Source organism: Nothobranchius furzeri, chromosome 9 (assembly GCF_043380555.1).
Source record: "Nothobranchius furzeri strain GRZ-AD chromosome 9, NfurGRZ-RIMD1, whole genome shotgun sequence".
Classification (NCBI taxonomy): Eukaryota; Metazoa; Chordata; class Actinopteri; order Cyprinodontiformes; family Nothobranchiidae; genus Nothobranchius; species Nothobranchius furzeri.
In genome coordinates, this window is record NC_091749.1 from 66797279 (window position 1) to 66940216 (window position 142938).

At 45.8% G+C, this 142938-nt stretch overlaps 2 protein-coding genes and 2 long non-coding RNA genes across 9 annotated transcripts in view; 3 read left to right on the plus strand and 1 right to left on the minus strand.

Annotated features, from left to right (window-relative positions):
- The first annotated feature begins 3673 nt into the window (after window positions 1-3673).
- On the plus strand, window positions 3674-21363 carry dapk2a (death-associated protein kinase 2a). Of its 2 annotated transcripts, XM_015953265.3 has the most exons (9): window positions 3674-4964; window positions 5032-5151; window positions 8129-8350; window positions 8894-9032; window positions 12312-12441; window positions 12516-12591; window positions 12686-12838; window positions 12906-12951; window positions 13088-21363. In XM_015953265.3, the coding sequence occupies exons 2-9, from the start codon at window positions 5090-5092 to the stop codon at window positions 13742-13744; spliced, it is 1485 nt and encodes a 494-aa protein (XP_015808751.1). In that variant the 5' UTR covers window positions 3674-4964; window positions 5032-5089; the 3' UTR covers window positions 13745-21363. The 2 variants fall into 2 exon arrangements, with proteins under 2 accessions (XP_015808751.1, XP_070411210.1); XM_070555109.1 differs by having other exon boundaries at window positions 3674-5151.
- LOC139071844 (uncharacterized) lies at window positions 9698-28548 on the minus strand. Its single transcript, XR_011521656.1, has 3 exons — window positions 27213-28548; window positions 25228-25260; window positions 9698-11883 (listed from the first exon to the last, which is right to left on the minus strand). It is a non-coding gene; the product is annotated as an uncharacterized lncRNA (long non-coding RNA).
- herc1 (HECT and RLD domain containing E3 ubiquitin protein ligase family member 1) lies at window positions 23841-110674 on the plus strand. Of its 5 annotated transcripts, none has more exons than XM_054731964.2 (78): window positions 23841-24306; window positions 31015-31991; window positions 32115-32210; window positions 37850-38044; window positions 38843-39154; window positions 39308-39404; window positions 39692-39835; window positions 39934-40061; window positions 41737-41881; window positions 42103-42274; window positions 42435-42569; window positions 42643-42808; window positions 43140-43265; window positions 43691-43912; window positions 44483-44635; window positions 44976-45108; window positions 45182-45373; window positions 45821-46045; window positions 46536-46709; window positions 46780-46894; window positions 46980-47100; window positions 49217-49388; window positions 52131-52476; window positions 52665-52785; window positions 52863-52914; window positions 60399-60670; window positions 63350-63565; window positions 63647-63767; window positions 65169-65406; window positions 65486-65658; window positions 68176-68331; window positions 68418-68524; window positions 68600-68710; window positions 68781-68951; window positions 69039-69278; window positions 70650-70733; window positions 70820-71379; window positions 71818-72427; window positions 72630-72903; window positions 73060-73270; window positions 73341-73507; window positions 73622-73738; window positions 75701-75944; window positions 76312-76433; window positions 76504-76730; window positions 77017-77285; window positions 79639-79691; window positions 79764-79964; window positions 80047-80221; window positions 82297-82564; window positions 85750-85963; window positions 86168-86427; window positions 86512-86639; window positions 87418-87554; window positions 87717-87917; window positions 87996-88126; window positions 88196-88413; window positions 91218-91338; window positions 91778-91924; window positions 92005-92106; window positions 92190-92363; window positions 92664-92963; window positions 93038-93103; window positions 93174-93299; window positions 93383-93521; window positions 95176-95357; window positions 95844-95999; window positions 96080-96305; window positions 100809-100978; window positions 101054-101192; window positions 101576-101745; window positions 101862-102031; window positions 104419-104584; window positions 104659-104735; window positions 104810-105062; window positions 105328-105480; window positions 106236-106541; window positions 110085-110674. In XM_054731964.2, exons 2-78 carry the CDS (start codon window positions 31041-31043, stop codon window positions 110268-110270), a joined length of 14898 nt encoding a protein of 4965 aa, XP_054587939.1. In that variant the 5' UTR covers window positions 23841-24306; window positions 31015-31040; the 3' UTR covers window positions 110271-110674. The 5 variants fall into 5 exon arrangements, with proteins under 5 accessions (XP_054587939.1, XP_054587943.1, XP_054587940.1 ...); XM_054731968.2 differs by having other exon boundaries at window positions 86219-86427; XM_054731965.2 differs by having other exon boundaries at window positions 76504-76709.
- A 25927-nt stretch (window positions 110675-136601) lies between these two features.
- The window catches only part of LOC139071843 (uncharacterized), an 8885-nt gene continuing 2548 nt past the window's right edge, over window positions 136602-142938 (plus strand). Inside the window, exon 1 of the long non-coding RNA XR_011521655.1 lies at window positions 136602-136737. This is a non-coding gene — a long non-coding RNA (uncharacterized lncRNA). The remainder of the gene's footprint in view (window positions 136738-142938) is intronic.

Consider the following 142938-nt stretch of genomic DNA (forward strand, 5'->3'; position numbering starts at 1 on the left):
GCTGCCTGGATTTACTTTTGTTCCGCCTTCAAAATAAAGAATTTTACTTTTTCATCATCTCTGCCTCGTGTCATCCTGGGTAACTGCATATTTGGGTCCTAACATCCTCAGAACGTGACACCTTGGTGTTATCTTTGACCAGGACATGTCATTCAAATCCCAGGTTAAACAGGTTTGTAGGATTTCCTATTTCCACCTTCGGAATATTGCTAAGATTAGAAGCATCCTTTCCAGGAGTGATGCTAAAAAACTAGTTCATGCATTTATTACATAAAGACTGGATTACTGTAATTCATTACTCTCAGGAAGTCCACAGAATGTAGTTAAAAGTCTGCAGCTTGTCCAAAATGCTGCAGCTAGAGTTCTGATGAGAATTAAAAAGAGATCATATCTCTCCTGTCTTAGCTTCCCTACATTGGCTACCTGTTAAATTCAGAATAGATTTTAAGATCCTTCTTCTCACATATAAAGCTCTTAATAATCAAGGTCCATCATACATCAGTGATCTGATTGTTCCATACGTTCCTAACCGAGCACTTCGCTCTCAGACTGCCGGTCTACTGGTGGTTCCAAGAATATCTAAAATTAGGATGGAAGGCAGATCTTTTAGTTATCAGGCTCCTCTCCTGTGGAACCAGCTCCCAGCCTCAGTCCGTGAGGCAGACACTTTGTCTTCTTTTAAGAATAGGCTTAAAACATTTTTATTTGATAGGGCCTATGGTTAAAATCTGATGTTAGCCTATATCTGGACAAGTGGGGGAGTACAGGGAGGTGGAGTGTACAGTCGGTAAAGATGGCTCTCCCTTGCCCTGACTCCAACATGCCTCCATCTAAATAGGATAGATTATCCAGAGTTATCTCTGTAGTTATGCTGCTATAGGCTTAGACTGCTGGAGGATACACTGACCACTTTTCACACTCTACTGCTTTCTTCTACAGTCTGCTCTTTAACTGTACTATTTTCTGCAATTTTAGCTGTTAACTTTATTTTCTCTCAAAGTGTTTTTCTCCCCAGAAGAAGCTACAACAATGTTCTGCTGAGCTGTGGTGGCCTCATGGAGGGGGCCATCGACTAGTACACTGCTGCTAACCACTAAAACATTATCCCTCTCCTGATAATAACTTTTTGCTTTCCTTGACGTTGGACGTGCTACTACTAGTTTATCCGTTTAATTATAGATCCACTAGGATAAAAACAATAAAGTTTATCTTTCACCAAATAGAATATTTACTAAGACATCATAATATAACTATAGACACATTACTTGTCTTTGTGTGTGTGTGTGTGTGTGTGTGTGTGTGTGTGTGTGTGCTGTATATGTAATTCAGAATGTATTCAAACAATAACTAGAAAAAAATTGCATTTATTGCACAAATGCTGTTTGAATGCTGGATAGCTGAAACTGTAAGCTGAAGCTGCTGAACAGCTGAACTGAAGCTGAAATTAAGCAAAACTGTCAAAATGAGCTGAATGTCTTGAAAGATGTAGAAGCAAAAAGCACCAAGAAGCAAATAAAGCACAAAATGTAAGTGAAGAATAGAGAAAAATAATGCTAAATAGCAACAAAAATCTGTGAACATTGTATAAAAATCTGGACAGCTTAAATGTCTAAACACCTGTTATTTCAGTTTGCCAAGTTTAACAGTTTAATCTTTACATTTAGCTGAACTGTGAAATTAGCAGTTTATGCTAAATTTGGTAACTGATTGCTGAAGTTGTTGAATAGCTGAAGTAAGCTGAAACTAAGCTAAACTGTCAAATGAGCTGAATGTAGTGAAAGATGTGAAAGGAAAAAGCACCAAGAAACAAAAAAAAAGCACAAAAAGTAAGTGAAGAATCAAGAAAACTAATCCTACATAGCAGAAAACTCAAATCTGTGAACACTGTTTAAAAAAATTGGACAGCTAAAATGTCTAAACACCTGTTATTTCGGTAGGACTAGTTTAACAGTTTAATTTTTACATTAAGCTGAACTGTGAAATTAGCATCATATGCTGAATTCAGAAACTGATTGCTGAAGCAGAAACTAAGCAAAACTGTTAAAATGAGCTGAATGTTTTGAAAGATTTAGAAGCAAAAAGCACCAAAATGTAAATAAAGCACAAAAAGTGAAGAATGGAGAAAATAATCCTAAACAGCAGAAAACTGAAATCTGAACATTATTTAAAAATCTGGACAGCAAAAATATCTAAACACTTGTTGTTTGAGTAGGACTAGTTTAACAGTTTAATTTTTATATTTAGTTGAACTGTGAAATGAGTAGCATAAACCAAATTCAGAAACGGATTGCTGAAGCTGCTGAATAGCTGAAGTGAAGCTGAAACTAAGCTAAACTGTCAAAATGAGCTGAATGTATTTAAAGATTTAGAAGCAAAAATCACCAACAATTGTAATAAAGCTCGGAATATAGGTGAAGAATGGATAAAAATGCTAAACAGCAGAAAACTTTAATCTTTGAACATTTATTAAAAACTCGAAATTTGAAATGTTAAACAGCTGGCATTTGAATGAGAATTGTTTAACGGGTACATTTTTACAATTGGCTGAACTGTGAATTTAGAAATATTTGCTGATATCTGAAACTGATAGATTAACATATGTTCAGATTTGATATGGGATGGATGAATGGTTGGATGAATGAAATAACGGATGGATTGTTGGATGGATGTTAGATGGTTTATTGGATGGATGGATGGATGGATCGATGGATGGATCGATGGATAGAAGCATGCATGGATTTATATGTAGATGGATGGATTCCTTAGGCCAAGCCGATCGATTTGATGTCTCACATGCGTGGGTGTGTAATTCCATGTAGCCAGAAGATGATTGACCTCTCTCAACCAATCAGGGAGCTGGGAGGGAGCGGGGCACTTTCCCAACTTCTGACGGTCAATCAAATTGAACTTATTTCTAGTTTTAAGTACAAACAGTTCAAAAAGATCAAAAACAGGAGTCTGTTAATGGCTCAATATTCAGCTTTTTATATTCATTCCTATGAGAGCTGGTTAAAGTGATTTGAAGTTCCTTGTGTTGCCATGGTAACAGATGACAGCAAAACAATGTACAATGTCACATGACTCTTTTAAACTTTGAATAACATTAAAGAGCAAGTCAACCCCTACCAGAGTCTAACTCCACTCTCACTTCATGTTTGAAAAATGCAACAAATGCTGTTGCCTGGCAGACCGAGAGGGCGGAGCTGCTAACAAATACACACAAACACAGGCTCACGACAGCATTGTGACATCATAATGTACCAGTTTACATCATAGCATACTTCTTAGCCAATAGCTGTGGCAGATTTAAATTAAAATACAGTGCAGAGTTTTTACCTGACAACGGCACAACACTGACAGTTTTAGGCAGAATATTTAAATTTTAACTAAGATTCACTGAAGTGCCAAATTATTGACGCCACGTGTCTGCAGCACGACTAGACACTCGTTTATATAGTTTATCAGCAAAAAAAAGTTTATTTGGGGGTGACTTGCTCTTTAAAGTATTAAAGTATGTTGATACAGTTGTGTCTAAAATGTTGTTAAATGTTGTTGCTAAGCACATTGCCATGGTGACGCAGAACACAATATCAAGTTGATACAAGACGCCTGGGACCAAGCAGGTTGAATTGATGTACCATATGTGTGGGTGCACATTTCCTTTTAGGCAGAAGACGATTGAAAACTCTCAGCCAATGAGAGAGCAGTGAAGGAGGAGGGGGCGGTTCCTGCCTTCTGACTAGTGTTGAAATGTCAGCTATGCTGCTAGTTTTAAGTGTATAGAGCTGGTTGGTTGGTTGTTTTGTTAATTTTTCTGAAAATTTCAAGTCGTACCTCAACTTCTACCTGCGATTTTAGAAAAACCGTAAAAGATATCAAAAAGCCTCTTTAATATGTTAAACAGGAAAGTCTTGTGAGTTTGTTGAACTTTGAATGAAGTATCTAAGTTAAAAGGAACCCAATAGAGTTTGAGGTCAAAAAAGTGATAGGAATTTGCTGAAAATTGACCAATCCCATTAATTTCAATGGGAAATTTTTCTCAGAAAAAGCTTAATAACTCAAAATTTTTTAAAGATATCAATGCCAAAAATGATAGAGCTTGACGAGCTGAACGTTTTGATATAAAATTATTGAAATAGCTCAAAATTTGAAGGAGAAGAAGAGGTTCAAAAAGTGTACGGAAGCAGAAGAAGAAGAAGAAGAAGAAGAAGAAGAAAGAAAAACAGGAAAACAATAGTTTGAATGCTTAACAGCATTCAAACAATTAAAAGGAATCTTGACTTGACAACTAATCCAAATAAAGTGTTCATTTATTAGAAATATATTTAAATTTTGTAAATAGGCTAGTTAAAATCTACAAAAAAATCAAAGTGAAAATATTGTTAGATTATACATAAACTATTAATAAATGTATAGATTAATATTCAGTTTTTAACAACAATGCTGATTTTTCTCACACAACTTGTGTAGATTACATTTTTATGAAGCAAACTTTAAAAGTTTGTTCTTGTTTTATCTGTTTGTAGTTTAAGAAAAAATAACACTTCTGCAACAGCTGCGCTCGTGCATGGGCAGCACAGATGGTCGGTCAATCAGGGCGGGAGCGCGCGGACATGTTGGCGCCAAACCGCGTTTATGAATCAGTGAATTAAAAGTTTACTCACATTCTTGTCAATCTGTACTCTGTTTTGAAAATTTCTCGTTGTTTTCTGAATTGTTTTAAAGTTGTGAAACTATCGGCTTAATCTCTATCAGCTAAAACCTTTTTATTATAAAATCTAACGTATTTTTATATAATAGATTTTCAGTTCCACCTCCCAACAGCGCAATGCTTAACACTAAGTTTTATGTAGGAGGTTTTGAATGGCGCCGAAGACTAAGTGTCTGGATCCTCGTAGTCCGAACCGAACCGAACCTAGACCGATCAGGAGGACAAGACGACCGCGTGAAGACTTTCTACACTGGTGATTTCTGCTGATTAGAACATTTATTCTGACGTATGTTTAAGGTGTTTTTATGGTTTATTTTTAGCCTGGAGGTCATCCTGACAGTTATATTTACCCCGTGAGGAACGCACGCAGCAGGAGGCATGGAGTTATTCAAGCAACAGAATGTGGAGGACTTCTATGAAATTGGTGAAGAGTTGGGCAGGTACAGATGTGCAGCATAATATTAACAAGTTCAAAAACTGGTTCTGATCCAGTCTGGTTTCATTTTGGGTCACCTGTGGAGTCTGACTAATGTTCAAACTTTTGACCCAGTTTGGTTTAAAATATTTCTGTTTTGGTTTTTGTTTTTTGTTGTTTTTTTTTTTTTGTATAAAAATCTTTAGTTTGGTGTTGGTGAAAATCATTTTCCGTCTTTTTAGTTGTGTTAGCCAATAATATAGGCTAGTAGAGACATCAGAAGCCATCTCCTCCCCTTACTACAAAAAAGAAAAATAAATATGAGTAGGCAATAAAAGTTTCTGGTCCACTTTGCCTTATGTATTTGCCCTGTATCCCACATAGGCTTGTGCGGACTGTATTTTGACTATGTCTGACTGTACATAATTAGAAATGTATTTGCTTGTAAAAAATTCATAATTAAAAGACTACAAATCAGAAGTGGCATATATGACATCACCACAGAATCTCTTCTCCCACCGCAAAGCTGCTACTTACAGCATGGCCACATTTATAGTGGTTTTCTCCACGTTTAATGCTGCTCATGTTACTTCAGTGAAGTTGGCAAGATAAAACGTTGCAGCTTGTTCACCTTGCCACGAGTCCAGATAGGTATTTCATGTTTCGAAACATTAGTCTGTTCAGAAGGTTTTTAACTGCAAAAGTTGAATCTGTGAATATCTTGCTACCTATACTGAAGTGCTCTAGTTGTCCTGGAAGAAGGATGCAAACTCGCAGCCATTTTTCTTCTTCTCTTTGTCTGGTTTGATGACATAAATTTAGTGAGCCGAGCAGTTGTAGTCTAGTCCTTGCACATAATTTCACTGAAAACTTAAAGGAAGCTTTGCTGCCACGAGCGTCAAAATGTGTCTTTAAAAATTGCTGGTGAAGGTTCTCAGTCATCCAGCTCATGGTAATCTATAAGGGTTCAAATGAAGGCAACTGGACTTCTTTGGTTTCTTGAAGACATTTGGCTTCTCATCCAAGAAGCTTCGTTAATTCTGACTAGAATGTGGGAGAGTCAAGCTTATAAGCTGTAGCTGTCTGTTGTTATTTAATGAACCGAAACTACTGTGGGTGCCCCTCCTCTCTACCCCCTGATGAGTTGTTAGTCTTTAAAATTCACAGACATCATATGTTAAATCCATGGCACATGCCAAACAGGATCAGAAAATAACTTATCACTGCGTAGACAGTCATTGATATGTTTTTACGTTAGACGACCCATGGACTGGAAGTAGATAGGCGTGACTTGGGCTCCCCATCAGAGGGTGGTGTACACATTTGAGCACATAATAAACATCTGAATAGGCTAAAGAAATAGTCTGTTTACACTCTGAGATGTGTTAAAGAGGCGTGTCAGTGAGTTAGCCCTGCCCATGTTGGACTCCACCCCAAACGTTACCCAGCTGTTTCCAATAAGACCACTGTCTCAAAGGTGTGAATCACTGAAAATTCTTTTTTTAATAGAATATACTAGAATAGAGTAAAACAACGGCCATTTTAGATATTTTTTCCTGATAATTATCAGTCCCTCTTAGTTTTTTATGCAAGCTGAACATGAAAATAGTCTCCTACAACTATCTCCTGCATCTGCCTCTGATAGAAAATAGACGAGGAAACTCTAGGGTTTGAAAAACCTGACAGATCTACGTCACACTGTCGTTCAACATATGAGGACTCACCCATCTCGACTCACGACAGGGAAGGCTGTTGTGGAGTTAGCATCCAGGAAGCAGCAGAGAACATCTCAATGGGTAGAAGCTAACTGTTAGCATTAGCAAATCCACCACATGGCAGAACTCCTTTGGGCTTGTGTAATTTGTGGAGATAAAACATGAGTGTTGCAGATCAAACAGACTCAATGGTAGAGTCGTGTCCAAATATCAAGAAGTCCTGTTTTAAATGTAATTCTAGTGAACTGATCTTTTTTTAGTTTCCATTGCTTATTTTGTTTACAGTGCGGTATTCTAGCGAGCTGCACTAAAACCTGAAAAAAGCCTCTGCCTGAGGTTTTTACATGATTAATGTTTTATCAGTTTTCCATGAATAATTTAATTTCAATAAAAAAATCAAAATGTGAAAAATGATTCACTTAAATCAAATCTTTAACTAGCACTATGATTTCACCCTAGTTTTAAGCATTAACTTTAGAAATGTATTTATTTAGGAGAGGTTTAGGTGTTCTGAGTGTTTAGCTGTGTCTTGGTGTGACATGGAGGCAGCTGTTACCGTCTATCTTTAGCAGCCAGCAGGTTTCTGTCTGACTGGCTTCCGACCAAAACCCGTTCTGTAGAAGTGAAGCAGAGGAAGTTGTAGTCATGACCTTCAACTTGTTTGTTTGTAAGCCTGTGGGACATACAAGCCTGACTGAACTTGAAATTGTTTCATAATCAGCAATTCTCTAAAACACACCATGGAGGAATATTTCCTGTGTGTGGCTGGTATCCCCCCAACCCCCAGTTACTCCAGATGTCTGGGCCCCCTGGGGCCCGCGGGCCCCTGCAGAACCTATGTGGCTGCTGTGGGTGTCAGGCTGATATTGAGCAGATGCAGCTTGTTGCAGAATATGCAAACCTGAAAATAGCAGGAATGCGAATGACAACATTAAGAAACAAACAACCCCAGTTTCAGAGAAACCAGCCACGTTCATTCTGGTCCTGCTTTAAAACTGGACTTTGGTCAGATCGGATAAAAACAAGAAAGTTTAAATGATAAAGGGTTTTAGGTTTCTTCCTGTAAATGTGCAGCGCCCCCTTCAGGCCTCCTCTGGACCTTGCGGTCAAAGCTACTGAACTGGTTGGGGCAAAAGTCCAGTCCAGAACCCCAGATCCAGACCTCACCTGCTCCCTCTTTTTTCAAAGTATGCAGACTTTCTTACAAGCCTTTAAAATGGTTCTTAATCAGCAATTTTGGTGAAATAGGTTTCCTTCAAATTACAATTTTCCATGTTTGTGTTTCAGTGGACAGTTTGCCATCGTTAAGCAATGCAGGGAGAAAAGCTCTGGTCTGCAGTTTGCTGCCAAATTCATCAAGAAACGCCAGAGCATGGCGAGCTCTCGGGGAGTCCGGAGAGAGGAGATCGAGCGGGAGGTGACTATCCTGCAGAGGGTCCAACACCAGAACATCGTCACTCTACGCGAGGTCTACGAGAACCGAACGGACGTGGTGCTGATCCTAGAGCTGTGAGTGGCACATCAACTCCAGCATCCTTAAGAAGGGTGTGTGTGTGTGTGTGTGTGTGTGTGTGTGTGTGTGTGTGTGTGTGTGTGTGTGTGTGTGTGTGTGTGTGTGTGTGTGTGTGTGTGTTTGTTTGAGCAGAACTAGTCAACAAACAATCCCTACACTTGGGGCTGAAGAGTGTCTTGACCTGGTGGTACCTTCAAGAACTGACCTCAGATACACAGAACGTATGACTAGAATAAACCTTCTGCTCAGATGTTGTACATTTGTCTTGTTGGCATCTCCAAACAAACGCTGATTTTTCAGACAGACACCGTGTCAGTAGGAGCTGTACCTGAAGGTTCTCGTCTGTGTACTTCAGATTCCACCTGATTTTGGTCACTTTGGACAGAAACATGAAAAAACACGTAGAAAAGATTTATCTTGAAAGAACAAACTCAACATCAGGTCTCCAGACTGGGAGCAAACAGCTTCCCGGTGAACAAACACATGTTGGGGTTTGGCAGGAGCTCCAGGAGATCTGCTGATGGGTGTTTGTGTTCCAGGGTCTCCGGTGGAGAACTCTTTGACTTCCTGGCCCAGAAGGAGTCTCTGAGCGAAGAGGAGGCCACCCAGTTCATCAAGCAGATCCTGGAGGGGGTGAACTACCTCCACGCCAGAAAGATTGCCCATTTCGACCTCAAGGTGTGTCCAAACACAACAGAGGTGCTGTCACAAAGGTCAAAGTTCACTTAAAATCAGATTATTATCAGTTTAAACGGAATGGATTCAGGTTTTATTTCACTCAAATATTGTGAACTAAACTAAAAAAATAAAATACACATTATTTTCTTAAGTTTCTATTTCGTATTTAATTTAATATTTTTTATCTATTTAAAACCTGGAATATGAAATAGTAATAAAATATTTGAGTTTATTGAAACTAAGCTATCTATTGTCTACTGTTAATATAAAAACTTTATAATAAACTGGTGTATTTTACTGTGTAATTAAAACACTACAACAGTAATAAAGAAATGCCCACCTGTAGACCCTCCACCGGAGGCAGCCATCTTAGATGGGACTAAATTCTCCCCCCAGTTCGCTCATTTCTATTGAGGAAGGTGTCTACCCAACTAAAAACACATTTTATCAAGCTTTTTCACAAAGTCAGATACATCGCTTATATATATATATATATATATATATATATATATATATATATAATTAAAATAAATTGAAAGTAAATTGAAAAATAAAATCCCACCACGTGGGTTAGAAAAGCCACTAGTAATCCCACATGATCAGTTTTCAATAGCACGCCAGTTGTTGCAACAAAAGGCTGCACAAAAACGGGCATAGCTGTCCACTTAGCATTGTCTTTGGAGAGTGAAGAAGAAGAAAATATCATTTCTATAGCGCCTCTCAAGATAAAAATCACGAGGCGCTTCACAAAAACAAAAATTGTAAAAATATAAAAAAGCTTTTCGAAAATGTTTAAAAATATATTAAAATGAGCAAAAATAGACAAATGTGATTAAAAATGTTAAGAAAGAGAGAGAGTGAATAGGAAAGAGGAAAATCAGTGGATCCTGAGGAAGGTGGAATAGGTGGGGAGAGCAGAATAAAGAGAGAGTGGTGAAGAAGGTCATACAAAAGCCAGCGTGAATAAGTGAGTCTTCATGCTTTCGTTCTTTTTTAAACACAGAAACGAAAGCATGGATTTAGAAAGACACAGCAAGAACACACCTAAGATGTTCAAAGTGAGTCTTCAGCTGCTTTTTGAAGGAGACCACTGAGTCCACTGATCTCAGACTCAGGGGGAGAGAGTTCCAGAGTCTGGGGGCCACAGCAGGAAATGATCTGTCACCTTTGGTCTTTAGCCTGGTGCTGCACAACCAGTAGGCTTTGTTCACTGGACCTCAGGGACCTGCTGGGGGTGTAGGGACTAAGAAGATCACCAATGTAAGATGGTGCTTGTCCATGTAAGGCCCTATAGACCAGAACCAGGATCTTGAAATGAACCCTGGAGTTGACTGGCAGCCAGTGAAGCTGGAGGAGAAGCGGGGTGATGTGGGTGTATTTGGAGGACTTGGTCAGAAGTGTGAGTAGACCCATCCAATATGGCAGCAAAACTGTTATGCTCTCAGTGCCCAGTTGGGCGTCTACATATTCCTGTCTATGAAGGCACCACTCTTGATACTCCATTAGGAGATCTTAAAGAGGTGTGTCCAAACTTCGTTAGACGGGTCAAAATCATTGTCTAAGTCTTCTAAAATTAATATTTTTTAATGAAAAAAATAATTTGTGTTCTATTTCTATTCCTCAAAATAGCAACATAGACATTAGTGAAAATCAGAACATATAAATGTTAGAAAGTGTCGCTGTCCATCAACAGCCTGCTGGAGACAAAATACAAAATGTTAGGAATGCATGTGTGACCTACACAAAATCACTCTGAGGGCTGCAACAGGCCCCTAGGCCACATGTTGAACACACCTGTTTTAAGGTCAAGGGCTTTGGTGAGGATTTGGTCCAGAAAGAGTTGAATGTTTGATGTAATTCTCTAATAATAATCTTCCGCCTAATCTAATCTCTGATCTCTGAAGCTCTTTATGATTTTTATCAGTTTGTTTTTCTCTGCTTCTCTCTGCTGTTGACTCCATTTATATCAATTCTTTATAAATCTGCCCTCTTTCACATATTTTTCTGAATTTATTCTCAAAGTTAACAACCCTGGAATGCTGGAAATTTCCCAGGAATGTTTGTATCTCAGTGGATTTAAAATGAGGTAGATTTTTTATTGATTAATAATTTTAAAAATATTTAAGCACATCATCAATTATTAGAATCTGATAAATGTACCTATGCTGCCACCTGGTGGCTGCACGTGTGCTACAGGTGTTCAGAACATCAACCAGAAAGGTCCAGTTCCCATGCAGAACTGCTGCAGACGGGTTCTGCTGCTTTTACAGCTGGCTGGTCTCATGACCATCAGACTTGGTTCACTAAACAGCTCAAGGATCTGATGCCTTATCACCTAACCTCACTCTTATTTTGAAAGGACACTTCATTTTTTTGCAGTTTTTAAAACTTGCATTTTTAGCTTAAAACTGCCACATTTATATTTATATTTGATTTTAAGGTTTAATTTTATTATTTTACGTCAAATACTGATTCAATTATGTGTTGTGCTTTAGCCAAACACACCCCCAGGCTCTCCCCTCTGATCCAAACATCTGAGATTATTTCTCTTAGTTCTTTAACAGAAGCAGTTTTTTTTATAACAAGCTGTCATTAAAACTGGCTTATTGTGCACTTTATTTCACATTTTTTCATCTTTTATCAGACAAATCATCTTCAGGACGAAAGTCCACCTCAACAACCCTCACTTATGGTCACGAGCTTTGGGTAGTGAGATCGCAGATACAAGCGGCTGAAGATATTTTTCCTCCCTGTTAGAGGAAGGGTGTGAAGCTCGGTCATCCGGGAGGGGCTGGGAGTAGATCTGTTTCTCCTCCACATCAAGAGGAGCCAGTTGAGGTAGTTTGGGCATCTGAAAGAAAATAAAAGAAAATGATCTTTTACATAGCGCCTCTCAAGATAAAATCAGGAGAAGTTTCACAAGAACAAAAAATTCAAACTATTAAAAAGATTAAACAAAATTTCTTTTAAAAAATATGGTTAAAATGAGAAAAAATGTGATTAAGAAATGTAAGGAAAGGGAAATCAGTGGATCTGGGGAAAGGCGGAGTTGGAAAGAGCAGAATGAGGAGGGTGGTGATGAAGGTCACGCTAAAGCAAGCCTGAACCGGTGGTTAGGATGCATCTCTCGTGAGGTTTTCCAGGCACGTCTAATCGGGAAGAGGCCTGAAGGAAGACCAGCGTGTCCTGGATGTTTCTCAGCTGATCAGAACAAATAAGAACTGATTTGTTAGTTTTTTGTTTTATTGAGAGGTTTTCTGCGTTTTTGCTCCTCTGCAGCCTGAAAACATCATGCTGTTGGACAAAAACGTTTCTCTGCCGAGAATCAAGCTGATCGATTTCGGTCTCGCCCACACCATCGATGCGGGAGTTGAGTTCAAAAACATTTTTGGGACGCCGGAGTTTGTAGGTGAGACACGTTTGTTTTAGCTGAACTTGGCTGTCGGCTCTCCGAACAAATCCAGTTCTTGTTCCCCTTTAAAGCTCCAGAGATCGTGAACTACGAGCCGCTGGGGCTGGAGGCAGACATGTGGAGCATTGGTGTCATCACCTACATCCTGCAAGTGAACCACAAACGATCATGAGCAGAACTTCTGGGCGTCGATCTGGCTCCTTACGAGTCAAATGGGCTGGTGTTGTTTGTTTTGCTCTAGGCTGAGCGGAGCATCTCCGTTCCTGGGGGAGACCAAGCAGGACACTCTGGGGAACATCTCGGCAGTAAACTATGAGTTTGACGAGGAGTTCTTCTGTCACACCAGTGAGCTGGCCAAGAGGTTCATCAGCCAGCTGCTAGAGAAAGATAAGAAGTAATAGATGCAGTTTTGTCTTAGAGGCTTTAAAGCTCTGGTGCTCATGACTGATTTTGTTTCCCAGGAAAAGATTAACGATCCGAGAAGCTCTCAGCCACCCCTGGATCACGGTAACCTTCAACACTCTGGTTATGTCTCTCAGCTGAGTCCTCAAGCTCAGTCGTACAAAGTCCAGTGAACCATAGGAACCATGAACCTGCTGCTGGTGTGTCTCCTGATGTTTGTTGTTCTTCTAACCTCCTTCAGAACAACGAGCACAAAGAGGAAAGGGCCCAGGAGCCGAGGAAACGGGAGCGCCGGCAGCTGAAGACCAAACGTCTGAGGGAGTACACCATCAAGTCCCACTCCAGCATGCCACCCAACAACACCTACATGAACTTTGAACGCTTCGCCCAGGTAGTGGAGGACATTGATCACATGGAGAGCTCCTTCATCACTCTGGCAGCAGCTCACGACTCTCTACAGGAGGACATCGATGCCCTGGTCTCCATCTATAATGAGAAGGAGGCCTGGTACAAGGAAGAGAGCGAGGAGGTCCGTCACGAGCTTTCCCAGATCCGCTACGAGTTCCGAAAAGTGGAGGCCTCCAAGAAGAGCCTGCAGGATGACATGCAGGCGTTTAACTGCAGCCTCGCTGCCGTCGGAGAGCGTTTCCAGGAGAGGCAGGGTCACTTTGAAGCTCTGCACCTGGAACTCAGTGAGGAGCTGAGGTGGGTTCAGGAGGTGGTGGGGTCATTTCAGGTTGACACAGGAGGAGGTGGAGGGTATCCCAACTGCGGCTTCTCCAGTGTCTTCAACAACGACGTGAACGAAGCCCTGAAAGAGCTGCTGAACCGCTCCTGTGGAGGAGAGCTGCTGTCTGGGATCAACCTGGACCTCAGCGAGACCGGGCAGCAACGATAGGAAGCAGAACCCACAACCGGGTCAGGTCTAGGAAACCAGAACCAAACATCTGACACAGATCCACTTAGATGTTCCACACAAGCTTTTAGATGGGTTGGATCAGTGAAGTGGGACCCCTAAATGTTCTGGTAGTTGCAGATGTGGCAGACCAGGGGCCTCATTCATCAAATGTTAGTAGAAATATTCCTAAATTCCTTCCTATAAACAAAATCTAGAATGTTGACGAATGGTCAAAATCCTGATTTATGAAACGTGGTGGCCTCTTGTACGCACGTTCCTTCCCCATCGTCTGATGATGGATCCCACCTGTGAGTACCCAGGTGCCCGTGTCCATTCACGGTCATACAGAAACACCCTCAATTAACCGCATTTAGTCACGCTACGTCCTCAGCTCATGATTACCTGGGTTTTTCCCCCCCCTAAAAGTTTTTAAAAACTTTATTGACAGCGGGATCAAGACACTGGCTGCTGAAGTGCAAAAAACCAAACAATCCAGTCGCTGTTTTTTGCATAAAATATTCAAATTTGACCTAACACCATGTGCCTTCTAGCCTAGTGAACTAGACCAAATTCTTGCTTTGCAAAGTTTGGTCTAGGCATGCTCCATTGGAACCTCAGCAGCTCCTACCAGGACTCTGGCTAGCCAATCACAGCTCTCTAGAGGGGTTTCAAACACACAAAGAGCTGTGATTGGTCCATAATGGTGGGCCAATCATAGTGCTCTATCTGCTTAGTGAACAAATCACAGAGCTTTATCCACTTTGTGGGCCAATCAGGGCACTCTATATGCCTGGTGGGTGGGATGATGCAACAGAGTGAAACAAGAGTATGTCACATTCATTGTCCAGTGGAATGCGGAGATCATTTGAAAGACAACGGTAGAACCCGCCCCACAACCAAGAGCCGTCAATGGAGCATGGCCAGACTAAATAATACATTTATTTAGTCTGGCTTGCCAGGCTATGTGCCTTCTGCAATACCTCTAAAAAATCCCTAGATCACCTCTTGTCAGGGAGTGGCTGAGTCTTACGATTCCAAATCCTCCAATTTTACCTGTTAATGATGTTCTGCTGTCTGTTACTGACTCACCAGCTGATATTTTGGACATGGCGAATATCATTTTCCTCTTGGGAAAATATCACATCCTTTGCTGTAAATTAAGAGGATCCGCTCCTTGTTTCAAAGTTTTTTTTAAATGAATTAAGATCCTTTTACTATTCACTCATGTTAATTTGAACTAACTGTGCAAAACATATATTGTCCAGTGTTTCTTATGTGTTGAATGTTTTGATAACCCGTTTGCTCCATCTTTAATGCCTTTCACAAATCTTTTCTTGGTTCTTTGTTATAATTTCAGTTATGATTGTTCTCCTGCTTTATTATACAATTTTTGTTTGTTACATGTTCCAAAATGTAAAAAAAAAAATTGTCTCAAGAACCCAAAAAGTTGCAGAGCGGTCGGGACAAAGGAGAGGTCCCCATCAGACAACAAAAAATCGTAGAGTGACGGGTTGTCATTTGCATTTAAGAGTCTGTCGTTCAGTCTGGTTACCTTGGCAACTCGTGTGTGTGATCGGGAAGCAGAGGAGGTTCTGGGGGATTCTCATAGTTATATAAAAGTATATTACTTATTGAAAAGCTGTTGTAAATTAATTAAAAGATATCCAGTTGTTGAAAAATATCGGCGGTTTCATAACATATAACCATGAAAATCAGGTCTAAAATAAATGGGAGCGGGTCTAAGTCTCTGGGTGGCGCCATATTGGATGCATTTTATTTCAACAGCACCTTTCTAAACACTCAAGGACACTTTACAGACATAGATAAAATACACAACAATAAAAGATAGAACAGCATAAAATAAACAGACAGATTTGAGCAAAGAGAGTAAGTTTTGGAATGCTAGACGGAACAGGTGGGTTTTGAGTCTGGTTTTAAAGAGAGTGAGGGAGTCAATGTCACGGAGGGCAGGAGGGAGGGAGTTCCAGAGCTGGGGAGCACAGCGATTGAAGGCCCTGCCCCCCCATAGTGACCAGACGGAGTAGTGGGACAGAGAGGTGGATGGAGGAGGAGGACCTGAGGGAACGGGTGGAGGTTGAGGGATGAAGGAGGTCTGAGAAGTACGGGGGGAGCTAGGTTACGGATGGCTTTGAATGTATATAGCAAAATTTTGAATTGGATTCTGGAAATGACTGGGAGCCAGTGGAGCTGCTGAAGAACAGGGGTGATGTGGTGGAAGGAGGGAGTTCTGGTAATGATGCGGGCTGCCAAGTTCTGGAGAAGGTGGAGTTAATGGAGGGATTTGTGAGGAAGACCGAAGAGAAGAGCGTTGCAGTAGTCAATACGGGAAGTGATGAGGCTGTGGACAAGGATGGGGACCGAGTGAGTAGTGAGGGAGGGGCGAAGGCGGTTGATGTTGCGTAGATGGATGTTAGCTGCGATACGGTATTGGTGCGCAAAATGGATGACATCTCAGAGAAAGTCACCGGACGGTATGGACAGGCTTGAAAACCCAAAATTGGCTTCACTGAAGGACTGGAATGATCAGTTTAAAGACTGAAGGCAGAGAGGAAAATTATCTCAGCCTGACCCAAACAAATTCTTGTTATCTGAATCTGACGACCTGGAAGCCTTGAGCAGCAAACAAATAAAACCCCCACGAAGGAATGCAGACAGATGCTGTGAAAACCCGACCCCACCCCGCCTTCGGATTGGGGGGCTTCAGCCTGGCGAGGTCATCAATCTGTAGGAGTCAATGTACTCTTTGCTTCTCCCAAGATCTCCCTCCCACCTGTGACTGTACAGTAGATGAGCGCCGTAGATGGCTGCTCTCGCTGGGGGAAACAGCGATTAGGGTCAAACAGAAACATTTCACTCACTTCTATCGTCCATAACGCACGGGAAGCATGTCCATAATGAGCAAAAGGCTCCGCTCCTCCGTAGCACCAGACATGTTTATGTTTGTTTTTTTACTTGGCAGACGCTTTTATCCAAAGCGACGTACGATTTTTCACCTATAGAGCATGTTGTGATCTGTGCGTTCTGCTTACTCAGGTGGAGAAAACTAAAAGGTTCTGTCTGTAGTTTGCCCACCAGAGGGCACAGCTGACCAGGCTTTCTCACACAGCCGCCTCCAAATGTCAGCTAAGACATTTGTAATCACTGAGAATGTCGAGCAGAATCAGCGTCTGGGTCCTCCTCGAGGAATCATTATAGCTGCAGACCTGGACATATCCATCCAATCCTTTAAAGGTCTCCGTAACAGTGCCCACAGGCCAGAGGGCCCGTGAACGCTGAGAGTCCACGATAAGCAGAACCAGGTCAGTCTTAAGGTCCTTATTGTCAGTCCGCCATTTTTGGCGCTCTTGGAGACCGGGGAGGTATTGGTGGATAAATGTGGTCCAAAAGTTGTCTGCCAAGATCTGACTATGTCGCCATCTTCTCCATCCCAGCAGATTGGATGGTTCATACAACACCTGAGGTAGTGAAGCGCCCTTGCGTCCTATAAGAAGAAGAGTCGATGCTATAGGATCAGGGTCAGCGATGTGCAAGGAGACATAACCAAGTGGCTTGGCGAACAAGATTCCTTCCATCTCCATGAGAAGGGTGTGAAGGACTAGGCTCTGGAACAGACTGCTCTTTGAGGATAACCTTCAGTGCTGTCTTCACGGACCACGTGCCTCAGAATTTATTTATTTATTCATTTATTTTAAAATACTTTTTTTGTTTGTTTTTAATGTATTTACTAGCTTTAATCTGCTCTGTAGGGCTTGAGGATTACAAGCATTTTGTGTTCAGCTGTCTGGGACTTTTGCTTTTTGAAGTTTAACTTTAGTTCATTTTCGCCTTGTTCTTCCGTGTAGTTCGACAGTTAAGCTACAGATATTTAGTGTGGGAGGCAGAGGCTCAGTGGAGCTGTGTTTATAGCCCAAGGTGTCGGTAAGACAGTTCCACCTCATGCCAAGTGTCAGCTCCCGAATGTCAGGTGGTACTGCAGCTGTCTGAATGTGTCTTAGGAGGGTCACGGATTTTCCCAGCTTAGTAAATCACAGCCTTAAAGGCACACTGTGCAACTTTTTCATGTTTTTAATCCTTTTCTTGAGCCAGTAAAGGGTTCATGAAAAGTCATTCCGCTCCCTCCACCCCTTGTGGCCAGAATGCCACACTTGCAACTTCAGAGTCTCCACACTGCTTCCCAAAGTCACGTATTTTGCGAGAAGTAGCAACGCTTTACAGCAATCCATGTTTACACCTCAAGAAATATGATCTATTATTGGTAAATGGTCTGTAGGGTTCCACAAACCCCCAAGGCGCTTCATGACACAATCAGTCATTCACCCGTTCATACGTTGGTGGGGATGAGCTACGATGTAGCCACAGCTGTCCTGGGACACACTGACAGAGGCGAGGCCTGCCATACACAGGCACCACCGGTCCCCCTGACCACCACCAGCAGGCAAGGCGGGTTAAGCGTCTTGATCAGAAAGCCGCCAGCAAGAAGAAAATTTACACAGGAAGTTAGAGAAAGAAAGGAAACTTTGTAAGGAAAAAGAGGAAATGATTTGGATTGTTCAGGATGAAAAAGTCGAGCTGTATAATAAGATGGCAGACCAAGCACGAGCGATGGAAAGACAGTTTGAAATAGAAAAGAGGTATTATATGAAAGATCTGGAGGAGAGAGAGGTTCGTTGTCAGGACCTTGAGAAAAAGTATAAAACTGAGGTTTTTGATAGTAAACGGCAGATAGAAAGTTTACAACAGGAGATGGAAAAAGAACGTGAAGAAGCAGCACAAACTATTTTAACTAATCAGTCTGAAAAAGAAGCGCTTAGCGTCCAAATGGCACAGACTACAGTTGCTGTAGGAAAGCAGTTAGACGTAGAAAAGAGCAAATTTCAGAAAGAACTGAACAAAGGACAAAGTTCATACCGGGACCTTAGAAATAAGCATATGGAGCTGTTCTTTGTAGCAGCAAATAGCTGCTAAATTTATAGATACCACGTTCTGCAATGGATGCACATACGTTCTCACTTAGGTTGGTCCGGCATGCTCCCACGGCTGAGTTTAAATGCTCATTTGTTATATTTAGTTGGTTTATTATAGTTTTTAGATGCATTTTTAGTTCATTAGTTATAAGATCAATAATTAAACTGTTAGTTTTTAGTTCGTTTTTAGATCATTACAAACTAAGAGAACGTCCATCAAGGGTGACTAAATCCCGTCCCTTCCCTGTTACGCAACACCACCTAGTCGTCTGTAAAATAAAAAAAAGACCACACAAGGATTATGTCACAGAAAACACACCTCCACATCATTTCTGTGTGTCCTTGTGTTGTGTGGGGGTTTTCTCTGGAAGCTCCAGTTCACCCCTGACCCAAAATCCTAACATCTTGTCACCCTGGTGGATCTGCTCAGCTTTTCAGCAATCAACATTCAAACTGTATTTTGGAAAGAGATGCATTTATCTAGTTACCACTGGCTCTAATATTAATTAAAGGACCTAACAGCATCTGACAGAGCCCTTATATTCTTCACTGGAGCAGCATGCTCCCCCACAACCAACACTTTTCTAAGCAATCCAATTCAAAAATCTTTCCTCGTGGCTCTGACATATTTTCAGAGCTTTGATCGTCGTTACAATTCAAAAATAAATTCATTTTAAAGTTCAATTTGTCCTGTTTTACCAAACAGCAGGCTTCCCACCATAGGTTTGGTGGGTTTCAGCTGGGAGCTGATGTGTGAGGACTCCCTCCCAACCAAACTACTAGTTGGGGCCCTTCCTGTGTTGGCGCCATTCATTCTGGAAATTGTCAACAGCAGCCTTTCGACTGGAGTGATTCCATCCACCTTCAAAAATGCAGTCGCACATCCACTACTGAAAAACCCTGGCCTAGATGTCCTTAGCATGCTCACTAGTGTATGTACAGCTAGAGATAAGGCATGCCGCAGCATCTCCTGGTTTGAATGCTGGCATGTTCAAGATAACGCCCAGTTCTGATTGGACAAGCTGTCGTGGCTTACCATACTTATATTGGAGTGCCTGAAATGCAGCAATGTACGACTGAGGGTGGTGCATGTATGCTGTAGCTAATTGCAGAGCTTCAGAAAACTAAAAGGTTCAGTCTCTATAGAACTTGCCCACCAGAGGGCGCAGCTGACTAGGCTTTCCAGTCTGTCAACCGGGCAGCCTTTCATATGGCTCAGTTATTGTGAAGTAGCTCTCAGCTTTACAAAGGTTGGTGACCCCTGCTCTGAGCGGACGGAGATGGCTCCGAAAATTTAACGCCAGCCAGCCAACACCAGGAACCTGCTGATAAGAGGCTGGTCTTCTCTACGTCGCTCTGATAAAAACGAGCAGCACCAGAAACCCTCAGACAAAACCAAATAAAATACAGTAAGAAAGAATCTTTTAAATATCCTCCTGAGACCCAAAATTATATTTCTTCTACAATTTGCTCTTTAACTGCAATATTTCCTGGTATTTCAGCTGTTAACATTATTTTTTCTCTTAAGTGTTTTTCTCCAGAAGAAGCTACAATGGTGTTCTGCTGAGCTGTGGTGGCCTCATGGAGGGTGCCATTGGCTTGAACACTGCTGCTAACCACTTAAACATTCTCCCTCTCCTGATAATAACTTTTTACTTTCTTTGACGTCGAATGTGCTACTACTAGATTACCCGTTTAATTATAGATTCACTAGGATAAATACAATAAAGTTTATCTCTCGCCAAATAGAATATTTACTAAGAAATCAAAATGTAACCACAGACACACTTGGTATATATGTTGTGTGTGTGTGTGTGTGTGCGTGCCTGCATGCGTGCGTGCGTGCGTGTGTGTGTGTGTGTGTGTGTGTGTGTGTGTGTGTGTGTGTGTGTGTGTGTGTGTGTGTGTGTGTGTGTGTGTGTGTGTGTGTGTGTGTGTGTGTGTGTCTGCTCTGTCTTCTCAATCCCCAGTGGGTCGTGGTGGATGGCTGCTTATACTGAGCCAGGATCCTCTGGAGGTTTCTTCCTGTTAAAAGGGAGTTTTCCTCTCCACAGTCGCTGCATGCTTGCTTAGTATGAGGATTGCTGTAAAGTCACTGACACTAGTCAGTGACTCGATGCAATTTGCTGGGTTCCTTATATAGGAAACGTTTTACTGTTTGGCTTACTGAACTGAACTGTACTGGAATGTTTACTGTGTGACGTGCCTTGAGATGACTCTTGTCGTGATTTGGCGTTATATAAATAGACTTGAATTGAATATTTGGTGTGACTAAAAAGAAAAAAAAACATATCTAGCTTTTACAGATTAGTCGACTCTCAATATTGGAAACAAAATGACAAAAATTTCAAAAATGTAAAAATGAAATTAAACAGAAACGTTGTCAAATTTCCTAAAAAAAAAGAAAGAAAACAAAAACTTAAAGTTAACATCAAGTGTCTAAATAATAACAAAAGATCTAAGTTCAAGAGAATGAAATAGGAGCCAATGTCCACATATTAGAGGCTAAGAAAGTTACATTTTTAAAAACAATTCCAAAATAAAAGAATCAAAACCACTGTCAGGTCTCTGTACTGTTCAATATTAAATGTAACTTTTGTTACGTAGACATGAATTAAATGTTTATTAAATTTAGAGCCTGCCTGCCTTTGGGAGCATGTTGGTGTTTATTCTATGTAAGGAAAAGCAGTTTTGGTAGCACTATACAATAATGTTCCCTTTACTGACGTTACTTATTGCATTATTAAGCATTAATAAACTATTTAATAAAATATTAACTGCTTAACCATATTATGTAATGCATTGCTAAGCAGACACCCCCCACCCCCGCTCTTTTTCCTAGCCTTAAGTACACTAAGTTAACAATATGTTAATAAAGGGACCCTTTGTCTATTAATGCTTAATAATGCATTACAGGTGATCCCTCGTTTATCGCGGTAGATGCGTTCCAGACCTGGCCGCGATAGGTGAAAATCCGCGAAGTAGGGACACCATATTTACAGTATTTATTTAACAGGTACGTATTCAGTATTCAGAGTTTTAAAACCCTCCCTTTACATAGAAAAAAATTTGTACTTGTTTTTTTTATAGTTTTATTACAAAAAGTGCATTTTATGATGAAATTGATGAAAAAACAGGAATTTCTTGATATTTCGCATAGAAAAATACCGCGAATCGGTGAAAAATAACGCGAATCGGCGAATTTCCCTTGAATAAGGCTCCAAAGAAAAAATCCGAGAAGTCGTGAATCCGCGATAAATGAACCGCGAAGTAGCGAGGGATCACTGTATAAAGGAACCCTTTATTGTAAAGTGAATTTAGGATTCAGCAGCAGAAAACATGTCAATAATAATCTGGAATAAATTATGGGATATGTCAGGATGGGGTGGGGTAGCAGCTCCAGCACACAGGCCCAAACCTGCCTCTCCTCTACCAGCTCCCCTGTGGGATGGATATGATGTTTATGTGACAGGGTGAGCATCCTGTCACTGTCTCCCAATTGATCATGCGCCCTGGCTACGCTGACTGGTTAGCACGCGTGACTCTCACCTGTGATTCTGGGGTTCGAATCCTGCCCAGGCCCTCGTTTCTCCACCTTGCCACATTTATATAAATACATTAAAACTGCACAGTCACTTCTGTACATTTTACATTTTGTTGTTTATTGAGTTTTACATGCAAAATGCTTTCTTAATAAGCTACTGGTGGTCATCATGGTGAACCTAAAGTCACTGGTGGTTACTGTAGTGATCCTAATGAGCCACTGGCAGCAGCTTTAACGTTTCTGTTACTTTAGTTCTCTTTCCTCCTTTCATACATAAACAGATCAGGAGAAAGTTGGTGCCAGAAACTGTTATATTTACCCATTAAAACTGTAGCCTGAGAAAGGAACAGTTATTGGTTCTTACATTTGGAGCCTTTTGAAAACAGCGTAAGGCTTCTTTACTTCTTGCCAGAGGAGTTTCTTTTTTTTAAATAATTAAAGTTTTCATTATTTTCAGAGAACATACAAAAACAAAAGAAAACACACAGGCTTGTGCAGATCCTCGCAAGACATAAAGTTTCCATCTTTATACAGATCTCCAATTTACATATACCACGTGAGTGCCACTGTCCCCAAAACACCAGTACTTTACCAATACATATAGCAGGGTTATTCCAAAGAGACGCATACTTCTGGACATAATAAGCTTCAACATTTTATGTACCTTTGACCAAACCTCACAAGAGTGAATAATAACCGGATTAGTTGTATTTATTTTTTTAGACAATTTGTGTTTTGGATCAAATGGTGAACAGATATCAAACTCAATATTTAACCATTCTTGTTTTTCTTTACCATCCTCCCAGTATTTAACTAGTTCTGCCATTTCAAATGATAGGTAATAGAGCTTTGGGTCCAAAAGTCCCAATCCACCTTTCTCTCTGGGGGCATACAATTTCTCCATTTTTATTCTTGCTCTTTTACCCTCCCACAAGAAATGTTTAACCAAATTTTCATACCTTTTAAAAAAGTCCTGAGGAATAGAAATAGGTAACATTATGAGCATATAATTGAGCTGGGGTGCTATAATCATTTTAATAATATTAATTTTGCCCCACAAAGTCAATTTTAATGCCTCCCACTTTTCAAAACTTGTTTTGATTTTTGACAACACTGGGTTCAAATTTAGTGAAGGCAGTTCACCTAGCTCTTGGCATAATTTAATCCCCAAATATTTCATGCCTTTAGGTGTCCATTTAAATTTAAATTTCTCCACCATATGTGAATAGCACAGACCCGACAATGGCATAGCCTCAGACTTGGACGAATTAATTGTATATCCAGAAACTTTTGAGTAGGATTCTAGAGAGTCCATTAAATATGGTAAACATGTAAGTGGATTAGTTATGGTTGCTAGAATATCGTCTGCATAAAGAAGTAATTTGTGTTCCGTTCTTATACCTTTAATATCACTATTTGACCTAATACTCACAGCTGCCGTTTCTATAAATATAATGAATAATAGAGGACTGAGAGAACACCCCTTTTCCGGTTAGGACTGAGAAACTCCTCTGGCCTCAGTCTCTCAGCCAGAGGAGTTTCTCAGTCCTAACCGAAAAACGCTAAGTGACCAGCTGATCCAACCCTGGACCTGTGTTGGTATCTCCAGTACAAAGCTCTCAACACTTCCCCGGTTAAACGAATATTAGCTTTATTTTCTGTGCTTCCAGAGATCCATAAATGAACTAAATTAAGTTTTGCTGCATGTTTTGGTCAAGTCCTGTCAGCAGAATGTCTGACCGAGTGCTCGGTGTTTATGATTAGAGAGTCGGAGGGTCAGACAACTAGCAGGGAGCGAGAGACAGGCTGGAGCAGCGTCACGGCCCGGGGCTGGGGCTCTGCCAGGGGCCGCGGGACGGAGCGAAGTCACTGCGCTGGAAGCTAGTGGAGAGGCGGGTGGAGATGATGGAAGCACCCGGCTGTCTGTGTCTGCGTTGACCGTCTGAGAGCCGCTGCGACTGGGGGTTGAAGCCCAGCTGGTTGGTTGTGTAAACTTCGCTCAGAAAGGAGGAAGAGGAGGCCTTTTATTAGCGGTAAGTGAGCTTTATCCGGACAGCTAGCCGCTATTCCGCTCGGTGCTGTGATGCAGCAGATAAACATGCTAACTCACTAACCGAAAACGCCCTGCTGCTGGAAAACGGGACCGTTTGGACCGGTGTGCATGCCGGTACCGGAGATTAATGATAATTGCTTCTGACACTGAAAGATGTCACCTCTGTTGGGTTATTTTTAATTATTTATTTATTTGCTCAACAGTTTCATATCAGGCAGCTAGCTAAAGGTTAGCAGCTTCGGTTGGTGCTCCGTCTGTTTTTGTTCCGTATTTAATCAAAGTGCCAACAAACCAACAGAAGCCCTGGCAGTAATAAACGTTAGTGAAACGGTGTAACTGTGATGTGAGATTCACCACCATCGCACTGAGCTGTCACGTTTATGCTAGCTCGTCTGAGTAGGAACCACTGGTCATGGGTCGGAACCAGAACCGAGCCGGTGTGAGCGGCGGGGGAGCCACACTCTACTCTTGTTAGCTACTCGTCTAGCATGCTAAAGGGGTTCTTATGATGAGATTCGTGCTTGTAGTTAAAATAGGCGTCAAATATCAATTAAATGTTATTTAAAGGATCATTTATAAATGTGCTGTGAATGTGTTTAAAAGGTCGTTATATCTGTAAAAGTTAGAAGCTCTGACTGTTGTTACATAATCACCCTGTCAGCAGGTTCCTCTCGGCTCCTGTCAATCACAAATAACACAAAATATCTGACAACACAAAGGTTCGTATTAATCACGGACTTTGTGTGGGTGTGTGTGTGGGTGTGGGTGTGGGTGTGTGTGTGTGCTGCAGTTAGTCAAAACATTACAGCTGAGACCTTTAAGGTCAATTGGTGACACAAACTTTGAAATATGACTGTTTGTTGTAATGATCCTTCTTGATACTGAAAATCTGATTACTCACTTTTAGATGGTAGCCCAGAAGTGTCAACAAAAGCTGAAACACAACGGCAAAAACAAGAGAATTAATAATAAAATAGAAATAATAAAATTAAATATAACAGCTTAAATAGCAAGTCCCCCCCAAATCAACTTACTTTTTTTTGCTGATATACTATATAAATGTCTAATCATGTTGTAGACACGCGTAGTCAATAATGTGGCACTTTAGTGCATTTTAGTTCAAATTTAAATATTTTGCCTAAAACTGTCAGTGTTGTGTGTCTTCAGGTAAAAACTCTGCACTGCATTTGAATTAGAATTTGCCATCGCTATTGGCTAAGAGGTACACTATGATGTTAGCTGGTATATTATGATGTCACAATGTCATTGTGAACCTGTGTGTGTGTGTGTGTGTGTGCGTGCGTGTGCGCATGCGTATTTTTTTGCGGCTCCACCAGGCAACAGCATTTTTTGCTTTTTTCAAACAGGAAGTGGGAGTGGAGTAAGACTCTGGTAGGGGGGTGACTTGCTCTTTAAAGTAAAAGTTATCGTGAACCAGAACTTCTTCTAAAAAATAAGTTATGTATGTTGATCATGCCAAAAACATAAGTAAATATGTTTGCAGGGTATCCGCGGGTCCTTAAAAAGTCTTAAAAAGTCTTAAATTTGCTTTTCCAAATTTAAAAATCCTTAAAAATGACTAATAATCCTTAAATACAATTTCCAAAGGTCTAAAATTACCGAAGACCCAATAAACAAGATTCTTTTGCTTCTATACAATTTGGTGAATTTCTAGTTAGTGTTCAGCATTTGTTGTGTATGATATTGGCATAAGCGGAACCATACACATTCCGTTGGTTGTGAAAGGGGTCCATTTTTAGATGAGCACATTAGCTGGTTAAGCTAGTGGGAGCTTGCGCCATGGGGAAGTGCAAGTTTAATGGTAACTGGATGGCTAATCCCATGTTTGTGACGAAGTTAGCACCGGTTCCAGGCAATAGCTGGAAATTATATCTTAAATTTAATTTAAAAAAATAGCTTAAATTTGGTCAAAGTGGCCTTAAAAAGGTCTTAAAAAGGCTTAAATTTGGCTCCCTTAAGCCTGCAGATACCCTGTGTTTGGGACCATGGCTCTAAGGACCAGTTCACATCAATTGTAGTTTTTTCATGTTTGTTTTGTGTTTGGTTGACCCTTCTGAGCTACCGTACCTTTACTATTAGGGGCAACTTGCGAGGAGTTTTGATCTGTAGGTGGAACAACACAGTTAAGAGTGTGTAGTACCTCTGTATTGTACTCTGTAATGTATTAACTCAAGTTTTTAGCAGCAGATTAAAACACTTCAACCAAATTCAAGTTTACATTTCAGGACAGTCACGCAAGTTCCCTCAGGTATTCAGAGAAACCTTTGAAAATGTAACAGGCTACGTTTTGATCTTAAACGGAACCATAATGGCTGGTTAATGAGTGGAGCTGGCCAAACAGATGAGTGCTTCCTGTAGCAAATGGGAGAACACTAAGCTGTCGTTGCCTGTTGTTTATGTAGCAGTAAAATATTAAACTATTTTAGTGAGTGTGTGTGTATGGTTCGAGTTGGCTGCTGCTGCTGATGGTGTGTTTTTACAACATTAAATTATACACATTTTTTTCAACCGCAAGGGATCATTCTGACATATTCATTCCTCGTTTAAATCATGCTCCCACCAGTACAGGAGCAGTGAGCTGTTTCCATGAGTTTACTGTTTCATACAAACATTAGCAGCATTTCTGTTGTTTCAGGTCAGTCGTTGCTGCTGAACGCTGCAAGGAACTAGTCACACCTCCATTATTATGTCATGTAGCCTCTGAAATTAAATTAATCTGTTAATCAGTGGTAATTATTTATTTGGCATCAAAGACTTAAAAAATCTAAAAGAACAGCAGAACAAAAGAAGAACAGATGAGAGTAGGACTCGATCAGGGCCAGTTATCGCTCCATGACCTGTGTGACTCCTTAGCTTCACACTCACCTGTCTGACATCGCAGGAGAATCTTCTAATAGGGGTTTTCCAACAGCCCTACTTGGCATGAATCCATTCAGTCTGGCTGATTGGCCTTTCTATCAGTAGCAGGTTCATTGTTGACGCTTACTATTTAGTTCCTGTTTCTATGTAGTTCAGAGTGTATCAGGCTGGACTGGACCCCCCAAAGCACTGGAACGAAACCTCCCACAAGAGCCGTTTTTCTGTTGGAACAGAAGAACAACCCACATCATTTAGAGTTGATCTCAGCGGCATTCTGTAAGGAAAAACATAGTCCCTACACCCCCAGCAGGTCCCTGAGGTCCAGTGTCCAAAGCCTATTGGTTGTGCAGCACCAGGCTAAAGACCAAAGGTGACAGATCATTTGCTGCTGTGGCCCCCAGACTCTGGAACCCTCTCCCCCTGAGCCTTCCGTTGAACCGTAGACCCGCCCTGGGACTGGGAGGTCGGAGTTCATATCCCGGTCGGGTCACACCAAAGACTATAAAATTGGGAGGGACCCAATGCCTCCCTGCTTGACACTCAGCTTTAAAGGGTTGGATTGGGGACTTAAACCACCAAATCAGCCACCGATCAGTTTCCCTCTGGGATTAATAAAGTATTTTGAATTTGAATAGAATTGAATTGAATTGAAATAGTTCCCGAGCGCGGCCACAGCTGCATCTCACCGTTCCCTGTGGAGATAGTTCAAATGCGGAGGGGAATTTCACCGCTGTGTGATGAATAATGGGACTTTAGATCCAACCTAATGTGTGTCTCTGCTCCGGTTTCTAGAGTAAGTTTCGTGACTGTATTTGGCGTGGAAATAGCAATAATTCAACAGACAGTAAATCTATTTTCTTATCATGGATGGATGGATGGATGGATGGATTGATAGATGGATAGATGGATAGATAGATAGATGATGGCAGGCAGGTAGTAGGGCTGAACAATTTTGGAAAATAATCAAATTACGATTTATTTCTTCAATATTGCGATTGCGATTTAATTCACGATTATTTTCTAAAGGGGCTTTTCTCATTTTTCAACTAACAGAAGCAAAGAAAAAAATCTATGTAACTTTTACTGAATATAAGCAAGTTTATATATCTACATATTTATCTATGTGTCATATCAACAAGTTTATTTGTCTACACATACATAAACACTCACAAGTGGACAACATTTTGCATTTGAAGGTGCAACGCTTTGCAGCCAGCAGCACATCCCTTGAAGGAGCATAGGTATTAGCATCAATTGTGAAAATTGATTGCAGGAAAGAAGTATGTCCCATTTACTGAAGTATTTTGTGTTTAGAGTTTTTGACGTCTTGTCCATGCAGAGCTTCCGTAGTTCAGTTACGTTCATAGCTGCTAGCCAAAACTCAGTGGAGTTAAAAGTATCTTACAGTTTTCTAGCTTTACTAAAATATCTGTCTGTATTTATTTGATTAATGGCAGATTTACTTTTTATTAAGACTCCAAATGTAATCATCTGGCACGTTCCTAATTCGTAATTTGTAAGAATGTAATCGGGAATATTAGCATTAGCATCCCTATGGCTTTTTCAATGTATATTAGCATTTGGCTAACCACTCGCAGCCAGTCAAGTCGCAGCCTTTGCGATTAGAAAATCACCTTTTGTCACATCGCAATTTAATTGCATATGCAATTACTAGGTAGGTAGGTAGGTAGGTGGATAGGTGGGTGGGTGTACTTTATTGATCCCAGGGTGGGATCAATAAATTGCAGTGTAGCAGCAGCACTTACACACATTTAGGCAGTTAATAAAACTGTCCTATATTAATGTCCTAACCAGTCAATCGAGTTCAGGGCTGGCTTCTGGTGTTATTGGTTATAGAATCTTAACCTCCATGTAACCAGTCAGTCAGAGCTCCAGTAGGGGGTCGTCAGGTAGGTTTGATTTTGCTCTGTGATTGGTCAGTCAACCTCTTTTACTAGTCCTGTGTGTTTTTGTTGGTTTGGAGGTTTCATTGTGAGGGAGAGGGTGCTCGCTGCAGAACTACAAAGGCGGAGCTGCACCATAAGGTGGAGCTGCACCAGAGTCAGCCCCGCCCATTCACGCAAACTCAGCCTAGCCCACTGACTTCCGTTTTTGTTTTCAACTTTATCGCAAACTAACCTGACTCTCATGAATTACGGCTGTTACTAGTTTACAGTCGTTAATGCTATGTTCTGTGCTCCAATTAAACAAGATAAATATAACTTGCTACATGACAAAGTCTGAATATATCCCGAAATGAAAAGGTTTCTTTTAGCGAATATCTGCCCACAGCCGCTCCAACAAAAGTCCTGTACAACAACATTTGACATTATTATGTGAGTTCTGGTAGTCCAGTGGCAAGATTGTTTGACTTAAGTTTTGCTTTCCGCTCAGCTGATGCTGGTTCGGTTCTCGGTGGGGTCGGCAACAATCTATTTTGCCAGCTGAAACATTTAATTTGTTCATATTTTAGTTGTAATGTTCATTTTCAGCAAAATATTTATGTCTCTACAAGTTCTTTGAATTTGGTCGTTCCTAAACAGCATTTTAGTTGAAACTCTGCTCACAAATGGACTCACACTGGCTAAATAAACGAATGAATAAATAAAAAAACACATTAGTCATTATATGTTAAACGGCATACCAATAAATTGTTGTAAACATAGTACTGGCAAGTGTAGCTAGAAATGAGGAAAAGGGGTTATAGAATATTTACACTACTGGGAGGCGAACCTGCGCAAAACTGCATGTCAACCTGACACCAGAACCACTACACCACCACATCTTATAATACTTGTGTGGCGTTGCATGTTATTGTGCCATCCAGTGTGTCTTTGTAGACGGGATGTATGATTTTTCTGGCGGTGTCTCAGTAGAAGTCATTTCAGAAATAATTTGTCAGAAAATTCACAGAATATCCAGATTTGAGAACCAAGACCAGACCCGCTTCGTGGGAGGAGACCAAATTGAAGCTGAGATGGGAAGAAACTGCATGAATGAGGCCAAACATGGCTTTGGCGTGTTTCGTATGAGGAAATGACAATATAACATGATTAAAAGTTCCAAAAGTTAGATTTTTAATTATATGGAACCTTTACAAAAACTGTTCAATTCACTTCTCAACTCCGTCCCCAATCCTGCATTTTTTAGCTATAACACCCTCTTTGGTTCCAGAATGCTATAAAGTCTGACAACTGGAAGGAATTGGACTGACTCTGATAGAATGGGCGGGGCTGATTCTGGAATGGGTGGGGCTGACTCTGGTGCAGCTCCACCTTCTGGTGCAGCTCCGCCTTTGTGGTTCTGCAGCGAGCACCACTTGTTGTGAGGGCCTGATCTATCAGGAACTTTTTGTTTTGTTCTTAAAACAGCTGATGTTCTCCATTCCTTCTCATCTAATTCATCAACCGTACATGTTTACTAGATCCAACAGTCGTCTTGGTTTTTATTCGGTTAAACCCAATGATCACCTTAGTGAGATACAGATCCTACATTACCCAGTCAACCCATTAAATCCTCTTTATCTTATAAACACCAGTGTTACAGAATCTTAGATTAAAACTTTGGTTTTCCAGATTCACAGCTGATCAGATAAATGCGGTAACTCAGATAATACTAACTATATGTTTAGCTTTTTATACTCAAACACAAACTAAACCAGAGCTTTAACCCGTTTGTGTCGCCCTGCTTTCCACACAGAGACTCAGACCAAAGGGCAGCTTTTATGCATCCCAGATCTAACTAACTTTCTGTTCAGTATGTTTATGAAGACTCATTTGAAATGAGTCATTTCCTGTTTCCATTTCAGGACTGATGGCTCCAGAGTAACATGTCATGGCTTTAATGATTCCGCCGGTGAAGCTCAAATGGCTGGAGCACCTGAACAGCTCATGGATCACGGAGGACAGCGAGTCCATTGCCACGCGGGAGGGCGTGTCCGTGCTTTACTCCAAGCTACTGGCCAACAAAGAGGCGGTGCTGCTTCCCCAGCAGGTCCTGTGCCTGAAGGGCCCCCAGCTCCCAGACTTCGAGCGTGAGTCCCTCTCCAGCGATGAGCAGGAGCACTATCTGGATGCTCTGCTCAGCAGCCAGCTGGCCTTGGCCAAGATGGTCTGCTCTGATTCTCCGTTCGCTGCTGCCTTGCGGAAACGCGTTCTGGTGCTACAACGCATCTTCTACGCCCTCTCCAACAAGTACCACGACAAAGGGAAGGTCAAGCAGCAGCAGCACTCTCCGGAGAACAGCTCTGGCTCCGCGGACCTGCACTCTGTTAGCGAGCGGCCGCGCTCCAGCACTGATGCCCTCATTGAGATGGGTGTCCGGACCGGCCTCAGCCTTCTGTTTGCTTTGCTTCGCCAGAGCTGGTTGATGCCCCCTCCTCCCAGTTCCAGTGGAGGTCCCGGGGGCAACATAAACTTATGCAATGATGTGATTCACACAGCCATCGATGTGGTCAGCTCCCTGCCGCCCCTTTCTCTGGCCAACGAGAGCAAGATCCCCCCAATGGGTCTGGACTGCTTGGCCCAGGTCACAACCTTCCTGAAGGGGGTGACCATGCCAAACTCCGGGGTGGATATTTTTGGCCGCCGGCTAGCCTCAGAGCTGCTGCTGGGCTTGGCTTCACAGAGAGGGTCACTGCGCTACCTGTTGGAGTGGATCGAGATGGCCTTAGCTGCCTCTGCTGTGGTCAGTGCCATGGAGCAGAACCTAGTTCTGCAGAACCAAGAGGGCCTGGTCGGCTATGACTGCTTCATGAACATCCTTCTGCAGATGAGACGCTCTCTGGTGAGTTATCTGTCAGGGGAGGAGGTGATTCCTGCTGCTGATAAATCCATTCGTCCTGAGGAGTTTATTATTAATTTGTGTGGTACCAGCACTGATCTTTATGTGTGTGTCTGTGTGTATCAGGGCTCTTCAGCGGATCGGAGCCAGTGGCGAGAACCCACCCGGACTCCTGATGGTCTCTGCTCTTTGTATGAAGCAGCTCTGTGTCTGTTTGAGGAGGTACAACACTAAAGCTGCCTTTATCATTGTTCAGTTATCTTACCAGCTACCTGCTATAGTGAGAAGATGTCCCCAACTGAAAGGGACGTCAGGGAGAGTATAGCGGGCACAGCTCAATCTTGGTCACTCCTTTACTGACGTTCGACAGGACAAGATACAACATATGCTTCGCCGTAGCAGCCCAAGGTCTCGCTACCCCCTTTTAGCACAACAGTTGCGTCCTCGATTCATGTCTCAAATTAGCTTTAATAGCAAATATTGGTAGCGACTAGGGTTGTCACGGTAACCGGTATAGCGGTAAACCCCTGTAAAAAAGTTGACAATAAAAATAACCGTCCAGTTTTTAAAAAACTATATTATCTCGGTGGGTTTACCGTGGCCGCGGTTTCGGCGCGATGACCCTTACCAGCCACCGTCGCTTCAGCTGAAGTTCCCGCGGCGCGCACACGCACTTTTTAATTTGCAACGGCACCAAAACTTTGAAGCTGAAATAATGGCCGAAGGAGGAGACGGCAGCGCCCAGGACATCCATCAGCCCTCAAAGAAGACTAAATCGGAAGTATGGGCATATTTGGGATTTCTGAAAAATGCTGAGGGACAGTTAATAGAAGACGGCTATCCCGTTTGCAGAACGTGCAGGAAACAAGTGTCTGCAGAAGGCAGCAACACTTCAAATCTCATGGCACATCTGCGTGACGATCACCCACGTCTCCACAGCCAGTGCAAGGTAAGATAACATTAGCATTTTAGCTGAAATGCATGACGTGAGGACTTTTGGTTGAAGGAGAATGCAACGAGTCACTATATACTGCAGCCGCAGCGTCCTCTGCCAGCATTTAAACCGTGTCACGGACACCCTGTTGCTGGATGAAGCATCTTATTTGTTGATGATGAAGAGAAATATACAATTAGTTCCTTGTCATGGATTTGTTTACTTATTCAATGCCATTTATACTTGAACATTTGGATTTGATTACATAGTGTAGTAGTTATTTTAGTAATTTGTTTAAAGTGGATATTTATTTTAAATACATATTTTTTAAGGTTGACTTGTACAGTGCTCAAGTCAAGTGTGGACTGGAGTTTTAGATTTTCATTTTGATAATGAAGAAAACAAGTATATGAGAAAACAAGTGGTGTTTCTTTGATTTGTTTACATATTGTTTATGTTTTGAATGTTTGGATTTGTATAATTTAAACCTGCACTGACTACTGTAACAAGTTCCAGAAAAATAAGCTATTTGTTCCTTTACTTGTGAAAAGTTGCACTTTTGCTAAGGCTTTATGTTATTTTAGGTTTAATAAACACTGTTAAACCTTTTCAGAACTATTTCAGTTTGTGTAGAACAGGACTATCAATGCTTTCTGAACATATGCAACACCGTTTAAAAAATACCGCGATAATACCGAAAACCGTGATAATTTTGGTCACAATAACCGTGAGGTTAAATTTTCATACCGTGACAACCCTAGTAGCGACTAGTGATTAGGTTGTAAACCTGCAATGAAACAGACACACACACGGGCACACGTATTAACAAAAGAAATGACTAACTAACAATACAAGCAACTATCGTACTCACCGGCGCTGCATCTCAACCCTGACCATCAGACGACTAACAAAACCTAGGCTCTGCGCATGTGCACTAAAGTTTGGCAAGCCAATATGAGCAGTAAATATTTACATCATGTACAAACTTATAACACATTTCACCGTACGTAATTAACCTGAACTCAAACTAATGATAAATAATCACTCATAACAAATTACGGTTTAGCTTACAAAATGCTACGAAAGGCACTACCTCGTTAACACACATATATAATTATGATGCTTTCACAGGAAAACTCTACAATCATTATTAGACATGTGAATGATGTATATTATCTCCTCTGTGTGTGTGTTTATGTGTGTGCGTGCGTGCGTGCGTGCGTACGTGTGTGCTCTGTCTTCTCCATCCCCAGTGAGTCGTGGAGGATGGCTGCTTATACTGAGCCAGGATCCTCTGGAGGTTTCTTCCTGTTAAAAGGAAGTTTTCCTCTCCACTGTCGCTGTATGCTTGCTTATTATGAGGATCGCTGTAAAGCAAAGATGTAAAGATGCAATTTGCTGGGTTCCTTATATAGGAAACATTTTTTCTGATTGGCTTAATGAACTGACCCGAATTGGAATGTTTATTATGTGAAGTGCCTTGAGATGACTCTTGTCGTGGTTTGGCGCTTTATAAATAAAATTGAATTGAATTGAAATTAAAGCCATTTTTAAACTTTTTTTGGTTCAAAATCTGAAAATTTTGAGGCTTGGGGACGTGAATCCCGCCTGAAGCCGAATCGATTCACATCTCGATATGCTAACGATACGGTGAAACCCTCTGTCGATATGATTCAAAACGATTCATCCCTGCTGATGATAGTTAATTATTGGATTCGATACAATTCATGATTTATCTTGAACTGGTTTTTAAACATCACCACCTTTACTTTTTCCCTTCTCTCTTTCTCTGCGACGGATGTTTGATTTTCTTTTCTTTTTGATTCATCAATTTGTTCATCGTGAAAAGAAAATGCTCTTCGTCAGTGCTTTTGAAGACTCTGATATTTACATGTTATATATATATTTTTGATGCTACAATACTCTGTTGAGCTAGTTTGAAAACAGGACCATCAGTTTGAATTTCTACAAAATGCAAAAAAATTTCAAGAGGTTTAAAAGGTCACTCAGTCACTCAGAAGAATTAACCAACAGAATCAGAAAATCATCGGAGTTCGTCATATAATTAATTAGGAATTAATATGAAAAACCGTAAACGTCTGAAAATATTTAATAACCCACAAGGGGCTTTTATAAAAGCCGATGTAGCCTAATGTTTCCGTTCCTTTGAGAGGAGAGTAGGACTGGGACGATAATTAACAATCAATCGTACGATAGATGAAAATGCACTCGTTAATTTTTCCAGCCTCAATATTTCGGGGTTAAGAAATGTAAAGCTCTGTTATAATTAGTTATTATCATTATCAAAGTACAATTTTGGTTGTTGACAGTAGATAGGCCATTGTATTTATTGTTTTGGAGAGAAAGGGTCTATTTTATTGTTTTTGGTGCAATATTTTCTAACAGAGAGTGAAAGTCCTTTTGTATTTATTTTTTTATTTATAAGTTTTGGTTCTGGACATTCCAGTGTTAAAGGGACATTATGGAAGTTTGACAGCCAAAACATGTATAGAAATAATAAATGTCTTCTTCATACATTCTCCTGCAATGCCCTGGTCCTGTAGAATGAGTCCTGGCATTTTTACTGTGATTGCCTGTTTTTCTGTAAAATCACAGAAAAAGAGAGATGCTCGGGTCGAGCAGGCTGCTTCATGTGCGTTCACGCTCAGGCTTAGCCCGTAGCATTTGCTATCCGTAGCTTTAGCAGCAGAGAGAGAGGCAGTGCCACTTTGTCGCTGTTCCTAACGCCTAGTGACAAAGCTAGCTACATTTCTGAGGACCCTTAGCTACTTTCTGTAGAACTTTCTTCTAGATATTTCCTGCAAATTAGCAACAAAATAGCCATTTTCGCTCTGAACCGTTCTTTGAACGTTGTTTCAGCTGTCATCAAGGATATAAATGTTACAGATACAAAGGACATCACTGGTGCTGTAGCTCCCCTAGTAAGACGTCAGACTCTCGTGCAGAAGACCTGGGTTCGATTCTGGGTGTGAATATAGTTCATTTAGAATTTCTTTTTTTTACATTAATGGTATATTTTTTTACAGTAAGATGCCCAAATTTTTATTTGAGACTCGCCGAACGGCATTGAATTCACAGATAAAAAAGATGTGGGTTCAACTTTCATTTTGGAACAATTTGTCAAGCAAGGGAAGGGAATGATCTGAGCATGCAGGAGGACTGACCCATCATAAACCTTTGTCAGCTGTGCTGAAGAGAAAGGTACAGAACAAAATTATTTAATTAATTAGCTGCGCGTTCTCCTGTCCTCTGTCCTCCGGGCCCCACACACACACACACACACACACACACACGCACGCACGCACGGACGGACGGACGACTGTCTCAGCTGCCTCGTGCACGAGCCTACTATTGAAGCTGCCGTTACGCTTTTGTCCTGAGGGGGCAATCGCGAGCATATCAATTCAAAACTCCATAAAGTCCCTTTAAGTAAAGGTTTAATTGTTGCATTTTAAAGGGTTTACTTGCATTATTATTATATATTAGCATTACATAAGTGGTTATTTTGGTCTTGATAATGTCGAGAATAATATCGTTAATCATCAATAATTTGTTGGACAATATATCGTCCAGCTAAATTTGTTATCATCCCAGGCCTAGAGGAGAGTGGAAGTGAACTCTAGAGATGTGTGTTTATCTCAGCTGTTTGCTGGATTTCTCTGATTCACCACTATTTATGGACAAAATGTTATTCTGCCTGCTGTTTTTAGTTCTGCACAAATGTTACAATAATAAGGAATTTCTTTGGTATGTTCTTGCTGTGTTGCTTTTCTAACTGCATTGTTGGTTCTTTTTTAAAACACAGAAAAGGTTTATTTTTACCTTGCTGACAGTTTCGTTCGCGGCTGCAAATTTCCTCAGAGCTGACGCTGATGGTGGTGTCACTTCCTACTCCGTTTATCTGTGGGCAGCAGAGGACGTTGTCCTTATGTCCTATGGACCAGCAGGACATAAATGTGGAGTCGTTTACGAAATTCCATGCAAACTCTGCAATAAAACATACGTAGGAGAAACCGGACGCCAACTCACCACACGAACAATAGAACATAGAAAGGAGTGTGAGAAAGAAACAAGTCGAAAACACACAAGAGCAGCAAAAGAAGAAGCAGGAAGTATGATAAAGAAGTCAGCCGTAACAGATCACGGCACAAGAGAAAACCATGTAATGGACTGGGACGACACAAGGGTCATAAACACCGAACAACAGAAATACAAAAGATGGATAAAGGAAGCTATAGAGATAAGGAGACGTGGATGTGAGACCATGAACAGAGACGATGGGGTCTACACATTGGATCGTGCATGGGGCTGCATCATCGGAGAGGAGAGAGTGGGCAGCAGAGGGCGACAACGTCCTCTACTGCCCGCGGATAAACGGAGTAGGAAGTGACGCCACCATCAGCGTCAGCTCTGAGGAAGTTTGCTGCCGCGAACGAAACTGTCAGCAAGGCAAAAGAAACCCTTTCTGTGTTATAAAAATGAACCAACAATGCAGTTAGAATAAGGAATTATTGTAAATTACCTCGCTTAAAGCTTCCGGTGCACAGATCGATTAAAATGCTTCTGCGGCAGAGACCTTGTCACTGACTCCATGTGTGCAAACTGCAACAGTCTGCAGTTTGTGGCTTTCAGGAAGTTTCTTTTATTTTGGCAAGTTAAGAGAGGAAGCACTTTGGCTAGTATGTTCTAGAATGGTTTATCTAACGGCGGCTGCGCACCATAACAAACACTAAATGATGCGTTCAGCGCACCTTGAAAAAAAATGAGGACATAGCAGGTAAACTATGAAGTAATCCATTACTTTGTTCATTTTGTACACAGCTCGTCATCACCAGTGTGTGAATGGGTGAATGACTGTTGTAAAGGCTCTCGGGGGGGCTGACTAAGTAAAACCATGTCCTTCCAGGTGTGTCGAATGGCATCAGTCTACTCTCGTACCTGCGTCAGCCCCGACAGCATTCAGACCGGCGAGGCTCCGGTGGTTTCTGAGACCTGTGAGGTTTACGTGTGGGGCAGCAACAGCAGTCACCAGCTGGTGGAGGGAACTCAGGAGAAGATCCTGCAGCCGAAGCTGGCCGCCAGCTTCACTGATGCTCAGACGGTACGAGGAAGAGCTCCTTCCACTCATGTTCTTCACACTCAGCGTTTTGTTTTCCAGAGCCAGTATCGCACTGAGCTGTTAATGACTTATACAGGACAGCATTCTGTAGGGAGTTTCCTCAAACACCCCCCCCCCCCCCCCCCCCCCCCCCAAGAGTTTTCCTCACTGTCCTTTTACTGGAGTTTTGAAGATATTTAGGCAGGAAACATTCTGTCAGCATGCTCTCACAGCAGTCATTTAGAAAATAATGTGAGACAACTCTAAGAGGAGTTAGAGACCAAATTTCTGAATAAAATGTGATGTCATTAAGACACTTTGTATCTAAATTTGACAAAATTTTCATACAAACTACACTTCATTGCCCCTGCTCTGTTTCAGAGGTGTTCTACGTTCCAGTTTAGAACGATTCCAGTGGAAATTTAGCATATTGTTTTTTAAGTTTGTTTCTTCAACAGTTTCCCTTTAGACGTTGTCTGGTTTTCATCTCAGCTTTGGTTGGAACTCCAACACCTACATGATGTTCATCTGGACATTAAATGTTTATGGGAGTTGATCTGAAGCAGGAGCAAGTCCAGCAAAGACTTAAACCCAACCTGGGAGAACAGGAACTGGGAGGAACATCAGCCAAAGACATTCAATAGGTCTGATTATTGGGAGTGGCTGGGAAGGAAAATAAAAAGAGATGAAGACTGGATCAGGAGTTCTGGACTGACGACCATCATGGCCTGACAACTGTTCTGGGTACTTTAGGTGGTTTTTCTGACTTTCAAAGCTTTTAAACCTTTCTTGTTTCTGCAGATTGAGGCGGGTCAGTACTGCACCTTTGTTATCTCCTCTGATGGTTCAGTTCGGGCCTGCGGGAAGGGCAGCTACGGCCGGCTGGGCCTCGGAGACTCTAACAACCAGTCGACTCTCAAGAAGCTGACCTTTGAACCCCATCGAGCCATCAAGAAGGTGTCGTCGTCTAAGGGCTCTGACGGCCACACGCTGGCCTTCACCACAGAGGGCGAGGTGTTCAGCTGGGGTGACGGTGATTATGGGAAACTGGGTCACGGGAACAGCTCAACTCAGAAGTACCCCAAACTCATCCAGGGGCCACTGCAGGGGAAGGTAGATGTCACCTGGAAACACCTTTGATATTTAGAATCCAGGTGGAGAGGAACTCAGCTGATGCTGCTGGGTTATGTTTATAGTCCTGATCGTTTCCTCTGTGTGTGTGTGTGTGTGTGTGTGTGTGTGTGTGTGTGCATGCATGCATGTTAGGTGGTTGTGTGTGTGTCTGCTGGCTATAGACACAGTGCTGCAGTCAGCGAGGATGGAGAGCTGTACACCTGGGGTGAAGGAGACTTTGGACGGTTAGGTACGTTTACTCCAGCTTCAGTCACAATAACCTGTTTTACTCTCCAATATTATCCCGATGCAAAACTCCAAAACTAGAAACATCTGATTGGTGAATCAGCTCAGTATCTTACCTGCAGCAGCTGCAGCCATCTGACTGTTTTCTGCTGCAGGTACGATACTGACTAATCAGAAATTATCCCCAGAGTCTCTTACTGGACCTTAGACTTACTCCGGGTTTAGTGAGATTGCTGTATTTTATTCTGTGTGTGTGTGTGTGTGCGTGCGTGCGTGTGTGTGTGATCGTAGGACACGGCGACAGCAACAGCCGCAACATTCCAACTCTGGTCAAAGACATCAGTAATGTTGGAGAGGTTTCATGTGGAAGCTCCCACACCATCGCCCTGTCCAAGGACGGACGCACCGTGTGGTCCTTTGGAGGAGGAGACAACGGTTGGTCAACCCTCCGTGTGACCTGTCGGTTAACGTGGAAACCATTTCAAGATGTAATCTCCAAGTTTTCTGATTAAAGTACATGTTGTGTCCTCTAGGAAAACTTGGACATGGTGATACTAATCGGGTCTACAAGCCCAAAGTGGTGGAAGCCCTGCAGGGGATGTTCATCAGGAAGGTGTGTGCAGGAAGCCAGTCTTCTCTGGCTCTGACCTCCACCGGACAGGTAGGATCCACCGTCCACCTCAGCCGAAGCACTAACTCCTGTATTTCCTCACAGCTGTTTGGTAAAGCGTGTAAAATTCCAGATGTGTTCGATCACATGCAGCTAGTAACGTCGCCTGCATTTTCCACAACAAGGAAATCAACGGGCTCAATGTCACCTGAAGGTCGAGACAAAATCTATGGAATATGATTAGGGTTGTCACGGTATGAATATTTAACCTCACGGTTATTGTGACCAAAATTATCACGGTTTTCGGTATTATCGCGGTATTTTGTAAACGGTGTTGCATATGTTCAGAAAGCATTGATAGTCCTGTTCTACACAAACTGAAATAGTTTGGAAAAGGTTTAACAGTGTTTATTAAACCCAAAATAACACAAAGCCTTAGCAAAAGTGCAACTTTTCACAAGTAAAGGAACAAATAGCTTATTTTTCTGGAACATGTTACAGTAGTCAGTGCAGGTTTAAATGATACAAATCCAAACATTCAAAACATAAACAATATGTAAACAAATCAAAGAAACACCACTTGTTTTCTCATATACTTGTTTTCTTCATTATCAAAATGAAAATCTAAAACTCCAGTCCACACTTGACTTGAGCACTGTACAAGTCAACCTTAAAAAATATGTATTTAAATAAATAGCCACTTTAAACAAATTACTAAAATAACTACTACACTATGTAATCAAATCCAAATGTTCAAGTATAAATGGCATTGAATAAGTAAACAAATCAATGACAAGGAACTAATTGTATATTTCTCTTCATCATCAACAAATAAGATGCTTCATCCAGCAACAGGGTGTCCGTGACACGGTTTAAATGCTGGCAGAGGACGCTGCGGCTGCAGTATATAGTGACTCGTTGCATTCTCCTTCAACCAAAAGTCCTCACGTCATGCATTTAAGCTAAAATGCTAATGTTAACTTACCTTGCACTGGCTGTAGAGACGTGGGTGATGGTCACGCAGATGTGCCATGAGATTCGAAGTGTTGCTGCCTTCTGCAGACACTTGTTTCCTGCACGTTCTGCAAACGGGATAGCAGTCTTCTATTAACTGTCCCTCAGCATTTTTCAGAAATCCAAAATATGCCCATACTTCCGATTTAGTCTTCTCTGAGGGCTGATGGATGTCCTGGGCGCTGCCGTCTCCTCCTTCGGCCATTATTTCAGCTTCAAAGTTTTGGTGCCGTTGCAAATTAAAAAGTGCGTGTGCGCGCCGCGGGAACTTCAGCTGAAGCGACGGTGGCTGGTAAGGGTCATCGCGCCGAAACCGCAGCCACGGTAATCCCACCGAGATAATTTAGTTTTTTAAAAACTGGACGGTTATTTTTATTGTCAACTTTTTTACCGGGGTTTACCGCTATACCGGTTACCGTGACAACCCTAAATATGATAAACAACTTTAAGTGAAGTTTTTGTCGATTGCATTGTTTTTGTTGTCTTTGGAGCCAAAGCAAGTAGAATTATAATTGTGTTAAACTTCACACCCTGAGTTTGGACCTGGTCTCACGGGTCAGATCAACCTCTAGACGGGAAGGAACGGCCGTCAGACATCATCAATCATTTAGACTCCAGGAATGATCATACAGGATGATTGTTTAAATTTCCCAAACCGTGGAATTATGTGTGAAGTGAATGTCTCTGATGTTTGTCTCCCGCGTCGGCCCAGGTGTTTGCTTGGGGCTGCGGCGCCTGTCTGGGCTGTGGTTCTTCCGAAGCTACAGCACTCAGACCCAAACTGATCGAGGAGCTGGCTACGACCCGAGTGGTGGACATCTCCATCGGGGACAGCCACTGCCTGGCCCTGTCTCACGGTATTTCCAGGTTTTTGCTTTCGTAACCGTAGGCCATGTTAAGGTGGACTCGGGCTCAAGTGCTGACTCGGTTCGATCGTGTTTGTAGATGTGTTGTAAGAAGGATGATGTAATAACTCAACATTTGTTTTAGCTAATCATTAGCTTCAGCACCAGTTAACATGAAATCCACATAAATGTTTGACCTGAGTGTTTATTATTTGTTCTGCATGTTCCTCCAGACAATGAGGTTTATGCATGGGGGAACAACTCCATGGGTCAGTGTGGTCAGGGGAACTCCACCGGACCCATCACCAAGCCCAAAAAGGTGGTCGGCCTGGACGGAGTCGCCATCCAGCAGATCTCAGCTGGGACATCCCACAGCCTGGCCTGGACCGCCCTGCCCAGAGACAGGTGAGAGGTCATGTCATCAATGATCCTAAAGGGGATAAAGCTCTGCACTGATGATCACAAACCAAAGACCAGAACCTGGACCTGAGATCTTCATCGGATCATCCACTGTGACGGATGGATGATTTTATCTTACTGATCGGGATTTGTTGTGGCTCTGCAGGCAGGTGGTGGCCTGGCATCGGCCTTACTGTGTCGACCTGGAAGAAAGCACCTTTTCTCACCTGCGCTCTTTCCTGGAGCGCTATTGTGATGGCATCAACAGCGATGTTCCCCCTCTTCCCTTCCCGTCTTCCAGGTGTGCAGCTATCAGCACTGATGGGTCCAATCTTTTCATTCTCCTCAGTGTAAAAACGTTTCTGTGTGTGCAGGGAACACCACAACTTCCTGAAGCTGTGCCTTCGACTTTTGTCCAATCACCTGGCTCTGGCCCTGGCAGGGGGCGTGGCCACAAGTATTCTGGGTCGACAGGCCCGGCCGCTGAGGAATCTGCTCTTCAGGTTGATGGATGCATCTGTGCCAGATGAAATTCAGGAGGTACCAGAAGCAGAGTTGCTCTGATTTACTTTCTACTGGATCATAACCCTAACTAGGACCTGTGAGATGTTTTACATGGACCATCTGTGTCAAACCCAATCAGAAGGTGAAGAAAGTGGACCAGAACAACATTTAGAAGAAGTTTTCATGAATCAGCATTTATGCTCTCGTTTATTGGTTAAAAAAACTCTAATCTAATAAATACAAAATTGAAAGTTAGAGAGGCTTTTAATTTGATATTTTGCAAAGGTTACAGTTCCAAACGATTCCTGGTTCATCGAGAATGAACTTTTTAAGTGGTACGAGTCTGCTGACTGTGTTATCCCACTAGGCTGTTATCGAGACACTTTCTGTGGGGGCGACCATGTTGCTGCCTCCTCTGAGAGAACGGATGGAGCTGCTTCACTCACTGCTGCCTCAGGGCCCAGACAGATGGGAGAGTCTCTCTAAAGGACAGGTACGTCTGCTGATCCTGGACCAGTCTGTGTGCCTGGCAGCTCACTCACTTAATAATAATAGCAGTAATAATAATTTTCAATTCAGTTTATTTATATAGCGCCAAATCACGACAAGAGTCGTCTCAAGGCACTTCACATAATAAACAATCCAATACAGGTCAGGTCATTAAGCCACTCAGTAACAAGTTTCCTATACAAGGAACCCAGCAGGTTGCATCGAGTCACTGACTAGTGTCAGAGTCTTTACTGCGATTCTCATAATGATCATTAATAAAATCTATTTATTGAAACTGAGCCATTTAAAGTCAAACATCCTACCATGTCTAAACAACGAAAGCAGTTTTATAAATTAACATTCACGAATGTTTGACCGAATGGGAAGTGACATGTGGAGCTGTTGTTGTGTTTCCTGTTTGACCTTAAGAGGATGCAGCTGGACATCATCCTGACCAGCCTCCAGGACCACACCCACGTAGCCTCGCTCCTGGGCTACAGCTCTCCCACCGACGGACCTGAGGTCCCATCCTCGGTTCTGACGTTCACAGCATATCCCGACCCTGCCTACGGCGCCACGGCGGGCCCACCCGACACACACCTGGCTGAGATCCTCATGAAGACGCTGCTGAGGAACCTGGGCTTCTACACCGTGAGTTGTTTCTGCTGCCTTTGTCTGCTTTAGTTTAGATGTTTCATCTTCTCAGAGTCAACATGAAAGGAGAGTTCTGAGGGAGAGTTGGGAGTGCAAATCTTCAGACGGATATTCATGAAAGCACTTCAACACATTTCATCGTTGTCCTTCCTGCTTCTGCCTCTAGTTGTTGTTTTGGTAACGATGTTAAGATTTTGGTTCTGATTATCGATTCTGATTTCTGATTCTTGGCCCAATGATTAATCTCAAAAGATTGTAGATTGTAAAATTATTCTTTTTTATTTCTGAATTAAATCAAAACATCCACATGAAAGTCCAGATATAGCTAGTGAGTTAGCGCTTAGCCATGGTGAGTTCACGGACTGAAAAGGATGTAGGATTTTTCTGTTGCTTCTTTGCAACGAATTGCTGATCTTCAGTCAGCAGCTGATTTTTTCTTTGGTGCATTTCTGTTTTTAACTCGCTGTCCATCAGAGGCTCATTATCCGGGTTTAAAAGATCAGCTGGAGGTCATGGTGTAACAAACTATGGTTTGGTCTGAACCCTGCTGTCTCCTGTGTGGTGCAGGACCAAGCCCTGGGCGAGTTGGAGAAGAACAGTGACAAGCTGCAGCAGAGCACCTCCCCGTCTGACAGCAGCCAGCCCGCGCACCTCCACCAGCTCCTGTGCTCCCTACAGAAGCAGCTGCTGGCTTACTGCCACATCAACGCTGTCACCGAGGTGACCCCTGCCTCTGTTTTATCAGACTGTAGGGTTGTGATGCCAAACTCAAGGGATGAGCCATAGGTTCGTTGAAAACGGAACCAGTTTAAACAGGATTTTCAGTCTCTGGTGGCTGCAGCCTGTCACAGAACCCAAATGTGCACTCAGACTCCAGGACTGATCCCTGAGGAGTTCCATGTTTTTCCTCCATCAAGCTGAATTAAGATGTTTTCTATTTTCATGTTTTGTTTTGGGTTATTTTTGTTAAAGTGTTGATCAGTTTAAGCTCAGGCCAGAAGGTTGAGTGTTGGGTTGTCCAGATGCATGAATACTAAAGTGATGCATCTTTTTGTTGCAGAACTCGAGCAGCGTGGCTCTTCTGCACAAACACCTGCAGCTGCTGCTGCCTCACTCCACAGAAATCTTCTCCCGCTCGGCTGCTCTGATAAAGGAGAGCTCCTGGAACGGAAGCATCCAGGAGAAGCTGCAGGGTGAAGATCTCACTGAGTTAAACTTGTGTAATGAGTTTTATCTGTGATGTTTATGCTCCTATGTCCTCTCCAGATGTGATCTACGTGTCAGCAGCTGGCAGCATGCTGTGCCAGATCATCAACTCATTGTTGCTGCTCCCAGTATCTGTGGTGAGACCACTGCTGAGCTACCTGCTGGACCTGCTGCCTCCCCTGGACCGCCTCAACAGGCTGCTGCCTGCTGCCTCCCCCCTGGAGGACCAAGAGCTGCAGTGGCCTCTGCATGGTGAGCAGGAGACAGGAGCTCAGCTGGACCCTGGTCCAATAACACTAACCAAGCTATCTCCTTTGGGTTGTTGGTCCGATCAAAAGTAAAGAGTTAAAATTTAATATCATTGGTCTCTTTTTTTTAGCTGAATCTAAATAAATATTAAGGAAAACATAATTTTAGCTCCATTAGAGTGTTTGACTACCAAAGAACTGTAATCAGAGCACAGCCTGGGATGCCGACCAAGACCAGGACCTGGGACATACTTAGCTGTAGGTGTCAGAATTCAACCAAACCTTTTAGTCAAAGAAGAAAAGCTTGTTACCTTTTCAGAAGAATTCTAACCAGTTTGAATAACCGGTTCTGTTCACCTCATTTGTTCATAAACCAGTTTTATGAAGAATAATGTAACATTTTATTAGCATAAGTCAGAAATGATAGTTTGTTTTCTCTCTGCCTGTGCAGGTACGTCAGACTTTGCTGAGCCGGCCTCCGGACTGCCCCTGCTGCAGCCAGCCCTGTGTTGGGTCTGGCTGGTGGACCTGGAGCGGACCATAGCCCTGCTGGTGGGCCGCTGCCTGGGGGGGATGCTGCAGGGAGCTGCCACGTCTCTGGAGGAGCAGGACACGGCGTACTGGCTTAAAACTCCGCTGCTAAGCAACGGCCTGGAAATGGACATCCCACAGCTCGGTACTGAAAGCATTCCTCTTACAGTTAAGATGAACAAAACGTCATGAGAGTTCAGGCTTCATGGTCTGATTTCTGTTCATTTTAGCAAATAGAAATCATCGATGAAATTAATGTTTGAAGTTTTTATTTTATAAAAATGATTGAATTAAATCTTGAAAATGTGTAGTACACACACACACACGCACGCACGCACGCACGCACACACACACACACACACACACACACATCTTATAGTGACTAGTGGTGTTGGCCATGTTGTTTGGGATAAACCTGCAGATGATGAATCACGGCAGTAAGAAACAAAACCAGATTCTGTAGAATCATGCATGAAGTCATAAATGATTTTAGTTTTTATGAGGTATCAGTGATATTTTATTTTGCTCTTCGCCTCCTCATCAGAAACATTTTATAGAGGCGATTTTAAAGTGAATCTGATTGTTTTATAGTGATTTATTAGTTATAACGTCTTGAGTTGAACTCTTTCCTCCAGATGCCTGCATCAGCTCCCTCCTAGAAGCGGCGCTGTCAGGAAACGAGGAGCAGAAGCCTCTGGACTGCACGCTACGATCCGATCTGAGTGTTCTGGTGGACCTGGCTCTGGGTTCTTCTAAAGAACCCTCCAACAGCCTGTGGATCAACTTGCAGGACTACGCCATCAGTAAAGGTTAGTTTTGGTAGGTGTGACTCACTGTGAATAGATCAGGACGCTAACACATCTTCACTTCCTGTTACAGACTGGGACAATGCATCTCTGAACAACGAGTCTCTTCTGGACACCGTGTCCAGGTTTGTGCTGGCGGCTCTGCTGAAGCACACCGGGCTGCTGGGCCAAGCCTGTGGCGAGGGAAGGTGAACCGACACTACGAACACGGAACGTTTCCTCGCGGCTCATCCTGAGTTCCATGTCTCACAGAGGTTTTGATTTTCCTGTCAGGTATCAGCCTTCCAAGTCTCTGTCAGAGGTCTATCGTAGCGTTTATAAAGTACGGAACCGCCTGCTGGCTTGTAAGAATATGGACTTCATCCAGACCAGGTCCTCTTCTCGTGAGAGGAGGGTGAGTTTCGCTCTTCCTTCTTCCATCTCAGGAACATTGCTAAGCTGAGTCCCATTCTGTCCCGCTCTGAACTTGAGACAGTTCTCCACACCTTCATCTCCTCACGCTTAGACTACTGTAACTCTCTTTTCACGTGTCTGAGCAGAACCTCCCTGAACCGTCTACAGGTGGTTCAGAACGCCTGTGCTCGGCTTCTGACCAAGTCCTCCAAACACACCCACATCACCCCGCTTCTCCTCCAGCTTCACTGGCTGCCAGTCAACTTCAGGGTTCATTTCAAGATCCTGGTTCTGGTCTATAGGGCCTTACATGGACAAGCACCATCTTACATTGGTGATCTTCTTAGTCCCTACTAGGGCTGCTCAATTAATCGAATTTTAATCACGATTACGATCTGAGTTTTGGACGATTATAAAAAACAAAACAAGCCGATTATTTGCTCCTCCCGCTTGCGCTGCCCTGAGTTACAAATGAAGCGCTCCTCCACAGTGTTGCCAACTTAGCGACTTTGACGCTATTTCTAGCAGCTTTTCAGACCCCCTTCTTGACTTTTTAATCCTAAAAGTACCTGGCGAACATCTCAGAAACATCTCTGGTAACCCTTAGCTACTTTCTGGATAACTGTCGTCGACATTTCCTGCAAGTTAGCTAAACACTCCGCCTGTGCTCCGGACCGTTCTTCACAACATTAGGAAAGGGAATGATGCAGTGATGTGTCGGTCGCTAAAGAAACAGCTCTCGGAGCCGGCTCCCTGTTGGAGTAACCAGAGTGAGTGACACACACACCGCACCTGCGGACTCCTGAGCCACTAAAAACAGCTAAATGTGCGCGTGCAGCGTGCTAAACACACGTGCAGCTTGCCCCGATTGCTGTGAGACCGGGTTGGGGGGTGGGGGGTGCAGCTGTGGTTGGGAAAATTATTACATTAACTGATGGACTTGTAAATAAATAGTTTATAAATAAGGTAGAAATAACTTCCTCACGCTGATAATTAATAACTAATCTCTCTGAGGACACGGTGCTAGTGCACGCTCCTACAGCACCTTGACACGACTCAGTAAATGTTACGCAACATTTTGTGAACATCAATTTATTTGCATTTATTTGTTATAAATGCCACTGTATAATTCTTGCTGTCAGTATTTGCAAGATATTGGTATTTGGGTCTGTACTGGTTAGACTTAAATGAGTTAAACCAAGGTCTATAGCCCTTGGGTCATAGACTATGAGCTATAAGTATATTGGTCTTTTTATACTGGGAATCAGGAGTTATTTTAGTGATCATCTTGTTTCTTATTTTTGTCCTGATTGTGCCCTGAGCAGTTTTATGACTGAATAAAAACAAATAAAATCAACATAAATTGAAAAATCGTCCTAAATAATCGTGATCTCAATTTCAGTCATCATAATCGTGATTATTATTTTTGCCATAATCGAGCAGCCCTAGTCCCTACACCCCCAGCAGGTCCCTGAGGTCCAGTGATCAAAGCCTACTGGTTGTGCAGCACCAGGCTAAAGACCAAAGGTGACAGATCATTTGCTGCTGTGGCCCCCAGACTCTGGAACTCTCTCCCCCTGAGCCTGAGATCAGTGGACTCAGTGGTCTCCTTTAAAAAAACAGCTGAAGACTCACTTGTTCAAGCTGGCTTTTGTATGACCTTCTTCACCACTCTCTTTATTCTGCTCTCCCCACCTATTCCACCTTCCTCAGGATCCACTGATTTCCCTCTTTCCTATTCACTCTCTCTCTTTCTTAACATTTTTTATCACAATTGTCTACTTTTGCTCATTTAAAATCTATTTAAAACATTTTCTAAATACTTTTTGATATTTTAACATTTTTTGTTTTTGTGAAGCGCCTCGTGATTTTTATCTTGAGAGGCGCTATAGAAATGATATTTTCTTCTTCTTCTTCTCTCTGGCATTCACACAAACCTGGGGTTCATGGTATCAGCTGTGGTCGCAGTCAGAGGAATCTGGACTCAAATAAAGTTGTTTATCGAACAGAACCCACAGCTGATGTTGACCCAACAAGTCGTCTCCATTCTAACAGCCAAGTTTCCTTTAATCAATCCTTCTGGAACTTTGCAGAACCAAGTTCTCTTTTGTGGTCAGATTTCAGACAATCAGGATTCTTTGGACATGGACCCCCAGGAGCACTCGTTCACTCGCACCATTGACGAGGAGGCGGAGCTGGAAGAGAGAGCCGACCGCGAGAGAGAAGAAGGTCACCAGGAGCAAGACGATGAAGAGGAAGACAGAGAACATGAAGTGATGACAGCTGGAAGTAAGTTTATCTGGCTGGAGATGTTTGGATTCACTAATAAAGTCTGAAGAACCGCTGATCTAGAACCTCTGTAACAGAAGTCTGCTGGGTATCAGAGACACGGGTCCTCATTCATCAAACGTCCATAGAAATTTTCCTACATTTGTTCCGGTGAACGAAATGTAGAATGCTTGTACGAACAGTCAAAATTCTAATTGATGAAACATGCGGTGGCCTCGTACGCATGCCACTACGCACTCGTCTGAGTATAAATCCCACCTGTGCGTACCCAGGTGCTCGTGTCCATTCTCAGTCATTTACATACAGAAACGCCCTCAATTAACCATATTTGATCACTCCAAGTCCTCCCTGCATTCTACCCGTAAAAAAACTTGTGAGAATGAGAAGCTGGCTGCTGAAGCGCAAAAGAACCAAACGAGTTGCAGAGGTTATAAACGCGGTCAGGACAGAGGAGAGGTGCCTGTTGGGAATAAATAAAAACTGATATGATAAATCGTAGAGTAGCTGATATCATTTACATTTTACATTTAAGGAGTCGTTCTGGTTGGAGTTTGTTTTATTTAGACATGTTGAGAGTGAACTGTCATTCAGTCTGTTTACCTTGGCAACGCGTGTGTGAGCAGAGGAGGTTCTGGGGGTTCTCATAAATTAGAAACAATAAAAATGGGAAGAGAAAAAATTTGATTGCAAAAACAGGACAACCATTCCTTAATGTCAGATTCCCGTCAGGTGTTTTAGCATCAATTATGTGACTCAGCTGTTTTTCCACCTAAAAAAATTATTTATTTGGTATTTATAGTTGACTGAGACCTTCGGCGTTGCGGTTCTCCCACTCTACCACTACATGCTGTTCCTACGCATGGTCTGAAGTTTTCTTATGTTTAGGAACATTTCCACGCACGGGTACAGAATTATGAACACCACATGTAAAAGGTGAAAACTGACCATTGCTGGACGTTACACATACAATACGTAAATTGATCTGTTCTGTGGGGTACCCCAAGGCTCTGTTTTGGGTCCACTGTTGTTTCTGCTACACATACACCCTCTTGGACAGATACTTGATTCTTTTCATAATGTCTCTTATCACCTATATGCAGATGATATTCAGCTGTACTGTTCCTTTAAGGATTCTGAGTTCTATAAACTGTCTGAATTAAAAGAGTGTCTATCAGCTATCACCAGCTGGCTAGAGGATAACTTCCTTCAGTTAAACTCTGAAAAGACAGAATGTCTGATCATTGCCCCTGAGAGGATGGTTCCCCTGATTAGTTTAAAACTTGCTCATTTATCCTCTGCCGTCAAGACAAACTTAAGAAATTTGGGTGTAATTTTTGTCCAATCAGTGTCTCTTTAAGGTCACTCAAAAACGACAGGAAAAAAAAGACAGGAAATATGACGTAGAAACGGAGCGAAGCTCCCGAGATTTTCAGAATAAAGAAACGTACTGCCTTCCGGTTGCTTTACTTTAAAAAAAAAAGTTACTAACTGTGCGGCCCCGTGAGAAGTTATCACCTAGCTAGCGGTCTCCTTTGTTTTTCAGGTCCGTATTGGCGATTATAAAACGGACAGAACATAAAACACAAACCTTTTGGAGCCATGTTGTAGTTTTCTCCTGCTTGTTGTTGTGTTTACTGACGAAGTCACTCGTGTGACTTCGTGCTCTGTCGGTGACAGCTGCTCCCCTGCTGCTTCGCGTCTCGTGGGAAGGGCCAAGCAGCAGCTTACTCGAGCAAGACGTGCCGCTGCAGTAACGTGCTGCTGACGGCTCTGGTGGAAAGAAGGGGTAACACACTTTTCACATGTTCTAACAAAAAAGCCCTTGACCAGTTGGTCCAGAACTCTGCAGCGAGGCTCCTAACTGGACCAAACAGAAGAGCACATATCACTCCTATTCTAATGTCTGCACTGGTTACCCGTTAACTTTAGAGTTCTTTTTAGAATCCTGATTCTAATTTTCAATGCTCAACAAGGTCATGCTCCTCCCTATATTACTGAACTGTTAAAGCCTTATGCTCCAACCCGAGCCCTTAGGTCCACCCACCAGAACCTTCTAGAAGTTCCAAAGGCCAGATATAAAAGCCGAGGTGATCGTTCCCTCCAGACTGCAGCACCCCGACTCTGGAATGATCTTCCTTCATCCTTACGCAGCGTTGACAGTCTGGACACTTTTAAAAAAACAGCTAAAGACCCTTTTATTTAAAGCTGCTTTTACCTAAAACTTTTATTTTCTTATTTTTAACTCAAATTTTTAATCTTTCATCTGTTTATGAAAATTTATAATTTTATGACTTTATTTTTTATGATGTTAATCTATTTATGATTTTATGACTTTGTTTTATTTTGTTGTGATCTATGTGAAGCACTTTGTGATTCTATGTCTGTGATGAGTGCTATATAAATAAAATTTACTTACTTACTAAATTAGTTCCTACAGATCTGTGCGTAAGTACGGTTGATGAATGAGGCCCCAGGAGTTCTGAACTAAAACCTGTTGTTGATCCTTCGTGCTTTGCTCATGGCTCGTATTAGATTCTTGTGCCTCGATGATGAAACGATCCAGGCCCCGTTCCTGTTGCCATCAGTTATTGATTTGAATCCTTTATTGATCGTGCAGCTTATTATTATAGAGTGATAAACTGCTGCTTGTTCTCTAACCCTGCATCACTTGTGTGTGTGTGTGTGCGTGTGTGCGCACTCGTGTGTGTGCATGTGTGTGTATGTGCTTGACGCACAACACAGAAATATTTCAATGTTTCCTCTCAGCACGGGAAGTGGCTCGGAGTCGGGACAGAGAGCGGGCCAGCAGTAGCACAGGACTGGGTTCTGGATCCGGATCCCGGTGTGGAGCTGCAGCAGGAGGAGGAGAAGAAGATGTGGTTCTATCTCAGGAAGGGCGGCGGGGCAGCTCCGGTCCCACCGAGGGCCAAGACCTGTACACGGCAGCCTGCAACTCGGTGATCCATCGCTGCTCCCTGCTGCTGCTGGGAGTCAGCCCGGTGCTGAGTGAGCAGATTAAACAGAACCAGGAGGACGGCCCGATCCAGTCGGCTACAGCAACACAGGAGTGTCTGAGCTTCATGACAAGGTCAGAACACAAGTCCAAATACTTCAGAACTGTACAAACTCCAGGAATCAGCAAGAGACAAAGTTCTGTTAGAAAACTAGATCAAATCAGAGTAGTTAGATCAGGTCTGACGGGATGGAGGTGCTTCAGTCAAAACCATCTAGTCTGAAAAACCCCATCATGAGTTTCATGGTGTCTCTGATTTTCAGAAGTGAGAGTCTGAGTACAGAAAGCCGCTCGGTGCAGAGCAGCCCGAGTTACCGATTGATTAAATCCAGGAGTGAGTCGGACCTGTCCCAACCCGAGTCAGACGAGGAGAGCTACAACCTGGTGAGGCAGACACTCTCTCTCTCTCACTCAGCTTTACTTGTGGTGTTGATGTCTCACAGCTGCCTATGTCTCCTCAGAGTGGACGGAGGAACGTGGATCTGGATCTGGCATTCTCTCATAAGAAGCGTGGTAAGAGTCACATGAAAGCCCTGGATATGTTGCTGACATGTGTTTTGTTGTCCCCGTTCATGTGTTACTCTTGTCTCTCTGTCCTCTGGTCCCTCTGTGGACAGTTTATTTGCTTCTTTTGGGTCATTTAAGCCCCAAACACAAGAGGAGCTCCACGCAAGTAAACGATGGCATGTTTGTTCCTCTGCTATTTCATACCTCTGCCTGACTCTCTCTCTCTCTCTCTCTCTCTCTCTCTCTCTCTCTCTCTCTCTCTCTCTCGCTCTCTCTCGCTCTCTCTCGCTCTCTCTCTCTCGCTCTCTCTCGCTCTCTCGCTCTCTCTCTCTCGCTCTCTCTCTCTCGCTCTCTCTCGCTCTCTCTCTCTCTGTGTCTCTCTCGCTCTCTCTCTCTCTGTGTCTCTCTCTCTCTCGCTCTCTCTGTGTCTCTCTCTCTCTCGCTCTCTCTCTGTCTCTCTCTCTCTCGCTCTCTCTCTGTCTCTCTCTCTCTCTCTCTCTGTGTCTCTCTCTCTCACACACATTCATCTTTCATCACAGGACGCCTTCAACTCATCCTAAGACAAAAAGTCCAAACCAGCTGAATCTGGTTCTCCTACTGAACCTCCTCATTTTGTGTTTAACTTCCATGGAGTCAGAAAAGCATCACCTCAGGCTGCTGGGAAGGAAATAAAACCAGACTAGGACGGGACCAGGACACAAAGACCTACACATGAGGCTAGGGTTGCATGGATTAACCAGTTTGACTATTAACCACAGTGTGAAACGCTACGGTTAACCCACCATAAAAACGTCTCCAGCACCGCAATTAAAAAAAGACATTAGCAGACCAAAGTGAAACTGAACAAACGCACGCAGCAGAACGTAGGGTTTCGTTATGTAAAACCTGGTTCTTTGATAACAGAGTGAGGTGTTTCACTGTGGGAATCGCCCTGGCGTGACCAACTACGGAAGCTGCAATGACATCACGTCAGTCCCTGACAGACCGGTTGCGCCGTGCCCAGGCTCTGCCCACCCAGTGTATACACGGCCAACCAACCCCTCCTACTCATTCGGACGATTTCTTACCGTTAATGCAAGAAGGGAATTGTTGGTGAAACACCTCGCTCTGTTATCAAAGAACCGGGGTTTACATAACGTAACCCTACATTTTTTTTCTAACTTCATTCAGTGTTTCATCACGGGAGATATGGCCCACTCTCGGATTGCATGTCCATCCTGAAGCGAGCTGTAGCAAAATTCTGCTTCACCACTAAGCAGATGCTGTGCATCCTGCCTCCAGTGAGGGTTGAGACACATCCAGCCTGTAAAACCGCACAAAAGTTAGTGGCGTGGCCCAGCTAGCTGCTGCACAAATATCCTCAGGGGTGGACATTAACTTCAAAACCAACCGGCCAGCCGGGCCGGTAACTCTGAATATTTACCGGCCCCACCAAGAAACTACCGGCCCCTCTGGTCAGCTGCCAAAATGAGTCAAAATAACAACTGAACCGTTTTAAATGTAATAACCTTCATTTTGTACACATTCACAAACATAATAACGTATTCAAGTTTGAATTTGTTTGTTCCCTCAACAAAACTCGATTTTGTCGTCGCATACTTCCGGCATACAACGCAGTACATCACCAACTCCGCTTTGCTGTATTCGAGCCATTGACTGTGTTCGAGATGAGCCAGTTCTGCGCAGATTAGACCAGCGGTGATCGGCGAGCAGTGCATGCCGGTTAGATTTGTGTCCGAATTGATGCCGACTTGCTCTGACGTCATGCATACGTAGGCAACGATAACCTCGTGAGATCAAGGCGGCCGCAGATTTTGGAGCAAGGTGCTGCATTTGCTCTCCCTTGGCTGCAAAACCTAGAGGATGATGGGAAACGCCTGGCTCTCACCTGATCTAAGATCTGATTGGTTCATATTTTGATCCAAACATCCGGTGGTAGAACATGAAATGTTAGTTGGTCACATGTATTCTGTAAATCATGTTACGTTGATGATGACAACTATATAGGCCACAAAGAGAAATGTGCTTTGTTTTCTTTTGTCACGTTTCCTATGAGCACACTGAAGCTACAGCTGATGACCTTTACTTATTATTACAGTCATGTTTTCATATACAATATATGATATCCACAAGCACATGAGGATGTGTTTCAGCTGCTAACAGACACCAGAATTAAAATTGAAAATTGAACAAGTGTGAACGCTAACGCAATATCTTCATCCATCGTCACCCCCGAGCTACACATGCAGGGAAGTCCAAGAGATTCAACTGGCAGAAACAACTGGTTCACACCATAGTCTCTCTCCTCTACACACACACACACACACACGCACGCACGCACGCACGCACGCACGTAGAGGAAAAGAGCTGAGGAAATTGAGGACACCAGGTAGTTAAAAGACAAACTACAGCTGAGCCGAGGCGCGCCTCGAATGGGGCGCGTCTGATCTGAACTGAGGAGCGGCGAGCAGCGGCCGGACTTCGTGAGCGATTCGCTTCTCGGCGCTTCCGCGACCGGTGTGTCCTCGGCGTTTCGCCGGCTTTCAGCCACTCCCCCTGCTGCTTCCGTCTGCTCTCGTATGTTTTCCAGGCGAGGCGCTGCTCAACTCGAACACGGCCATTCTCTGCGCCTCCCGTCTTCTTTAAACCGCCAAGAATCATTCCACCTATGCACACGCTTCTCTGCTTCATACCGTTTCGAACTGTCTCGCTTCTCCTCACCAGTTTTAAAGCGTTTTGCCGGAGATTTCATCAAGAAATCCCATCCCTGTGGTGGTGCGATCTTCCCGCGTGCTTGTGTGTTTCTAGAGTGGTTCCACTTCGTCTTTAATAGTGAACTTATAGTTCACGTGACTATAACTAATCGTGCAGTACGTGCACGAAATGTACAAGTGCAGTAGGTGGCTAGAGGCGCGCAGGTTCACGAGCGCGAAAACGGCGGCTTCCTACAGGGCGCGGCCACGATGTAGGTGAAAGCCGGTGTGTAAATGACAAACGAGGCTTGGGCGCCACCCGGGCGGTAAGTCGTCAAGTATTTACCGCCCGACGAGAAAATTTAGCGCCATTGGCGCTCGGGCGCTTTAACGGTCCACCCCTGATCCTGGACTGACACCCCACGAAACAGGGCCCAAAGATGTGGCCATGCTCTTTGTAGAAAGAGCCCTCACCCCCAGAGGGGGTTCATCACCCTTACACCTAAATGAAAGGCTGATTGCTTCTACAATCCAGTGTGCCAGTCTCTGGCGAGACACAGGTTTGCCTTTGTGGGCCGTGGCCCAAGAAACAAACAAGTGGTCTGATTTTCTGAGACCAGCGGTCCTGTCCATATAAGACCTTAAAGCTCGAACAGGGCAGAGACAATAAGCTTCTGCTCTTCTGCTGAGGAAAAAGGAGGTGGGTGAAAAGCCCGCAGCTCCACAGGGGAGCAGCTATAAGACGACTCCATTACTTTAGGCACAAAAGCTGGACTGGGCCGCAGACACACCTTAGTGTAGCCAGGGGCCCACCGTAAACAAGAGGGACTGACTGACCATGCCTGAAGGTCACTCACTCTTTTTGCTGTAGTTAAAGCTAAGAGCAGTGCAGCTTTTAAAGAAAGAAATTTCAATCCAGCCCCATCTACCGGTTCAAAAGGATGATGACAGAGGGCCTCCAGAACAAGAGAGAGGTCCCACAGTGGTACCAGTGGCCTAAAGACTGGTAGCTTACGGCGAGCACCCTTCATGAAGCGACTCACTAATGGGTGTTGCCCCACTGGTTTGTCACCAAACTCCACATGGCATGCAGAAATTGTAGCCCGATAAACCTTAATAGTGGAGAAAGCTTTACCCTTGTCCATCAGACTCGGCAAAAAACAGAGTACATCCACCACCGAACACTGAAATGGGATAACATGTTTTTCTTCACACCACACCTCAAAAACCCTCCATTTACAGCTGTAAAGAGAGCGAGTTGAGGGGACCCTAGCGTTTTGAATGGTGTCAATGACACATGGGGGCAGGCCTGCCATGCTCAGATTCCACCTCTCACGGGCCAGGCCCACAGAGACAAGCGGTCTGGGTGAGGGTGATAAATCTCTCCCCTGGCTTGGGACAGGAGATCCCTGCGGACAGGCAGGGGCCACGGTTTGTCCCAAAGCATCTGGATTATTTCTGCCACCCACGGCTTGGATGGCCACAATGGAGCCACCAAGATCAAAGACAATCCCTGTTCCCTCACTCTTATTAGAATGGAGGAAATCAGACTGAGAGGAGGAAATGCGTACAGCAGCACTCTCAGCCACTGGTAAGCCAATGCGTCGACTCCCAGAGGTGCGTCCGCGTCTGTCAGGGAGAAGAAGAGTGGGCAGTGGGCGCTTTCCCATGAGGCGAAGAGATCTACGGTAGCCTGACCGAATCTCTGCCATATTTGGTGCACCACCTGGGGGTGGAGTTTCCATTCTCCGTACAGAGGATTTCCTCTGGACAGAAGGTCTGACACTCTGTTCAAGCTGCCCGCCACATGTGTTGCACGGACTGAGAGGAGTCTGGAGCTGCACCACGCAATTATTTCCTTGGCTAGTGAGTGCAGCTGTAGGGAGCGTGGCCCTTCCTGACGGTTGATATAAGCTACCACCGCGGTGTTGTCCGTCTTCACTAAGACATGACGGTCCCTTAAGTGGGGCAGGAAGTGCTTTAAAGCTGGAAACACTGCTAGGAGTTCCAGCACATTTACGTGAACCCGTTTCAAACTGCGCGACCAAACGCCGTTCACTGCTCTCCCCATCAAGGTGGCCCCTCAACCTGTAAGGGGCGCGTCCGTCGTCATGGTAACTCTGGACACCACCGCCCCCAGCGGAACCCCAGTTGTGAGAACTGTTCGGTCTCTCCAAGGCTGGAGAGCTGACATGCACGCCAGAGTTATTTTCACTCTGCGGTGGAGATGACGGCAGGAGCACAGTCTTAACAACCTCACCCACCTCTGAACATCTCTCATCATAAGAAGCCCCAGTCGCACCACAGAAAACATTGACGCCATGAGGCCGAGAAGGCACAGGCAAAGTTTGTACGACGCACGGATTCCTAACTGAAAACGTGCGACACACTGTGTGAAGGACGCAATCCTCTCTTCTGACAACGAAACGCGATAAGAGAGAGAGTCTATCTGAAGACCCAGATATTCTGTGCACTGTCTGGGGAATAAACTGCTCTTTGTCCAGTTTATTTTGAACCCCAGGTCGGTCAGATGGTTCAACACCACCAGCGTGTCGCTGGCTGCTTGCTCCCAAGAGGGAGCGCAAATCAGATAATCGTCTATGTAAGAGAAAATTTTGATCCCACGAGTCCTCAGTGAGGACAGTGCCGCCTCCACACACTTGGTGAACACCCTCGGTGCTAATGACAGCCCGAACGGGATGGTTTGAAACTCGTAGGCTGTGCACTGATAGGCAAACCTGAGAAATTTCCTGTGTGGAGGATAAATAGAGATGTAAAAATAGGCGTCCGCGAGATCGATCATGACAAACCAATCTCCTGGGCGGACAGAACGGCAGCTACTTTCTGCAGAACTTTATTCTAGATATTTCCTGCAAATTAGCAACAACCATTCTTTGGTTTGACGTTGCTTGTTTCAGCTGTCATCAAGGATATAAAAGTTACAGAAACATTGAATGTTACTGGTGTGTAGCTCACCTTGTAAGATGTCTCACTCCCATGCAGAAGACCTGGGTTCGATTCTGGATGTGAACATAGTTTATTTAGAGTTTCTTTTTTACATTAATGGTATATTTTTTTACAGTAAGATGCCCAAATTTTTATTTGAGACTCGCCGAACGGCATTGAATTCCCAGATAAAAAAGATGTGGGTTCAACTCATTTTGGAACAATTTTTCAAGCAAGGGAAGGGAATGATCTGAGCATGCAGGAGGACTGACGCATCATAAACCTTTGTCAGCTGTGCTGAAGAGAAAGGTACAGAACCAAATTTTTTTATTAATTAGCTGCGCGTTCTCCTGTCCTCCGGGCCACACACACACACACACACATGGGATTGTCTCAGTTGTTATTTTCATTAAGGAGTGTGCACGTACAGCGTGCGCGCCTTGTGCACGAGCCTACAATTGAAGCTGCCGTTACGCTTTTGGCCTCAGGGGGCAATCGCAAGCATAAAAATTCAAAAGTCTGTAAAGTCCCTTTAATATAGATGTGAAATCAATACTTGTAAAATAATTGTGAACCGTGATTATTTCTCAGACTATAATCGTACCACCGAAATTTATAATCGTTGCAACCCTACATGAGGCGAGTTTTCACTGTGGGAACTTTTCGGCAGGCGCGTGTCTGCTCTTCACCAGACCAGCCAAACAGGCCTCTTTCAGGAACTTTTGGAGTATATGATCAGGGATAAGTAGTACTCGGAATGGCCTGGTGGAGTAGCAGAGCGGAACTTTTGGTTAACTCACGCTGAATGGTTGTAACGTCAGTGGGAAATGACATCAGCAGACATCCAAAACAACCAGCATTAGAGTTGCTACTTGTGAAGCAGGATGGAAGCAAAAGAAGAAAAGCAGCAATCACGCTGCTTTAAAATTGCCGTTACTGAACTCCCAACACTGGAAAAACACGGTGGAATTCACCTACGAAATAATTTGCGGGGATTTGTTTTCTCACAGAACGCCGTAAAAAACTGAGGTTTCTTCCGGTCTTTGAACGCCACATTTTACATCATGCGGCTGCTTTCATCCTCCGAATGGATTCAGTTACGTTGTACTTCTGCAGAATAAAACTTTTAATGTGTTTAATGTTACTGTGGAAACTTTTTGGAGTTGACCAGTGACATCACTCATTGCCGTAGCTGTCGCGATATGCTGACGTCTGAGCAAAGTCTGAAATTAACATGAAGACACTGCAGCTGAGAGGACCGGGACATCGTAACTCCCGCTCAATATCCCCTTCCGAAAACGTGTCCTAAAATTCTGACAATGGAGACACGCCCATGGACTAGGACTAGACCTGTACTGGACATGGACCTGGTGTTGGACTCAGTGCTTCCATTGCAGACCGTTGCTGCTGCATGTAAAGCCAGCATTTGTTCATCTGAGGACCTGCTCTTAAAGGGACAGTCCAGTCATTTTAACACGTTTCTGTGTAAAATATATGAATTAGTAATAATATATATAAACAAGCCATTAGATATAAGTCAGACCTGAGTTGTTCCAGAAAGCTCCCTGAATGGCCTCTGTTCAGAGAAACGGTTTACACAAGTCCTTCTAACAATCCCACAACGACCAACACGACCAGATCCAGTCCAAACGGGAACAAAGATCGGCTTATTTCTCTGAACTGAGCCTGTTCAGCTGATTAGTCAGTAACTATTTATAACTATAACTAAATATAACTAACAGAAACATGATTAAAAATCCCTTTAATGGCTTAAAAACAAAACTGTCCATCCATCAGAACCTCTACTGACCATGTCTGCATCTGAAAGCGATTCCTCCTTTTCCTCTTCAGGTATTCTTCACAGCTCACCCGACTCTTTGGCCGAGTCCTGGTTCAGGTCCAGACTCAGCCACCAGCGCAGCTACAGCTCAGCTCACTCCTACGAAGAGTCGGACTTGGACCTGAACCATTCACTGGGGATCCATGCTCTCATAGACAACATGGTGAGCTTCATCAGCGGCGACGTGGGCCATGCTCCAGCCTTCAAAGAACCCGAGGAGGGCGTGTCCACCAGCCCGCAGGCCACCATCCTGGCCATGGAGCAGCAGCAGAGCCGTGCGGAGGTGAGGTGGTTGGTCCAGTTATCTTCTTAGTGCTGGTTCCTGCTGGAAATCAGTTCTTAGCTAGGGCTGCAACAACGAATCGATAAATTCGATGAAAATCGATTACTAAAAGCATTGGCAACGAATTGCGTCATCGATTCGTTGTGTCGCACAACTCTTCCAAAAGCGCCCCTCCCTTCCCACCCGCCGTTGCGCGCAGACCAGAGCAAGTCAGATCAGCGCGAGGGAGAGCCGGCAGATCAGCGCGAGGGAGAGCCGCAGATCAGCGCGAAGGAGAGCCGGCAGACTTGCGCTGCTGCGAACCGGTTCCGCATTGTTGCGCAGCGATCCAGGCAGCTGCTTCCAGCGCACGGTCCATTCTCAAAGTGGCAAAACCAAAAAACTATAATTAGCACACGATCATTCTTGTCTGCACATGTTCTCTATTTTCTGTCTTATTTGTGCCTGAAGCGCGCTACTGCGGAGCTCATCACCTGTGCTGTGGTGATGAGCTCCGCACGCAGCATCGAAAACGCGCTCTGCGCTTTGCGGTCAGGAGATCTCTTTGATCTGCTCAAAAGTAACTGATGAGGTGAAAAGGTAAGAATCCAGGCAACAGATTTTCTGGAGAATTATGAGGAGATGCAGGAAGATGAGAGACAGACAGGACAGGAAAATAGTTAAATAAAAACAAGAAAGCACAGTAAAATGTAGGTAGATTTATCTCCACTACACGTTTTTACCAGTAAAAAACAATAAGTTATACACATGTCTTATTTATACATCTGATACAATTCAGATCACCTTCAAAACTCAGTCACACACCCAGGGCCGTTTCAAGACATTTTGGGGGCCAAGGCAAAATGCCCCCCCCCCCGCCCATAACTGGGCTCCCCAGAAGCCTCTGTGTAATTCATACCCTCTCCAGTAGTGTTAGTTATACAGTGTTTATAAAAGCCCCTCAGACATTACTGACATGTTCTAATATTATCAGATGAAAAACTAAATTATCAGACATGCTGTCTCATCTGCTTCTTTTCTAAACTTGCAAAAAGTAACAAAACCATGTGAAAGCCACTATTTGTGGATTCTCTGAAAGTTTCCATGGAGTGTGTGACAACTTATTTTTTCATTGATCCTATCGTCTAATCTCACAGCTGAAACAAGCATCCTTAATCATCTGTGCACAGGAAGCTTACCAATGCTGTAGTAAAACAAAAGGTATAATAATTTATTATTAATAAAACCTTGTTGCAGCACTAAAGCATAAAAATTAGATTTTGCATTAAATATGCAAAATATTTACATATGAATTGTTTTAGAGCCCTTTTACTGGTAAAATCTGATATTAATTTAGTTCTTACAAAAAATGGGTCCCAACATGGTTTGTGTGGCATTGCCATAGTGTGATGCCATAGGCACAGATCCCCTGTCCTCTTGTTTGGAAATGGAAATATGATCACCCTATATTAAACAACCTGTCCACCCGGGCTTTTGCGCTGCACAGAGACGCTTCGCTGCCTACGACTTTGAACGTCAGTTGAGAGTCAGTCTCATGCAGACTGACCAATGAAGAGAGGGCCTCAAGTTAAGATGCTCTCCTCATTGGTCAGTCCACACGAGGTGGGTCAAAGGTTACTCTGGGCGGGTTACGTGTTGTCAGGCATTCAAGTATTGAGTATATTTACTGCATATTACAGTAAAATATTCTGTATGTGACCACATTATGGTGATCCTCGGGTCGTGATGATGGAGCCCTTGAATATTGTTGCCCAGGGTACAACAAAGTGTTAATCTGGCCCTGGTTCTGCCGTCACATTCCCGCAGAAACTGGTTGATACACCGGGGCCAGACTACTAGCATGTGGTTTTACAACCACAATGTCCTCGGAAGCAAAAACGCTTTTAAAAGGGAGGGAGGAGTCCTAACTGTTGCTGCAGGCGTGTTGTGTGAGAGTGCAGTTATATACTGGTTAATATATTTTTGGGTTCAGTTGCTTTCATGTGGCCTAATGTGAGTCTATTTGGGATCATTGGAATGATCAGCAGCATTTCTTGATGTGACTTTATGGCAGTTGCCCAGGGCATCATCACAAGGAGGATGGCATTCATTTACTTTTGTTTTATTTGGTATTTTTTCAGTCATTTTTGGAAATAGTGATCTATTTTGATTAATTCACAGCCTATGTTTAATTACATTTAAAATAAATGTCAACAGATGAGATCAAACAAAACTGATGAGAATTGCCCTTAAGCTGTTTAACTTGGACCAAGCATTTTAGGTCACAGATAGATGTAGCTTAGAGTCTCTGTCTATACACCTTATAAGACAATTTAGGTGATGGCATGTTGTTTTTCTGCTATTGAACTGTTTTCTAATAATGTTGTGTTAAATAAAGTGAAGGAAGGAGAGAAATAACGTTTCCCTAGCAGTTTTTAAAAATTTCCCCATGTAATCCGATTAATCGTGTCGAGACCCCATCCGATTAATCGATTATCCAAATAATCGTTTGTTGCAGCCCTATTCTTAGCACATTTTTGAATCTGCATTTTAAAACTCTTGGCTGCATGCATGAGTGTAGGTCACATGACAGGAAACATCAAGTTCCCATGATGCAGTTGGATGATGCTTTTTCCTGAGAATTCTGGTACTGAGCTGTGATGTTCTTCTGTTGAATACGTGGATTTTTTGCTTCTCCAGCTGCGGTTGGAGGCCCTCCATCAGATTGTGGTGCTGATCTCAGGCATGGAGGAGAAGGGGAGCCAGGCTGGAACCACCGACCGGTCCAGCAGCACCTTCCAGTCGTCGTTCTTGCTCACCTCCGTCAGGCTTCAGTTCCTGGCTGGCTGCTTTGGTCTCGGTACCGTTGGTACCGGCAGCCTAAAAAGCGAGAGCATGCAGCTCCATCACTATCAGGTGAGGAGGAGAAGCCATGCTGGCGGAAAGTGACTCATTAGCAACACCTGGCTGATGCAGACAGGTGTGTTTGTGTTTCAGGATGGAATCAAAGCAGCAAAAAGGTGCATCCAGATGGAGATCCAGACGGCTGTCCACAAGATCTACCAGCAGCTGTCTGTCACTCTGGAGAGGGCGCTTCAGGCCAACAAGCACCACATAGGTACTGATCACTCCATCCATCCACCCACCCATCAGTCTGTCCACCCATCTTCATTATAAAGTTCAGACTAATATTATTCCTGCCTCTTCCTTTCAGCTCTAACAGTAAATCATGTTTATATTTCAGGTGCAAGAAGTAATAACTATTTTATGTATTTTTTAAAAAATAAATAAATTCTTGAAATGAACCAAATATTTCAGCCAAATTTGTAAATTTGTTTTCCTTTAACCGAAGCTGAAACAAAACAAAAATAATCAACTTTTGCATTCTTTTTGCTTTGCCATGTGAGTCTACTGTCTCTTTAAACACTCCAAATGTGAAATAAAAAAGCGTCCATTTGTTGACTACGTGTGTGGTTTCAGAAATCATATGTCTAAAATGAGCCCTTTCAAAAAGTCCCCATTTGTGACATCACAAGTGGGGTTACCCTCACCACCATCTGTCAATGCTGGAGGAGCAGCAGCTCTACTCCAAGCCCCCCCAATATCTTAACTTATAGCAGCCAATTGGGGAATGTGTGGGTGTGGCCAGCAACAGCTTGCTTTCTAAATGTGACAGAGCTCTGAAGTGGCTCATTCTGGAAGGTACTGAAAATGTTAGGAATAAAACTGCTGAGTCACTTTAGATGAGACCAAAGACCTGATATAACTTTTAAAAATTCTTATATGTCCCCTTTAAAGGAGCAATATGCTACAATTTTACAATGAAATAATTACAAAAGAGCCTAATGTCAATCATGTTGGAAGGAAAGTAACATTGAAACCGATTTTCTTCTCAGCCAGCTGGGGGTTGTCAGTTTTTCCGCCTTTAAAATGGTCAAAAAGAAACAGAGTTTTGGTTTACAATTTGCGAGCCCCCACATGTATTTATCTACTTATCAACTTGCTGTGTATGGCTCGTCATTCCTGTCTTCTATCTTCTGGCAAGAGCTCTGAAAATCACTGAACGGGTATGAGAGAGTCACTTTAGAAAAATGGACTGCAGTACCCAAATTTGACCACAGGGTATAATTCTTTCATATTGCACCTTTAAAATTGAAATTAACATATTTGCCTTTAAAGAAAACAGCAGGAATTATATAACAGCAGTGACCGAACTTTCGCCTTTCCAGCCATCTGATTTTTTAGTGTTTAAATCTGGGTTTTTAAAAAAAACTTGGATGAAAAACATTTGTGAAAACTGTTTTCTTCAAAAGCACAAAGGGAGGAGCAGTCTGGCATTTCACTGGGTCTCCTCAAATTAGTCAGAGGAGACAAAGACAGCAAGTACTGAAACATCTTCATTAATTCTGGGTCAGAATGTCCCGTTCTTGAAAATCCCGTCAACTGCTCCACAGCAGAAGATTTTTTTGTTAGATCCAGTTGGTTTTCTTCTGTTTGAGCTTTTCTGTTTCCTCTGTAGAAGCTCAGCAGCGCCTGCTATTGGTGACGGTGTTTGCTCTGAGCGTTCGTTACCAGCCCGTGGACGTCTCTCTGGCCATCTCCAGTGGACTTCTGAATGTTCTGTCTCAGCTCTGTGGCACTGAGACCATGCTGGGTCAGCCCCTTCAGCTGCTGCAGAAACCTGGAGTGTCCCAGCTCAGCACCGCCCTAAAGGTGGCCTCCACCCGCCTGCTGCAGATCCTGGCTATCAGTACTGGGTAACATGTTCAGAAAGCTTGAAACACCGATAACCTGAACTGATGCAACTCAGACCAACAGCAGTGTCTCTTCTTACAGGACATATGCAGACAAGCTGAGTCCTAAAGTGGTCCAGTCTCTGCTGGACCTGCTCTGCAGCCAGCTGAAGAACCTTCTATCTCAGGCAGGAGTGAGCCGTCTCTCTGCTGGAAAGGACCAAGAGGACACCAAACAGGAGGACAGCACTGACTCTGAGAGGAAAGACTTCAGAGGTGAGAGACATCTTCATCATTGCTGAAGTTATTGTTTTCGTTTCTTTTAAGGGGCATTATGGAAGTATTCTCCTGCAATGCCCTGGTCCTGTAGAATGAGCCCTGGCATTTTTACTGTGATTGCCTGTTTTTCTGGCCAGGACGCTGCTTTGTTTGAATTCATCAACAGCACCACCATTACAGTGGAATGTGTGTGTGAATGGATGAATGATACACTGTAGTGCAGTGGTCGGCAAATGGCAGCCCACGCCCGGCCCTCGAGCCCTCTCTTTGTGGCCCCAAAACCGACTCCCCCGCGCACCCCCCACCCTCGACGGCCGACCGGGAGGTGTAGGATAGAGCTGAGGAAAATAATCAAATAATCAATGCATGAGATGCGGGCATAAACGGTTTTGCATCATAGAAGAGTACCATAATCAATTATAGTGGAATGTAGTTCTGTTGTTTTAACGGCGGCGCCAGCGTAGCATCCACATCTGTCAGAGAGGGTGTTCTCCACATTTACTGGGTAGGAAACTTTGGTATGCCTTTATGTGGTACTGCAGGGCTGAGCGCTGGAGTTATAACCTGAGACCGACCCCGAATCGAATCAGCCCGACCGGTTCTGTTGGATTTGGGTCGTAAATTATGTTAATTGAGCGAGTTGTCGCGCGGCGCGCTCCGCTCGCTCGATCAGAGAGAGAGAGAGAGAGAGAGAGAGAGAGAATTGGAGGACGCTCCTCCAAACACGCGTTACTATTTTCATAATTTCATTATTGTTTCTCCTGGAAGCGCTCAGTCAGACCGAGTGCTGTGATGTCGAGAGGTCCGGTCTTGGGGAGGGGGCGGGGTCAATGACAGCGGCTGCAGCGTGAACGTCTGTCTCTTTTATTTAGGGACACAGGGAAGTTAAAAGGAGAGAGAAATAAAGATAGAAGTTCTTGTTCCATTTTATTCTTTTGTTTCATGATGATAAACTGATGTTAAATTCAGCTTAAAGAGAAACTGGGAGGAAGCTTTGGTTCATTTGAAGTTACAGGAGATCTGTCTCCTATCTACTCCTCCAGAGACAGCATGGACATGAGGGTTACATGGTGAGGGTCACACAGGACAGGTTAGCGCAGTCACACAGCCGAGCTGGAGGGGGACAGGTGCTGTCCTTCTTTATATTGCAAGCTTGTGTGTTATGTGCATTACAGCCAGCGATCCAAACAGCTTCTGGGTTGTTTTTTGTGTGTGGCCCTCAGACCATTATAATTGAGGACCCTTGCTGTAGTGTATAGAGCTTTGGAGTCCTCTGACTCAGAAAGGCGCTAAACAAGTTTGGATCATTTATCATTTAGACTAAGCTACTGCTAACATCCTTTTTGGAAGAACGTAAAACAACAAAGAATGTCGAAACTCACATGTAATGTTCCAGGATGTTGTAGAAATCCAGTTTTATACGAATACCAGACAGATCCGTAGCTTGCCTACTGAGTAATCAGGACACCGAATGTGGCCATAAACAGGGTTTATAGTTTCAAACAGCCATAGACTCTTTGGTGTGAACCAGCAAATCAGCACACAGCTGTTTAGTTATTTATGTCCTGGCCGAGCAGGCAAGGAAAAACATTCCATTGTAGAGCTGTGTTGTGGGGATGTGTCTGTCCGATTATCAGGGCTCCTGGGCAGTTCGGAGTCCCATCAAATTCCAAACGCTATATAGAGGCGCAAAGAAAAGTTTCTAAATGTGATAACGTTTTGTTCTAGAACCTTTTAAAAAAGGATAATGAGAAAATAAATAACAAATAATAAATAATTAACTCATTCACTTCCAACCGTTTCCTGATCAGTAAAGCCCTTCGCTGCCATCGTTTTTCAGCGTTTTCAATGTTGTTGTTTTTTTTTAAGAGTCACAGAACGTTGCGCTCTACGGTGACGCCAAAACTATCAAAACAAAGCGGAGACTCGCCTCTTACATCAGGAAGAATCCGTGCTTTTCGAGCGTTATCCGTCCTTTCACAACCCGTAGTCGAATTGCGATCTGCAGAATCTTTTCCGGTCCACGCCTCACTTTTCTTTACAACAGGGTCCCAAAACGATCTCCTAACACATGTATTTTCTGCTTCCTGGTCACGTGACGTGTGACGTTCGCGGATGAAGATGAAGTTCGGCTTTAGCGCAGGCATGGTTGTTCTCATAATGTGGGGCCTCGTTCCGACGCCCACACAGTAAAAAAGAAAATGCAGTGAATGAGTTAAAAATGCACCTAAAAATGTCAAAATGTCTCTAAATATTTCTGAATCCTGCTGATGGTGATGAAGAAAGTTCCAGTCAAACAGATAAAAAAGCGTCTTTTGTAGATCACATGGTTTCTGAGGCATAATTGGACGGATTGCTGTTTGTCCATCTGATGCTGATAGGTGACTAATATTAGGAGCTCATGGTCAGAAAAATCCAATCAGACCATCTGCCACAGAACCCTGAAACTTGTAGAGTTTTGTTTCATAGCAACAAAAACGATAAAAACAGCTTTTTATTCTTCTTGTGTCTCAGGTTTTATCCGTAAGCAACACACAGCAGAGCTTCACCTGGGAGACTTCTTGGTCTTCCTCAGGAGGGTGGTGTCCTCCAAGGCCATCCAGTCCAAGATGGCATCCCCTAAATGGACTGAAGTCCTGCTCAACATTGCTGCTCAGAAGTGCTGCTCGGGTAGGATTTTGTTCCTCAACATCTCATGTGAATGCTCTGGATTTAAAATCTGACTGGGACTCTCTCCTGCCTGGTGTCACACGAAGGTGTTCCTCTGGTGGGAAACATGAGGACTCGGCTTCTTGCTCTTCATGTTCTGGAGGCAGTCCTTCCAGCCTGCGAGGCTAGTATGGAGAATGACCAGATGACACAGGTACCGCTCATTTTGTCTTGAAAGATTCCTCTGTACTTTGTTCCTCAGAAGACCGAAGTTTGGTTTGTTCCTCAGGTGGTGGAGCGTCTCTTCTCTCTGCTGTCTGACTGCATGTGGGAAGCTCCTGTTGCTCAGGCCAAACGCACCATCCAGATTAACGAGAAGGTCCAGGAGCACAAACTGCAGGTGATCAAACCCCCACCTTGACTTTAGTCAGCTGTTGGTTTCCTCTGCTGATGGATGGTTTGATGGACAGGGAGAAGCAGAGGAGGAAGACGAGAACCTCCCCATTCAGGAGGTGTCCTTTGACCCGGAGAAAGCTCAGTGTTGTGTGGTGGAGAATGGTCAGGGCCTGACACACGGCAGCGGGGGTAAAGGTTACGGCCTGGCCTCCACTGGGATCTCCTCTGGATGCTACCAGTGGAAGGTCTGATTCACTTGAAACTCCTAAAACATCTTGCTTCATCAGAAAAGTTTGTTTCCAAATAAACCACAGCTTCGTTTTCTCCCCTAGTTCTACATTGTGAAGGAGAATCGGGGCAACGAGGGCACATGTGTGGGCGTTTCACGGTGGCCCGTGCACGACTTTAACCACCGCACCACGTCTGACATGTGGCTGTATCGAGCCTACAGTGGAAACTTGTATCACAACGGGGAGCAGACTCTGGCGCTGAGCAGCTTCACCCAGGGAGACTTCATCACCTGCGTCCTCGATATGGAGGCCAGGACCATCTCCTTTAGCAAAAACGGAGAGGTGAGACAGGTCCTAAACCAGATCAGACCTGCTGATCCAGACCAGAACTTGCGATTCAATAGCCAGATTTCTTATATTTTTTAAATGTAATGCTGGTATTTGGGTGATTTTTGACCCATTTTCTTTACTTCTAAGATTGTTTTATGAGCATCAGTCTGGTAAGATCTGGAACCAGAACTGAAGAGGAGTGAAAAAGCACCTGAAATAGTAAAACAAAACATGTGGAAGACCAGAAAATGTTTACAGAGCTGTTTCTGATATTTTGCATTACGGGTTGTATCAACTAGTCGACTTCACTGCTCTATAGTGACTTTTTATGCCTGTCATCGACTAGTCGCTGTCACGTGATAATGACCGACAAGATGCAGTCCTCGGAAGAGACAGCAGGTGACGAGCTCCTGTGTGTCGGGAGGCGACGCGCTGTGCCAGAATGTCCGTATCTGACACCCGTTGTAAAACGGACATTTAACCAAATTGTGACGTTTACCCTCTTGCAATTTAACCTTACCCTCACCCCCATCCTAACCTTAACCAGCTTGCGCGTGCAAAGCTCTGATTGTTGACGCGCTCCAGACATCTGCGTCCTGAGCACGGCCACAGTATCATAATCAAATCAGGTGTCGCCACCTCAAAAACTAATTTAACACGCGATCGTTCATGTCGACTCATTTCCTTTTATGTTTTCTGTCTTTTATTTGTGCCTGATGCGTTTCGCTGCTGTGGAGCGAGTCGCATCACCTGTTTTGTCGTCCGGTGACGCACCTCGCCGGTGCGGCTGGCGCGCACTCCACTGTTTTTGCGGTCGGTAGATCTTTCAGAACTGCAGTTCAAAGGTAACTCATGAGGTGAATATATATGAACCCAGGTAGCAGTTTTTCTTTAGGATTGAGAGGAGATGCAGGAAGATAATAAACAGGCAGGACAGAAAAATAGTCAAATACAAACAAGTTAGTTTTTGTACCTGGTGGTTGCAACAAACAGACACAATTGAAGGTAATCAGAAGTGAGGAACAGAAAATGAAATAATAATTTTAATGTTTAGAGCAGCTGGAACTCTGAGAGGCTGCAGGCGCATCAGTGAGTTTGCGGCTGCTGCGCAGGGGGAGGGGGGAGAGGGCTGAAGCAGAAACTACCGTTGCTAAAAGAGACGTGTTAACTTAGACCCCCCCCCCAGTACGTCGGAAAAAACGCTTGGTCGCCCATTGTCAGTTTTAGCCGCTTCAGGTGTGTGACGTCATCAACGACTACTCGAAGTCGACTCGATTTTCATTACTTGACGGTCGACTTAAAAAGAAAATTAAGTCATGCAGCCCCTATTTGCTGCTATAAATAAATGTTGATTTGCACAAATCTGAGATGTTTGTTTAACAGGAGCCCAAACTGGCATTTGAAGACGTGGACGCTGCAGAGCTCTATCCCTGTGTGATGTTCTACAGCAGCAACCCAGGAGAGAAGGTGTGACATAATCTCCTGCAGTTCTCCAGGAATAAAACCCTTCTGTGATTCTTGCTTCCTCTGGTTTGTTTTTGTTTGATCTCCAGGTGAAGATTTGCGACATGCAGATGAGAGGAACTCCTCGAGACCTCCTCCCAGGTGACCCAGTCTGCAGCCCCATGGCCATCGTTCTGGTGGAGGCCACCACACAGCTAATTCGCGTCTTGCACCGCACCGACCACTGGACCCACCGCATCAACAAGACCATGATCGAACGTCTGCACAAAATTAAGCTGTGCTTCAGAGAGTCGGCCGGCGGGTCGAGTGGTGCTGGCAGCCAACGGCTGAAAAAGAGTCGCTCGGTGCAAAGCCGCGAGGAGCATGACGCGCAGAGGGAGAGCCAGGAGGTGCCTGCCAAAATGGAAGAGGAGAGGGGTCGTCACGGGCGGCAGCATGGGCTGGGGGAACTGTCGGAACACCATCTCAGAACTTTGTGCATGGAAGTGTGGCCGGTTCTGGCCGTGATCGGAGGAGCGGACACCGGTCTTCGCGTGGGAGGACGATGTGTTCACAAACAGACCGGGAGGCACGCCACACTGCTGGGCGTGGTGAAGGAGGGCAGCACCTCGGCTAAGGTCCAGTGGGACGAAGCCGAGATCACCATCAGGTACCGGGTCCAAACCCTTTTTGCTTCTGTTTACCGAAACAGTCAGACGATTTCATCAGAGAAATAAAAGCAGGAAGCTCCACCAGAACACGTTTAAGGTCCAGAACCGTCACATTATGATTCCATGTTTGATACAAACAGAAAAATTAATCTAACTGGTTTAACTGGTCCAAGTTTGTTCATCAGTTCCAGCAAATCAGATGTTCTAATCATGTATCAGGTGGTTTCTTGTTCTTGTGACTTAGACCACTAAGCATCACTCTGATCTAGTCTTTGGGTTTCCCTTCACTTCCTGGTTTCCCTCTCAGTCGTTTTCACTTCTTGCACGTTGTGATTGTCATTCCCACCGATCTGCGACGTTCCTTCTCTCCTGCCCTCTCCCTCACTTTCTGTTTCCTTTCCTTGTTTCCTGTTGCTCTCCTCTGCCTCCTATTAAAGCTTCCCAACTTTCTGGTCGCCTAGTGACACTCCTCTCTACAACCTGGAGCCCTGCGAGCCGCTGCCGTTCGACGTGGGGCGTTTCCGAGGCCTCACCGCTTCGCTGCTGCTGGACCTCACCTATCTGACCAGCATCTATGAAGAGACCACCGTGAAGCTCAGCGCACGGCGCCACGAAAAGAAACACCGCAATGCTGCGTCGACGGGGCACGAGCCAACTGGAGCAGATGAGAAGTTGGACAGCGATGGCCACAACCGCGATGAACAGAAAGGGAGCTCTAGTGCTGCCACGGTAACCTCTGACCTGCGAGTGTCTCACAGCCTGGAGGAGGTGAAGTCTCACGTGGCACCAAACTCTAAGTCTGAAAGTGAGATCTCCTCTGTGGTCGGCGAAGGGAACGAAACCATTTTCGCAGCAACTCCTCATGGTGTGGAAAGTGGAAGGAAGAAGGGTCACGAGCACAGCTCCCGCTGTCACGAACTGTCATCCATTAGCACCCAATCAGAGATCCAGGCTGTCCAGCTGTCCTACCTGTACCTGGGAGCCATGAAGAGCCTCAGCGCTCTGCTGAGCTGCAGCAAATACGCCGAGCTGCTCCTCATCCCGAAGGTATGGAAAATCCTACATGCAGGAGTTGTGTAGGGTTCTGAGGAGACGGGAGCAAGTCCAGTCTGTTTTTGTTGTTTCAAAAACGTTTATAAAAATGATTCCATCCTTAACATCTGAGACTTCACTTAAAGAATTCCAGGGTTTGATCTACTCCAGGGTTTAGTCTATCTGTTGTCTAATCTCCTGACCATGTGACCATCAGGTCTTACCTGAAGCGGTGCCGAGTGGTCATAATGCCGATCTGAACACCAGCTCAGGTGGGAGCACGACAGCCACCTCCCCGGTGTGCCAGGAGGAGGTGGAGATGCGAGCTGCCCTGCAGTTCCTCATGAGGCACATGGTGAAGCGCGCCGTGATGCGTTCTCCTATCAAGCGAGCTCTGGGCCTGGCGGACCTGGAGCGTGCTCAGGCCATGATCTACAAGCTGGTGGTGAACGGGCTGCTGGAAGAGCCGAGTGGGTCAAAGGTCAAACTTGGTAAGCACTAACAGATTAATCGGGTCAGTTACAGATCGTAACCCCAACAGAAACGACATATTTGTACTGGGAAGTCTTCCTGAGCTAAAGAGGGCGGGGCTTCCTCCTTGCTGAAGGAGCCAACTGATTTCATGGTTCTCCTCTAATCTCCTCCAGGGGTGAGGAATGAGTCCGAGGGGGAGGGAGAGGGTGCGGATGGGGAGCAGCTGGCTCAGACCCCCGTCACTACCAGCCCCTCAGCCTCCAGCACCACGTCCTTCATGAGCTCTTCGCTGGAGGACACCACCACCGCCACCACCCCGGTCACTGACACCGAGACCGTCCCCGCTTCTGAGTCCCCGGGCGTGATGCCTCTCAGCCTCCTCAGGTGAGACCCGCACCTGTCCTAGACACCTGGTCCTGTTGCACCTTTAACTTTCTGCTCTGCGTTTTGACAGGCAAATGTTCTCCAGCTACCCTACCACCACCCTGGTTCCAACCCGCCGAGCCCAGACCCCGCCCGTGTCATCTCTGCCGACATCTCCATCAGACGAGGTGGGACGCAGGCAGAGTCTCACTTCACCCGACTCCCAGCCTTCCAGACCACAGAACCGAGCCGGAACCTGTGAGTTCACACAAAACTCGAGAGCCCAGAAATCCTGAGACAAAGCTCAGCGAGATAGATGTGTGAGACACGTCCAGCTCCAAAGTTAAGAGATGTCTTTTCACGTGTCTCCAGCTCTGTCGGACCCCAACAGCAGACTGTCTACGTCTCCCCCTCCGCCAGCCATCGCTGTCCCACTGCTGGAGATGGGCTTCTCTCTGCGCCAGATCACCAAAGCTCTGGAAGCCACAGGTTCGTTTGACTCGGAACCAGAACCAACAGGAGATCCTCGCGGGGCCCGAGACAATTACTGATGACATCATACAACATTTAGAATGATACAAACATAGATCAGCTGATTTAAATCTAGCATTAAACCTGAAATTAAAAAAACGCCCTTTAGTTCTGCTGTTGGTTCTGATGTTTTTATTTTCTTCTTTCTGCAGAAAATGTTTTAGTTTATCATCAGATTTTACTGAGTTTTAATGTCAGCAGCGATTCAGTCTAAGGGAACTGAAACCAGGTGTTCGGACTTTGTAATTCTTTTTCGTTTTGAGAAACGTTTTTTTGCTTTTTTGTTACAGAATGTTGATAATAAAATAACAAATGGGTCATTTAATTTCATAAAGGCACTAAACTCATTTATTACATTTACAGTCATCTCTAGTAGGAATGAATGCCTTGTAAGTCATACTCTGAGGTAAAAAAGCTCTAGTGCGCCTCTTTCAGCACAGAGAATTCAGTCACAGCTAGGGTTGGGCATCGTTTGATTTTGAACGATTCCGATTCCCCTCGTTTCGATTCCGGTTCCTATCGATTCCTATTGCGATTCTTTCAAGACATGACATGTTTCACATGAGCCAGCTAACCACAGGTCCTACTTGATGAAATAATCTTAACTTCAACATGAATTTTTATTCTAGGAACAACAACATCACCTTCATTTAGACAAAAACATGTTTTGGAGAAAAAAAGAAAAAGACTTGCAGCACAACCAGTGTGTTTGTTTCTGACCACAACCTAAGTCTGGAAGAAGCCTCTGGGATGAGAGGCTAAATGTCTCCAACATATCCAGAAACGTCCAGCTGTTTTCAGCTAAAACTCTCAGGATGATCATGTCCAGGACGACTGAGAACTACACCTCCACGCTGCAGCAGCATTCAGTCACAACAGGAAGTGAAACTTAAACGTAGCTGCTGTCAGTAACAATCTAACAGATTTTAAACATTAAAACTCTCAACAGAAATAGTTCAGAAAGGGAATTAAAATGTGATTTATAATAATAATAATTATTATTATTATTTATTGTGGCAGAAGCTGGTGTGGTCCACCACAGAGAAGCTTCTCTAGCATGATGACTTTAATTATTCTACAGGTTATTGTTCAGTCTTCTGACGCTCACGTGTCTGACTGCTGATGCTCCGTGTGTGTTTTTATTTCTGCAGTGAGACAAACTCACCTCACACCGTACAGAGTTTATTCTTTAAAGCTTCTATTAAATCCACTGTGTTGACGTGTTTTAACAAGTTTCCTCTACGCTGCAGGAGCTGATGTTTACATTACGGAGTAAAAGTTCGGCAGACACGTTTGTTTAGATTTAGCCGCTGCGTGCGGGGTGGGGGGAGCGGGGACTCGGTGCTGCACACAGACAGCTGGTGTGATCAGCTCTGAAAAGTGTTGATCACAATTTGCAGATCACGTTTATTTTTCACGGAGATCGGCCGCGGATTCCTCTTCCGTCGTCGGCATTCTAGGAATCGAAACTAGGAATCGAAATAAAAAACGTTGAGCGATTCCGGGAAAAATGAACAGTTGGAACCGGTTCCAATCGATGCTCGATTCTTGATGCCCAACCCTACATCAGAAAGTAGCTTCAGACGAGAGGATTTGGAGTCTTACTTCCTGATATTTGGACATCTCTCCTCTAATTGGCTAAACACGACGAGCAACATGACTGTACCCCTGACTCTGTTTGCTCTGCAACGCTGAAGTGACAGTGTGACGTAGATCTGGCAGACTTCTCAAATCCCAGTTTCATCGTCTATTTTCTATCAGAAGCTAATGCAGGAGATAAGTGTAGGAGACTATTTTCATGTTCAGCCTGCATGAAAAAATCAGTGCTCATTTTCATAACTACTAAGTAAAAAATGGTTTCTCTGTGAAGGATCTCTTTAAAGAGAAACATCAGATATTTATGATGTCTTGTTCTGTCAGGAGCTCGAGGAGAAGCAGACGCTCAGAACATCACAGTGCTAGCCATGTGGATGATTGAACACCCGGCCATGGAGGACGAACGCGATGAGCTTCATGGCAGAGGCGGGGATGGGTCCGAGTCCACCTGCCCAGGAGCTGCAGCGTCCACTGGAGGAAAAGCCCTGGACAGGAGCTCCTACCTGGTCTCACCTGGAGATATCGGCAGCTCAGAAACAGCAGAACTTGAGGAGGGTTTCAGTGAAAGGTATAACTGGGAATCTGGAATTCTTTTTTGATGTTCCGGTCCAAAATGTTGGACCCAAGCATCCAAATAAGATCGATTTTTTTCCCCATCTGCTGAAGCTGGTCGTTAGAGAGAAGAAAAGAAAAAAAAACACTACCTTTTGGTGCTGGATCTAATCATTTATCTTTATTCTTCTTCCCATCATCCAAACCTGTAGTCTTTTAGTGGTTCTGGACCAGTGGTTCTTCAAACTTTGAGAAAGTCCAGTTCCTCTCGGTTCTGCTTCGTGAACATTTTCAGAAGAAAAAAACATGATAAATCAGGCTGAGTGGAAGGACGATATGATGAGAGAAGAACCATGAAGTGGTTCTAAGTTCTGTCTCTTTAGTCCTGAAGGTCTGGATCCGGATAACGCCTCGGCCTCCAGCAGCACCCCCATCAGAGGTCGCTCCGCAGCAGGAAGGAAGCACCGCTTTGACCTGGCAGCTCGGACGCTGTTGGCCCGCGCTGGTGAGAGCATCGCACACTGTCCACCGTTAGCCAAACACAGCCGTTCATGTTGGACTTTCTGTCCCTCCAGCTGGACTGTACCGCTCCGTTCAGGCCCACCACAGCCAATCCCGTCGAGAGGTCCCGTCCCTCCAGCAGCAACAAGACCCGGGTGCCCTGTATGATTTCAACCTGGATGAGGAGCTAGAGATGGACCTGGATGAGGAGACCATGGAGGCCATGTTTGGCCAGGACCTCGCCAGCGACACAGACATTCTGGGAATGTGGATCCCGGAGGTACTGGACTGGCCAACATGGGTGTGTGTGACTTTATGCTACAGCCAGTGAGCTGCCGTCACCTTCCTGCATCTCCTGTCACACCCAGTAGATTCTCACATGCACGCTCAAACCACGCTCCAACGAGCATGAAGGAAGAGATTCCTGTAGGAAACCAGACATTGCGTACTGATTGGCTGTTGCTTGGCATCCATTTTCAGACATTTATTGTGGAATCTCTCCTCATAATACACATGCATGAAGGCCTGCTTTTATTTTGAAAGCGTGTGTTGTGTATTTACCTCCTTGTCTGTGTCACACCTTGCAGCACGTGTGTGAGACAGATGACCGTGATGAGGTGGTGGTGTGCGAGCTGTGTGAGGCCAACGTGGCGAACTTCAACCAGCACATGAAGAAAAGTCACCCGGGCTGTGGACGCAGCGCCAACCGTCAGGGCTACCGCAGCAATGGCTCCTATGTGGACGGCTGGTTTGGAGGGGAGTGTGGTAGTGGAAACCCATACTACCTGCTCTGTGGGGCCTGCAGGGAGAAGTACCTGACCAACAAAAACAAGGCCAGAGTCCCCCCTGTGGAGAGGTAACCCACCCTTGGTTCTGGTCCGACTGAAGGGCCTCTATTGTTTTCAGTTTCACACACTCTGTCACGGTTCTGTTTCTAAACATCCATGCTCCCAAATAAACATTTTTATTCTCACCAACTTCCTGTTTGGACCCCCAGGCTCCCTTAGCAGTTCTTCTCTGCTGTCATAGCAGCTTTGTTAGTCTCTGTGACCCGTGCAGACACTTTTCATACATGCCCATCAAACCACACCTGGCCTTAAGCCTCCAGATGGAGAGTCAGGATTAGTGCCTTCCTCACAAACCTGCCATAACCAGTCCTAGACGTGTCTACCGCCCTCTGGTGGAGGATCTGCAGTTGGCAAGGGCCAGTTTTATTTAGTGTTATGGAGTTACATAATGAGATCGAATTGATTATTAAATTGTTACATTAATATTAGAAAATTAATATGTTTATGTTTATTTATTTGGCAGACGCTTTTATCCAAAGCGACGTACAATTGTTACCTATAGGGCATGTTGTGATCTGTGGGGGAAACTGGAGTACCCGGAGGAAACCCGAGCATGCATGCTGAGAACATGTAACTCCACGCAGAAAGACCGCAGCTGGCTTTCGAACCTGCAACCTTCTTGCTGCGAGGCAACAGTGCTAACTGTTGTTGCATAGATCAGCTTTAATTTTTTAATACTGTTTCAGGTTTCTAATAGTAAACTAATGTCTGATTCTTATGCTGTTAATTGATAAGAGCATTTTTATGGTTCATATATTGATTCTCGTAACTTTGGTTTCATAATTTAAAGGTGTGTGTGTGTGTGTGTGTGTTTAATCAACACATCTGCAGTGGAATGAATGCCTTGTAAGTTGTACTTGGTGGGGGGAGCTTGACACTGCAGGATTTGGATGGTGTTTTATCTCCAAAAATAACACAAGTCTGAAGGAGCTCTGCCATGTGGTGGAGTTGCTAATGCTAATGGTAACCCCTACTTCACACTGGAGGCATCAGCAGCCTGGAACTGCTTATTCGCGAGCTTCGCTGTGCACAAAGTCAGTTGCGGGAGAATCAGCCACGATGCAGCTCCTCCTCGCTGGACTCATGAAATCACAAAATCCCTCGAGACTTCGATGGTGTCGGTTTGCTTATGCCAGCTGCCATTAAAGCAAAAAGCAGAAGAAGGAAATCACGGTGATATCGCTGTTTGATGTCATATATAATGTTGTTCCTCACCACTGTCAGGATTAATGCCATGAAAACACACCGTTGCACTTCTCGAACGACGTGGTAAGTCAATCTGCCATTGGGTAACACACATAGATGTAATTAGGGATGCGTATTGGTGAAATTATGGTGATACGATACATACCACGATACAGGGGAGACAATACAATATATCACGATGTATTGCGGTACATTCAGACAAAACTAGCGATTTTTTTAAACTGAATTTATTGTAGGAAAGTTCAATTAACAGTCCAAACGGATACTTAACATGTTCAACATGAGGTATCTGAACCATAATAGAGGGATTTACATTTTAATGGTGGAAACAAAACCTACCGCACACTGCTGCCATCTAGCGGCCGGCGTTTGAATTGCACCAAAAGAAAAGAAAATACACCAATGTTTGCATTTAAATTCTTCCAAAAATTAGATACACAGCTTTTTAATATTAATATCATATTGCAGGAAAAAACATCATGATATAGTTTCATATCGATATTTTCTTACATCCCTAGATGTAATCTACATAGATGTTTTTTATTTAGAAAATTACCGGAGGTTTTACACTGGCCCCATGTGTGATTTCCTGTCTAGCCTTATGTTAGCTGCAGATATTGATGCATCCCAGAAGCGGCTCGCTGCAAAAATAGGACCCAAACCTAGCTTTGGGATGCAGCTGAAATTATTCCACATTGCGGCTGGTTTAAATCACCCCTTAGACTATAATGGATTCTGTTTGCAGCAGTGACATTGCATTGCCGTTCTGCGCCGCTGATACTTCCAGTGTAAAGTAGGGGTTAGCTTCAGCTAGCAGTGACAATCTGCTGTTTCCTGGATGCTAAACCAACAACAGCCTTCCCCGTCGTCAGTGAAGATTGGTGAGTCAGTGAATGTTAAGCGACAGTGTGACGTTGATCTTTCAGGATTTTCTAATCCTAGAGTTTCTCCAACTGTTTAATATCAGAAGCTGATGCAGGAGATAGGTGTAATTAATCATTAAAAATGGGTTTTCAGTGTTTCGCACCTTTAACCTCAGACGTTTGGGTCATCACTAAACTGCTTAAAACTAATCAACCTATAGTATCTGTTATCAAAGTAGGAGTAGCCACGTTGGATTTCTGTTCTGGTCTGAGAGGACTCTGGTGTGTTCAGGTACAAGGGGCAGGCTCCGGACCTTCTGGGGAAGCAGGACAGTGTGTATGAAGGTAACTGATGATAGAAATGATGTGTTGTGGTGCGGTGAGTTTGTCTGGGTTGAAAGTTCTGTTGCTCTGCAGAGGACTGGGACATGCTAGATGTGGATGAAGATGAGAAGCTGACTGGGGAGGAGGAGTTTGAGCTCCTGGCTGGCCCGTTGGGTCTGAGCGAACGCAGGATCGTACCCGAGCCCGTTCAGTTCCCTGACAGTGACCCGCTGGGAGCCTCTGTTGCCATGGTAACTGCAACCAACAGCATGGAGGAGACCCTTCTGCAGATTGGTAACATGGTTTAGGTTTTTACATCTCTGACTTGAAACAAACTGATGTTATGGCAGCAGACTGAGTGTTAGTTGGTCTTCAGGCTGTCAGACCTCCGTGGATAAGAGCTCATCGGGTCGAGTCACCCTGGGGGAGCAGGCTGCCGCTCTACAGACCCCCCACGACCGGGTGATGGCACTCAGGAGGGTTACAGCTGCTGCACAGGTGTTGCTGGCCAGAACCATGGTGATGAGAGCGCTGTCCCTGCTGTCTGTCAGGTAAACACACACTCCAATGAAAATTGTGTTTTTTCTGTTTTTAACATTCAGGACATATCTAAACAAATGTTAGCTTAAAATAGCATTTGTTAATATTTCTGTATTCAAATTGTTGTGAATCAGCAGCAGATGAAATTTTCTGTGTAAAATTTTCTGGCTTTGTTACATCATAAAGCCACTGGGCGGAGCACAAACTCCACTAGTAGGGAAGTTTTACATGTTAAATGGATAGCTCAACTGGTAAGGCACCCTGACCATCACTCAGGGCACCTGGGTTCAAATCCAGGCTCAGCCATATGAGATATTAGCTCAAATGTCACTTACCGTATTTTCCCGACTATAAGTCACACTTTTTTTCATAGTCTGGCTGGTCCTGCCACTTATACTCCAGAGCGACTTGTATACCAAATTATGTATACCGTGCTGCTGCGGACCGGCTCCGGCCCAGGAATGAGCTCTCCCCACCCGCTGGGAGGGTTTGAAACACTGCCATCCTCTGCTGGAGACCGTGGTGCGCTGCTGCTCCCTGATTATTGTTGTTGTCGTCGTCGTCTTCCTCTGCTTATCCGGGTACGGATCGTGGGAGCAGCATCCCAACTTGGGAGCTCCAGACCGTCCTCTCCCCAGCCACCTCCACCAGCTCCTCCGGCAGGACCCCAAGGCGTTCCTGGACCAGATTGGAGATGTAACCTCTCCAACGTGTCCTGGGTCGACCCGGGGGCCTCCTGCTGGCAGGACATGCCCGAAACACCTCCCCAGGGAGGCGTCCAGGAGGCATCCTGACCAGATGCCCAAACCACCTCAACTGACTCCTTTCGATCCGGAGGAGCAGCGGTTCTACTCTGAGCCCCTCCCGAATGTCCGAGCTCCTCACCCTATCTCTAAGGCTGAGCCCGGCCACCCTACGGAGGAACCTCATTTCGGCCGCTTGTATCCGCGATCTCGTTCTTTCAGTCATTACCCAAAGCTCATGACCATAGGTGAGGATTGGGACGTAGCTCGACCGGTAAATCGAGAGCCTGGCTTGCTGGCTCAGCTCCCTCTTCACCACGACAATATGGTAATTATTTTATTTGAACAATAATACATATTAATGTGTGTGCTGTATTATTTTACAGTAATAAGATGGTCATTAAATGTCCAAATGAGACAAGCGGAAATATGTAGAATTCATGACCAGAAAAGACCCGCCTCTTCACCTCTGTTCGTCTCCCAGTTCAGCTTTCATTTTGGAACTATATTTCAATCATGACAGGACGTATATGTTATAAATATTATTTTATATTATAAATATATATTCAGGACGGGGCTTATACATATGTTAGTTAAAACAATGTAAAGCAGAGGTCACAACAGTGCCACAGCACCCGGCATGCCGCCTCCCCTGAACAGAACCGCACCATGTGTGGTTCGGGACTCGGTCCTGGGGAGAGGGCGAAGCTGGGTTCTGAGTAGGTCGCACACCCACGGGAACCCCCGAGTTCGCCTTATGCTGTGCCACCTTCACCTCCGTGCGTCTCCCAGCAGGTGGAGTGAAGGAGCTCAGAGCAGGTGGTTGACTTCTAAGCAACAAAAACTAAGGTCTATTTTTTACCCAGAATGAGCAAACACATTTCCTGATGATGATCTCAGTGGTCCGGATCGCTGCTTGGAAGTAATCCACCTGCTCTGCCTGCTGCTCTGAGCTTCTCCTTCACTCCACCTGTCCGATTCTGTCCCCCGCCTGCTGCACGGGCCGCTGCTTTGTCCTCTCTGACCGGCTTGTGTGCGAGCAAGCTCGGTCCAACTTTCTAAACTAAATTGAAGAAATCTGGCCCAGCCTGGATTTGAACCCGGGTCCCCTGTGTGCAAGTCAGGTGCCCTACTAGAGTGTCCCTGTCCTCGGCTCCGCCCACAACCCAGAGGCAAATTTTTAATGAGCTACTGCCACAATGTAAAAACCAAGTACTAGAAAAATGGCACAGGTTTTGTGATTTTAGAATCTTAGCTTAAAGACCACTGAGAACTATTTAAAACTGCTAAAAAAGATTATTAGAAACAACTAATGATCCAGGTTCTGCTTCTCTCCCTTACAGCGGCTCCAGCTGCAGCCTTGCTGCTGGTCTGGAGTCTCTGGGTCTGACAGACATCAGGACCCTGGTCAGGCTTATGTGTCTGGCAGCAGCGGGTCGAGCCGGGCTCTCCACCAGTCCGACAGCGGGTTCCGGTCACGCCGAAAGGCCCCGTGGTGCCACCAAGACCAGTAAACCCATCTCCTGCCTGGCTTACCTGAGCACAGCAGTGGGCTGCCTGGCATCAAACAGCCCCAACGCTGCCAAGCTGTTGGTGCAGCTCTGCACACAGGTACGGGTTCGACTCATTGGACCAGAACACCCCTTCATCCCTCTGAGTACAGCACAGCAAAAGGGAGAAAGTAGGAACATCTGATCCAGCCTGAGCGCTGACTCAGATGGTTTCTGGATCCTTATCAACAACCAAACAAGCTAACAGCTAGCTTATTTATGCTAAAGCTAAAAAATCATCTGCTGATTAACATCTTTTGGGTTTTTATCTCCGATGACAGAAGTGATGAATCTTTAATGTTTGAGATGTGGCGATCAGGTTCATGGAGCTGCTGCACCAATGGCTGTAAGAAAAGATGGACAAACCCCACCTTAGCTTTCTGTGGGGCCTTTTTGAAGCCAAACTGGTGGTTCCGATCACCGCCATCTTGGCTGTCACACATCTTGTCACACCCAGACAATCCTAAAATGGGAAAGAGACCCCACCATTGTCCCAGTTACAAGCTAACTGAAGAAAATAGATTTTGAGGAAAAACGTGGTTAAGCAACTAACTTGAATTAATCATCAATTCACAGACTTTCTGTGGTCTCCCTCAGAGAGCTACAAGCAAAGCCTCCGACCGCAGACCTCAGATTTGGGCTGCGTGACCCCACGCTCCGCTCCTCCGCTGAGGTCGGAGATCAGCAGAGGTGCAGCCACTGGGGCTGTGGCCGCGAGTCTCCCAGCCACACAACACGTTATATTTCACCCCATTTTGAACAAGCAGTGTTATGTTAAATGCACTTAATTTCTTCCCATTCAACCAGCAAAAAAAGTACAGCCATATAATTTTACTTGCTGATAAAAATGAGCAGAAACTACTTGGATGGTCTCTTAGTGCAGTCAATACCACAGCTTGCCATCTTGGTCCAATAATTCCATGATTAACATCAAAACACGAACACACAGAGAACACAACTAAAGTTCAGAGTCGAACATCTATTAACGTGAGGCCCAGGCTTTCCCCGGAGCTAGCTGCTGGCGCTAGCTCTGACGGCTCTTACTACCTGTCAATTAAATCGAATCATTCATAATTTCAAGCATTTAATTACACCTTAACGGAAGAGTTACAAAAAAATCCACCCCCTCTGAGTTGTCATGGCTGTAAACAAGATCTGTTAAACCTGAAGTGTTTTTTAACCAGGTAAATAGCCTGTATTTGGCCGTAAACATGTTTATTTCTGCTGTGAAGTTGGCATTTTTAACATGGGAGTCCGTGAGAATTGGATATTTTCTGGTGCCCGCCCCTAGAGGATGAGGGTGGAACTGCAATTTGTTTCACTTCCATATTGGCTTCAGAAATTTCAGTTTTACCTAATATTACTTTTCTTCCTTTAATAAGATGAATGTTTTATTATTAATTAGTTACTGGAGCTGGCTAATCGCTGGTCAGTTTAGTGACCAGCTGATTGCCCTGATCTGAGGTCTGCTGCTACAGGAGCTACAGGAACGGTCCGTTTATGGTGTGTTGAGCAGTTTGTTGTAGCAGAGCTACTGATGTAACCCCTAGAGTTAAAAATAATCAATTCTACGTTAGATCAGGAAGCTACTTCATTAATAAACGTTTACGAAAAATAAAAATTCTTTTTCTTGGTAAGAGACATAAAATCAGATAAAACAAGAAGAATAAAGTTAAATGTTACAAGCCATCTTCCCAAGCTAGCCTAATTCTTCAACAGATGTTAACGTCTCAGGGTTGACTTGTATTTCTATTTGCGTGGGCGTGACACCAGCCACTTTAAAATGCCTGCACTCTCTTGTAGGAGCTGATTAGCAATCACCACTAACAAACCTAGACTCTTATTCTGACAAAACCAACTTCATGCAGCTCAATGGAGACTCAGTTTACTCACAACACACCCTCAGTCCATGAAGCTTATGTACACTTCAGGTTAAGACTCATGCCAGCTGTTCCTTTTATGCTGAGGAGACAACTGACTTTACCTGTAGCCTAGGATGGAGGAAACCACTTATATGAATTATACCTAGGGATGGCATTTACAACCAGCATGTCACCTTTGCTTGGTTACCGACAGGAGGAGACCCCACTCGTAAATCCTTTTTTCTTTCCTCGAATCCGAGGAACTAGGTTTTATTTCACACAGATGAAAAAAGAATAATAATCCAAACGAAACCCCGACAAAGCGGGTTAAAATTTGAAACAACTCGTTGCCAGTAAACCGAGTTATAGCAAAGTTGAGCTGAATAAGCTCTCCAAAAATGACACTAGGTCAGATTATCACAGACAAAAAGCTCAAAGCAAAAGCTTCCTTCTTTCCATCTCTGTACCTCACACACTCTTCCCATCAAAAGGCCCTCTTCCAGACCCAGTAGCTCCTTTTTATTTACTGTCCCCCCTCCCTCACAGTCATTTCTTTGTTTGCTGCTTCAGACTTCCTGGTCACATGTTCCTCTTCTTGTTACTTCTCCAACGGCCCCAAAGAGACCATAAATCTTGGATTTCATGATGTCACCTTTTCTTCTCCCAGTCTTAATGGTCATCTCCAGCTCGTCAGCAGAGAGAGACGTGTGGTTACCCCTCCCTTTTCTTCTGCCCAGGATCAACTGGTCATCTCCAACATTAGCTGGACAAGATGTCTTATTTGTATGTTTATAGCATCTTGACCAACTCCACAGAGGATAAAAGATGACATAAATGCTTACTCCCAACATATGTTCAGGTCAAAACAGGTTATATCCACAACATGAATCGTTTGTCCATATCAGCAGAGTGAAGGCACATCATTAATTTACGACATCACAGTTCAGGCAGCTACTGCCAGGACACACACACATACACACACTCACACACACACACACACACACACACGAGAAGAGAAGGTAACAGGCCTTTAGCTTGGTTTCACACACACACACGGATACATCTTGTAAAGCCTAGAATTGATTTCACATAATGAGAGAAATAATCCAGACTTAATTCCATACATTAACAAGTCTGATTATGCTCCATACAACATTAAATAAACAGGAAACAAGTATTTTTAGCTGTTATTATTACTTGGTTTTATTCCATATTTATCTGATTTAATGTTACAGTTAGAATATCTTTTACACATGGCATCTAATTGTGTTGGCAGAAATCTGATGTTGCTGTCAACTAAAATAAAATAAACTTGTATCCGTTGCGTTATTAAACTCTCGGTTTTTCCCAGGTGTCGGGATGATCTCTACTGTCTGTGTTTCAGAACCTGATCTCTGCAGCTACGGGCATGAATCTGACCACCGTTGACGACCCCATCCAGAGGAAGTTCCTGCCCAGCTTCCTGCGTGGCGTGGCCGAGGAGAACAAACTCATCACGTCTCCTAACTTTGTGGTGACTCAGGCCCTGGTGGCGCTGCTGGCCGATAAGGGGGCGCGGCTGCGACCCGCTTACGACAAGGCTGACATGGAGAAAAGAGGTCTGTTCCTGTGGGACTTCCTGGGTTGTTTCATGTCAGGGTTCGTTTTCCTGATGTGTTCACGAGTCACTCCATCATCTCCTCATGAAGCCTTTTATGTCCGGGATCACTTCCTGTTTGTTTGGGTTTCTTGTGTTTTCATGTTTTTTGTTCTTCTCTTCCTCACTCACTGGTGTTCTTCACCTTGTGCCCCGTGTCGAGCAGGTCTAATTGCGCATTTGTATGCCCATCCTTCCCACAATCCCTCCGCTGTAGGCCCTCTGGAGCTGGCCAATGCTCTGGCGGCCTGCTGCCTATCGTCCAGGCTCTCCTCGCAGCACCGCCAGTGGGCGGCGCAGCAGCTAGTCCGCACACTGGCGGCACACGACCGCGACAACAACCATAGCCGTCCACAGACCTTCGCTGACATGGCGGGGGATCTGAGGAAGTGCTCCTTCATCAAGCTGGAGGCCCATCAGAGCAGGGTCTGTTCCTCCCTTACAGATTTATACTGAACCGGTGTTTGTGCCTCAAACTGAAGTTTTATCTTTGGTTTTTGTGAGATGCAGGTGATCACATGTGGTTGGTGCAGTAAGAAGGGCGTGCTGGTTACCAGTGGGAATGATGGGACCGTCAGGGTTTGGAACGTCACCAAGAACCAATATTCCCTCCAGCAGACCTGCGTCTTCAACAAGGAGTGAGTCTCCAGACCTGTTTATATGTTTAGACTGCTACAGGAAACCCTATGACCGCCGAGTTTAAAACTGCACGTTTTCACATGAAAACAGATTAAAAGAGATAGTTTGCAACTTGTTAATATTTTAAATCACCTTCTTGAGCCAATATGTGCTAAAATGACCCTTTACAGGGTTAATAAAAGGCCAACCTGCCCCTGTGGTCCCCTGTGGCCAGAATATTCCACTTGCAACTTCAAACTGGCGGGCCACTCTGTTCAGGTGCTCAGAAGAAAATGGAGCTGACATGCCTGACGCTGCAGTCTGGTTCCAGCATGTTTCCCGCATGTTTTAGATCTTGAACACAGCTGATTTGTTTAATTTAGTGATGAATCACTCCTGTAGACACTAAGGAAGGCAGGGGAGACGTTTCAGCTGATGGATTAAGGTGCTAAAAAAAACAAATGCACAGCGAGGAAATAGGTTTTTCTTTCGATTCTACAAATGGAGACTAAGGGGGGCTAAAAGCAAGCTAAAACTGCCTAGTTCCCCTTTAAGAGGTCATATTTAGAGTTGGATATTGTTGTGTCTGAGCAGAAGGATCAGCCTGTTAGGTTGGTTATCTGTGGTGTTTTTCACGTGATGCCTACCTATTGACCTACCAGATAAACACCTGCAGCTGATTCTGAGTCAGAAACATCAAAGAGGAGCTGCCTGCATAAGTGATCACATGTTGTCTCAGCTGATGGATGTCTGACTGAAGTTTTGATCTTTTGCCCTGTTTGTGTTTCTGTCCCCCAGCGACAGCTCTTCCGAGGAGGGGATGTCCGGTTTGGGATCCCCCAGCGATCCCTGCCTGTCTCCACTGGCCTGGAGCGTCACTGGGAAATATCTGGCTTCTGCCATGGAGAAACTGGTCAACATCTGGCAAGTTAATGGTAAACGTGTCTCTGGGCTCAGAGGCTTGATTCATCATCACTTCCTGTAAAACCACGCTCACTTCGGTCTTCATGTCTGGTTTCTGGACCAGGATTTTAGTTCTAATTTTGTTTACCGTCAGTGTGATAACCTGACCTTTGACCCCTGACCTCCTCCCTCAGGTGGTAAGGGGCTGCTCGATGTGCAGCCTCACTGGGTGTCAGCGCTGGCATGGCCCGAATGGGAGGCGGAGTCTCTATGGTGTGGTGAGCCCAAAGACATGCTGCTGGTGGGCCGGATGGATGGCTCCCTGGGTCTCATTGAGGTTCTGGATGCGACCAGTATGCACCGTACTGAGCTGGAGCACTGCTACAGGAAAGATGGTCTGGACTCCCACCTCTCTGTCAGCATGGTACTGGTGTCATAATGCTGACTATAACTGAACCTGTGTTCTGTTCCAGTGGCCGTGATGCACATCGCCTGGTATGGAGAGGACAAGCCTTTTGCTGTGGGCTACGCTGACGGAAAGCTGCTGATCGGATCCAAAGAGCCCCTAGAAACCGGAGCCGTAGTGGTTATCGATGCACACAAGGTGATCCGACCCAGCCCAGAAAACCCGACTCGCCTTCTATGGAGCTGAACTCCTCTGTCCGTTTTTCAGGAGCCCATCACCAGTATGAAGTGGAGTCCCACAGGTCAGATGTTACTGACGTGTGCTAAAGAGGAGACGGTGAAGCTGTGGGCCGGCCTGGACTGTGACTCAGGTCGTGGTTCTGACTGGTGCTGTCTGCAGAGTCTCCGACATCCTTCCCTGGTTAATGGAGCAGCCTGGTGCAGCCTGCCTGGGCGTGGCCCAAAGGCCCTCAGCATGTTTGCCATGTAGGTCTTTTATCGGTAAATCATCGGTACCGGGGCTGCAGTGCCGCCTCTTCCTGAATATTAGTAATTATAATAATAATAATACCACCACGGGTACTACTAATGATAACTAGAAAGTTCCTGATGTAACTTTGAGGTTCCAGCCACTTAAAGTCCAGCACCATAATTACTTGGTCAGATCTTCCTTCAACTCCATCAGCTTTTACCGCAGCAGCTGATTTCCCTCAAAGATGGCTGAGGTCTTGCCATTGCTGTTTATCTTTGGGATGAGGTAGCAGAGGGTTAGGGTTGCCAAGGTAACCAGGTTTAGGGCTACCATGAGCAACAGCAGGCTTTGATGGTCACCCATGTAAATTTAAGCATCTCTGCATTGGTTTTTGTGGACCACGTTTAGATCGGGCAGCAGTTGCTCAGGAGGGACAGCAGCTTGTCCAGTTAAAGTTGTAGGATCGATCCTGGCTCCCGGCAGAGAATGCTGCTATTGGGCAAGGCACCCACCTTGCCTGCTGGTGGTGGTCGGACCGGTGGCGCCAGTGCTCAGCAGCCTCTGTCGGCGCACCACAGGGCAGCTGTGGCTACAATGTAGCTCATCGCCATCAGTGTGTTGATGGATAAATGATGCACTGTAGTTTAAGGTGCTCTGGAGCAGGGCTGCTCAATTAATCAAACTTTAATCCCAATTACGATTTGAGTTTTGAACGATTATAAAAACAAAACAAGCTGTTTATTTGCTCCTCCCTCTTGCGCTGCTCTGAGTTGCAAATCAAGCGCTCCTCCCGCAGTGTTGCCAACATACTGACTTTGTCGCTATTTCTAACATCTTTTCAGACCCTCTTCTTGACTTTTTAAATCCTAAAAGTACCTCCAAAACGACCTAGAATCATCGCTGATAACCCTTAGCTACTTTTTGGATAACTCTGCAGGTTAGCAAAACACTCCGTCTGTGCTCCGGACCGTCCATCCGAACATTAAGAAAGGGAACGATGTGGTGATGTGTCGGTCACAAGAGAAACGGCTCTCAGTGCCTGCTTCCACGTGGATTAGCCAGAGTGAACGGCACACTGTACTCGGCTCCTGAGCCGCTAAAAACGGCAAACTGTGTAAAGACACACATAGCTTGCCCCTGAATGCTGTAAGACCGGGTTTAGGGGTTTCAGCGCACCTCCGATTTGATCGCTGTGCCTGGGACAATAATTACGTTAACTGAGAAATAAGTTAAAAATAGAATTAAGTTTCTCACTTTGATAAATATGAATTAATCTCTCTGACGACATGTTGCCACGCTCCTACAGCATTGCTGGACAGGACTAATTAATTGTTATGCAACATTCTGTGAGCTCCACTAAAACATTGTTTATATGTTTTTATTTGTTCTATATTATAAATGCACTGTATAACTCTTGCTGTCAGTATTTGCAAGATATCGGTTGGGTATTTGGGTCAGTATTGGGTACTCTTAAAGGGACATAATAGAAGTTTGACATCCAAAACATGTGTAGAAATAATAAATGTCTTCTTCATACATTCTCCTGCAATGCCCTGGTCCTGTAGAATGAGCCCTGGCATTTTTACTGTGATTGCCTGTTTTTCTGTAAAATCACAGAAAAAGAGAGCTGCTCGGGTCGGGCAGGCTGCTTCAGGCATAGCCCGTAGCATTTGCTATCCGTAGCTTTAGCAGCAGAGAGAGAGGTAGTGCCAACTTAGCGACTTTGTCGCTGTTCCTAACGCCTAGTGATGAACCTAGCTACATTTCTGAGGACCCTTAGCTAATTTCTGTAGAACTTTCTTCTAGATATTTTCTGCAAATTAGCAACAAAATAGCCATTTTTGCTCCGAACCGTTCTTTGAACATTGTTTCAGCTGTCATCAAGGATATAAAAGTTACAGAAACATTGAATGTTACTGGTGTGTAGCTCACCTTGTAAGATGTCTGACTCTCATGCAGAAGACCTGGGTTCGATTCTGGGTGTGAACATAGCTTATTTAGAGTTTCTTTTTTGCATTAATGGTATATTTTTTTACAGTAAGATGCCCAAATTTTTATTTGAGACTCTCTGAACGGCATTGAAATCACAGATAAAAAAGATGTTGGTTCAACTTTCATTTTGGAACAATTTTTCAAGCAAGGGAAGGGAATGATCTGAGCATGCAGGAGGACTGACCCATCATAAACATTTGTCGGCTGTGCTGAAGAGAAAGGTACAGAACCAAATTATTTCATTAATTAGCTGCACGTTCTCCTGTCCTCTGTCCCCCCCCCCCCCCCCACACACACACACACACACACACAAGAGACTGTCTCAGCTGTTATTTTCGTTAAGGAGTGTGCACGTACAGCATGCGCGCCTCGTGCACGAGCCTACTATTGAAGCTGCCGTTACGCTTTTGGCCTGAGGGGGCAATCGCGAGCATAAAAATTCAAGAGTCCGTAAAGTCCCTTTAAATAATCAAGATCTCAGTTTCAGTCAAAATAATCGTGATTATCATTGTTGCCATAATCAAGCAGCCCTACTTTGGAGTCCTCGGACTATGAAAGGCGCTATACAATTGTGGGTCAGTTATCATTCTTTTCCTGTTTTGGAAGCAGAATCATCTCAGATCCTGAATGTAGTCCAGTGGAGGAGTGGACCAGTTGTCCAGATATTCATCTTAACAACAATGTTTAAAACATTTACACAAACACTTGAGATGAGCTGAAACATCTATTTATTCAGCTGTTTTGTCTCCAGGAATGAGTCCTGACCCGGTCCAGATGTAGAGCTGTTCTTGCTGAGTTGTTTTTTTTTTTGTTTTGTTTTTTTAAGATGCTGCCAGAATGGTCTCGTTTCTGTCTGGACCATTCCTCAAGAGATCTCCAACTTTCCAGAATCCTGTTCTTCTGACTCAGAGGGATTGTGGGAGAGTGAAGCCAAACCTCAGCTGATGGTAAATGTTTTAATCGGTAATAACAGCTGATTGCTCTCTCTGCTTTAAAGGTGTATTTCACTAGGATACCATTTTACTTATTTTGAAATTGATCAATCACTCTGAGTTTAAAATGCTGGCTGCATTAGCTTCTGATAGAAAATAGACGGTGAAGCTAACCGTAAACATTAGCAACTCCACCACACGGCAGAACTCCTTCAGGCTTGTGTTATTTATGGAGATCAAATATCAATACTGCAAGTCAGTGGTAGAGTCGCATTGCTGCTATTCAGTGTGAGGTGAGATGTCCAAATATCAGGACATAAGACGCCAAATCCTGCCGTCTGAAGCTACTTCCTCCTCTAGTTGAACTGTCTGAAATGGAGAGAAGGAGGTCTTTAATGTTTTATTTTATGCTTTTACACATCTGGATGACTAAAGTTCTGATCACGTGTGTCAGTCTTCCCAGTGGGCCGAGGACAGAGCTGTATGTGTTTTCCAGCTGAAGGGACACATCACTCCAGTACGAACACTGGCCTTCAGCCCTGATGGTCTGGTCCTAGCTTCTGGAGGGGTGGGAGGCCTCATGAACATCTGGTCTCTGCGGGTAAGACCCACATCTGGATGAATTACACATCCAGACGTGGTTTGTCTTCTTCACTTACTATTTGTGTCCACGTCCAACAGGACGGCTCCATCCTCCAGACAGTAGTCGCTGGTTCAGGAGCCATTCAGAACATAGTTTGGATACCAGATGTGGGCGTGGCTGTCTGTTCCAACAGGTCAAAGGTCAGACTCCTACCTCACTGTGTTTGTCTTCATCCTTTTAAATCATTTTTCTCCTCCATCTGATCTTCTCTCCTGATTTACAGGATGTTCTAGTTGTGAATTGCTCCAAAGAGTTTGTGGGGTCCAATCACGTTCTGGCCACCTGTCGCACTGCACTGAAGAAGCAGGGCGTGGTCGGTATCAACATGGCGCCGTGCATGAGAGCCTTCCTGGAGAGGTTGCCGGTTATGCTGCAGGAGCAGTACGCCTACGAGAAGGTAGGAGACCCCGGTCCAGAAATCAACCATATTGTGCAATAGTCATTTTCATGTACACCATCAGGAGTTCTGGAGACCTGATCCAGAACCAGGAAGACTGGATCAGTAGTTCTGACGCTCAAGCTGCTCTGGGGTTTTTTGGTGCCAGAGTAGGAAGTAAAACTCCACTCAGTTCTAGCCAAGCATGTTTGTTGCTGCATATGAAGAATTTTCATGAGAATAAACAAATCTAGAAACAATAAAAGTTCTTGTTTTGTCTTTAGTGGCCCTCTGATGTTACTCTGACCCCTCTCTCCTCAGCCTCATGTTGTGTGTGGCGAGCAGCTCGTCCACAGCCCCTACATGCAGTGCCTTGCTTCTCTGGCTGTGGGCCTCCACCTGGACCAGCTCCTTTGTTGCCCCCCCGTTCCCCCTCACCTCCGACTCTGTCCGCCAGAGTCCGGCTCCACCATCTGGAGTGCCAGTGAGTGGGCGTGGCTGGACTGCTTCTCCACTACAGTCAAGGCAGCCGAGGCTCTCGCCCGAGGAGCCACCTTCCCTGAGTCCTTCTGTGTTCCGGACCTGGAGCCGGCCCTTAAAGAGGAGATGATTCTGGTCATGGTGAGGGAGGTTGATGACCGTATGGTACCGTTCTGCCGCGTAGCTCCTGACGATGTTTCTATTTCTGTTTCCAGGACAACAGTAAATGGGCGGCTGGTATGGATGAACAGATCATGTCCTGGGCCACCTCCAAACCTGAGGTGAATTCAGACCTGCTTCAGGTGAGTTCTGCTGACTGACCGCCATCACTCACCTGTTTTGTGTTTGCAGGACTGGCACTTGGGAGGGAAGTGTGACGTTTTCCTGTGGGGTGCAGGGCGTCACGGTCAGCTGGCAGAGGCTGGTAGAAACATCCTGATACCAACAACCGCCCCGTCTTTCTCCCAGGCCCAACAGGTACATCTAAACGCAGACATCTGGAGATGTTGTGTTAGGAGCATTATTGTGCCATTGTTGTAACCTATTGGACTTTCCGGCAGGTTGTTTGCGGTCAGAACTGCACCTTTGTGATCCAGCCCAACGGGACGGTGTTGGCCTGTGGGGAAGGAAGCTACGGCCGTTTGGGTCAGGGCAACTCAGACGACCTGCACGTCCTCACCATCATCTCAGCCCTGCAAGGTTAGACCCTAACCTCTGGAGAAGATTACGGTGTCCTCAGATTTTTCAGTGGTAGCTGTATCTCATATTTATGACAGATTATCCAGATTCCCCAAAGACTCCTGAAGCTCCCGTTTCCCAGCATGAGCTTCAGAAAATCGTTCACTACTAAGAATCCGAGTAGTCTCAGAACTGCTTCTGTTTAGCCTCTGAATAAAGAGAGAAAAGTGGAACCAAAATGGGAATAAATATCCCAACATGACCTGGCCAGGTACAGAACCTGTTGAGAACGCTTATGAACCAGTTCAGCATTGTTTCCATTGGAAGTTTTCAGATTTCTGCATCATTTTATATGGTTGATGGTCTAGTCTAAAGATGAAGTTTAGTGTTTTTACTTGTTATATTGGAAATATGTTCAATCGCTCTTGAGTTTCACATGCAGGCTGAACGTAAAAATAGTCTTCTCTCTTATTTCCTGCTTTAGCTGTCGTTAGCAAAAAGACAGGGAAGCGCTGAAATGAGAAAAGTTTGTGACATTAACACGTCATAATGTCAAGTTAGCATTCGTGGACATCTTGGCTGTCGCTAATTTAGCATCCAGAAGAGATCAGAGCACGTCTCAGGTAATAGAAGCAAATCATCAGCAACTCCACAACACTGCACTTCAGGCTTGTTATTTGTGGAGATAAAACACCAACGTTAAAGAACAAATGGAGTCGGTGTGGTTGAGTTGAGTTGCTGTTAGCTTATATCAGGAAATATTTTAGTTTAGTTTAGTTTATTTGTCATATGCAAGTTAGCACAGGGTCAACATTGCAATGAAATGTGTTTGACGAGCAGCGGTCTCTCAGCAGCATAATACAATAGAAAAAAAAGAACAAGGTATAATACAGTAAAAGCAAAATATTAGAGAGTCATGCTAAAAGTAAAAGCTTACTAAATAGATAAGTAAGTATAGATGACTAAATATAAATATATCTAAAAAAAGTGAGTAGTAACATTAAAATGAAGTAACCAGTGCAGATTAAATTTTGCTTGTGGAGCTGCAGGGTAACATCTGTATCCTGTGTTGTGTGTGTTTAAGTGTAATGGTTGAGGTGTCGTATGGCTTGGTGGTAGAAACTGTTTTTAAGTCTCGCAGTCCGAGCAGGCAGACAGACTCCTGTAACGCCTGCCAGATGGTAATGAGGAGAACAGCTGATGCGCTGGGTGGCTGTGGTCCTTGATGATGCTGTGTGCTTTCCGGAGGCATCGCTGGAGATAAATGTCCTGAATGGCAGGAAGCCTTGTGCCAGTGATGTGCTCTGCTGCTTTCACCACCCTCTGTAGTGATTTACGGCTGCTGGCAGAGCTTCCATACTTCCATACAAATATGACTCCAGATCCTGCTGTCTTTGCTCAGCTCAGCTGTGGCTCATTTTTAGCTCCAGAAACAGGAACGCAAGAGATTTTTTTATCCACAGAGATCGACCCGCTGCAAGTGTGTTGAGTGAACTTGGTCTTTAACATCAGGAAGTGACTCAGGTATTTAATTGGACTAACAGGAGCCTGTAACCTGCTGCAGTCTCTGCAGAAGCTTCTCATTCCTTCTGCTATGAGCTTCTGTTTGATGCAGATGTTTTTTTACGTTCTGTTGAGTCGGACCCAGACCTTGTGATTCTGTGGTCCGTTTCAGGTTTTGTTGTGACTCAGCTGGTGACGTCATGCGGCAGCGATGGCCACTCAATGGCCCTGACGGAGAGTGGCGAGGTGTTCAGCTGGGGAGATGGAGACTACGGCAAACTGGGACACGGAAACAGCGACCGCCAGCGCCGACCGCGGCAGATTGAGGCTCTGCAGGGAGAGGAGGTGGTGCAGGTGGGTTTGTCTGAACTGTATGGCGCGGTATGGGGTCCAAAACTAAGACTACTGCCCAGCAGCAGGAGGCTATATAAATTCTGAAACAAACTACCGACCTGATTAATGATAAGCTGGCGCCGGTAACTGAGAGGCTAGCCTCTCCAATGCTAACACCAGCTCTTCCAGGCTAACGCTAGCCTATCCATGCTAATAGACAGCAGAGGGAGTGTTTGAACCAGTCAATGACCAGCCGAGGTCTGCTAGTCCCTAGCGTATCTAGTAGTAACACCGGTAAAGGTGCTATTCCTCAGTAAGCAGCACCAGCCTCTCAGTTACGGGCGTCAGCTTCTCATTAATCAGGTCGGTAGTTTGCTTCAGAATTTATATAGCCTCCTGCTGCTGGGCAGTAGTCTTAATTTTGGCCCCCATACCGTGCCATACGTGGATACTCGCTCCACCAAGACCAGTTCTCCTCAGACGGAGAACTCTTTGATCTCTGTCCAGATGTCTTGTGGGTTCAAGCATTCTGCGGTCGTAACGGCTGATGGAAAACTTTTCACGTTTGGTAACGGGGATTATGGCCGCCTGGGTCTGGGAAACACGTCCAACAAGAAGCTTCCAGAGAAGGTCACTGCGCTGGAGGGCTACCAAGTTGGACAGGTGTGGGTTCTGTGGGTACAGTAAAATTAGATAAAGTTCAGAAGTGAGCAGAGCTCACAATGCCGGCTGCTTCTCTTCAGGTGGCCTGCGGGTTGAACCACACGTTAGTGGTCTCCACTGACGGAATGGTGGTTTGGGCCTTTGGAGATGGAGACTATGGAAAACTGGGACTGGGGAACTCCACGGCCAAATCTTCTCCTCAGAAAGTGGATGTTCTGTGTGGGATCGGCATCAAGAAGGTGGCCTGTGGGACTCAGTTTTCTGTGGCTTTGACTAAAGATGGCAAAGTTTACACATTTGGCCAAGGTGAGTTCCTCCAAGCTTCAAGTTCCAGGATCTGTTGAAACAGAAGTTTAAGACGATTTACATTACCATACCATATCGTACCACGGACTTCTCTTCCTGTACTATATGTAAGGTGCTTTGGTCAGCTCTCATACTGTTTGGAAATGTGCTTGATAACAAAACAACAACAAAATATTTCATTCAAGGGTTATGGTTAGTTAGGACTGTTCTGTTCTGGCCCCGCTGGACCTGACTGTAGCCGTTGAGACTGGATAGGCCAGGTGTCGGCAACCCGCGGCTCCCTGTGCTTGTCAAATAATGAATGAATATTTAATTAAAATGTATTTTATTTTACTGCATTCATTTTTTATCTGTATGCCAATTCTAAATGTAAAGATTGTCCGCGTACAGTGATCCCTCGCTACTTCACGGTTCGTTTATCGCGGATTCACGACTTCGCGGATTTTTCTTTGGAGCCTTATTCAAGGGAAATTCGCCAATTCGCGGTATTTTTCACCGATTCGCTGTATTTTTCTATGCGAAATACCAAGAAATTCCTGTTTTTTTCATCAATTTCATCATAAAATGCACTTTTTGTAATAAAACTATAAAAAAAACAAGTAAAACATTTTTTTTCTTGAGTTTTACCCACAAAAAAAGAATGTGATCATACGATAATTCAGTATAGTACTGTATGTCAGACTGGTCGGCTGGATTCGGGAGTTGAGCTTGTAGGGAGCGTGGTTTCACAGACGCGGAAGTGAGAGCGTCGGTGAAACGCCGGCTCACGATTTAATCTAGGAAACCCCCGAGCGTTCGAGCGTCAACGAAGTGACACGGAAATGCCGGGCTTTCCAGAAGTAAGTAAGATAACTTACTATGAGCTAATAGATCATGAATATGAAGAAACGATGACTGAGTGGTGAGCTGGAAAGGCGACTTCCGTTCATAGCCGCGGTTTGTGACGTAGGTGCGACGTGGAGGGAATCCCCGCGAGGGGCATGCTGGGAGTTGTGGTCCATAGTGGAGGCCGGCTAGCTGGAAGAGGCTGGCCTGGGAACTTGGGTTCTGACACTGTACTGTAAATATGGTGTCCCTACTTCGCGGATTTTCACCTATCGCGGCCAGGTCTGGAACGCATCTACCGCGATAAACGAGGGATCACTGTAAATCTGAACAGGTGCTCGACAGGTCACCTGCTTGTGTGTAATCAGATGTCTCTATAGGCGCTTTCTGTGCTGAAGAGGATGTGAGACTCTGGACTTTTCCTCAGACAGGCTGATGGATGCGTCGCCACATTGGAGACAGGAACAAGCGTTATTCAGCCAAAGTTTCATAATCGGGGAACATTTTCTAAGTGACAAGTCTCTCTGAGAGACAGGGTTTGGGAAGCACTCGCTTCAGTGAGAGGAATCGTCCCTCATGCGCTCCGATTCTGCGATGCGTTCCAAGCCTCGATCTCCACATCTTCAGCTCTCTGTCCACCTTACGTGCTCGCTGACAGAGAGCTGCGATGAGCAGTGTCCAGCTCAGATGTTCTGATGGGAATCTTTTCCTGATTGATTTAGCTACCTCAGCGAAGTGCGTAACATTTGAAATGTCGGGTAAACGGTCAAATACAGGAAATATCCGGTCAAGGCAAACCCTGCCATTGAACTGTTTTGTTTACCTTTGAAGATTTATCGCAAAGAGAAAAAACTAAACTTGATAAACACCTGAGCCATTATCTTCATATTAGTGAGGGGAAAAAAACAAATTGATCTGATCCTTTTTTGCCTTTTCAGCATTGTTTAATGTAAAGTTTTATTTTGTACAAAGTTTATTACAACAATCCAACGAGACAGCCTGGATTTGTATTCTGAACAGTTTAAACACGTTTTAAAAGGAGATGTGTGTGAGACGCGTCAAAAAAGCAGCTCCTGCTCAACTATTAAAACCACCAACAGGGTGAAAAATATCTAAATATTGCAGCACAGACGGGCTAAAACTTCTGGATCAATTTTATACAAATTGTTTTATTAATTCTGTTGAAATATAACTTTGACGTACATGAGCAACCGGTGTCGGTACAGGATCGGCTCGGGGCCCTTCGACTGCTGATGACGTCAGAGTAGTTGATTGGCTGAACATGAAGCTTACGGAAGTTGCATTATCACGTTATGATTTTGATTGGTCAGAACAAATTTGCGGTCGTAGTCTTAGCGGTTGTAGTCCTGTAGTCCAAAAATCAACACTTTTTGGAGAAAATATGTTTGAATTTCTAAAGGAAATGTAAAATATAAGCAAATGATAAACGGTGGTCCTCAAAAGCTCTTGATGTTGATAAAATGGGGCAAAATAAAATATTAGACCTTTATTGAAAGACACCAAGCAACATTTTGAGTCAAACAATGTATTTAGATAATGACTAAGGAAATATACAGACGAACTCCACATTAATACTAACAGATGTGGCTTCACATATAAGAACTTTTCTATTGTTTGTCAGTCCGATGGTTTTATGCAGTTTCACATTCTTTACAAAACAAAGATAATATGGTGTTTTATTAACAAATTACAATTATAAAGAAAACATTTAGGTGTTAACAAACAAGAATTTATTACCAAAACTGCTGATGTCTTTCCAAAACATGTGTGGAAGCCGAGTAGATTTGCAGTAATGTGACGTCATCGGCAGTCGAAGGACCCCGAGCCGATCCTGGACCGACACCGGTATTGGTTGTTGTCACCTGATTGGTTAAAGCAGCTCTCGGCTGTCTTAGGGTGGAGTGGGCCCGACCCACAACGCCGCGGCTGCTGCAGCTCTCAGTGTTTTCTTCACTGTGGGAAACGGGTAATAATAAATCTTTGATGGGAAAAGGTTGCCAACCCCTGGGAGAGGCTCAGAGACTGGGTAGGCCTATCAGGAACATCATTGGAGTGGTTCTCCTCTTTGAACATCTTAGGTGTGTTCTTGCTGTGTCGTATCTCTAATTCCATGCTGTAGTTCTTTTTTCTAAAACACAGAGCAGGTTTGTTTACCTGTTATCCCGCTACGTTTAGTTTGTGGCTGCAAACTTCTTCAGGCTGACGCTGATGGTGGCGTCACTTCCTTCTCCGTTTACTCGTTGGACCACGCATGGGACTGCATCGTCGGAGAGGGGAGAGCGGGCAGCAGAGGGCGACAACGTCCTCTGCTGCCCGCCGATAAACGGAGAAGGAAGTGACGCCACCATCAGCGTCAGCCTGAGGAAGTTTGCAACCGCAAACGAAACGTAGCGGGAAAACGGGCAAACAAAGCTGCTCTGTGTTTTAGAACAAGAACTACAGCATGGTTCTCCTCTTATCTGTCTGAGCGTTCCTTCTCTGTGGCCGTCTCCCAAGTTTAGGTCCTCCACCACCTCTTTTACCCATGGTGTCCCACAAGATTCTGTGCTGGGGCTTCTACTCTTCCTCTTCTGCTTCCTCTTCAGCACATCCTGAGCTCGTTTAAAGGAATCTCCTACCATCTTTATGCAGATGACATCCAACTGTACATCTCCTTCAAGCCCCATGAGATGTCTAAGCTGCAGCTGTTACACACCTGCTTAGACTCTATTAAAACCTGGATGGCTGGGAGCTTTCTTCAGCTGAATGAAGATAAGACTGAGATCCTCATCTGTGCCCCAGACAAGCTGGTTCCCAAAGTCAGAGACTCTGTTGGTCAACTTGCTTCTCACACCAAACCTTCTGTCAGGAATCTTGGTGTGACCTTTGACCCAGCTCTCACCCTGGATTCTCATGTCAGTTCTCTTGTTCGCTCTTCCTTCTTCCATCTCAGGAACATTGCTAAGCTGAGTCTCATTCTGTCTCGCTCTGAACTTGAGACTGTTCTCCACACCTTCATCTCCTCACGCTTAGACTACTGTAACTCTCTTTTCACGTGTGGTGGTTCAGAACACCTGCGCTCAGCTTCTGACCAGAACACACCCACACCAGGGGCGACGGTGGCACAGGAGTTAAGTGCTCGCCCCGTAACCAGAAGTCTGTCGCTGTCGTTGTGTCCTTGAGCAAGACACTTAACCCACGTTGCCTGCTGGTGGTGATCGGAGGGACCGGTGGCGCCAGTGCTCGGCAGCCTCGCCTCTGTCAGTGCGCCCCGGGGAAGCTGTGGCTACATCGTAGCTCATCACCAACAGCATGTGCATGTGTGTGTGACCGGGTGAATGACTGATTGTGTTGTAAAGCGCCTTGGGGGGTTCCAGGACTCTAGAGGGCGCTATATCAAATACAGGCCATTTACCATTTTTTTATTACAATATATATTTTTTCAAATTCTTTTTAATCATGTTTTGTTTTTGTGAAGCTCCTCGTGATTTTTATCTTGAGAGGCGCTAAATAAAAGTTTGTTTTCTTTCTTTCTTTCTTTCTTTGTTTTTCTGCCGTTGGTCCAAATATTCATGTTTTGAATGGCACACATATTACTTTTCAGATGTCTAAAAACATCTGACAGGTGCAGTTTTAAGCAATAAACTCCCTGATTGGGTTCTGGTTGTTTTATTAAAGACCGTCTGATTGGCCTGCCAGAAGGCCGGGCCCGGAACCACAACAGACCCCAGCCGGTACCGGTGCTGTCTGGGACCCACATCCAGGATGTTGCTGTTGGAGCTGAACACACCTTGGTACTGTCCTCAACAGGAGATGTTTACACCTGGGGCAGTAACTCAGAGGGACAGGTAACCTTTGACCTCAGCGCACACACAGATTAAGCCCACCTCTTGAATAACCCTCTGGTTCTGAACTCTGTGTAGCTGGGCTTGGGCCACACCAACCATGTAAGAGAACCCACGCTGGTGACGGCGCTTCAGTGTAAAAACATCAACCAGATCTCTGCTGGACGCTGCCACAGCGCTGCCTGGACAGCACCATGTGTACCGCCTCGAGCACCAGGTCAGTCACACACCTAAAGGTCAGATCCAGACCCTTTTTGACCTGGTTCTGGACCAGGAGTTCTCAAAACTAGGTTTTATGTAGACTTTTGGCTGATTTGTATTGTGTGTACCCAAACAGTGGATTCTTTTTAACTTTGAACCATTCGACAGAAAAGGCTCCACAACTCGAGGGACGAGCCAACTGAGTCACAGAACAGAATCAGTTTTAAGCTGAATCTTTATGCCCATCAGACTTTTTGAAGCTACTGACGGAAAGGCTTCTGTCTACTAGGCCGGTTATGTCCAATCATGTTTTGTTTTTAAACCCAAATGAACTGTTAACAAAACTACCGTCACTTTTAGCTGATAATCATCACCCATCATCCATGGTCCTGTCCTCAGGCTCGTCGGTTCCCCTCCAGCTGGGCCTACCGGCGGCGGTTCCGCCTCAGTACAGCGGACTGAAGGAGGTGAGCATGGAAGCGGTGAGGGCCCGTCTGCGTCTCCTCTACTACTTCTCGGACCTCATGTATTCATCATGGAGGCTCCTGAACCTCAGCCCAAACAACCAGGTGAGAACAGAACCGCTAGAAACATGTGGAGATGCTACAGGTCACACAACCTTTCTGTCATAGAGGCATTAAGAAACTCTTGCTGAAATATTTTTCCTGATGGTTCTTATCTGCAGAGCTGCACCTCCCACTACAACGCGGGGACGTGGGGGATAGTTCAGGGCCAACTCAGGCCCCTGTTGGCCCCCAGAGTTTACACGCTGCCCATGGTCCGCTCCATCGGGAAGACCATGGTTCAGGGAAAGAACTATGGACCTCAGATCACCGTCAAACGGATCTCCACACGGTCAGTGGGTCTTTTTTATTTATATGGGTTCTAGGGTTGGGCGATGGGACAAATGAATCGACCATCGACAGTGATGTGTTTGGCTGTGAGCAGGTTTGTTAATGACTGAAGCTTGGTTTATGCTCGACGCGTCCGCGAGGTTCGCACGGCTCTGCGCGTCAAAATTGCGTCATTTTAACAACCACGCCCCTCCCTCCGCATGGCCCAAACTTTCCGCACCGCGCACCTAGGAAATTTTCTAACCACGCGGACGGTCGGACGCGGAAAAACATGATTCAGCTCTCAGAGATCACTGTGATCAACATGTTGTTAATAATTCTTGGAGAGAAATAGCTCGCACTGTCAGAAAAGACGAGGACGCTGTTAAAAATGCTGGAATGCCACGTTGTAAACAGTAATTTCTACTTCTACTATGGTGTAGTGTTGGATGCATGCCGTAGAGCTCCATGCTGCCCCCTACAGTTTGGGAGAATATTGGCTCACCACAGAGACGAGCTGCATGAACCATAAACGCTGCGAGTTGTGAAGCGCGTTCCATCCGCGAGCTGCATCACCGCGCGGAAAGTGAATGCATCGAGCATAAACCAAGCTTTATGCAGGTGTGCATTATCTCACACTTTCTCCGCATCTCGCTGCTGGCAGTGTGCGCAAGCGGCACTCGACATTGCTCTTGTGCACAAAGTCGAGTGAAAAGTGGAGACCCTTCTATCTTTCAGAGAGTCTGGTAGACTTCTGGTTTATGGTTTCATTTCATTTGGAGAAACGTTTCCTGATTTTAAAACTTCGGCTGAAGTTGCGATCATTATTCGTCAACCGCTTCGTGTCCAGTCCCCACTCCATCAGCGGAGTGTGGATTCATTCAGAACAACTTTAGAAGATCCATGAGTCTGTCTGAGGCAAAGGTCTAGACCAGGGATATTCAGCACGTTTTATTTTCAACCCTGCTTCAGCACACCTGCTTTCAGTCAGCAGGTGATTAACAGGCTTCTGCAGAGCCTGATGAGCAGCTCCACAGTTGATTCAACCACTGAATCAAGTGTGTTGGAGCAGAGGAACAACTAAAATGTGCTAGACACCGGCCCTTCACAACCAGAATTGAATACCCCTGGGGCCTCGTTTATCAAACGTTCGTAGAAACTGTCCTATATTCTGTCCTACATGCGTTCTTCCGCAGTCGTCTGATGATAAATCCCACCTGTGCATACTCAGGTGCTCGTGTCCATTCGCCATCATGTACATACAGAAACCCTCAGTTAACCATATTTGGTCATGCACACAAGAGGGGATTCCCTGTTTTTTCCCTGAAAAAAAGAAAACTTTATTGACAGCAAGATCAAAACACAGGCTGCTGACGTGCAAAAGAACCACAAAAGTTGCAGAGGTTATAAACGTGGTCAGGACAGAGGAGAGGTTCTTGTCAGGAATAAATAGAAAAGATCGTGGAGTAACGGGTTGTTAAGGAGTCGTTCTGTGTGGAGTTAGTTTTATTTGGAAATGTCGACTGAGAGCGCAGCCTCTTCTGAGCTGCCATTCACTCTGGTTGCGTGTATGATCGGGGAGCAGAGGAGGTTCTGAGGGTTCTTGTTGTAGTAAATTAAAATGTGAACTGGAATCGGATTTGTGAGGTTTATCTGTTGCTCTACAAAGGGTCCCAAATCACAGCGTAGCAGGAGGATTTCCTTAGAGATCAGTGCGCTCACGCAGAATGCGTTCCCTCCAGAGCGCTCGCTCTGGTAAATCCTCCATTAACAGAACAGCCATGATAAAATGTCAGATTGCCGTCGGTCACCGCTGTCTTTTATTGGTTTTAGCATCAATAGTATGAAAAAGCCGTTTTTCCACTGACAAAATTACAGACTGGATAAATACAATTTGTGGATGAGCAACACATTTGGGTGACTGAGACCTTTAGAATTGCGCTTCCCCGTTCTGCCACTAGAGGCCGTGTGTACGCACGGTCAGAGGTGTTCTTACATTTAGGAACGTTTCTCTGCACAAGTACAAAATGAAAAGTACCACTCAATGCGTAGAATTGTTCCTACGCACGAAATACGCACAGATCTGTGCGTAAGTATGTTTGATAAATGAGGCTCCTGGTCTAGAACCTCGTGACTAGAGCCTCCTCAGCAAGGTGCCTAGAGACATTTGATCCTGCACAAGCAGGTGGCCAGTTCAGGTTTCCACGGAGCAGAAGGAATGTGCGTTCGGGCCGCAGCAGGTGAAATGTTCCCGATCTAAGCGTAACGGCTTAATTGCATTGTTTATATGTTACTGGGGCATTTTGACGCAGCTTGTTTAGACGAAAAATAATTAAAATGAATGGAAACTCAATGGTATTAAACAACTTCTCTTCCATCTTTTTCTCTGTGAACTCTGGTTTTGTGAAGAGGGAGAAAATGCAAACCAATCTTCATGCAGATTGCGCGGCAAGTGGTGAAGCTTAATGCCTCGGACCTCCGGCTACCGTCCAGAGCCTGGAAGGTCAAACTGGTGGGGGAGGGGGCCGACGACGCTGGGGGTGTGTTTGATGACACCATCACTGAGATGTGTCAGGTATGTACCCGTCTGAGCTGGATTCAGACTAGTTCCAGATGTTTCCAGCTGCTGATGGTGTGGATGTTCTGTAGGAGCTGGAGACAGGTGTGGTGGACCTGCTCATCCCGTCCCCAAATGCCACAGCAGAGGTGGGCTACAACAGAGACAGGTGAGGAGTTTAAACACAAGCTGACAGAAAATCCCGCGCTCTCTGAACTCATCTCATCTTCTGTGGTCTTCCAGGTTCCTGTTCAGCCCCTCTGCCTGCCTAGATGAGCACATGCTCCAGTTCAAGTTCCTGGGTATCCTGATGGGCGTGGCCATCCGTACCAAGAAGCCCCTGGACCTGCACCTGGCTCCGCTTGTCTGGAAACAGCTGTGTTGCATCCCGCTGCAGCTGGAGGACCTGGAGGAGGTGGACCTGCTCTACGTGCAGACGCTCAAAAGCATTCTTCACATTGAAGACAGCGGCATCACAGAGGACAATTTCCATGAGGTAAGAAATCAGCTTCCTGTTTTATTATGGATAAAAAAAACTCATCAATAATGCCACATGTGTTACACCAAACTAAATTCAGAACCTTTTCTTCCCCGATAGCAGGTCTCAGTTCAATTATACGTTCCCCTTTAACATCAAAGAGCGTCAAAACATTAAAGTTAATAAAACAAGCTCGTGTACTGTAGGGAGACAGTTTATCACAGGCCCACACACACCAGCTGAGGATGTCAGCAGAAGGTTAAAGCTGTGTTCGTTGTTTCAGATGATTCCTCTGGATTCCTTTGTTGGGCAAAGCGCTGACGGGAAAATGGTGCCAATCATCCCAGGAGGAAACAGCATTCCTCTCACCTTCTCTAACAGGAAGGAATATGTGGAACGAGCTATCGAGTACAGGCTGCATGAAATCGACCGCCAGGTGAGCAGAGACCTCCAGATCTTCAGCAGGAGCCTAACCAGGAACAAAGAAACAGCATTTAATTTAATTGCTTTTATTACGGTGCGATTGGACTACTGCAACTCTGTACTATTCGGTGTGAGCAAGGGCTCAATAGCCAGGTTGCAAATGGTGCAGAATGCTACTGCCAGATTTTTAGCGGGCAGGCGCAAGTTTGACCACATAACTCCTGTCCTGGCTGCGCTTCACTGGCTGCCCGTTGATGTTAGGATTCATTTTAAAATACTTTTACTAGTTTTTTAAACGTTAAATAGTTTAGCCCCTCCTTACTTGGTGTCACTACTTCAACCATACACTCCTTCACGCTCACTCCGCTCGGAGAACTTCATGCTCCTCTCGGTCCCAAGAACGCGCCTAAAGACGCGTGGTGATAGAGCTTTTGCTGTGGCAGGTCCTAAGCTTTGGAATAAGATTCCTCTCAGCATAAGGGCCTCCACCTCTGTTGCGGTTTTTAAGGCAAGGCTAAAAACATATTTTTTATGACCTGTCTTTTAACCTCTCTAACTAGTTTTATTGTTTTACTTATAGCGATTTTACTCACTGTAGTTTTATCTGTATCGTGTGATACAATGTTTTATTTTCTGGACTTACTTTTTTATGTTTTTATTTGATCAGTGTAGCGCCTTCGTGACATATTTTTGCCTGTAAGGCGCGATTTATAAATAAAGTTGAGTTGAGTTTAATGGAACTTCTGCTTTCACCTCTCTCTCTGTCAGGTGGCGGCTGTCCGTGAGGGCATGTCATGGATCGTTCCGGTTCCACTCTTGTCGCTGCTGACGGCCAAACAGTTGGAGCAGATGGTGTGCGGCATGCCAGAGATCTGCTGCAACGTTCTGAAGAAGGTGGTCCGGTACCGTGAGGTGGACGAGCAGCACTCTCTGGTCCAGTGGTTCTGGCAGACCCTGGAAGAGTTCTCCAACGAGGAGCGGGTGCTTTTCTTGCGCTTCGTCTCTGGACGTTCGCGCCTTCCTGCCAACACGGCCGACATCTCTCAGAGGTTTCAGATCATGAAGGTGGATCGTGTAAGTGACCGGAACCAAAACCAGCCCAGAATCAGAATCGGGGTTTTATTGCCACATGTGTGAGAATCACAACATTGGGACATTGCAGCGGTGCTTTATGCAAAGAGGAAGATAAAAATAAAGAGATGAGGAAATATAGGAAGTAAGAATATAATCACGATAAAAATAATAATAGAAAGCTGCTATATACAAGACAGTGTAGGTACTGATCAGAGCAGATCAGTTCAGGTACAAACACAACACCGGGTCATGTGACTGGAACCAAGCGACTGGAGTGGGCAGCCTTAGGATTGTTGTTCATGAGTCCAACAGCAGAGGGGAGGGTTCTGGAACCTGCAACCCTCAACATCCTGGAGGTGTACAGGTCCTGTACGGAGGGGAGTTTGCAGCCAATGACCTTCTTAGCAGAGCGCACAACACGCTGCAGCTTCTTCTTGTGTCTGATGGTAGCTCCAGCGTACCACACGGTGACTGAAGAGGTGAGGATGGACTCGATGACTGCGGTGTAGAACTGCCTCATCGACTGTGCTGGCAGGTTCAGTGTCTTCAGAAAGTACATCCTCTGCTGGTGCTTCCTAAAATCCACAACAACCTCCGCTGTCTTCTGGGTGTTTAGCACCAGGTTGTTGTGGCTGCACCAGGACACCAGCTGTTTGACCTCTAATCTGTACGCAGACTCATCCCCATCAGAGATGAGTCCGATGACGGTGGTGTCGTCTGCACACTTGATAAGCTTGACAGACTCGTGGTTGGAGGTGCAGATGTTGGTGTACAGCGAGAAGAGCAGAGGGGAGGGAACATGAGGGGAACCGGTACTGATGGTTCGTAGGTCTGAAAGATTCATCCCCAGCCTGACTTGTTGCTTCCTGTTCATCAGGAAGTCAGCGATCCACCTGCAGGTAACCAATGTCTCTATTGGGTCTGGATGAGGTGTGAGACTTGCCTGATGGCTCATCAAACCGTTAAGTTACGCATATAACTACTGTTCCCTGAAGGAGAGGAACGAGGTACAACACAAATAGTAAGGGATGTCACGCTCGTGCGATCTGACTGAAGACACCTCTAATCACGCCTTTAGGCCACACGATGTGAGACGTAGGGGGTAGGGTCCATCTGCTCATAAATATGTTTATGTATTTAGCAGACGCTTTTGTCCAAAACGACTTACAAGTGATAATCGGCATGTTGCCCTTGAGGCTAACAACAACAATAACATCAATTATGGAGAGGAGGGAACAAGGAGTGGATAGTAGAGGGGGGACGGGTGCAGGGAAGGTGCTAGTTAAGAAGATGCTCTCTGAAGAGCAGGGTCTTCAGGAGGTTCTTGAAAATTGAAAAGGAAGCCGCTGTTCTGGTAGTGCTTGGAAGGTCGTTCCACATTTGTGGAACGATGCATGAGAAGAGTCTGGATTGTCCTGAGCGTGGTGTAGGCGCTGCTAGCCGACGATCCTGTGATGACCGGAGCGGCCGGGCCGAGACGTAAGCCTTTGCAAGAGGATTCAGGTAGATGGGAGCCGTACCATCTCGGACTTTGTATGCTAGTGTTAGCAATATAAAAAAATACCCCTACTCACACATCATGCTCCAGTTCGAGGACCGCTCTTCACCGAGCCCAGCTGCACGGCGAGGCAACAAAGGTGTTGTACCTCGTTCCTCTCCTTCAGGGAACAGTAGTTAATGCATAACTTAACGTTCCCTTTCGGTCCCCTCCAGCTGGAGTGTGCAGTCCGGGGTGTCCTCACTGAGACACGTTTCGGTGTAGCATAGCGCACGAGATGAGGAAAAGTCTCTGTTTATGTTTCTCATCAGGGTCAGCTCATCCATTTTGTTGTGGAGCGAGCGCACTTTGGAGAGGAAGATCCCGGGTTGAGCTGTGTGCAGTCCCCGTTTCCTCAGACGCGCGAGCGCACCCGCTCGTTTTGTCCTCCTTCAGGGTCTCACTCTCCCGATCAAAGTTGGTATTAAATCTGCCGCGGATGCAACAAAAATCGAGGGTAAATCCACTGGTATCGTAGTTTTGTAGCTTATGAGTTCTTCTCTGGAGCAGGAGGACCCAGACACGCAATTTACACACAAACAAAACATAAAGAGCGCACCAAAGTACCAGGGCCTCCATCTGCGGCACCATCTTGGTAGCCCGCTCTGTCTGGTTAAATAATGGGTCCCTTGGATTTCTGTTTATCAGCATTCAATCCTGAAGCACCCAAAATAATTATTTTATTAAAATGATGTGAATAAATGTGACATCACCAATAAAAAACAACTCTGAAACAGAACGTTTTAATATGTGAACTCTAAAACGTCTCCTTCAGTAGCTTGGCCTGCCCATGGGGCTGGCTGGTCAGGCTAGCATTTCCATCAGCTGGCTGTTGGACTGAACCAGTCAGTCTCCCGCTGGTTCGTGACTGCATCACTGCTGACGCTAACAAAATGTAAAGTTTAAAGGGACATTATGGAAGTTTGACATCCAAAACATGTATAGAAATAATAAATGTCTTCTTCATACATTCTCCTGCAATGCCCTGGTCCTGTAGAATGAGCCCTGGCATTTTTACTGTGATTGCCTGTTTTTCTGTAAAATCACAGAAAAAGAGAGATGCTCGGGTCGAGCAGGCTGCATCATGCGCGTTCACGCTCAGGCATAGCACGTAGCATTTGCTATCAGTAGCTTTAGTCTTTGTCGCTGTTCCTAATGCCTAGTGATGAACCTAGCTACATTTCTGAGGACCCTTAGCTACTTTCTTCTAGATATTTCCTGCAAATTAGTAACAAAATAGCCATTTTCGCTCCGAACCGTTCTTTGGTTTGACGTTGTTTCAGCTGTCATCAAGGATATAAAATTTACAGATGCTATGAACTTTACTGGTGTGTAGCTCACCTTGTAAGATGTCTGACTCTCATGCAGAAGACCTGGGTTTGATTCTGGGTGTGAACTTTTATTTGAGAATCGTGGAACGGCATTTAAGTCACAGATAAAAAGATGTGGGTTCAACTTTCATTTTGGAACAATTTTTCAAGCAAGGGAAGGGAATGATCTGAGCATGCAGGAGGACTGACCCATCTTAAACCTTTGTCGGCTGTGCTGAAGAGAAAGGTACAGAACCACATTATTTAATTAATTAGCTGTGCGTTCTGTCCTCCTGGCAACACACTCGCACACACACACACACACACACACACACACACACACACACACACACACACACACACACACACACACACACACACACACACACACACACACACACACACACACACACACACGGGACTGTCTCAGCTGTTATTTTTGTTAAGGAGTGTGCACGTACAGCATGCGCGCCTCGTGCACAAGCCTACTATTGAAGCTGCCGTTACGCTTTTGGCCTGAGGGGGCAATCACGAGCATAAAAATTCAAAACTCTGTAAAGTCCCTTTAATGAAGACTGGTAATGTGATGAGTTAAATCAGTATCAGCCTTCAGAACCAGAATCGTTACATCGAAGTGAAAACATTTGTTTTGCTGAGTCGTGACTTTGTTCTTGTTTGTTTGTTTGTTTGTTTCAGCCGTACGACAGCCTTCCCACCTCTCAGACCTGCTTTTTCCAGCTGCGTCTGCCACCCTACTCCACTCAGGCTGTCATGGCTGAAAGACTGCGGTACGCTATCAATAACTGCCGCTCCATTGACATGGACAACTACATGCTGTCCCGGAACGTGGATAATGCTGAGGGCTCCGACACGGACTACTGATGTTTCCACGCAGATACCAAACAGATTCCTGGGAATGACAGAGCACGGAGCGACTCGCAGCCCCCATCGTAGCACACTGAGCAGATGGACACCCTGACATTTTAAGTTTTACGCTCAGATCTTTTTTTTTTCTCTCTTGGTGGTTTATTAGCAGTTTTAACATGAAAATCCACACAAGGAGTTTAATTTGGGGTTTTTCGTTTCCCGCCTTCAGGGTTTCTGCATGAAGATGCTATAGTTGTTTGGGAATGTACAGGGAATCATCAAGAGGAGAGAACGTTGTACATTGTGTAAAATGCTTCATTAGGAAAATGTTTTGCATCGTTTCCATATTTATTGTTTTCATTGCCAACGGCGGGTTTCCCAAAACAAAACAAACCCAATAAAATACATGGAATATCTGATATGTGGTGTGTTTTAGACAAGAGTCGGTCATTTACTCAGAGAAGATGAATACCACAAATAAAACCTAACATCCTGATCTGGATCAACCACAAACATGCAGCTGTAGGAGTTGGTAAATTGAGTGCTTTAAGAGCTTAATATATTACCTCTACTTATGACCAATAAGCTGTGATACTTTATATAAATATAGAATATCGACCTGCTTGATCTTACACTCTTAAAAATGCTGGGTTATTTTGCTAACCCAACTGCTGGGTTAAGGCTGATTTTTAAGCAGTTGGGTCAATTTAATACAACATTGGGTCAAACATTTTGACCCAGCATGTTGGGTTAAAAAGGGCGGTAAAAAGAAGGATCCTCCCCCCCCTTCACCATTTTAAAGTGGAGGATGACAAGGACTTGCCTCATTTCCATGGATCTTCACATCAGCAAGGTTTAAACATAAGGTAAGATGTTGATGATGGAGTTTGAAAATGTGTTCCGGTAAAGCAGTTGAAGGCAGGTAATGCAGTAAACAAAGAGATTTTAAGCCTACAAGAGCTTTTCAACCGAATATAGCTTCGAGTAGCTAGCTAGCTACTTAGCTTCCCAGCATCAATCTACTTCATTAGATATAATGGAACAGAAAATCTGTGACAAAACTATCTGTGCTCCAGACAGTGTTTTACTATTTGACCACCCTCCCTTTGTTCGTTTGACATGATGAGGCTCAGGAAGTTAGGCCTACTATGCATAGCATCCCCACTAGCAGCAGGGGCTCTTTATGCTGAGGTCTGTGCAATACCTCCCGCTACTTGTGTAACAACTTGGGATAACAAACAGCAGCCTTTCTGCACAAAACGTATGCCAAAACCATACTGAGACCGTGGTCTAAAAACCGTACTACAGACCGTACCGTGGGCTATCTGTACAGTTGCACCACTATTATTTACAGCCAACTCCAAATATGCTTCCACAACTTGTATGAAACCATATCTTTTTCATGCCTTAATTTTTTTCCCTTTCTTTCTCTTTTTTTTTTCTTCAATTCCCCTTACTTTAGGACTGGAACCAACATGGTGGAGTACCTGACCGGGGCCACAACAGACGACCCACATGTTCTTATGCTTGGTGAATGCCATCGATGTTCCCAAGCATTCGTTATCCTCAATGGGACTGCCATGGAATATCCCTCACTTTTGGGTGCAGTTGATGGCTGTTTTAAAACATTTTTTGTGTTTGATGTGAATTACCCAAAACCATGTGCCCAAGTTTGGGAGTTCATTCAAACGGTCATCTTTGAAATGCCTGGGCATGAATCAAATGCTGTAAAGCTAATGAGGGCTCAGTTGGCTATGATTTAAAGTTGATGTTTTGCTAGCATGGGGATGAATTACATGTTTTTGGACATTTACGTAAGTACCGTTCTTCCATTAGCATTGGGTTGAAAATGTTCATGATCTTCAGGTGTCTAATATTTTAATATTTGTCATTAAAACACATTTACACAAATGCAATAAGCAGAGTTTTACAAAAAATGAGCGGGACCATAAATGTTTTTAAATACTCTTCAGTTGTATTAATATTGTTATGCATTTTAAAAATGAAAAAACATGTGGTCAATAAAGAATTGACTGAGACATGTTCATTTTGTGTACTAAGTTATTCATTAAGCATTTTATTTTATTTTTTTCATATAACCCTATATTCTAGAATTGGGTCATTTTAACCCAATCTTTAGTTATTAAATAACCCAGAAGTTGGGTTTTCTTTTTAACCCAGTTTTGGGTTACCCTAATTATACAGTTGGGTCATTTTAACCCATTAGTTGGGTAGAAAACATAACCCAATATGCTGGGTCAAACCCATAACCCAACCCTGCTTGGTTAATACAACCCAGCGTTGGGTCGGTCCCTTTTTGACCCAGCGCCTGGGTTACAAAATAACCCAAGTTGGGTTATTTTTAACCCAGCAGTTTTAAGTGTGTAGGATGTTTAATCAGAAGATTCTAGGATTCTTTGTTTATTCAGGTTTGTAAAAGTAAGAATTTATTTTCCAAACAATTAAGACATGACAAGATTACTAATATTTACTGTGGTGGATGGAATATGGTGTTATCAGAACTTTCGTATCTAGAAGAGCTGAGAATTCTGGTCTAAAAGGGAAAAAATTTGGTTTGCGTTAAGCTACGAGGTTGATTCTCATCAAAAAGCATCAGACGCTATCTGTGTGTCTACCTCACCCTTTGGAAGACTCTCTTCGTGGATCCGAAGGTCAGAGAGGTGGATGACCTCTGGCACTGAGGGCTGTAGAATGACCGTAGCACTGACCCTTCAGTCCAGAGATGTTTTCTGGGTCACGACAGATGGAACCGTTGCGTCTCGGAGGACTCTTAAGGAGTCGGAACAATATCAGCTTTGTTCAGCACGAACCGTTTGCTGTGTCAGCTCTTAGCAGGGTTTTGGCAGCTTGCCAAAAATGCTCTGGGTTAAAGAGGCTTCACTCCGGATGGCTGTTCCTGACCTCTTTCTCTAGAACTGAATGCTGAGTGATGGAAGCTGGAATGCGACTGCTGAATCACCAGAGTGATTCTCTTTTAATATTCTCATATTATGATTTGTGTGGCCAATCGGAGCTTGACATGTTAAGAAGTGTCAACCACCAAACCTCAGACATCACGCCTTCTCAGAAGCAGGATGCTCTGATTTGTGGGTAAGAAAATATCTGTGTGTCTGCAATGACATTAACCTTGCGTCATGAGGAGATATGCAGTGTAGATAATGGTTTGCTTGTTAAATCCAACATTCCTGATTGTCAGGCTCAAAGTCAGATCAGTCAGCCAATCAGTAATTGCACCCCCTGGAGCAGTGGCGGCTGGCCAGTAGAGGGCGATAGGGCGCCGCCCTCCCAGTTTCCCCACTGTTTTTAATTTTTATTTAAAAAAATAAATAAAATTAACAATAATCACATATTCTAAGTTAATTGTGTGTTTTGTAACAAAAATAAATCATATATATATATATATATTGGTATCTGCCGGTCTCTGCCGAGCGGTGGAGGCTGTGTGCTGTTTTTCAATCACCCAAACAGGACGAGACCAGCTGTCCAATTGCTGACAAGAAAATCAAAGGGTAGGAATGGGAATGTATCCAATCAGCGTCGACGTTGTTTCAGAACGTTTCAGAAGCATGATGGGCGATAGAGCTACCGCCAAGGCTTTCGTTGGTGTTCGGTAGAACTCGGAGAGTCTCGACTCCAGCACGTTTTTGGTCGTTGACTCGTGACGGTCATGACGCAGACGCAGACATGGACGCCAGTGAGCCTACAACCAGGATACCGGATCTCAGCAGCCACTGAATTCAGTTCGGTCTCTTCTCCAGTATCCGTTTGAGAGGAGAACTATGGTGGAAAAACTTAATGTCAAAGAGCTTGGACCAGATCAGCCCGACGTAAAGATAAGCCAGCAGGACAAGGAGAAGGGTAAACTGTACACACGACGCTTCTCCCAAAATTGGTACACCAGGAAGCAGTGGCTAGCTGGATGCAATCACGCTAATGCGTTATTTTGCTTTCTGTGTTTGTTATTCAAAACGGCTGGGATCCACAGAAGGTGGATGTGGAACTTGTGTCTCATTGGGGACTCCATTCATTCTCTGACTGAGGAATGCAGCGCATCAGTGCAGCAGCCAACAAAGAAACGGAGGACGTTTGGACAGGGAGAATAGCAGCTGGGTGCAGAGGTAAGCTGTACATTACATTTCTGTAAACAAGACAATCAGAATCAGAAATCCTTGGTTGTCCCACAAACAGGGACATTTGTTTAATAACATGTTTAATGTGCAATAACTGTAAAAACTAATTTCAACACACATACCTATTATACATATTTAATCATGTAAATGTGTATTTCAAGTAAATTTGTACATACATCAATCTGATTCCATTTTACTTGTTACACTTCTGCTGCAGCAAACAAATTTCCCAGCTTTTGGGACAATAAAACATTTCTGATTTGTCCCAAAAAGTGGGAAATATGACATTTGTAAGAGGATACTGATGACATTATTTCCTATGAAAGTGTTTCCACTTTCCATAAGTCCTAACAGTGTAAATTTCTGGCATTTTGTCTAAGTAGTGTTTACTACCATTACTGTAACAGTGACCTGCTCATAATTTTTCGTGTTCACTCAAATGTTGAAATTAAACAAAATGTTTTTGTTACTTGCCTCTTGCATTGCCTATTTACCATTTATGGTCATGTTATTTTATGTGCAATTTAATGCAGTATTTTTCAACCTTGGTCTGCAAGGCAGCGTGCCAATAGTCAGACACACCTGGATTAATCAGTTTGTCCAATGATGTAAGACAGGAAATAAAAGAGCTGTGCTTAATTCAGGAAATAGTGAAGTTGTGCACAAAGCTCAGAAAGCACAAGTTTGTTTAAAAATAAAAAATAGCACAGCCCCACCAAAAATATTTTTCACCAGCCGCCACTGCTCTGGAGGCCGAGTAACACCACCACCATTCCTGTCTGATCAGCTCATCAGCTGAGTGAGAGCACCTGTCTGCAGGATGCAAACAAATTCAGTCTGCACCTCAGAAGGGAAGCGGATGCAGCAAAAAGAAAAAAAAGACTGTTCAGCTTGGGGGAAACCACAAAGAGGCTACTGGTATGGATCTGACAACATTCTACTGTTAAATAAAGTTACATGACATTACCTGCTTAGATTAGGCAAGATAATTTATTCTTTTTGGTTTGTAATCATATAAATCTGTTTCTGTTTGAAGGTTTTCAACCTGATTACCTTGGTTTCTGATTTCCTAAACTTGACACTGATCGTCATATATAAATCTTTCAATGTAATAATTCATTTCACAGATTAATCAAAACAGTTCATTTAGTATTCATATAACCAAATAATTATTTAATGATTATTTATGAGTTGTAAAAGTTCTTCTGTCTTGTGCTGTGAATAAAACCAGTCTTAGGTAAGAGTGAGCCTGTAAGGACCTTGAAGCCACTTCTCTTCTGTAGATTAAAGCTCCAGTTGGAGACTTGTGTCTCCAAATGACCGATGCTGAAGAGGCCACCTGTAGATTGAAAAATAGACCTTTTCCAGAGGCTACACGGCCTTGCCTGAGGATTTTAGTAAAGCCTGTTGACAAATGTCTACAGAGATAAGATAGAAAAATATATATTTTTTCAGTTAAGACCTTATTGATCCCACAGTGGGAATGCCAAATGCTAGCTGCATGCTAGACTACCTCACAGAGTAGTCTGAGTTTATGAGCATAAAACAAGGAATAATCCCAACTGAACGGTGCAGAAATGAGTCGGGTTATTTTAAGATACGTGCACAAATCTAGTTACAAAAAGTGAGATCTGGATTGATTACCTCTGATTTTCACTGCCAAATCTGAGTTTTTCCCTTTGTTTCATTAAAAATCACAGTTTAATAAGACGATGAACTAATGTTGTAGTAAAGAATTTACAGTTACTTAATAAGCTACCTACATCATTCTTCCAAACTATGAACCTTACAATATCTGCAGTTTGAATTAACTACTTCTGCAACATGAGTTAGAAATCTAGCAGACTCCTGGACTTGAACCCTGAACTTTCTGCTCAGCAGTCTCATGTTTTACAGGCTGAGCTATTCTAGCAGACGCTGACAACTTGTATTTTTGAGCATTTGATGTAGTGAAGAATTCACATCAAGTCTAAAATAATTAAAGTGTTTAGGTGGGAATTGAACTAATTCCTGCCGCACACCAACCCACTCCTTTAAGCACTAAACTGCTCTAACGGACTCTAGCAACCTGTCTTTTGGAGCATTCGATATTGTGAAGAATTCCCATCACGTCCAAAAATTATTGTATCCTACTGTCTCCTTGCATCTTCTCTCTCCTCTATGGGACTCCACTCAGCATAGCTCAGTGCTTAAAGGATTTGGTTGGTGGGCAAAAAGCACTTAAAATGTTTTAAACTTGATGTGAATTCTTCACAGGGTTCTCGCGGAGTCTTAAAAAGTCTAAGAGCATTGTCCATGCAGAGGAGCCTGGACATTTTCCAGAGCTTTTGGACTTTTGCAAGAAGCTGCTCATTCCTTCCCACGGCCAAGCTACGGTTGAACGTGGATTCTCGATAAACAAAGAGGTGGAGGCAGACATGCAAGAGGACATTGTGGTCCCTCATCATAGGTGTGTGACTACATCATAGAACACAGAGGTGTTACCCAGGTAAGGATGGCCCCTGCCTGGACTAGTAAAACACCATTTACTTAAAAGTTGACAGTCAACATCAATCAATCAATCCTTTATTAATCCCAGAGGGAGATTAGAGTTTCAGTACACACAATTCAGAGATCAGACATACATGGGCAAGACACATGACAAGAATTGTCATTCGCAACCCTGAGTAGCGCTACCTTAATAGAGATAAGAGGGTCACATGAGGATTGGTTCAGGTGGAGGGAAAAAAAAGGCACTTCAGTTACCCTCCACCGGGAGGGCAGCTTTGCTCTGCAAAAAAACACCTCAACATATATGCAACAGACTTCAGACAACACAACATAACGTGAGACTCCAATAGGAAGGCAGGGTGGGGGCTGGGATCCAGTTTCCCCCAGCGAGAGCAGCCATCTACGGCGCTCATCTACTGTACAGTCACAGGTGGGAGGGAGATCTTGGGAGAAGCGCAGAGCACATTGACTCCTGCAGATTGATGACCTCACCAGGCTGAAGTCCACCACATAGCACCACCTCACATTGCAGAAACACATAAATCAAAGAGCAGACACAGTAAGGTTAATACTTAGGTAGAGGAACAGGTTGATTGAGAGCTTGGTAGGTAAGTAGTTTAAAATGTAGCAAGATGAAGACTTGGAGGTAGGTGTGTTAACAGCTGATGTAAAAAAAACACTAGGTGAAGACCCCTGGTGTAAAGATATGATAGCAGAGGAAAAACACTGCAGCCCCAGAGAGTAGAGCAGAGAACGAGGCTGTAGATGATAGAGGAAAGAAAAGTAGAAAGTGAGGCTGTAAATAGGCTGGAGCCCCACAGGAAAGAACTGAGTGGGGCTCTGAGTGCAGAGGAAAGGAAGATAAAGTGAGGTGACAAAGGAGAGTGCAGTCAGAGAGAGCAGAGTGAAGGGTAGAGTCCTAGAGAGTGGAGGAAAGTAGAGTGAAAAGTGAAGCTCCACAGAGTGGTGAAATGGAATAAGTAGTGTACCAGCAAGGTAGGAAGTACAGTGGTGTCAAAGGGAAAGTAAAAATTGTGTACTGCTTTATGCTCTCTCCCCTTCCTTCCTCGGCTTTCTTCTATCCCACTCTCTCCTCTCCCTTCCTATGCTCTCTGTGTCCACCCCCTCCTCTCCTCTCCTCTTCTGCTCCCTAGGGCCTCACTTTCTTTGTTGTGCCCTTCAGGGACCTACTTTCTACAACTGTCCTTTCTTCTGGTCTCTGCTGTCTGGAGCTCCACTATTTCTTCACTCCGTCTTTTACACCAGAAGCTCTCACCTACCTTTACACTATCTATTCACACACCTACAGATCTTCCTACTTCGTTATCGGTCTTCCTTCCTACTTAGGTAACTGTAGGATTAAAGTTTGGTGGAGGCATATCGATTTTCCTACTTAATTGCAATCTAACCTTCTGAATTACACACTTATCTTCCTTTTTATTAATCTGCCCCTTTTCTTACTCAGTCTTCCTCCTTTAACAGACTATTCTTCCCCCGCTTGGACAAATTAACAGTTAACAATATGGTAAAATTAATATGTGAACATACTGATAGATTAACATTAAATTCAACAAATATACTGATCTGGTGTCATTTAAGATCTGGAATAAATCATTATAGGAATACACATTCATGTTAACCTGTAACGGGCGGAACTTGACACCAAACACAGGAAGACGTTTTTAACAGAATTCATTAGCCAGAATTCATTAGCGTTACAGGAGGAAACTCAGGTAAGGGCAGAGTCGAAGGCAGGCATGGGTCAAAACCAGATCGGAGCTAAGCAGGTACAGGGAGCAGGCTGGAGATGTGGTCGTAGACAGGCTAGGGTCGTGGTGGCAGGCAGAGTTCTTGGTGATGGTCAGGCGTGGAAACGAGGTCAAGGGACTGTGATCAGGCTGGAAGATTTACCGGCAAAAGCGTTCAATAATCTGGCACCGGTTGGAGAGCAGGCTGGGTGTTATATAGCAGAGGAGGCAGGTGTGTGTGATGAGCTGATGACAGGGTGCAGGTGATGGTAATTGAGTGGCTGAGCGCTTGATTGAGGAGGCAGCTGAGGCAGAGGAGGGTGGCAGTCGTGACATTAACCCATCATTCATTAGGAGCATTCAGATTATTCAAACACTAGATTTAAACATGTAAATTCAACAAACTATGATTATATATAACTTATAAAATTATAAAGTCATTTTATGAGCCAGAAGAGGTAACCTTTATTCAAAGAACATAGATAAGAAATCTTGCGTCTTCTGCAGCGCCTTCATGTCTTGTGAGATACCACAGGACTTGGAATATTGGGTCAAAATCATAGATTCCATATCGACGTGTGTGTGTGTGTGTTTTCTTGTACTTACTACATACTGAGGACCATTTTGACCATTTTCCCAACAAAGTGAGGACATTTTTTGGGTCCTCACTTTTTTTTAGAAGCATACCAGAAGCTTACTAGACCAGTTAAAGGTAAGGTTAAGGTTAGGAATAGATCAGCATTGGTTATGGTTAGGGTATGGGTTAGGCACGGTAAAATCACAAAAACTAATGGAAGTCAGTGGATGGTCCTCACTATGATAGAAAGACAGACGTGTGTGTGTGTGTGTGTGTGTGTGTGGCTCTTGGTGGAGACAAAACTGTAAAAGAGTTAGAAAGAAAGTAAACAAAGCAATTACAATAGGGCCTAAATAACAGCACCACAGAACTATGCGGAAAAAAGGACAGGCTGGGAAATGGTAGAACCATGGCAAGTTTTAACATTTAATCAACAATCTGACCTCTATTATATTTTTATTTTAGTTCCTATTTTATAAAGAAATAATGAAATTTATCCTAGTACTAATTGTATTCTTGTAAGTGTTATGTAACCCAAGCTTTATAGCAGGTAGGTTTTAGAACTGTTAGATGATCGTGTTGAGACCACATGGGAGGTCATAGGTCAGGTCAGCTGTTTTATTTGTAGAAACCATGCAGAGAAAGGCTATGTCCAAATCCAGGAGTAGGATGCTTGTGAGTATGCGTACTAACCGGTCCAACCAGGTCGGGTCCTTGCTGGACCGCTAAGACCAGAAGTCAGCAGCTCTGAATTAGGATGGTCTGTGTTTTGCTTCTACGGCAGCCTGTAGGTCCTGTCACTTGGCAACCATAATGGCAACTAACAAACAAATCTAAAGAGCTAAAGCTAGTGAAAACAGAGCAGGTATTTCAGTTTTTTGAGGAGCTGCAGCAGCTTTACCTCAGTTGCCAGCATTTGTTCAGCTCAGAGATAACCATTTCCTGGTAAAGTCATTTTGTTTAGTCCACAAGCTTTCAGGACTTATGTTAACTTTAGGTAGTTTCATGCATGTATTGTGTAATGTAAACATTACTATAGAGGAGTGATTCCAAGCCAGGAGCATGCATACCCTTGGTGGTCTGCGAGCACATTGCAGGGGTGCACAGAAAACTGTATATTTCATTATCCAGATGATGACAGCATTTGCTGTGCTCAAGTAACAAAAGTTGGGCTGGGACGTGTTATGCCTAAAGGCACACTGCAACTTTTTATATAATTTTCTTGAGCCAGTATGTGCTAAAATGACCCTTTACAGCAGGGGCATTCAAATCCAAGACTGAAGGGCTGGTATCCAGCGCGATTTAGTTTTAACTCTGTTTCAACACACCTGATTTAATTCAGCAGGTGATTAACAGGCTTCTGCGGAGCCTGATGAGCTGCTGCACAAGTGATTCAACCACTGAATCTAGTGTGTTGGAGCCAGGGGTGGACTGGGACGACTGTTGGGATACCGGTGTGTGTGTGTGTCTCTGCGGAGAAAGATGAGAGAAGGGGGTTGGGGTACGTTGTTCCCCTTACAGCCATTTTTGTGACACAAAATCTGACAATACAAGGATTAAGGTTTTAAGTCACGCTGATGAAACACAGATACCCGAGCTGATGTACTTTCTCGTGTCTGCACAAGACATTCAGGTGTGTGGATCTACACCCTGGAAAGGTTATTTGTTTCTTAGATCATTTGGCTGAGTGTTGAATGTTGAGGCAGTGGATCGTCCCTGCAAGTTTTGATCGTGTCAGATGACAATATTAGGAGGGCTGTGTGTACAGGCTCCTTAGTTAAAGTGAGGGTTGTACATGAGGAATTAATGTCATCTAGGGATGCACCGATACAGATACCGGTATCGGCGCAGATACCGATTCCAGTATCGGTATCGGTAAAAGTTAGCCGATACCAGGAACCAATACCAGTGCAGTTGCTTGAATATGGCTTCACTGTAACTTTTCGTTTCTGTTCACCTAATATTTTAGTTTTGTGATGATTTCTATTCATATATTTGACTTTTTATCCACCTCAAAGTCTTTGCCTGTTGAAAGCAGAGAAGAAAATAAAATCTGTATTCCAAATCATTGCATTTTTTGTGTGGTAGAAGTATCTGTATCGGTAATCGGTATCGGCGAGTACTCAGATCCAAGTATCTGTATTGTATCGGTTTGGAAAAAAGGGGTATCGTTGCATCCGTAGGCTAACCACTAGCCCCATTAGCATCACCCACCAGTACTGAATAAATCTGAGATTGACTTTGTCACCATAGTAGTTCTGAATGGATGGTAATGTAAATTTTTGCTTTTAAGGTTTTAATATAAGGTTTTGATATTTTTATCATGATTGTAGCTTATAGCAGTAACCAGTGAATGCTTTATTGTGTGGATGTGCATGTTGTGTTTACTTGTCCAAGGCAATTCAATTTCCCCCTTGGGGATTAATAAAGACAACCTTACCTTAAGTCACGATCATGAAGCACAAAAATCTGCACTTATGGACTTCATCATGTTCGCACAAGCCATTCAGGTGTGTGGACCTCTGCCCTGGAAAGGTATTAATTTGTTCCTCAGTTAATTTGATTGGATGTTGAATGTTGAGGCAATAGACTGAAAAAATCTTGGTATCCAGAAGTGATCAATCTGAGGGTCAGAGCGCACTCGACTAAAGGTGTGGCCACTTCAGGGGCGCTGGTGACGTTAGCTCAGCTGCTAGCTGGGCTGAACCCAACACTTTCATGCAGTTTTACCATCTGGTTTTTGTGGCCTCTTCTGAAGCTCATCAACTTCTTTCTGCTGGTTCTGAATTGGCATCTTAAATTGCGTTCTAAGCCCAGGTTTGATAGCTGCTTATGGGGTGCTTCTTGATGTCCCATAGTACCTTCATTGTACCAAGTGAATCGACTGAAAGGGAGTGTTAGGTTATGCGTATAACCACTGTTTCCAAAAGATTTGTTCACGAGTTTTGGGAACACCACCCACAACAATGAACAAAGGTTCACCAATTAAAACAAACCTAATGAAAGGAAACTCACTTTTAGTGAGACATTCAATCATTGATTTATTTTGTGTTTTTGTGGAGATCAGTGATAAATAATACAGATTACTGGGATACAGGAGAAATGTGCACCAGCTCTGGAGGAGGGTAGAGGAGCCAAGGATTGTAGTCCAATAGCTTTACTTTAATATGTGAAAAAGTAGTCTGAAAAAAAAAAGTTTGATAAAGAAGCTACTCAAATAGTAAGTACACCTTTTATCATAAAATCGGATTTAATTTGTTGAACTTGTTTAATAAGGTAAAGTTTTGTTGTTTTCTCAGATGGGAGGAGATTTAAAACATCAGATCGGTTTCCTGTAAATCTAAACACAGTGGTGTGAAAAACTAGTTGCCCCCTTCCTGATTTCTTATTCTTTTGCATGTTTGTCACACAAAATGTTTCTGATCATTAAACACATTTAACCGTTAGTCAAAGATAACAAGTAAACACAAAATGCAGTTTTGAAATGATGGTTTTTATTATTTAGGGAGAAAAATATCCAAACCTGCATTGCCCTGTGTGAAAAAGTATTTGCCCCCTGAACCTAATAACTGGTTGGGCCTCCCTTAGCAGCAATAACTGCAATCAAGCGTTTGCAATAACTTGCTACGAGTCTTTTGCAGCGCTCTGGAGGAATTTTGGCCCACTCATCTTTGCAGAATTGTTGTAATTCAGCTTTATTTGAGGGTTTTCTAGCATGAACCGCCTTTTTAAGGTCATGCCATAGCATTGCAATAGGATTCAGGTCAGGACTTTGACTAGGCCACTCCAAAGTCTTCATTTGGTTGTTCTTCAGCTATTCAGAGGTGGATTTGCTGGTGTGTTTTGGGTCATTGTCCTGCTGCAGCACCCAAGATCGCTTCAGCTTTAGTTGACGAACAGATAGCCGGACGTTCTCCTTCAGGATGTTTTGGTAGACGGTAGAATTCATGGTTCCATTTATCACAGTAAGCCTTCCAGTTCCTGAAGCAGCAAAACAACCCCAGACCATCACACTGCCACCACCATATTTTACTGTTGGTATGATGTTCTTTGTCTGAAATGCTGTGTTACTTCTACGCCCGATATAACGGGACATTTACCTTCCAAAAAGTTCAACTTTTGTCTCATCAGTCCACAAGGTGTTTTCCCAAAAGTCTTGGCAATCACTGAGATATTTCTTAGCAAAATTGAGACGAGCCCTGATGTCTTTTTGCTTAACAGTGGTTTGCGTCTTGGAAATCTGCCATGCTGGCCATTTTTGCCCAGTCTCTTTCTTATGGTGGAGTCGTGAACACTGACCTTAATTGAGGCAAGTGAAGCCTGCAGTTCTTTAGAAGTTGTCCTGGAGTTTTTTGTGATCTCTCGGAGGAGTTGTCTCTGCGCTCTTGGGGTAATTTTGGTCAGCCGCCCACTCCTGGGAAGGTTCACCACTGTTCCATGTTGTTGCCATTTGTGGATAATGGCTCTCACTGTGGTTCGCTGGAGTCCCAAAGCTTTAGAAATGGCTTTATAACCTTTACCAGACTGATGGATCTCACTTACTTTTGTTCTCATTTGTTCTTGAATTTCTTTGGATCTTGGCATGATGTCTAGCTTTTGAGGTTCTTTTGGCCTACTTCTCTGTGTCAGGCAGCTCATATTTGAGTGATTTCTTGATTGAAACAGGTGTGGCAGTAATCATGCTTGGCTACAGGATGTTGTTCTCTCCCTAAATAAAACTATCATTTCAAAACTGCATTTTGTGTTTACTTGTGTTATCTTTGACTAATGGTTAAATGTGTTTGATGATCAGAAACATTTTGTGTGAGAAACATGCAAAAGAATAAGAAATCAGGAAGGGGGCAAATAGTTTTTCACACCACTGCAACTGCTTATCCGAGTTAGGGCTGATTCTATGAATGGAGCACAATCACTAGAGAGCTTTTCATCACAGCAGTTTTTATTCAAGACTCAGTTGAACCTTTTTCCTACAGTTCCAGCGTTTTTGTTGTTAAACTACAGCTGGTAAGTGCCTGTCTTACAGTTGTTTTATCCTACAGACAAACAAATCAGAGCCTGAAGAATGATGTAGCTCCAGCTGAAACCTGAAACGGAACATTCTGTCATGGTCCGTGGTGAGCTGTCAGCCTGTAACCAGGTTTTCTCCTGAGTATTGTTTTCACAGGTGGGCGTGTCTGAGAGCTCCCAGCTGCAGCTGATCTCACCATCAAGGTCCAGGGGATTTAAGGAGCAGTGTGACACTTCACCACGCCGGATGATTACTCTTTGGGTAGCTCTAGCCTCCGACCCGACCTTGACTTTGTATTTTGCTCTGATTAACCTGACGTCTGAAAACCCCCCTAATGCCGTTTCCTGCTCTCCTCCAGGTTCCTCACAATCTCTCACCAGCTCCAGAACAAGACCCGGATCTCAGCCTGCCTGACACACTGCTTCATCCCCTGGCCGCCCGCTCTCAGCCGCTCACCTTCCAACATCCATTCCTGTTCCTGCACCTCTGGACAAAACAATATCCTTCCCTGTGGCTCTCCTCAGCTCACCCGGACCTAGCAACCTTCCTGTACAAATACCACTACCCAGAAACAGTAAGACCAGTCTTTCCGACAACGTTTCCATTTGTTTTCGCCTCATATTCACTCGTTCTCTCTCCTTAGAATCTCCCCCCTGGATTCCTGCTGCCAGTCCTGCGTCTCGTCTGCTCCCGTCTCTCACATCGCTCTTTATGTAGTAATAAAAACCTTTTTTTCTTACTTTCTTGTTCTCCGTATGGTGATTCTGCATGTCGTGGGTCAAGAAACTTCCTCCTGCCTTGACAGAATCATCCGGCCATAATATTGACTCCATTGCAGAATCCGATCCGTCCGTTAACTCTCCGTCCGCCGTTTCTGAAACACTCTCCCGTCACGAACACGCCATTCATAGCTTGCTAGAACAATCCTCTGACTCCCACCAACGGTTACTCCTTATGGACAACATGTTACGCACCCTCACTGCCAAGCTAACTTCCCCGGAACCTTCCGCCCAGCCGCCTCCTGTTTCTCCTCCGTCCGCACATCCGGTTCCGGCTCCTGCCATAAACTTCCGGATACCCGACTCACTCCCTTCTGACACATATTCCGGTGAGTTCGGCAAATGCCGTGGTTTTTTATTTAACTGTCAGTTGACTTTTGAGAGATCCCCCGAAGCTTTTGTTGTAGATTCTGTAAAGATCTCATACATAATCGGATTACTCCGAGGCAAGGCGTTAGACTGGGCCGAAGCAAGGAGCCACGACGCCAGTTTCCTGCGCGGTTCCCTCTCACAGTTTCTGACCGAATTCAAGCAGACATTTGATCATTCTGAGTCTCCCGCTGAAATAGCTAAACAGCTGTGGAACCTCCGTCAAGGAAAACAGACTGTTGCTGACTTCGCTATAGAGTTTCGCACACTGGCTGCAGTTTCCTCTCTAGATCAAGGTTCACTCCTTGGAGCATTCACTCAGGCATTAAACCATCGCCTCCAGGATCAGTTGGCGTTATGCCATGAACCCCCCGATCTAGAATCTCTCATATCCTTAGCACTAAAAATAGAGAAACGTCTCAAGGTACATTCTACGAGTTCTCCAGTGTCCCATCCGCCGTTAACCCAGATTAAACATTTCCAGCCACAAGTTACAACACCATCTGGTGACAAGCCCATGCATATAGGCAGAACTAATTTAACCCCAGGAGAAAGGCAACGTCGTTTCACTTCTAACCTCTGTCTCTACTGCGGTCAACCTGGTCACCGACTTTCGAGCTGCGCCCTACGTTTAAAAAGGGCAAGCCCACCAGTAGTTCCGGGAATACTGGTGGGTGGCAATGGTGTTTCAGAATCCCGCTGTACTCTACCATGTACCATCATGTTTAATCAAGAGAGTTGTTTGTTGAAGGCCCTGCTTGATTCAGGCTGTGAACGTAACATGCTGGACCAAACAGTCGTTCAAAAGCTGGATATCCCCACTATTCCTCTTCCGACTCCTTTGAGAGCATCGTCCCTGGATGGTAACACACTCACTGCCATTACCCACCAGACTGTGCCAGTAAACTTACAAGTATCAGGTAACCACCAGGAGAGTATTTCGTTTTTTGTGTTTCCATCTCCGCACTCTCCTGTTGTTCTAGGACATGACTGGCTTATCACCCATAATCCCCAGATAAATTGGAAAACGTCCCAAGTTACCGTTTGGAGTTCTCATTGTTTGACAAATTGCCTTCGTTCTGCTTCACCTTCCAGTTCTGCATCTAACCCCGATCCACCGGTTCCCCCTGACCTGTCAGGAGTACCAGAAGAGTACCACGACCTCTCGCTCGTCTTCAGTAAAGACCGTGCCTCCTCTCTGCCCCCTCACCGACCCTATGATTGCGCCATCGACCTCCTGCCTGGTGCCACGCTACCATCCAGCAGGTTGTATAATCTGTCCAAACCAGAACAAATCAGTATGTCCAACTACATAAAGGAATCACTAGCTTCCGGTTTAATCAGACCATCCACCTCGCCCCTGGGCGCTGGGTTTTTCTTTGTTTCCAAAAAAGATGGTTCCCTGAGACCCTGTATTGATTACAGAGGTCTCAACCAGATCACAGTTAAAAACAAATATCCACTCCCATTACTTTCCTCTACCTTCGAACCCATACAAGATGCAACTATCTTTACAAAACTAGATCTGCGCAACGCCTACCATCTCGTTCGCATTAGAGAAGGTGACGAATGGAAAACTGCATTCAAAACTCCCTTAGGTCACTTCGAGTATCTTGTCATGCCATTCGGTCTCACTAATGCCCCTGCCGTATTCCAGTCCCTGGTCAACTCGGTCCTCGGGGATTACCTCAACCAATTCGTTACTGTATACCTGGATGACATTCTAATCTTTTCCAAATCCCCGGCAGAACACCGTCATCACGTCAGAGCCATACTTCAACGCCTCCTGGAGAACCGTCTGTATGTTAAAGCAGAGAAATGTGAGTTCCACGTTCCATCTGTCAAGTTCCTTGGATTCATCCTCGAGAGCGGGCGGTTGAAGACTGATCCGGACAAGATTCAATCAGTTCTCTCCTGGCCTACTCCCACCACACGTAAGCAACTTCAGCGTTTCCTGGGTTTTGCAAATTTTTACCGCCGATTCATTAAGGATTACAGTCAGACTGCCGCCCCACTCACTCAACTCACTTCCATAAACAAACCCTTTCTCTGGTCTCCCGCTGCTGAGAAAGCCTTTCAAGACTTAAAGAACAAGTTCACCCAAGCACCTATTCTTACCCGTCCCGACACCTCCGCCCAGTTTACCCTGGAGGTTGACGCCTCAGACTCTGGTGTTGGTGCTGTCCTCTCACAGATCTCTCCCTCAGATCACCGTCTCCATCCATGTGCATTTTTTTCTCGACGCCTCTCACCAGCGGAGCAGAATTATGACGTTGGAGATCGGGAACTTCTGGCTATTAAATTGGCTCTGGAGGAGTGGCGGCATTGGCTGGAGGGTGCAGAACACCCCATCATCATCTGGACAGATCATAAGAACCTAGCATACTTAAAGGAAGCAAAAAGATTAAACCCTCGACAGTCCCGCTGGTCCCTATTCTTTTCCCGTTTCCGTTTCCTTATCTCTTACAGACCCGGTTCCAAGAACACCAAGCCGGATGCCCTATCCCGTTTGTACTCTCCCGACAAAGACCCTGAACTCACACCAATCCTGCCGCCATCCTGCATCGTGGGCGCTGTAGCCTGGGACATCACCAGAAAGGTTCAGGAGGCCCAACAAACCGATCCAGACCCAGGTACCGGTCCACCTCAAAAACTTTATGTTCCCACCAGGGTTCGGGGAGACCTGATTCATTGGGCCCACACGGCAAAATTTTCCATCCACCCGGGGGTCGGTCGCACTCTAGCTCTTATCCGCAGGACCTTCTGGTGGCCATCCATGTACAAAGACGTCCGTGAATACATCAATGCCTGTTCCATCTGTGCCCGTAACAAATCCAGTAACCAACCTCCAGCCGGACTTCTTAACCCACTCCCCGTACCCACTCGCCCTTGGTCTCACATTGCTTTAGATTTCGTCACTGGTTTGCCTCCCTCTAACGGTTTTTCTGTCATCCTCACCATTGTTGATCGTTTTTCTAAATCCTGTCACCTGGTTCCCCTCAAAGCACTCCCATCCTCTGCCGAAACAGCCCAACTGCTTATCAAACATGTTTTCCGTCTCCATGGCATCCCCTCTGAAATATTATCCGACCGTGGCCCCCAGTTCCTGTCCCGGGTATGGAAGGAATTCGCTGATCACCTGGGGGCTCGTGTCGCCTTGAGCTCTGGATTCCACCCTCAGACGAACGGACAATGTGAAAGAATGAACCAGGAGCTCGAGGCCATGCTACGGTGCGTCTGTTCATCCAACCCCTCTGGTTGGAGTTCCCAACTTCCCTGGGTGGAGTATGCCCATAATGCTCACACCTCGACATCTACTGGTCTGTCTCCGTTTGAAACCGTACTCGGCTACCAGCCCCCTCTGTTTCCATCGATTCCAGATCCTCCTGCTACTGCACCCCAGTTCATTCGCCGTGCCAGGCGCACCTGGGCTCAGACCACGGCGGCTCTCCAGAGGACTGCTGACCGCAACCGCCGCCTGGCCGATCGACACAGGCGACCCGCCCCTGTGTATGCTCCTGGGCAGAAGGTCTGGCTCTCCACCAGGGATATCCGCCTGAAAGACACCAGCAAGAAACTGGCTCCTCGGTTCATCGGTCCTTATTCCATCGTTGATGTCATCAGTCCGTCCACTGTCCGTCTGGCTCTCCCCTCATCCATGGGGGTCCACCCGGTGTTCCACGTCTCCCTGATTAAGCCTGTCCTCTCTAGTCCCCTGTGTCCTGCTCCTGCTCCTCCTCCGCCTGCCCGGCTCGTTGGTGGTGGTCTGGTTTACCCTGTCCGTCGCCTCCTCGATGTCCGCCCCCGGGGTCGGGGCTTCCAGTACCTGGTGGACTGGGAGGGCTACGGTCCCGAGGATCGCTCCTGGGTTCCCCGCTCCTTCATCACCGACCCGGGTCTCATCAGGGACTTCGAGGCCTATCGGGCTTCCTCCTCCTCCGCCTCCTCCTCCTCCTCTGCTCGGCCGCCGGGTGGCGTCCGTTGAGGGGGGGGGGTACTGTCATGGTCCGTGGTGAGCTGTCAGCCTGTAACCAGGTTTTCTCCTGAGTATTGTTTTCACAGGTGGGCGTGTCTGAGAGCTCCCAGCTGCAGCTGATCTCACCATCAAGGTCCAGGGGATTTAAGGAGCAGTGTGACACTTCACCACGCCAGATGATTACTCTTTGGGTAGCTCTAGCCTCCGACCCGACCTTGACTTTGTATTTTGCTCTGATTAACCTGACGTCTGAAAACCCCCCTGATGCCCTTTCCTGCTCTCCTCCAGGTTCCTCACAATCTCTCACCAGCTCCAGAACAAGACCCGGATCTCAGCCTGCCTGACACACTGCTTCATCCCCTGGCCGCCCGCTCTCAGCCGCTCACCTTCCAACATCCATTCCTGTTCCTGCACCTCTGGACCAAACAATATCCTTCCCTGTGGCTCTCCTCAGCTCACCCGGACCTAGCAACCTTCCTGTACAAATACCACTACCCAGAAACAGTAAGACCAGTCTTTCCGACAACGTTTCCATTTGTTTTCGCCTCATATTCACTCGTTCTCTCTCCTTAGAATCTCCCCCCTGGATTCCTGCTGCCAGTCCTGCGTCTCGTCTGCTCCCGTCTCTCACATCGCTCTTTATGTAGTAATAAAAACCTTTTTTACTTACTTTCTTGTTCTCCGTATGGTGATTCTGCATGTCGTGGGTCAAGAAACTTCCTCCTGCCTTGACACATTCAAATTTGGTTAAACTTAGTTTGTTCAGTCAGACTTTGCTGATAAAAATGAAAACATTTTGCTTTAAAAAATGAAATATTGTACATTAATAAATGTATGTAGAGATAAAATTAAAGAATTTACCTGAGGATCCGACTCCATCCATCGGGGGTGAGGTGACGGGTTCTAAAGGGAACAAATGGCTCGTCAGGTTATGTTTGTTTCTTGCAAGTGAGAGGTTATTCAATTCTGATTTTCGTCCTTGTGACATCACAAATGGTGACGTTTTGAAATGACTTTTTTTAGACACATAATTCCTAAACCAAACACTGACAAAAAAATGGATGGACATATTTTTATCGAGTTTGGAGTATTTATGGAGAACGTACACATGATAGCAATAAGGGTGTAAAAGGTGAGCTTTGCTTATGTTCCCTTTTAAAGAAACAAAACTGATTCATCAAATTATTTGTTTTCTTTGTGTAAATTTGTTGACAGCAAGCTCAAAGTTCAAAGCCACTTCTTTTTTATTTTTATTGATAAAACATCAAATCGTGACTGAAAGACGACACGGTTAGTTAAATTAAAACCAGTTTCTCTAAAATCTGTTTATATTCCTAACCAATAATGGGTTGTTCACAGGTGCTCTGGCTCTTATCCTACGGTATACAATGACAGTGTGGATCTAGTGATGAAACCCTGCACAGCTTGTAAATAATATACTCTCTGGGGAATGTGGATAGTTGTGACACCGTATCGCTTCAGCACTTTTTAAATCACTAACAACATTATAGAATCTGCCCTGCCCTGCCCTGCCCTGCCCTGCAGGGCTGCCCTGCCCTGCCCTGCCCTGCCCTGCAGGGCTGCCCTGCCCTGCCCTGCCCTGCAGGGCTGCCCTGCCCTGCCCTGCCCGCCCTGCCCTGCCCTGCCCTGCCCTGCAGGGCTGCCCTGCCCTGCCCTGCCCTCCCTGCCCTGCCCTGCAGGGCTGCCCTGCCCTGCCCTGCCCTGCCCTGCAGGGCTGCCCTGCCCTGCCCTGCCCTGCCCTGCAGGGCTGCCCTGCCCTGCCCCGCCCTGCCCTGCCCTGCAGGGCTGCCCTGCCCTGCCCCGCCCTGCCCTGCCCTGCAGGGCTGCCCTGCCCTGCCCTGCCCTGCAGGGCTGCCCTGCCCTGCCCTGCCCTGCCCTCCCTGCAGGGCTGCCCTGCCCTGCCCTGCCCTGCAGGGCTGCCCTGCCCTGCCCTGCCCTGCAGGGCTGCCCTGCCCTGCCCTGCCCTGCAGGGCTGCCCTGCCCTGCCCTGCCCTGCAGGGCTGCCCTGCCCCGCCCTGCCCTGCCCTGCAGGGCTGCCCTGCCCCGCCCTGCCCTGCCCTGCAGGGCTGCCCTGCCCCGCCCTGCCCTGCCCTGCAGGGCTGCCCTGCCCTGCCCTGCCCTGCAGGGCTGCCCTGCCCTGCCCTGCCCTGCAGGGCTGCCCTGCCCTGCCCTGCCCTGCCCTGCCCTGCAGGGCTGCCCTGCCCTGCCCTGCCCTGCCCTGCCCTGCCCTGCAGGGCTGCCCTGCCCTGCCCTGCAGGGCTGCCCTGCCCTGCCCTGCCCTGCCGGGCTGCCCTGCCCTGCCGGGCTGCCCTGCCCTGCCCTGCCCTGCCGGGCTGCCCTGCCCTGCCCTGCAGGGCTGCCCTGCCCTGCCCTACCCTGCCCTGCCCTGCCCTGCCTTGCCCTGCAGGGCTGCCCTGCCCTGCCCTGCCCTGCCCTGCAGGCCTGCCCTGCCCTGCAGGGCTGCCCTGCCCTGCCCTGCCCTGCCCTGCAGGGCTGCCCTGCCCTGCCCTGCCCTGCCCTGCTTGCCCTGCCCTGCCCTGCCGTGCCCTGCCCTGCCCTGCAGGGCTGCCCTGCCCTGCCCTGCAGGGCTGCCCTGCCCTGCCCTGCAGGGCTGCCCTGCCCTGCCCTGCCCTGCCCTACCCTGCAGGGCTGCCCTGCCCTGCCCTGCAGGGCTGCCCTGCCCTGCCCTGCCCTGCTCTGCCCTGCCCTGCCCTGCCCTGCCCTGCCCTGCAGGGCTGCCCTGCCCTGCCGGGCTGCCCTGCCCTGCCCTGTCCTGCCCTGCCCTGCCCTGCAGGGCTGCCCTGCCCTGCCCTGCCCTGCAGGGCTGCCCTGCCCTGCCCTGCCCTGCCCTGCCCTGCCCTGCCCTGCCCTGCCCTGCAGGGCTGCCCTGCCCTGCCCTGCCGGGCTGCCCTGCCCTGCAGGCCTGCCCTGCCCTGCAGGGCTGCCCTGCCCTGCCCTGCCCTGCCCTGCAGGGCTGCCCTGCCCTGCCCTGCTCTGCCCTGCCCTGCCCTGCCCTGCAGGGCTGCCCTGCCCTGCCCTGCCCTGCCCTGCCGGGCTGCCCTGCCCTGCCCTGCAGGGCTGCCCTGCCCTGCCCTGCAGGGCTGCCCTGCCCTGCCCTGCCATGCCCTGCAGGGCTGCCCTGCCCTGCCCTGCCCTGCCGGGCTGCCCTGCCCTGCCCTGTCCTGCCCTGCCCTGCCCTGCAGGGCTGCCCTGCCCTGCCCTGCAGGGCTGCTCTGCCCTGCCCTGCCCTGCCCTGCCCTGCCCTGCAGGGCTGCCCTGCCCTGCCCTGCCCTGCAGGGCTGCCCTGCCGAGCTGCCCTGCCCTGCCCTGCAGGGCTGCCCTGCCCTGCCCTGCCCTGCAGGGCTGCCCTGCCGGGCTGCCCTGCCCTGCCCTGCAGGGCTGCCCTGCCCTGCCCTGCCCTGCAGGGCTGCCCTGCCCTGCCCTGCCCTGCAGGGCTGCCCTGCCCTGCCCTGCCCTGCCCTGCAGGGCTGCCCTGCCCTGCCCTGCCCTGCCCTGCCCTGCCCTGCCCTGCCCTGCAGGGCTGCCCTGCCCTGCCCTGCAGGGCTGCCCTGCCCTGCCCTGCCCTGCCCTGCAGGGCTGCCCTGCCCTGCCCTGCCCTGCAGGGCTGCCCTGCCCTGCCCTTCCCTGCCCTGCCCTGCCCTGTCCTGCCCTGCCCTGCCCTGCAGGGCTGCCCTGCCCTGCCCTGCCCTGCCCTGCAGGGCTGCCCTGCCCTGCCCTGCCCTGCCCTGCCGGGCTACCCTGCCCTGCCCTGTCCTGCCCTGCCCTGCCCTGCAGGGCTGCCCTGCCCTGCCCTGCCCTGCCCTGCAGGGCTGCCCTGCCGGGCTGCCCTGCCCTGCCCTGCAGGGCTGCCCTGTCCTGCCCTGCCCTGCCCTGCAGGGCTGCCCTGCCCTGCCCTGCAGGGCTGCCCTGCCCTGCCCTGCCCTGCAGGGCTGCCCTGCCCTGCCCTGCCCTGCAGGGCTGCCCTGCCCTGCCCCGCTCTGCCCTGCCCTGCCCTGCAGGGCTGCCTGCCCTGCCCTGCCCTGCCCTGCAGGGCTGCCCTGCCCTGCCCTGCAGGGCTGCCCTGCCCTGCCCTGCCCTGCCCTGCCCTGCAGGGCTGCCCTGCCCTGCCCTGCCCTGCAGGGCTGCCCTGCCCTGCCCTGCCCTGCAGGGCTGCCCTGCCATGCCCTGCAGGGCTGCCCTGCCCTGCCCTGCTGGGCTGCCCTGCCCTGCCCTGAAGGGCTGCCCTGCCCTGCCCTGCCCTGCAGGGCTGCCCTGCCCTGCCCTGCAGGGCTGCCCTGCCCTGCCCTGCCCTGCTTGCCCTGCAGGGCTGCCCTGCCCTGCCCTGCAGGGCTGCCCTGCCCTGTCCTGCCCTGCCCTGCAGGGCTGCCCTGCCCTGTCCTGCCCTGCCCTGCAGGGCTGCCCTGCCCTGCCCTGCCCTGCCCTGCAGGGCGGCCCTGCCCTGCCCTGCCCTGCCCTGCCCTGCAGGGCTGCCCTGCCCTGCCCTGCCCTGCCCTGCAGGGCTGCCCTGCCCTGCCCTGCCCTGCAGGGCTGCCCTGCCCTGCCCCGCTCTGCCCTGCCCTGCCCTACCCTGCAGGGCTGCCCTGCCCTACCCTGCAGGGCTGCCCTGCCCTACCCTGCAGGGCTGCCCTGCCCTGCCCTGCAGGGCTGCCCTGCCCTGCCCTGCCCTGCCCTGCAGGGCTGCCCTGCCCTGCCCTGCCCTGCAGGGCTGCCCTGCCCTGCCCCGCTCTGCCCTGCCCTGCCCTACCCTGCAGGGCTGCCCTGCCCTGCCCTGCAGGGCTGCCCTGCCCTGCCCTGCCCTGCAGGGCTGCCCTGCCCTGCCCTGCCCTGCAGGGCTGCCCTGCCCTGCCCTGCAGGGCTGCCCTGCCCTGCCCTGTCCTGCCCTGCCCTGCAGGGCGGCCCTGCCCTGCCCTGCCCTGCCCTGCAGGGCGGCCCTGCCCTGCCCTGCCCTGCCGGGCTGCCCTGCCCTGCCCTGCAGGGCTGCCCTGCCCTGCCCTGCCCTGCCCTGCAGGGCTGCCCTGCCCTGCCCTGCCCTGCCCTGCAGGGCTGCCCTGCCCTGCCCTGCCCTGCCCTGCAGGGCTGCCCTGCCCTGTCCCGCTCTGCCCTGCCCTGCCCTACCCTGCAGGGCTGCCCTGCCCTGCCCTGCAGGGCTGCCCTGCCCTGCCCTGCAGGGCTGCCCTGCCCTGCCCTGCCCTGCCCTGCCCTGCCCTGCCCTGCCCTGCAGGGCTGTCCTGCCCTGCCCTGCCCTGCCCTGCAGGGCTGCCCTGCCCTGCCCTGCCCTGCCCTGCAGGGCTGCCCTGCCGGGCTGCCCTGCCGGGCTGCCCTGCCCTGCCCTGCCCTGCCCTGCCCTGCAGGGCTGCCCTGCCCTGCCCTGCCCTGCCCTGCAGGGCTGCCCTGCCCTGCCCTGCCCTGCCCTGCAGGGCTGCCCTGCCCTGCCCTGCCCTGCCCTGCCCTGCAGGGCTGCCCTGCCCTGCCGTGCCCTGCCCTGCCCTGCCCTGCCCTGCTCTGCCCTGCCCTGCCCTGCAGGGCTGCCCTGCCCTGCCCTGCAGGGCTGCCCTGCCCTGCCCTGCCCTGCCCTGCAGGGCTGCCCTGCCCTGCCCTGCCCTGCCCTGCTTGCCCTGCCCTGCCCTGCCCTGCCGTGCCCTGCCCTGCCCTGCCCTGCAGGGCGGCCCTGCCCTGCCCTGCCCTGCCCTGCAGGGCGGCCCTGCCCTGCCCTGCCCTGCAGGGCGGCCCTGCCCTGCCCTGCCCTGCCCTGCCCTGCAGGGCGGCCCTGCCCTGCCCTGCCCTGCCCTCCCCTGCCCTGCCCTGCCCTGCAGGGTGGCCCGTCCCTGCCCTGCCCTGCCCTGCCCTGCCCTGCCCTGCAGGGCGGCCCTGCCCTGCCCTGCCCTGCCCTTCCCTGCCCTGCAGGGCGGCCCTGCCCTGCCCTGCCCTGCCCTGCAGGGCGGCCCTGCCCTGCCCTGCCCTGCAGGGCGGCCCTGCCCTGCCCTGCCCTGCAGGGCGGCCCTGCCCTGCCCTGCCCTGCAGGGCGGCTCTGCCCTGCCCTGCCCTGCCCTGCAGGGCGGCTCTGCCCTGCCCTGCCCTGCCCTGCCCTGCCCTGCAGGGCGGCCCTGCCCTGCCCTGCCCTGCCCTGCAGGGCGGCCCTGCCCTGCCCTGCCCTGCAAGGCTGCCCTGCCCTGCCCTGCAGGGCGGCCCTGCCCTGCCCTGCCCTGCCCTGCCCTGCAGGGCGGCCCTGCCCTGCCCTGCCCTGCAGGGCTGCCCTGCCCTGCCCTGCCCTGCCCTGCCCTGCAGGGCAGCCCTGCCCTGCCCTGCCCTGCCGGGCGGCCCTGCCCTGCCCTGCCCTGCCCTGCCCTGCAGGGCGGCCCTGCCCTGCCCTGCCCTGCCCTGCAGGGCGGCCCTGCCCTTCCTTCCCCTGCCCTGCAGGGCGGCCCTGCCCTGCCCTGCCCTGCCCTGCCCTGCCCTGCCCTGCCCTGCCATGCCCTGCCCTGCCCTGCAGGGCGGCCCTGCCCTGCCCTGCCCTGCAGGGCGGCCCTGCCCTGCCCTGCCCTGCCCTGCCCTGCAGGGCGGCCCTGCCCTGCCCTGCCCTGCCCTGCAGGGCGGCCCTGCCCTGCCCTGCCCTGCCCTGCCCTGCCCTGCCCTGCAGGGCGGCCCTGCCCTGCCCTGCCCTGCCCTGCCCTGCTGCTGGCTGCTGGAGACAAGTTGGGAAAAGTGGGATTGTGGAATTTGGTGAGTTATCTCAGGCCTTTCACCACTAGATGGCAGAAGTAGATCTTACGACCATTATCCTGATTTAAACCTTAATGTTAGTGTTTTATGGGCCATTCCCATCTGTACCGGGTCGGCCCGGGCCGGGTAGCCCCAGTCGGCCCCAGCCTGGCCCGGTTGATTCCACACATCCTTGTCTTAAGCCCATGTGGGCTGATTCTACCCACCAATCAGAGCTCTAATGGAAGGTGTGAATTTGCTGTCAGCAGTGGGTGTGTTGGCCCTGGTCGGCCTGAAGCAGACCCCCTCGAGAAGAGGGCTGAGAATGAGCCTTGGTTGGCCCGGAAAAATACCAGGCCACCCAGATATGTAAACAACCTACGCTACCCGGCCCGGCCGACCCGGTACAGATGGGAAAGGCCCATTAGAGAAGGTCCACTGGTTATGATGATGATGATGTCACAACTAACCTCTGTTCTGTTAGGGCGCTGATTGGGGCGATGATGGCGTTCTGCTCTTTGAACCTCACACCCGTCCAGTGGGCTGCATGGCGTTCTCCACCGTTCATCCCAGCCAGCTGCTCACCCTCAGCTATGATGGATCTCTGCGCTGCATGGATGTGGAGAAGGCCGTCTTTGATGACGTATGTCAGTCATTAAAATCTCTTGTTCTTTAGGCCGTCTTAACATTTTAACGGGGTTCTTTAGTGGTTATATCTTTTATTTTTTGCTTATTTAAATGTTGCAGATGAAACGCCTTTCTGTATCAGACGGCTCAGTAAATATAAAACGTGGTTTTCATGTGTCGTTTAATGAGGAAACATTATTTACAGTCCCAAAGTTCTTTTTCTAATGCAGATGTTTTGCTGAATGATCCAAATTACAGCCAAACAAACTCCTCATCTTAACTGTCAACCACGTTATTTGTAAAGCCGAGACATTTTTCCAGCCACACCCAGGCCTGAGTGCAGTCAGATTCGTAGAATTGGGAAATCCCTTCAGTGCAACTTGTCTCACTGAATAAAGGTGGCTGAACATCTCTAAACGTAAACTTCAGGACTGGCTTTGTTCAAAATAAGGTCAGAGGTCACGATTCGACAAAAAATACAAAACTTCTGCGTTTAAACAAAAAAAAGGCTCATCTCACATTTGCCAGGCTCCCCTGGACTTTAGGGTGAATATTCTGTTGACTGACAAGACCCAAGCAGAACTTTCTGGAAGGTGCGTGTCCTGTTCATGTGGGACTAAACACACCATCAGTCAGACATGGTGGTGCCAGCGTTATGGTCTGGGACTATTGTGCTGCTTAAGAACCTGGTGATATGATGGAACCATGAAATCTCTTCTGGAGCAGAAGATCCTAAAGGCTGACCTTTGATCTTAGAGAGGTAGTTTATGCTTGAATGAAAAACATTTCTCCACATCAGTGTGAGACCCATTACCAGAAACAGCTGAAGTTTCATTCATCCATCCATTCTCATCCACACATCCGGGGTCAGGTCGCAGGGACAGCAGCCTAAACAGAGAGACCCAGACTTCCCTCTCCCCACCCACTTGGGCCAGCTCCTCTGGGGGAATCTCAAGGCGTTCCCTGGTCAGCTGAGAATGCCAGAGCCTCTCATTGTGGAGGAGCAGCTGGTCTACTCCACGCCCCTCCCAGATGACCAAGTTTCTCACCCTATCTCTGAGAGTACCCAGACTCCCTTCAGAGAAAACTAATTTTGGCCGCTTGTATCTGTGATCTTGTTCTTTCGGTCACTACCCAAAGCTCGTGACTAGGGTTGTCACGGTATGAAAATTTAACCTCACAGTCATTGTGACCAAAATTATCACGGTTTTCGGTATTATCGCGGTATTTTTTAAACGGTGTTGCATATGTTCAGAAAGCATTGTTCTACACAAACTGAAATAGGAAAATATTATCGTCCTCGGTTTGTGTCCTTCAAGTTAACATGATATCATATCATTGCAGATTAGGATAAATGTCATCAAGCAGTAACCATTATTAAATTCATAATAATAGGGTGAGCAGTGGCGACCAACTCATCTGCGCCATGGGCGCCATAATGCATAACATCATTTTAATATGGGGGTGTCCGTGACACGGTTTAAATGCTGGCAGAGGACGCTGCGGCTGCAGTATATAGTGACTCGTTGCATTCTCCCTCAGCCAAAAGTCCTCACGTCATGCATTTAAGCTAAAATGCTAATGTTAACTTACCTTACACTGGCTGTAGAGACGTGGGTTATGGTCACGCAGATGTGCCATTAGATTCGAAGTGTTGCTGCCTTTTGCAGACACTTGTTTCCTGCACGTTCTGCAAACGGGATAGCCGTCTTCTATTAACTGTCCCTCAGCATTTTTCAGAAATCCAAAATATGCCCATACTTCCGATTTAGTCTTCTTTGAGGGCTGATGGATGTCCTGGGCGCTGCCGTCTCTGCCTTCGGCCATTATTTCAGCTTCAAAGTTTTGGTTGCAAACTAAAAAGTGCGTGTGTGCGGGAACTTCAGCAGAAGCGACGGTGGCTGGTAAGGGTCACCGCGCCTAAACCGCGGCCACGGTAAACCCACCGAGATAATTTAGTTTTTTAAAAACTGGACGGTTATTTTTATTGTCAACTTTTTTACCGGTGTTTACCGCTATACCGGTTACCGTGACAACCCTACTCGTGACCACAGGTGAGGGTAGGAACATGGCTCGACCGGTAAGTCGAGAACTTTGCCTTCTGGCTAAGCTTTCTCTCCACCACAACAGACCGGTACAACGCCTGCACCACTGCAGACTCGGTACCAATCCGCCTATCGATCTCGCGCTCCATTTTTCCCTCACTCGTGAACAAGACCCAGAGAAGCTTAAACTCCTCCACCTGAGGCAGGACCTCGTCCCTGACCCGGGGAAGGTATTCTACCCTTTTCCAACTCAAGACCATGGCCTCAGATTTAGAGGAGCTGATTCTCATCCCAGCTGCTTCACAACAGCTGTGAACCGCTCTAGCAAAAGCTGAAGATCACGTTCTGATGAAGCCAACAGGACCACATCATCTGCAAAACGGGATATATATATATATATATATATATATATATATATATATATATATATAAAGATTTAAAAAAAAAAGATTAAAATTTTTTTAAATGAGAAAAAAATAAACATTGAGAAAAACAATGTAAAGCAGAGACAATCCTCAGGCCACCAAAAAGGATCCCCTTAACACCTTGGCTGTGTCTAGTCCTGTCCATAAAAGTTCTGAACAAAATCTGTGACAAAGGGCAGCCTTGGTGGAGTCCAGCTCTCACCAGGAACGAGCCCAACTTACTGCCGACAATGAGACCAAGCTCTGACACCAGTCAGACGGGCAAGGCAGCTTTATTTATAAAGCACATTTCATACACAGAGGCAATTCAATGTGCTTTCCATTAGCAAGGAGATTAAAATCATTGTGACTGTTACGTCCCCGACAGGAGATGTTAAAATGTGAAGGAGGGGGTAACATAAGAAATACGACAGTGGCGTTTAAAATGGGTTTAACTGTGATAAAAGGTTCTAAAAACAAGAGCAAACAGATGGCGAGCATTATTAAAATAATGCAAAACGAAAAATTCACTATAAGGTTAACAATTAAAAGACAAATTATCAACTATATAAAACACCTGGTTAAAACTTTATTAAAAGTTTTACCTAAACTGAAGGTGTTTTAAAAACACAACGACGTTGATAAAAGTCTAAAAACTAAATCCGAGTTAACCTTAAAACACAGTCAACACTAGGTGACATGCACAAAAGATCCATGTGGATCACTCAGAGTTAAAACTATAAGTTAAAACTCATCACAACGACGGGGTTAGACCAAACGAAACCTGGAGGACAGCAGAACCCCTGCACTGCTGCCTCTCAGTCTGCTGAAGGCACAGCCTTTTTATCCCAGGTGTGGCTCATCAGGAGGATTCAGTTCAGCTGTGCTCCTCAGCAGCCTGGAAGAGAGGAGGAGGAGGGGCGGTGTCCAGTCACCCACCAGAGCTGGGTGATCCTCAAATCAAATCAAATCAACTTTATTTGTAGAGCGCTTTCACATGGCCAGAATGGACAAACAAAGCGCTGTACATCAATAAAATGCCACACAATAGGACAGAGATATGACCATTAAAATACATTAAAAAATCCATTAAAATACACTAAAAAATCCCTGTAAAATACTGTAATAAATCCTATAAAAATACAATAAGAAATCCATTTTAAAATACAGTACAAAAACCTGAGTGCCAGTTCACATTCCATATCTGGCCTACTTCCCCCAACTTCAACGTCCAAAAGCCAGCGAGAACAGATGTGTTTTCAGTCTTCCTTTAAAGGTTTCTAATGACGTGGCCTGTTTTACATCAGCTGGCAGCTCATTCCAGAGACTTGGTCCAAGTACTAACAAAGCTCGACTACCACGAGACTTCAGGCTGTACCTAGGCACAGTTAGTAATCTCTGGTCAGCTGACCTAAGGGAACGCACCGGGACATGCTGGTGGATGACATCGGAAAGATATTTAGGAGCCCCTGTGTTTAACGCCTTGAACACAAACAGGAGGACCTTAAACCTGATGCGATAAAAAACAGGGAGCCAATGCAAGGCACGTAGGACTGGTGTTATATGTTCAGACCTCCTGGTAGATGTTAACAACCGGGCTGCAGAGTTCTGAACCTGGCTGCTTTTTCCCTCTTCAGGCTGGCAGCCGTGACAGTGACATAAAATACAATTTAAAAATTAAAAAGAAATAAAGTTAAAGGGTGAGCAAATAAAGTGCAGAATAAGAACATTTATTTATAGGCTGATTTTCAATTTTGATTTATAAGTTACTAGAGTTGGGGCACCTTTTAGGTCATGAGGAAGCTGATTCCATCTGTGAGCAGCATAGTAGCTAAAAGCAGCTTCACCCTGTTTGGTTCTGACCCGAGGTTCTACCAGCTGACTGTTTCCTAAGGATCGCAGAGCCCTGCTGGGCGTCTATACTTGGAGGAGATCTGACATGTATTCTGGCCATGAGTGATTTATAAACTAGTAGAAGCACTTTGAAATGGATTCTGTAGTTTACTGGTTACCAGTGTAGAGATCTAAGAACAGGAGTGATGTGCTCGGTTCTCTTGAGCCCCATTCCCATCTGTACCAGGTCGGCCCGGGCCGGGTAGCGTAGGTTGTTTACATATCTGGGTGGCCTGGTATTTTTCCGGGCCAACCAAGGCTCATTCTTGGCCCTCTTCCCGAGGGGTACTGCTTCAGGCCGACCAGGGCCAACACACCCACTGCTGACAGCAATTCACACCTTCCATTAGAGCAAGCCTCTGATTGGTGGGTAGAATCAGCCCATTCACACCTTCCATTAGAGCAAGCCTCTGATTGGTGGGTAGAATCAGCCCACATGGGCTTAAGACAAGGATGTGTGGAATCAACCGGGCCAGGCTGGGGCCGACTGGGGCTACCCGGCCCGGGCCAACCCGGTACAGATGGGAATGGCCCATTGGTTCCTGTTAAGACTCTAGCAGCAGCGTTCTGAATAAGCTGCCGTTGCTTCACAGCTTTTTTGGGGAAGACCAGTCAAAAGACTGTTGCAATAGTCCAGCCTGCTGGAGATGAACACATTAACGAGTTTCCCCAGGTCTGGTCTGGACATAGATGAAGATGATAAAACGCTGATCTAGTTATTGCCTTAATCATGTGACCAGTGAAGCTCAGGTCTGAATCAATCATGACACCAAGATTTTTAACCCGAGTCTGTCTTTATCCTTCTGGAGCCAAGTTGAGTAATAACCTCCATCTTATCCTGATTGTTTCCAAAGAAAATAATTCGTCTTGTCTTTGTTTAACTGGAGGAAGTTTGATTGCATCCAATCCTTAAAGAGCAAGTAACGTCTAAATTAACTTTTTTTTGCTGATGAACTGTATAAATGAGTGTCTAATAGTGTTTTAAATGTGTGCATTCTTTATTTTAGCATTTTGGTGCATTTTCTTTAAAAATTAAAAATTCTGTCTAAAAACCACAGTAATGCGCCACCTTCAGCTGAAAACATAGAATTTGAGTCATTTTGAATACATTTTAGCCAATGGCTAAAGAGTAAAGTACTACGTAAACCAGTAGAGTACTACGTAGCAGCTCCGTGCCAAAGTTATAAAAGCAACGAGCGTCTCGGCCACGCCCTGTGGCGAGTGGGAGTTGGATTTGCAAGTGAGCGTAGGAGGTCAGCGGTAGTTCAGCATTAGCATATAGCATTAGCATATCCTAGTCTTAGCATATCTTTTAGTGTTATAAATACTTATTTAGTGTTAGCTTGGCTGTTGGATATTGTAGTTTAGTTAGTGTTTGGCTGTTAGTGTAATTGGGAAAGTATTTCGGGTTTAGTGCTCCATATCGTCTTAGTATTGGTGAGTAGGTGTAGTGTAGTATGCTTGCGGTGACTCTGTGGGCATTTTACCCGCGATTCTGCACGTCTCCGTTTGAAGAGGGAGGCTGTGCCCACCGTGGCTCTTCCGCGATTTAGATGCAGCCCACCGACTCTGCTCCCCCACCACGGCGGGCTCCAGTCTGAGGTGAGTCAGCTAAATAAACGTTTTAACATCTTCTAAAGACAATTCCCTACCTAAATGCAAAGTCTGAGAGACGTGGTTCACTTCCTTTAGCTAGTCAGTCGGCAATTCTGCAACAGTGGCTCTAACTAACGCTGCACTAGTTGACAGCATTACAGCGTGAAACCCAGCTTGTGACCCGGTTCTGTGAGGAATTCTGTTCAGGAGGTCGCATTTCAGGCTCTCCACATCATAGGTGACTGACTTTTACGTTATAATGATCACACACTAGGAATG

Excerpts from the sequence above, each read along its gene's own strand:
- herc1 (XM_054731964.2), top strand. The coding sequence starts at position 31,041 with ATGGCTTTAATGATTCCGCCGGTGAAGCTCAAATGGCTGGAGCACCTG. Across the intron at positions 42,275-42,434 it reads ACCGCCCTGCCCAGAGACAG|GCAGGTGGTGGCCTGGCATC; the intron begins GTGAGAGGTCAT and ends GTGGCTCTGCAG. Across the intron at positions 100,979-101,053 it reads GCAGTAACTCAGAGGGACAG|CTGGGCTTGGGCCACACCAA; the intron begins GTAACCTTTGAC and ends AACTCTGTGTAG.
- dapk2a (XM_070555109.1), top strand. The coding sequence starts at position 5,090 with ATGGAGTTATTCAAGCAACAGAATGTGGAGGACTTCTATGAAATTGGT. Across the intron at positions 8,351-8,893 it reads GTGGTGCTGATCCTAGAGCT|GGTCTCCGGTGGAGAACTCT; the intron begins GTGAGTGGCACA and ends TTTGTGTTCCAG. Across the intron at positions 9,033-12,311 it reads TTGCCCATTTCGACCTCAAG|CCTGAAAACATCATGCTGTT; the intron begins GTGTGTCCAAAC and ends GCTCCTCTGCAG.